The sequence below is a fragment of the Anomalospiza imberbis genome, chromosome Z (genome assembly GCF_031753505.1).
Source record: "Anomalospiza imberbis isolate Cuckoo-Finch-1a 21T00152 chromosome Z, ASM3175350v1, whole genome shotgun sequence".
Lineage (NCBI taxonomy): Eukaryota > Metazoa > Chordata > Aves > Passeriformes > Viduidae > Anomalospiza > Anomalospiza imberbis.
The window spans coordinates 41,815,861-41,960,039 of record NC_089721.1 but is presented as its reverse complement, the minus strand read 5'-3'; the positions used below and the strand labels follow the sequence as shown (position 1 = coordinate 41,960,039).

The following is a 144,179-nucleotide window of genomic DNA, read 5'->3' as shown; positions in this document are numbered from 1 at the left end:
AGCACTTGGAAGAAAAAATTGATCAATTTGATTTGCTGTAACTGAGTACAAACCACCTTTTCCATTTCTTTTTAACTGCTCTTCCTCTCCTTTAACCCACAAGAATGTCAAGATTATTCCCAACTCCAGGCAGTCCTAGAAATGTCAAGCTTAATGGCATCTCAGCCATACAGGGGCTCAGCTCATGTTTCAGCCTTGTAATAGGCTGAGTTTTGGTACAGTTAATACATGCTAGACATACTTTTCATAAGAAGTTAGTGTTCCATTCCTGCCTCCATTCTCTCCTCCCCCTCTCTGTCCCTAAATTGCATCAGTCTGGATTGGAAATAAGACCAAATAAAGAACAAATGTGAAACATTAGCATGAAATGGGGTTATATACTTCATTTATGTCCATGAGGAATTAATGTACATGCTTAGAGATGATTATTTAAACATTGACATTAGTAGTTATTGCAGTGTGGGGGTTTTCTTCTTCCAATAGATGCCTCACTCTGGTGCAAGAAGCAGAGCTGATTTTGGGGGACAGTGTAATGATGTTTACTCCTCCTATTCAAATAGAAGCACTTCTTCAGAACACTGGAAATAGGAATGGAAATAATTTGAAGGTATAGAGAGTTGATATAGGCCATCGTACTTTGACAAAGTCCATAGTACCCAAACAGCTATGGCTGTACCATAACCTCCAAATTCAAGCATTTTCCTATTTTCAGCAACTTGTTCAGAGATTACTGTACAGAAACTGAGAAAGTGTCACAGTGCTGTCACAGTACAGCTGGTCTATAGCTGGACAAGGTAAATCTAACCATAACACAAATCGAATTCAGCTAGCCTGGTCAGTTCTGGAAAACAGATAAACAAGTCCCTGGATAGGTTGGATTCAAACCGATAAAGGGGACCCTTAGCCAACCCTTTTCAAGCCTAGATGTAGAAGCACCACTGGCCAGAGATCTGGGTGGAGAGAGATCCCAAACAATCAGTTGTCTAAAGCCTGGATTTTCAAACCCCCCATATAAGGAATCTTCCATAACAAACCATTGCTGTTTTTGCATGGATCTCTGACAGTTTGTGTTGTCCCTGTCTCCAACCAATGACCTCATGTAACAAGAAAGTTCTACACCTTCACCACCAGTCTTGCCCAAAAGCGTATCTGATTCTTCAGTGGAAGTATGGTTTACTTTTTGACAGAAAATGATGAGGGGTTTTTTGCTATCTTGAGGAAAATTTATACTCTTCCTCTTCAGGGTCTTGTTTAAGCTCTCACAAAGTTTTTGTAGAGGAAGTAAATGTACATACACAAAAACCATTGCAAAGCTGTGTGTCCTGCAGAGACTTGAGCTCTTACTTATTGCCTCTCAGCTCTTGTCTCCTGAAAAAAACCCAACAAAATTATTAGTTAGATGTGTTAATAAGAACCCTTTAAAGCCAACACCTTAGCATGAATGAGGATGTCATTGCAATCAAATGATACAGTTTTATCATTTCCTAGCAGAGGATGACTATTCCACATACACTGTACAGCAACTGAATATGGCCACTGATGTTCCAGAAGATGCTGCTGATACGCGTAAGGTTCTTGGCACTGACTGATGAGCATTATACAATGCAAAGAGGCTACACTGAAATAAAAAAAAAAAAATCCAGTGAGCATTAATTAACATGCACATCCTTCTTTTTTAGCTACCATTCGCATTGTAGCAGTAAATAAGGTGCTAAAAGTAATTGCCTAGCACAAAAATCTATGTGACATTGATTTACTATAAAATAATTTTGACCTTTGACAAGTGGGTGTACTATGTTGTGTTCTTAAGTAATGGAATCCTACGAATCAAAATAGGAGAAAATATATCCGGGCAGAAAATCCTAGTTTATGCTATAATTAACCTCCCTGCTACTCCATCTACTATTCAGAAACTAGGAAACTGCTGTGCTTCTATCTGGATCCTAGAAAAACCTTGTGAATTTCTTTATGAAATAGAACTACAGGAGAGGGTGTGCATCAAAAATTGCCTTTTCAAGTATAGGTCATTATCAAGACACATGTGGGGAATTAAATAGTATTTATTTAATTAAACAGGAAAAGTAAGAGTAGATTATAAAGCAGAAGTCAGAAGAAGAAAGATAAGCTTCTGAAAATTAAATTTAGAATGGCTTCTTTAATTTAGCTTGAAGTGTTGGTAGCACTGCAAGGGGAATAATATAGCTGTGATTCTATGCAGCAATACGTTATTTTTAGGTCATTCTTGCTGTGAATAAAGCAAGAACCTCTGGGGAGAGTTTTGTTTTGTAGTGCTGGCCTTCTGCTAAAATATTTTTGTTCAGCTGTGGTGGCATGGGCTTTATGCTTCCTCTGTAACAGTTCATCTTACTCTCTCAGAAAATGATTCATTTTAAATATGGATATGGGACTAGATATGGTGCTTACATCATCTCAGGGAAAGACAAAGTAGCTGGGCCAAATAGTGTCCTATAAGTGGACAATTTAAAATATTCTAGGTTATCAAAATGAAATATCAGTCTTATTTCTGATGTTACAGCACATTATTTTTAATGAAAACACATTTCTATCAATAATGCATAATGTCCAACTGTATTCTCCTTAAATATTTTTTACAAGTAGTAGTTGATGATCTAATGCATTCCTAGCTGTGAATAGTCAAATTTACTTCAATTTTTCAAAGAAAGCAATATTTTCCTATTATTATTTTTAAATTTTTATTTTTACTAGTGTTATTACTATTATTATGATTATTAAAATGAGGGGGTGACTGTAAGGTTAATATAGCAGTTTCATAGTTGTAATTTCAAGGGATGGCTGAATCAGTTTGGACAGGACAGGATGGAATACAAGGCTAGAAAATGAAGGTGCTAGATTTGCCTAGCATAGAACTCAATAGGCTGTGGATGCCAGCCTGGTCAGGGAGAGAGAAACAGCAATTGTTTCTCTCAGTAGCTTGTAAGAATTTTTAAGAGTTATAAAAATGTAATAACTTGTTAGTATAAACAGTCTACAAGTAGTGTTTTTCCACTTTGTTTTTCTATTCTTCTCAAAGATGGTGTGTAAGAAAGATGTTTTTATTAACTAACTAATCAAGTATCAGTCTATATAAGCTAAAAAATCCTTTATATTAAAACTTCTTTTTTCTCCTCTTACAATTCAATCTCTCATATATGCTTGTGTCATTCTTGACACAAGAGTAAAAATAGGCAAATAAAAAATCTCAAAAAAATATCAAAACAGCAAGTAAGATGCCCTGGAACTGAGATACTGTTGTGAGATTTAAAAGATTCAAGAAATATGGATGCTACCAGCAGTATTAGAAGCTGCATTACCTTTGGAAAGGCATTTGACTTCTCATTTCTGTAGTTTTCTGTCTCTTCCGCATGAGATTTTGTTCCTCTTGTTCTTTTTATTAGATTTCTGATAGTCTATGAGCACTAAGCAGTTAGATCGCTAACATATCATGAACTGCAACCAGAAAAAAAAATCTTAAAGATGACTCCATGGGTTATAAAAGAGTAAAGATGTCAAATAATGTTTGTATTATGGCTCTGCCTGTATTCAAAGAAAACACTCTTCCTTTTCTCTGTTGTAATGGCAAAAATATCCTCTGCCCCAAAGAACTTTGATGGGTAGTGTAAGAAAAAAAACTTCAGCAATACATGATTGCACTATTGGGTAGGCACATGTGCATTATTAGGGAGGATAGTTACATACATTGTTTGACCAAAAGGACGTTTTTGAAGTCAATTTACAAAGTCTGCCGATAGATATTTACGAAGTGTTTTAACAAATTATCTCTTTTTTGAGACAGTGAAATCTACTATTGTCATATTTTGTTGGCCTCCTAGCTAGTTTTAGAGTTAATGCTCCACCTACACATAGGAATACAAATTATTCTCTGAATGTATATTTTCCTTGCTGCACTTGTCTGCACTCAGAGTTGAAGATAATAACCCTGGCATGACCGAGACAACCAATAGCTCTTTTTAGTTTTTAGTTTTTCTTTAGGTACAGCTTATTCATACACAACATACACACACATGTGCGGACACACACACACACACACACACACACACACACACACACACACACAGTGAGATGCAGAGCACCAGAAACTTTTTCATGGAAAATATTTTCCACCTGATTTTCTATGTCCGATAAAAGAAATAATAGTTATTCTAGAAGATCCTCAACATGTCAACATCATCCCATCCAGCATCTAAACCATGTAAAACTAGCTTTCATACATCCAATGCACTTAAAAAAAATAGTTTTAGGATGCTTTCTTATTTTAGGTAATTTATTTTGTAATAGATTGAGATAAAGGGAAAAGCGAAAGAAAGACATAAGAGTATCTGTGATCTCCCTAGAACATCTTTCTTCTCTTCTGGAAGCAGATCTGCAAGTCCAGATCCCCAGGGTATGATCCAGGCTTGCAATGCCTTGTCTTCCCCCTGTCCCCCATGATTAGGCAGGCTCATCACCCTGGCCACATCTCCCAAGGGTGTCAGTGACACCTTTTCCTCAGCCTCCACCAGGGGTAACACAGCTCTGCACTGCAGCATCAGCCACATCAGAGACACCGCACTACAGTGTTACACATTTATGTGCATGGGGTAGAGAAAAACAAAACAGCACCAACTTCACAACCTTGAGAATGAACTCATTACATGCCCACCATCTGATAAAGAATTCTACATTTCATCTCTGTTCTGTTAGCACTCCTACCTATTTCCCATTCCTTTTATTGAAACTTCACTTTCATTCCCTGTTTCATGTCCTTTACTTTCCCTCCCTTCTTCCCTTTTGAGTGATCTGTTCCTAACACCATGTGGCTAAGCCTGATACCTGGAAGCAATGTACCAGTATGAGTCTCTCTAACAGTTTCCAAAAAGGAGGAAAGATGCCTGATGGGGAGATATTTGCAATGCTCTTGAGGGCAAGCTGTCTCATTTTGGACACAAGCTTTGGCTTGGTTGCTATCATGGTCTGTGCTTCTCCAAGAGAAAATCTATTTGAACAATTAATGTGCTCTTCAATATCAACCTTCCCAGGGTAGTTTCAATGACAAGGTTGAATTTAGCTCACAATCAAAGAGGTAAAGAGGGTCTGATGTCCATTTGGTTTTCACAAGTGTGCCATCAATCTAACAGAGACATAATTACCTAAGGAATGTTAGCAACAGAAGAAACGTCTGTAGGTTATTAAAGTTATATCCCCACTACAAAAGTCTCTTAGACAAGTAGGAAATAAAACTGAATTAAATTTTTACGTAACTGTAAATCCCATATAGTAAATTATGCAATCTAATTTCTAAACTGCTACCTAACCTCTTAAATGAACCACAATCCTACATGAGAAGAACTACTAGGTATTTATATTCTCCAAGGCAAATAACTTTGTGATTGTGTCATTAAATTTGAGGATGCATTGCCCTTTAAATTGCTGTTAATAGATTTTTTTGTTAGGTTGCACTATAAATTTCCAAAGCAGCATTAATCATATTACTATGCCAGTGTCAATTTTAATCTCATCCTCATGTTCTCTCCTGTCTTGCATCAACAGGAAGCCCATGGAACACACATCAGCAACAGACCAATGACATCACTATTGCTCCTGAACTGCTAGAGTCTACTGAGCTGGTAATTGCATATTATAATAACATCTAAGAAATAAAATCCATCACTGGTATAAGTAGCTATGGAAAATTAATTTTGATTTGAGGCAGCATGCCTAACCATATCTTGAAACAAGCTATGAGCACTCACAGAGGTAGAAACAGAATATACCTTTCTTATCAGCTTTTGCTGGAAACTTGGCACACTGTAAATCAAGTAACCTTCTTCTCTCAGTTTTTACTGAGAAAGAAAAAACAAGATTTGTACAAGCACTGTAATGCTTGTACAATGCAATGTGTAATGCTTGTTTAGTGTTAGCATAGGGTTTCTTTGGAAATACTAAAATCTCTGAATTTTCTAGATATATCTAAATATTTTTCAAAAATTTGTGAGGAATTTAAGCATGAAATTTAATAAAAAGTCAATATTTTTCTTAGGCTGTATTCTTAGTCTGGGGACACAAATAAGACCTCTGCAAGAGAGTGTTTGTGATTCAGTTTATGAAGTTCACAGAGAGGTAATGTATTTCAAGTACAGTGGACAGATACATGTTCCTTTAAGTTGTTGTATACAACTTCAAACACATCTCACTGTTCTGCATCAATTTATGAAGGAAGAACACCATTACATGTTTGTGAGTATGACAGAGAACTGTATTACCACTAGAACTGTACTTCCAATGAAGATTTTTCACTAAGGGAAAATCACTGCTGTTGATTGCACTAATTTCAGCTAAACTCCCTCTGCTGAAGTAGAGGCCAAATGTAACAGTAACCCTCCCACCTGGATCAGGAGCAGGAACCCATTCTATCAAACATCAGAGGTAAACACAGGATCTCTATTTCCTGGGTAATTAAATCCAGACAGCTGGCTTGTAGAAACATGGAATGTGATTTTCACTGTCTCCTAGTGGACGTTAAAAATGTGTAAAAAGGCTGTCTTCAGTGCCTCATTTGCTATCTCCTATGACTGAAAAAAAAAAAGAAAGCATATAACTAGTAATATATATAACATTAGGCTCCCATGCTGCAGTTCTACCCGAATATACAATAGAGTAGTATTCTTCTACCCTCTGAGATGTTTAAAAAATAAAATTGAAATGAATGAAATACATTTTAATATTGTGTGTTGATATACTCTCAAGTAAAAAAAGTTAATTAATAATGAGTTAATTTGTATTACATCCATGGTAATTTACCAAAAAGTTGTTTCTTCCTAAATCACTTTGAAGGAAGATTATAGTCTGATATTCTGATCATTGCTAGATGTAGGTAACAGATGATAAATATATGCTTTTCAAAAACAAATGTCCAAGGTCCCTAATAGGTATACATACTCCAGCACAACTGCTGTGAAATGAAAATCACTACAAAACTATATAAGATTTTGTACAGTTATTCATCCAATAAAACCCTGCAGAGGAGGAGCTACTTCTTGGCTAAGAGAGCTATTCTATTTCTCTGAAACTGGCAGAGCCCCATATGCAGAAACATTCATTGTTCTCAAGTCATGTAGTTCATATTCCTAACTAGTTTGTCTTGCATGTTGAATATATTGCTTTAATCAAGGCAGAGTCCTTTTCTTAAATGTCCAGTGAATCTAATCAGTCAAAGATTTGGCCATATTCATTTCAATTATTTGGTCTTTTGAATTCCTCCTTTCTAGCAAACTTGCTCTCCCCTCCCTTCCTCCCATCCCCCACCTTCCCCCTCCCCCCAAAAAAAGGGAAAGATATTAGATAACAATTTAATAATTTCTAGCCATACAAACTAAATTGGAAATTGAGGTCTTTCTTTGTGCAGTGGTATATATCACTAATGTTGCTTTCATACTTTAGCTAATAGGGACAAACTTTAGAACAAGATCTGGCTAAGGTGGAAGGGAGATGCTGATCTGCTGTAGCTCATTTCTTTCCCCTAAGAAAAGTTCCTGACTATTTCTGTCCCTGTCACTTGCAACAAAGAAATCATTTCAGGTTTTCTTCTTTTCAGGTTGTCAAGGTTCTGAATTCCTACAGTGGAAGAACACTGTTTTTGTCTCGAAAAATCATATGATTTTGACATTTATCACCTTTTATGACATTTTTCTAGGGATTTAATCACATAATTAAACCTTTTCTCTAATCTTTCCTTTGCTGTATGTTTCTACAGCAATCCACACAGTAAACAGTCTGAAATTGTTCTCTGATTTTTCATCTAGGAACTTAGCTGTGTGCAAAACTTTCCATATATTATCATTGTTTAGATTTAACACAATCCACCACTGGGAACTGTGGCACTGCAGACAGGTCTCTAGGCTAGGTGACCACAGGGGAACCTTGGGATGCATCACAAGGCTTCCCAGCAGGTCATCTGGACACTGCCATTCTGCCAAATTCTGGATATGAATATTTATTCAAGGAATAGCTTGGCATTTCTTTGTTTCCCCTTCAGTGAAAAGAATCCAGTATAATTAAAAGAAAGTTATATTTTCATTTGTCTTGGCCTCAGTCAGCTGTTGCTTGCAAGCATTCAGATTTCATATTAATTTTCCTTTCTTTGTCTATGGCGGATCAAATCATCGGCTGATAGATTGTGATGCATATCTGTTAACATCAGTGGACTTACACCAGCTTTTATCTAGTGAGAATTATCCTAAATCACTCCAGTTTTCCGTATTGGTTTTAGGGGTTGGTGAACTTTGGAGCATTAAAAAATAATATTTGAACACTATTTACTTATAAAGCTGTATTGTTTGTAATCTTCAGATGTATTTAAATGAAGGAGTATTCATTTTAAATATCATGACCCCCACTCTGTGGCAGTATAATGGAAGGGCAGTGTAATGTAACAGGTGGCTTTCTGGGCTCTGTTTCACTGCATGATTCTACATGACTAAAGATTTTATAAATAAGACATCAAGATTTTACTGAGAAATTAGTCTTCCTGTTAATAATTTTGGGCTGTTCTGACAGTTGTATGAACACAATATTTGTGTCTGTATGGTTTGTATAAGCCCAGGATTATTTGCTCAGTATGTCAATTAAAAAGGAAAAAAAGTGAAAAAAACAGTTTTAAAAAATCTGGAACCTGATTGATTTTCTTTCTGTTGATTATGATCATCCCATGATATCAGATGTATGCTTGAAGAAATCTGCCCACCTGATTTCCAGAGAAGTTAAAATTATAAATTAAATTCAATGTAGAACAGCAATGTAACCACATAGATTCACAAAGAATTTGTTAATAGGACCAGGAATTAAATTCTCCACTGTGGATTATACTTATGGAGACATAGCAAAAGCTCAGTGAGGCTGGACACATGTATTTTAGGTATGCTGTTAATCTTACAAATTGGATCCAAGGCCTGTAATACTGCGTCCCCTTGCCTCAGAAATGTGCTTTCAGGGCATTTTATTTCAGCTGAGTGTAGCACCCTTGTGGATACTCACGGGAGTCAGAGCTGGCCTCAGTCACAATCCCACTCCATCTGAACTTTAGGGAAACCTGCTCATTAATCCTGTAGGCTTATTAGTCTATTTCTGCCATTTATAATAGAATAATAGAATCACTGAATGTTTGGATTGGGAAGTGTTGCGTTGTGTGGTGGATGAGCCCTTCATTGCTGCCAGTGCGTGCAACCCTGGACCAGATCAGCCGGGAGCATAGCAATAAAATAAAATAGGGACAGAAACGACTGGAGTGCCTGGTAATCGAAGTTTAATGAAGAAAAATAAAAGGGTGCAAATAAAACATAAACCATACACTATCTAGAGCTACTCCTGAAGACCACAAAATGAAGCAAACACAACCTTATTTATACATTAAATCAGGGCAGGGAACCAGTGAACAAAGAGAAATAGAAACAATACCTTATATGGAACCAGTCAGAGGGCAAGGTTCAGAACATAACCTAATAAGGAATAACTTAATTTACATAAATGTTCCCATCATTCTTTTCTCCTTACCCACCTCTCACCATAACCTGACTGGATGTTATCTATCCTGGCATCTCAGTCTAGGGGCCAATACTCTTACCAGAGGTGAGGCTGTTTCACAGCCTGTTCTCTCCAGGATGGACGACCACAGTGAAAGACATTAAAGATCATCTAGTGATCATTCGATCATAAAGTTCCAATCCCCCTGCCAAGGGTAGGGACTACTTTCACTGTATTATGTGGCTCAAAGCCCCGTTTAGCCTGAGTTTGAATACTTCTAGGGATGGGGAATCCACAACATCACAATTTAATTAGTTAAGTAAAAGAGTTCTCAAATTACATTATGAATAGACCTGTCTATGGGATACAAGTAAATATGAGATATTCCACTTCTCCTTAACAAGAGAAGGCTTACCATGCTACAGAAGTAGCTTCCATGGAGCAGCAATGCCATTGAAATAAAGCATTTAAAATAACTTTTAATTTCACAAAAACAAATATAACAACTAAAAAAAAATAAAAGCTAGCACTCTCAGCATTAGTACAGTCTGGGAGACAAAGATATGGAAGACTAGACAGTTATCTGCAAAATCATTGCCATTTATTTGCTTTCATAGTGCTGTAAGCAGCTATATTTTCAAAATCTTTTTCTCTGTTTTAAGAGGCTTTACCAAGGAAAGCTTGTAGAAATAAGTCTGATTTCCAACATAGCATGCAAAATGCTTTTGGGTTTTTGGGGAGTGAGACCAGGTTTACTTCAAATCCTTGTATTGTTTGAACAGAAATACTCATTTTACCTTGAGAAAAATCTGTTATAAAAAAACAGAAATCCTGGACCCAGGTTATTCTGGAATATTTCTCTTCCAGAATTCTAGTGGAAAAATGACTAAGCAGTCATTAGGGACCATTTAGAAGTGTTCAAATATATTTTCAGAGTAATTGAGGAAATGCTAAAGTACTTCTCAGTTCCCATAGTGTTTCATCTGGCTTTGGCTTCTTTGTTGTATCGTTTGGGTTTGTTTTTAGAAATCAATCAGCAATTTTGTCAATAGGAATACTGCTTCAAAAAATTAGTATTTGCCTTCTTATTCAGTGAAGCCTGCTAAATGTATACCAAGGGCAACAAATTTCTTGTAGCATTTCTCTTTTATTTCTTACATGAAGACTATAGTAAATAGTCACACTAATTCACATTTATTAGTAGAATAACCTTCTACACTGTTATTTCCCACTGACCTCTCTACTATGGTTTAAATGAAGAATTTAATGGGACGTTGTCTGAATTATGCAGCCCCACCCCTACTGTTAATAGATTTTAATGGAAAAGTAGCTACTCAGTTTTATGATTTACAGTACAAAGTTCACAAAGAGACAGACTATGTTAGTGTTCTATTCCTCTAACACCCAAAACAAAAGAAACTACTAGAAATTGTGGTGTAATAGAACTAATGTCTTCTTTCCTGAAACTGTGATTCTATCTGAGGTGCGAAGGAAGCTTCAAGTAAAGGAAGATTGGCTGATTATAACTTCTACAAAGGCAATATTTCACATCTTTAGAACAAGACCTATCAGTTAAGTGCAGCACTACTTTTAGAGGATTTACAAACTGAGGTTTAGGGTTAGCGTCCCAGGCACCATGTGAAAAAGGAGCTAGATGTCCTAAAAATCCTTAAGTGAAAGAGTGAGCTGGAGCATGTTCATGTTGAACACGAAATTCTCTAAATTTGAGCCATAAGAAACACTAGAGCTCAAGGAAAGGAGGAAAGGAAGACAGGCATCTTCAACCATTCCAATGCTGATGTGCTAGAATAAAGGTGAAAGACCCATATATACATTTAAGGATAAAGAGACAGGTGGTATCTTCTTAAAAGGATGGTGCTCTTTTTTTCCCCTTCCCTTCCCTTCCCTTCCCTTCCCTTCCCTTCCCTTCCCTTCCCTTCCCTTCCCTTCCCTTCCCTTCCCTTCCCTTCCCTTCCCTTCCCTTCCCTTCCCTTCCCTTCCCTTCCCTTCCCTTCCCTTCCCTTCCCTTCCCTTCCCTTCCCTTCCCTTCCCTTCCCTTCCCTTCCCTTCCCTTCCCTTCCCTTCCCTTCCCTTCCCTTCCCTTCCCCTTCCCTTCCCTTCCCCTTCCCTGAACTTCCCTGAACTTTCCTTCCCTTCCCTGAACTTCCCTTCCCTGAACTTCCCTCCCCAGAACTTCCATCCTTTTTTCTTCCTCTTCTTCTTTTCTTTAATTAAGGTATCATGTCAGAAGTGTCTGTATCAAAAACACACACTATAGGTTGCCAAATTCTGTGTAAATCAACTTTCCAATTAACATCCTACCTGGATAAAATCACTATAGCATCACTTGAGCAGATAGAAGTTTCAGACATACCATACTTTGATCAGAAGACAGATACTACCAAAGTGTTTTACTGAACCTCTACTTTACTATCAGCTTCTGAGTGTAAGAAAAATAGCATAGTAGGAGTATTCATCTATATGCATTGTTTTTCCCCACTACTTGCTTCCATAAGATCCAAAAGACCTGCCTAAGCACAAATATTTGTTCTACTGATCAATTTGCACCATTCTTCTAACTTTGCACTCAGGGCTATTGTCTTTGCTCTGTCTCCTCTACTGTTTTCTGTGGGGCATCTGAACAAGTACTTGTTACATCCAGAACAGTCCAGAACCATCTCAGACTCACACCTCATCACTTTCAAATACATCAATAGAAACACTATGTAATCTGAAAAAAGGATTGACTTGGCTGCATCTAGGTTTATTCTAGAACAGTTCATGACATGGAAGTGATTGAATAAGATTATATCATGTATTTCTCACCAACTTTTGAAAAAAAAAGACAAAGTTACAAGAATTGCTGTTAGCTGTCCCAGTTGCTCAGGCAATTTTTCTGGCCTATTGTTGTTATTGGATACGAAATGAGTACACAGAAGTTTGTTAAGTTTAAAGGAGAAAAAGAGAAAGTTTTATTCGAACATCTGGTATTCATAGAATGCTAGAGGTGACTGTGGATTGGAGGTTGGAATTACCACCTCTCCAACCACACTGGTCCAAAGATTAATTAATCATGTCTCTCTACTTACAGAGAAATATGTAATCTATTTTATTTATACATGAAATTGTGTGGGAGCTCTGACTTTCAAATATGTAAACATTATTAGAAGGCTAAAGAAGTTTTATGAGAACTTTAAAACTTTCAAAAGAACTACAAAAGAAAACTTAACACTTTGAAAAATCAGGGCAACAGCCTATCATCAGCAATCTACCTATATTTGCACAATTATGATTCCTGATTGAACTTTATGTCCATAATAAGCAACTGCCATGATGGAATTCTTTAAAACTCTCCTGCATGAGATTGACTGGAGATGTGTTTTTATCTGAATGAAAGAATATAGCATTCTGACACAGACTGAGGAACTTAGTACCTAGAATTTATAGCAACACCCGCTATCAATGCAGAGAGTATTTTCATATAAAAGTATTGCTGAAACATCCTGACATTTGTGTCATTCATCCACTCAGGAATTTGCAACAAATGCCAAAGGTAATTCAAGAAATTGGAATAATGTGGTATTTCAAATATGAAGTACATTTGGAAAGATGTTCCACGTCTTCATTGCCATGTGATTATTCTAATACAATACAGCAGATCTTTTACCAGCCAATGAATGAATTACATATAGTTTTCGATTTATAAACTAGCAGAAGGTAGGTTGGTAGAAAATTTTACAAAAAAACTTGCTATTTTCAGGAGGACTAGAAGAAAAACACTGGGGCAAATATTGAAATCTGCAATACAAGGATAAATATCTTACAATGGACAGATATCTTGATTTCCTTTCATTAAAATAAAATAAACACAACAAACAAGAAAATTGCAAATCCTGAATTTTTGAAATACTATCTTGCATCTTTGACCATGACAGGCATCAAAAGAACTAACTGCATTTTTGCTAATATTTAGTCCAGTGTTTTCACATGAAAATAGGGAGTTTATAATCAGTTTACATTAAAAATAAAAGTTTACATTAGAGATAAAAAGGGATTGCAAGATGGTATTAAATCTTTTTGTTCACATATAAGACGCATCCAGATACATAATATAAACTACTACATCTGCCACAATGTTAGAAATTGGATAAAAACAACCTAGTTGGCTCCAGCAATACTATGTTCAATTATTTCAGAAGAATAATGGACCAAGGTAAAAAATTTGTCTGTTGTGAGATCAAAAGAAATTATTCCATTTCTGGAAACCTGAATCCACTGACAAGACAAATAAGCATATCATGCATGAAGGAATCTCACATAGGCTCACATATCTTGCTCAGTTTTCTTCATGTAAGCCAGAAGAAATTTAGTTTTGGTGGCATGCTGTTGGACTTCATATGGACTTCCAAATACACTCAGTGGCTTGCTGTCCTTCTCCAGAGGTGATCATTGTTCACTTAAGAGAAAATGACCTCTACAAATACCTAAACATAAACCTAAAGGACATGTGCTAGATCCCAGCATTTCCTCCTGCTTTTTATCCCAGCAGTTCCTTCCTGTTTTTTTTTTTTTTTTAACTTGTTGGAAGTATGTCCAGAGGGTATCTTTTGTCATGTAATTATTAGTAAAATATAAAGGAAGTGGAAAAAGAGTAAATACATGACAAAAAAGAGAAAGATGTGCTGCTGTTTTAAGATTTAAAGGCATTTCTAAGGCTTTGCATAGAGCAAATCTGACTGAAAAAAATGGTCGGATATCCTTCTTCAGAGATCACAAGCAACGCATGGGCTTCTTTTTAAGATGTCAAAGTGGATGTCTGAACTGGTTGCTCTGCTGTCAAGAAAGAGCAATTTTCACATCATCTTCAAACAACCTATGTTGATGGGATCCTGTCTCCTTCATTCTGGAAGAGGGGCAGAGTTTGTGATCCCTCCTTTCTGGCATAATTCCTAGTGTCTCTTTTGCTCTCTAAAGAACAAGTAAATCCCGGTTTAATGGGGGATAATGAAAATATATTAAGTCTTCAAATAATCAAATAATAGAATCATGAGACCACAGAAACCCAGGGTGATTTGTGTTGGACAGAACATTTAAAGACCATCTGGTTCCAATACTTGCACCATGGGCTGGGACATCTTCCACTAGACCAGGCTGCTCAGAGCCCCATCCAGCCTGGCTTGAACATTTCCGGGGATGGGACATCCACGGACTACCACTTCCAGTGCCTCATCACCTTTACAATAAAGTTCTTTCCTATGCCTGTATTGGTTTGGCACAGCCTGGTTTGTGGTGGCAGGGAGGCTACAAGATGGCTCCTGTGGGAAGCTGCCTGAAGCTTCCCACCATGTCCAGCAGCAACAATCCCTGATGGCTCTTCATGATGGTCCCATCGTGAAGATGGACATGCTGCTGGCCAATGCTAGGCCAATGACAGAGGCTGGTAACACCTCTGTGATTACACATTTAAGAAATAAATCAACACAAAGTCAGAGGGTTTTTGGCTTGTAGCCAGAGAAGAGAAGGAAGTGAGAACATGTGAGAGAAAACAACATGGAGACACCAAGGTCAGTGGAGAAGGAGAGGGAGGAGGTGCTTCAGGCACCAGAGCCCAGATTCCTCTGCAGGCTGTGGTGAGGCCATGATGAAGCAGCTGTGCCCCTGCAGCCCATGGGTTCACAGGGAATGCAGAGATCCTCCTGCAGCCCATGGAGGAGGGGCCCATGCTGGAGCGGGTGGATGCCTGGAGGAGGCTGGGATACAGTGGGAGACCCAGTGGAGAGAGGGCCCTTGTTTCTGGGCTGGAGCAGCCTGTCCTTGGAGGACTGCACCCTAATGAAAGAGAGAGACCCATGCCACAGCAGTTTTGGGAGGACTGTCTGCCCGTGGGGGCAGTTTATGCTGCAGCAGGTGAAGTATGGCTGCTGTTTGTCAGAATGTACCCACATTGGAGAAGTTCACAGAGAGCTGTCTCCCGTGGGAGGGACCCCACGGCCTCACAGGGGAAGGATTCCTCTTCCTGAAGAGCAGAAGAAAATCTCAGTGATGAACTGACCAAAAGTCCCATGCCTTGTCTCCCTGCACTGTTGGTGGGAAAGAGGGAGGGGCTGGGGGGAAAAGGTGTTTTAAGGGCTTATTTTACTTCTCATTATCCTCTTCTGACTCAGTAATAAATTTACTTTGCAACTTAAGTTGAACATGATTTGCCTTTGCAGTGTTTTCTCCCTGTCCTTATCTTACTCATGAAGCATTTGTTAATATTTTTTCCTTTTCCCTCCTCTGCCCAGTGGCAGGGGAGGGTGAGTCAGCAACTCTCATGGGTGTCTGGTGTTGGGCCAGTGTCAAACCACGACATTGCCCAATCTATATGTATACTTACAGAGTTTAAAACAATTGTCCTTTGTCCTGCCACAACAGGCCTTCGTAAAAAGGCCTTTCTTTGTCTCTCTGATTTAGAGAATATAGTGAAGGGTCATATCAAAGGACTTAGGGTAGCTCAGGTAGACACATCAGTATCTCTTCTTTTGTCCATTTATGGACAAATAAATGGTTGTTTGTTCCTCCATCACTAAAGGCCACTGGAGTAGTCCAGCACATTTTGCTCTAGGTGAAGCCATGGTGACTGTCCCTCATCACCTCCCTGTATTCCATTCACTTCAACATCATTTACAGGAGAATCTGTTCCTTATCTTACTGGTTTATAAAGCGAGGATGACTGGTCAGTATTCCCCAGTATTCATCTTTTTTACCCTTTTTAGAAATGGGAGTATTACACCCTTTTTTTCAGTCACTGGGTGCTTCACCTCTCTGCCATGATTTTTCAAATACAACGTGGAGTGAGTGACTTAGTAATTATATCTTCCCATTTCCTCAGGACCCTGGGATGCAACTTTTTTCTTCTCATACACTTGTATATATTCCTCAGGTATAGCTTTACACTTGTATAGCTTCCTTAGGTGGTCCCTAACTTGACCTTCTCTTAAGATGGGACATTTTTCATCCAGTCCCTCTCTTGAGGTTCAGGGACTTGAGAAATGTAGGAAGAATGATAGCCAGTGAAAAATTACAAAAAAAATAGTACATCAGCCTTCTCTTTTCCAGGTACATGTACCTGCACCCACTGCCTATGCATTTCCTCCTTACTCACTCTGTCATGCTTCTATCCTGCCTTGTGGCTCATTTCTTACATGTGGTAACCCAAAGCATTTTAGTTTCAAGAAAAACATTAGTTGCCATCTCTGTTCTGCTCCTGTATCCCTGAGGGTAATTTTGCAGTGGATCTCTTCCACTAATTCTATGAACAACTAAAGCCTTGCTTTCCTAAAATTTAGGGTATTTTTGACTGATAGTTCAATGAAAGTGCAATAATATGGTGAGTTTGGCAGATTGTTAAATTTATTTTATATCAACAACTGGGTATCTTTATTTTCAGTCTTAGAGAAATGAAGACTACATATTCTGTGGGACATAGTAGAAAATGGGGGCAAAAATTTATCTTCTTTACACTGCTTTTGCAAAGCTCAGTTAGTATTTAAATACTCCTAATAATAAACTAAAAGTATTAAGTAAGTATTAAACAGATCCATTTCATTTCTTTCACTGCCTCTCTTATTGGTGTCGTAACTTCATTTTCATTAATTTTGAATGGGTGATTATTTTACTGAGTGAAGCAATGTGACAGCTGGCTTCCATCCCAAATCCCACCATTGCTTGAGGTGGCACAGAGTATTGGTCACGTTGTATATTAGTGCCTGAATAATCTCCCTCCATGTTCATTTGCAGCTACATCCTTGTCCAGAATATTAAATTTTGTAATATTTGCACTGACTGTGTCTAATAATTAGCTTTTAAGGAACCCACTATGAGTTATCCCATGACAAACTGACCTACCTGGATTTTCAGAAGGTGTGGATGCATGACTCAACCCATATAAAAGTGGTTTAAGCCTGGCACAACACTGGTAAATTTACCCTAGATAAATCACAGCTAAATGTTGATAGTTTTTCAAGGGCTTATTTTTCCATACTTTAAAATAAAATCTGCTTATTTATATACAGCTGTCACAACATGATTTCCTCTGGTTTGAAGAATTACCTCTCTTCATGTGATTCTGAATGCAGTTACCTTTAAAAACCAATGTTAGCATAGAATAAATGGATTCTAAAAGTTAAACAACAGTTGTTTGTATAGTAGACTTTGTTAGAAGATTTAGCTTTGTTCTAGGCAAACAATCAGTTATATGTATAGTCAATTAGGGACATACATGCAAGGGAAAATTTGACATCACTACTCTTCTGTCTTTATCTTCTTAAATCTCCTATTATGGCTATTTTTCTTTCAAGGTTTTGTAACAAATAATGACCTAATTTCCATTCTTTTCAGTGTACCTGTGGTTAGTTTTCTAAGATCTGTAAATATTTTGTAGTTTAATCTTGAAAGAGTGGTGGAAGTACATCTTAAATGCATGTAATATAATATCAGCAAAACCCTCCAGAGCAAAAAGGACAACTGACAGACTTTCTCAAAACATTTTCATTTGCTAGTACCTCTGTTTCTGTAAAAAAAGTATTTTTGCACTAAGAGAGATTAAGTTTTGAAATTATGCATCTCACTAAAGACCACATCTGTAGCTTAGTCATCAGGTCTTTCTGAATAACACAACAAAATTTGGTAGCGAGCTACTAAATCCCTAATTTAGTAGGGCTCTACTCTCAGTCTCTGCTTAATACAATTAGGTATAAACAAAGAATGCAAATCCACTGTTTTCCTACACCAAATTCTTAGGCGACAGTCTAAGGATGGAATGTAAGTTCTAATTAAACTCATTTTTTTTGTAAGTCTTTTGTTATTACCACAGACATCTGACATTTTTTTTCTCACAACAAACAAGCAAACAAATAAAAGGTAAGTACAAGAAAAATCCCAACCCTTCAGAGATATCCCAGAAGCAAAAGGGCAAGAGTAAGATTATTTAAAGACACAAAAAAAGCCATAAGAGAAATATAGACAATTTTCAAAGGACAGTTGAGTTATCACGTTCAAATTAATGACAACTGGATTACCTGTACTGAGGCACCAGTGATCACTTATACATATGTTCAGCCATCCCATGTATGAAGATTCAAAGGATAGTGTATGTGTAGGATAGCAGCACACAAATAGAAGACAGAGATACAACAATAAACATTTTCTGTTCTGAGACAATTAGAAACCATTTTCAGTGGTATGCAAAATATGGCATCACTCTAGGTAAGATGCTGTTAAGAATATTTTGTCTTCAAAACACTGACACTAATTATTGTTTTATTAATTAAGCATTGTCCTACCAGAGGTAGAGATGAACATCCTTTACACATGGGAAAGGCATTATATAAACAGCAGTGACTCAAAATCTTACCTCATCTGCAGTCTGCAGAGACCACTTACTGTATGAGAGTTGAAGTTTTGCAAAGAATGCAAGCTTGCATAACTGGATTTGTTGTCTATTTCCATTCACCTGGATAAAATTAAGTCTCCAATATAAAGGTATTTGTTTTGTGTATTTTTGCTTTATACCAAGGCATATAAAGTACTTCAATGACAGCTGTGTTACATATCTTTATAATACGTATCTCTTTCACTGGGACTCTTTTTTAAAACCGAAATTTACCTTGGTGCTATAAAAAAATCTAGGAAATAGTGATGAATAAAATTGCAGCCTGAAGGAGATCATGGGCTGATTTCTATAGTCAATGGAGCTGTTCAAAGGCTTTCATCGTTTTTGCTGCCAGCATGCTGCTCCATTTGCAAAGTAAAATCTCCATGCAGCTCTCTAGTATATGATGCAGTCTGTACTTTCACGTATGTAAGAGGATAAAGAGAAAGTTTGTATCTTGTTTTTCCTAAAAAAACAAAAACAAAAAAAAAAGGTAAGAGGAAATTAAGTATCTGTGGCAAAAATAGAGTAAATTGTGCTCAAAGCATTAATTTACCTATCTAAAATACTTCATCAAGATATATGATACTGACCTTTATGATTTAATATTTACTATTGTTGCTTGCCAGTAACAATATCATTGTGTTATAGAAGTATAAGCAAGAAGACTGTATGACTCAAAAGGTTTTTGTAAAAATTGAAACAACATTTTCTCTCAGATTTATAAATGGCAGATAGTGATGGTCTAGCATCGTTCAGGCACAGATAATGAAAAATTTCAAGATAAGTTTGCCACAATGCAAAAGCTTAGGCCATTAATTTAATTTAAATCTATTCCTGTATATAAGGAAGCCCAAGTACTTTATCATGAGATTACAACCACAGACCAATCTTTTTATATAACTTTTATGTCAAAAGTCTAAAATTAATTGCTTTAGCATGTACCTAATCTCAAGATTCAAGTCCTTGCTGAATTTGGACCTAATGCAGATGAAAAGATTGGCAAGCTAAAGAAAACCCCACAGTTTTATTTCCCATGCAAAGCTATTATAAAAGTAGATATCCAGTCATGCAAGATAACAAATAGTTTTTCAACTCAGTGAAGTCAGTCTTACAGGAAATCTAGTACTTTACAGGATGTGGGGTTTGCTTTGTTTATTTTTCAGTGCTTCACACTAGGAAGTAAAAGTATAAGTCACGGAATAAAGTTTAAAAATTATTTTGTTCTTCTATGTTAGAAATTTTCAAATTCAAAGGACACAACACTGTAAGCCAAGTCTCAGATTTCATAAGGAGATAAAAATTAAACATAACATTTTTTTGTATTCATTTTTATTGCTTTTGTGAAGCAATATGAAAACAGCTCTTGAACTAATGAAAGCAGTATGAGCAGATTGAGGAAAATTCAGTAGAATGATATAGAGAGTCATTAAACATGAAGTCTAAGGTAGACTGCCTTATGTTAACCATAACTAAAACTAGTAAATTTTGACAGGTTCTATTCAAGTTAATAACTTTGATACAAAGGTAGTCATGAAAAGTTGGGATTTTAATTAATTTTCTCTAATTTTGAAGAAAAAACTTTTAAAATTCAGAAAGAAAACTTTAAAGCCTATCCTCTTAGTAGGCCCCAAGGTCGGTCTCTCACAGTTTCTTTTCAAAGAGTTGATAATATATATTTTTAATGCTTTTCTCTTTTTTTTTTCCCAAATACTTTGATTCATTTTATCACTACCTGTTAGCCAAATATTCTGCACTTAGAAAAAGAACTGAATTCGCTGGCCCCTAGCATTGTCATAAAATAAGACCTTCTAATTCATGGAACATTCCCATGCTAAAGACTATTTTGAGGTCCTCCAAATTCTTGTCTATGCTTTCCTTTGCAAAGATTGCTTTGAGAATGCATTAATCTACACCAATTAAAGAATTTACATAAGAGCAGTTAGCCTGGGAAACACTTTTAGAAGAGAATGTAGCCCCCTGTGAGAGACTGCAAAGCTGCAGCCTTCAGAAATGCCACACAGAGCTTAAGGTAGGGGGCAAGCCTTTGGATTGCTCTTGCCTCAGCAACAGGTGTTTATTGATCTGTTATTTCACAAAAGCACCATGTGCTTTGCTCTGGGCAAGTCCTGGAATCCTTAGACCAGGCCTTTGCATTTACAATGTTCATTTTCATGAGCCAGATCAACAATGTATGGGAAGTCTGGCACAAACTTTGATGATGAGCTGGTGTGACAAAGAGCTCTACAAAAAAATGCTGGTGTGACTCTGCAAATCAGTTGGAGCCAGTAAGTCACCATTTCTGTTCAAAGACCTTAGTATTTCTTGTCATCAAAGAATGAAAGAAAAAGGATCACGCAATTAAGACTAAGCCAGAACTCTACTGATGTACTTTAATTTAAATAATATTAATAAGCTTTAAAAGAATTAATTTGTGTTGCATTTTCCATTTTATATTAATGAGGCAAATGCTCCATCTTAATAACATCTAGCCTTTTTAAAAATACTGAAACATCCATCACAGACCCAATTACCCAGATTTGTTGTCAAAATGAAGATGTAGATCTACTCAGAAGAAAAGCTATTATTTTAACCTGAGGGTGGCAGAATTATATTTTACCATATATATTTTTTATATTTTTAAGGAGCATTAAGACAGTCCTGTTTGATAAACGAATACTTCATCACAATCCCACTGAAAAACAATACAGATTTGGGCCCTAATTCTTCCATTTTACCTATGCAGATAAACCTGTTCAGCAAGGGACGTTGAACAGGGCTCCCATGCGGTGGGTATGTGTGGTTGAGATACAGCTCATTGTAACACATGCCCGAGTTTCAGCTCGCTATGTTATGTTATGAATTTCACTGAAAACATCATCTCATTCCAGTACTCTGAAGCTTTCGACAAGCTTACAACCACAATCGGCACCCTCGTCTTGGATCCTTCCTTAGCAGCATCTGCCTTGTGCCATGCCTAGCACCCATCCCTCGGAGGATACCCTGCCGTGGCTCCCCGCTGTCCTGAGCTGGTGTTACCACCCGCCCCTACACCCCGCAGAGGAGTCTGCAGAGCCCTCCCCTCAATTCGCTGACCACCGCTTGAGACCCCGCAACCACAGCTTTTCCTCTCCCGGCACGAAGGGCCTTCATCCCCCGGGACTGATCGAACACCCGCCCGTTCCTGCCATAGGGACGCTTTGTTCCCTCCCTACGGGCTCGCAAGGCTCGGACTCGGACCCCTCCAAGCGGACACCGAGCCCATTCCTTGCGGACTCCAGACCCTCCCCTGTGGACCCCAGCCCCATCACTGAGAACACGAAACCCTCCCTTGAGGACTCCAGGCCTTCTCCTGCGAATCCCAGCCTCTCCCCGCAGACCCACCGGGCACCGCTCCCGGCCCGGCCAAGCCCGGCCCGGTGCGGATCAGAGCAGAGGTGGCATAGACAGCGCCTCCCGGCGGCGCAGCCCGGCGCAGCTACCGGGCTGACGTGAACGCCGCCGCGTCCCCCGCGCCGGGGCGGGGCGGGGCGGGGCGTGAGGGGGGGCGGTCCCTGGGCGGGGCAGACCCCGGTGTCGGTGTCGGTGTCGGTGTCGGTAGCAGCCGAGCAGGTCGGCCGGGAGTCAGCAGTGCGGCGCGCCTTCCTCCCGTGAGTTCCACCTCCGCCGCGTTTGCCCGGGCACGGGGGCTGCGGGGAGGGGAAGAGCGGGAGCAGAAGCAGGGCGTACTTTGAGTTGCGGTGATTCTCCCGAGCCCCGCGGCGGTGCTGGTGCCGCGCCTTGGCTGGACACTCGCCCGGCCGCGCTCGGCGCTACCTCTGCCTCGGCATACGTGCGGCGGCAGCGCCGCTCCCTTGCGCGCTTGCCCGAGACGCGGCGCTTCCCGCGGATGCCTTGGGGCAGGTTCCCGGACACCCTGGGGCCGCTCAGCTTCGCCGGGGCCGCGGCCATGCGGGTGCCAGGAACAGCTTTTCCCTTGCTGGCTGCGGACTGCGGCGGCTGCGGCTCTGGGGGGCGGGGGTAGCCCCATCCCGCCCTCCCTGTCCCCGGCTGAGCACTGCCGCCGCCGCCGCCTGAGGGGGTGGATGTAGCGGAGCCTCCGCTCTCCCCGCCGGGACTTTGTGTCCCGTGCAAAGCCGACGGGAGCGACGAGCTTCCCTGGGACGGCCGGGGCACGGCGCGCTCCCCGCCGCCAAAATTTCTCGTGACGCCCGGCGCCGCCAGCATGAGCCCCTGCGAGCAGCGAGGGGGGCCGTACCGGGGCCAGTGCCTTCCGCCCGTCATGGGGTCCGGCTTAAAGGGCCGGGCGGCATGCTGGCGGTGGGAACATGGCTGAATGCGGAGAGGCAGAGCCCCTCCGGACTTTGGCACTGGCTCGCTGGCGCTGTCATTTCTTCACCTCTGGGTGTCCAGCCATGAGAAGCGTTCAAGTGCTGTCGTTTTGTTAGTTTCGACTTCCAGCTGTTTAGAGCAGCGTATGGTTCCCAATAGTCCCTGGGAGTGGCTTTTTTTGTTTGTACTTTTGTTTGGGTTTTTTTTTTTTTTGTAAGGCTTCACTCCTCATTCTGTTCCTTTAAAACTCATGTATTAATTTCAGGCATTACTATCAAAATATATATGTTTTGTGTATCAATCTCTTACAAATTGATTCACACATATTTTTGAATGTGCCATATAACTGTCCACTTGCCAGAGCGTGGTTTTGCTGTGAGAACTGCTATATGAAGGGGTGGGTCCCATACTTCTTCAGCAATGGTAAAGCCATGGTCACTTCTCTGGTTGACTTAAGGACTGCAAACACAGAGGTGCTGTGATTGGCAGGTTGGTAGGTTTTACTGTAGACTGTTGTCACATTGCCTGCTGTATGCTTGCAGATGAGTGTTCTTATAGATTGGAGTAAAAAAAGAATCACTGCCATTAATTAGAATTTTTAAGCTACTTATTAAAGAAAAAGTGTTTGGCATGGAAATGGAAGTGTTCTTACAAGACAACAGGCGTTTTTGGTATCACAAATCTCTGTGATCTGTTACTTAATATGAATCAGGTGTTTTGTTTCCTTTTTGATATAGGGCACTCGTTTTCTGTCATTGTGGGGGTTCTCACATTAAAAACATCAGTAATAAATATATAGCTTTCATAAAATAGCAGTTTAATACCAAAATTTTAGCTGAACTTAATTTTTTGAAGTACTTATGTGTTGGATTCTTATTTATATTTCTGTTCTGTGCTGTAGATCGGAAATCATGAGTCTGTCTTGTACTGTAAATCTGAAATTAGGAGCTAGTTTTCAGAAATAACTTTGCTGGAAGACTGAAGCTGCCTAGTTTGCTGACCAGTGCATGCAGAAAAATGGAAGGTGGGTTGAATTTAGGCCTTAGGTACTCAGCTTCTTTGGTGTGGTGATCTCACTGTTGGGACAGGTGAAAATGAGAGCTCTAGGAGGTATGGGCTAGCAAGTAGCCAAAAGAAGATACTTCCTTTGACATGTGGAGGCAGAGGTCTGCACAAGTGTATGTGCAAGCAAGCTTAAAGTAATCTCAAAGATCCAGTCCAAAATACGAACCCACCATTTTGATGCTTTATCTGCTTTCTTGTCAAGTGAGAGAGTCTCAGGGCTCCCAAGTGTCAAATAATACAAAATAGGATTGAATCTGCTTGTTGTGGAGGTTATTTCCCTGCACATGGCTGATAGCCTAAAATGGTCAGAGAGGATGTTTTTTCTTGATTTCCTTAGAGGTGAATCCAAAGGAATTCTGTTGTAAAATGCATACTTATTGAAGAAAATTATTATCCTATTGCTTCTGTTTTACATGTAGTAATGGCTCAAAAGGTGCCAAGAGATTGGGATTTGTTCTGAAGTTCTCATTTTATAGCTTGATAAAAGTATTCATGTTGCACACTCAGAAATGATGGCATGCACAATGCAATTAAGACTGTACTTTAAAGGAATTTCATAACTTGCCAGGTTTCTTTTTAATCCATTTAATTGGATCTGACCATTGCTTGTGATATTCAAGATGAATAAACTTTCTGGGGTGTTTATAGTAGCACTATCCAAAGTTACAACTACTGCAAACAGAGTTTTGAAGTGTATCACAAATAAAGCCAAACAAGCTAGAAAAAGTATTTCTACTGTATGCTTTTAAAACAATTGGTAACAGTTAGGATTAAATACTTAAAAGAGGAGGCTATACCATATGTACCGTATTCTGTTCAGTACTAATAGGTTATACCATGTTAGTTGAGTGTCTTGAGAGCAAGATATAGAGCTGGATGATCTCAGCAAATTGTTGCTAGACTGGTTTACCAGCCTGGTCTAGTATGACAGTGTGTAGAGTCAAAAAATTCTGAATAATTTAAAAGTTGTTTCTACTTAAGGCATCCAAGTTCAATCTAATGTTAAAGTGGCAGGAAGAAACACTGGACATTCTCTAACTAGTGAGAAACATTTTCTTCATGCTTCAGAGCTTGAGCCAACCAAATGAATGCAAGGTGTTTTTCAAGGCACGACTGTTTTCCTCCCCTTTTCCTCCTCCCCTTTTCCTCCTCCCCTTTTCCTCCTCCCCTTTTCCTCCTCCCCTTTTCCTCCTCCCCTTTTCCTCCTCCCCTTTTCCTCCTCCCCTTTTTTTCCTCCCCTTTTCCTCCCCTTTTCTTTTTTCCTCTTCCCCCTTTTTTCTCCTCCCCTTTTTTTGGTCCTCTTCTTCCTCTCTCCTTTTTACCCTTATTCTTTTTTCTTTTCCCCCCTCTTTTTCTTTCTGCAATACCTTTTTCTTCGCCTTCCCCCACTTCTCTCACCTCCCCCCCACACCTTTTCAGCTTTCCCCCCTCTCTTTTGCTTTTCCTCACCACTTTTCACCTTTTTCTCACCCTGTCACACTTTCCCCCCTTCTTTTTCTCCTCCTTTTTGTTTTTATCTCCTTTCTAAGACAGTCTGGACATAAAAAATTGAAATGCATAGGGCAGCAGAAAGACAGTGAGAATTTACAACATACTCCTTAATGAATAACTCCCTTAATTTCTCTGTGATAAGTGAAGGATTCTATTTCATTTTCTGTCAATCTTGCCTGTGCTCAAATTCAGTTTCTTCCGATGGGCCAAGGTAAGGAGGAGAGGGTGTTACTTCTAAATTGTTCAGTCATTTTGAATCAACTAAAAGTGTTTTCCTGCACAGAGATGTAAAAGTTTTATCTGAAAAACTTGATACAATAGATCTCAAATTTTGTGGGTTACTTTATAACTTATATGAAATGAATATTTCAATGTGAATTTGTATTAAAGGTATGTGGGAATGCAAGTGTGGAGCGCTTTTGTTATGACAAAATTCTAGAAGCATAAAGTAAAATCAAGTAGGGTTTTGAGATATAACTTGGGACCATGTGAGCAAATAACAAGTACTCACAAAAATCATGTAGTATATATGGGAAGCAAAATTTATGGTTAGTGTCATTTTTTTGAAGCACTGTGTTTCAGGTATACATCTAAAATTCTAGGGTTTATTATTACTGGTGTTGAGAAACATAAGCTGTGTAGAGATTCTCTTTCAAATCTGTGTGATAATGTGAATGAAATTGAATACTAGCCTCTGAAAGGATACACGTAGATTGTATAATAAGAGATGCCAGAATAAAGCAAGCTTTTCCAATTCGTATAATAGTTGAAGGTCAGGCAATGTGTTTCTAAGAAAGACACTTAGCAGTCATTAGTTGGAAGAACTGTGTTGCAGCAGTACTCCAAGCCCTGTGAGCACTTTCTGTGTATTGTAGAGGAAGGGCTTTTCTTGCTTTCCCACCACCCATCAATGTTTTATTGACAGTGAAAATACTCAGCAGAGCCCACCATTTTATGCAAAGAACAAGGCGTGTTTTGCAATAAAAGACAATAATGACTTTGGCTGTTCATGCTGCAGTGATGAAGTTCCTGCATTTTAGGCAATAGATGTAACTTGGCAGGTACTCTGGTTTAACATACCAAGGTTCTGCAATAGCCAGAGTGTGTCACCATATGAGATGAGAGTTTAAAGTGCAGCAGCTCACAATGGATAACTGGATAGTTATGACTTGACTTCTATTTTTGAACAAATTAATTTTCTTAAACTTGCATTTGAAATCTCATATCATTGTCATTCTTTCATACTCTTGCTTTTGCAGTCCTACATTTATGAGGACAAGGGCAGATGGCTATCTTGCCAGTATGATTACTTGAAGTGACAAGGGAGAAAGGGATGCTGTTTACCAAGTCCTCACTTTGTATTTTGGTTTATTCTTGACTGGTAATGATGTTGCGTGGTCTTTGCTGTATTTATTTTCCCTTTGGACAAGGAATGCTGAAGGTGATGTTGAGTCATATCCTGTTTGCTGATCCATGAATGTGGTATGGTATCATACTCCATCACTGCCTCCCAGTTCCATTACACAGTTATCAATATTCTTTTTTGGATCTTATGGTTCCACTTGGTTGTCTCAGTCCTATTCTAGTATTTTAGTCTGTGCTGTTGTGCATTTGTGGTCCTAATGTACTAATACAAGTACTTCACTGTAGAAATCCCTACAAAACAATGGTATCTCAAAAGTTCATCTTTGTAAAATTGTCTCTGTGTCAGAGTCCCTAGTGTGCAGGGTTAATCAAGACTTAAATAAGCAAAATAAAAAAAAGTTTTCTTCTGATGGTTGTATGTTGCAAGTGGCCTACTTCTTTGTTGCGTATGCCTCAGGTCTTCATACGTGAACAAAAAAAGGATTATTAATCTTACATACTTGGGAACAAAAAGGGATTATGAGGAAATGTTTATATTGAACTTAAGGTTTGTGAATTATTTTTTTTTAAGCACAGGACCAGGTTAACACTAGAGGACCATTACACAACTATAGATCTGTTTTGCTCTTATCCCTTCCATCCACATATAAAATGGGGGGGATTCGTTAGCTGTACATCTGCTTTCTGTTGCAGACCTCTAAGTAATGTCCTTTGATCCATATAATAAAACAATTATTCATCTTAAAAATTAGGGCCTACAGCATACCCTTTCTGCCTTGTTTCAAAAATATCAGTCTAATTTTCAATCTAAATTATTCACAATCTTCATATATACTCATTGTTCTTGTTTAGTATCATTCAGTAGCTTAATTCATATTTGTTCTCTATATATACTTCTATATAGAGAACAGTCATGTTTACTTTCAGACCTCATGTTGTTGGGCTGAAAAATCCATATTGTCTTTGTTTCATTACATACTGGGAAAACTAAGAACTTACTGGGTTCAGCTTGGAAAAGAGAAGGCTGAATGTGACCCCACTGCAGACTGCAGCTTCCTCAAAGGAGCGGGTGATTCAGATCTGCTTTCTCTGGGAAACAGTGATAGGACACAAGGAAGAGGAATGAAGCTGAATCAGAGGAAGTTCAGATATACAGTTATATTTATGAAATAGTTAAGGAAATTACCACTTGAAACCTTGTTTCAATTGTCTTTAACCATCTATTTTGAGTTGGGTTGGGTTTTTTTTACATCTTTAAATCCACTTCCCTGACATTTAATAATCTACCATGTTGTAGTATGGATGAAAAAATAGTCTCTGCACCCCTGACCAGCTCCACTGCATTTTCTTTTGTCTTGGGGAATGATATTTTGTTTCATTGAAGAAAGATAGTATAATTTGCTAAGCTAATGAAGTAAGTATATATTTTTCTGCCACTCTGTTTCTGATTTCTCTCCAATTATTTTTTACCTTAGAATCTATTCAATTTCCTTTTCTCTTTGATTCTATTTAAATTAAGCACCTTTATTGAAATTAAGGTGAATTAATGTACTTGAAAGTAGCAGTAGGTCCATGGTACATTTCTAAACTACAAGATGCTGGTCAGCCTTGACATCTTAGAAGGCTGTCTGATACTTCCCACAGTAAGTTTCCGTGGTCTAACATTGACAAGTTACTGAATATTGGTGGTGAAGTCTTCCAGTTGAAGGTTGAGGTGTTGTTCTGCTGTGAAGAGAGTAAGAGGAGTGCAGAGACTAGAAGAGAATGTAAGGAGAAGTAGGTGATCTGGGGAGGAGGGGAGAGTTACATTGAAGGTCAGTCTGTGGGAGCAAATGGGACTTAGTCTGTGCAAAGAAATGTGGTGTCTGTAGATACCATTGGGACCATGACCTGGTAGGAGAGGGAGAAACTCTTGTGAACTCTGACAAGAATCTGGATCAAGGGAAGAAAACTGGAATAGAAGATTGGTTTATATGAGCTAGTGACTGAAAAAAAAAACTGAAGTGAAAGACTGTAAGGTTGAAAATCAGGCTAATGTGAAATGAGGTGGAAGAGAAAAAGAAAGGACTGGAATGGGTGATACAACTAACCCATGTCACAGTAAATGTATTACTTCTCATGTCTTTAATAGATATTTAAAGGATTACATTAGTAATTATTGAGAATAGTCAAATGCTTTGTTCTGTGAGATTCATTAACATGCATTCATTAATCAGCATAACTGGTATGCAATTATGCTTACCTTCTTCGTCCTCATCTTTTCAGGAAGCCATAGCTTTTTCTTTTAGAAGCACATACCCATCTGTCATTTGTGGTTCCTCCCTCTACCCCTTCCCAGTTGAGTTAACAGTTGGTGAAACTGTGCCTTTACATCTGCTCAGCTACTGAAGGTGGTTCTAGTCAAGTGTTTTATCAAGAATAACAGCAATGCTTATTGCTTTGTGACTGTTGCAGGGTGTCAGTGATTACTTTGCTCTACAAGTCAGCTTGCTTGCTAGAGTTCTCCCTGAACCTCACTCATGTGTCCTAAAGTAGGAGTGAAGAAAAGGAATTTGAAAACAGATCAAGTCAGCCTTGCCTGCTTACAGCAGTCCACTTAAAGGGAGGTGGGAAAGCTAGTGTTTGTTTTAAATCTTATCTCTGTTGCACTTCTATGCTATAGTCTTCAGTTTTCCATTAATTATTTATATGCAGATTAGTTAAATTCAGTTGGTTTTAATTCCTTTTGCAAGCATGTTGTACCCTGACCTCAAATTAAGGAGATGGATTTTATAGTAATAAGAATCCCAATCTCATTATGGAAGAGATTAAGGATTTATGCTGGATTTGAAAGTATCCTTTTTATTCTGATTTGAAACACTTACTGCTTTCTGCTTGTTTACTGTTGTTTGTATTGAGACAATGTCAATGTATTTTAATCACCATTTTATGAATGTTATTTTACTGTGGTCTTTTCAGAAGTTAATTTGCTGTAGTATCTAGTTCGGATTAATTTATAAAAGCTACATAGTTTTTATTACACACGACAGTTACTAGAATGTTAATTAAACAGTGGTTTCCAGTTTTGTTTCTTTTCAACCAAAAAAAAAGACTTTTTGTCTTTTCTTTGACTGTCTCAGCCAGCTTTCTGCCTGTGAGATTAATATAGGATCACAGAGTGTTTGAGGTGGCAGGGAGCCTTTGGAGATTATGTAGTGTAACTCCACCCTCAGTTACATAGGACCAGCTATATCAGGTTTCATATGACTGTGTTCACTCAGGTTTTGAGTATTTCTATGGATGGAGACTCCACAGCTCCTCTTGGCAGCCTTTTCCCATGCTTGACCACTCTTATAATGAACAAGTGTATTCGTTTTTACATGTAGAATTTCTTCTGATTCAATTTATCCCTGTTGACTCTTTGCTAGTCAGTGGACACTGCTGTGGAAAGTCTGATATGCTTTCATCCCATGTTGATCAATCTTTTGTTTACATGTATTGATTAGGTTTCACCCCATCTTAAGCAGGTCTTTGCTTCAGGCTGTAAACAGTCCCACCTCTCCTCATATGACAGATGCCGTAGTCTCTCAATCATCTTTGCATCCTGTGTTTGGTCTTGTGCTGTATGTCCATGTCTCTTACACTAGGTTGGACTCTACCTGTGTGCTGTGTCCACCTGCTGCTACATGGTAAGGGTCCACCTCTGGAAATGGTTTGAGGCTGTTTTTTACTGATGGCTTTGCACACCTGAAAATATGTTTCTTTAGGATGTGATCTCAAAATCTAAAGTAGGCTTAAATTGTGAGTTGATAAGCTGAAATAATTTATGTGAAATTACCTTATAATTCCCATAAGGAATTTCATTCTCAGGAAGAACAATTATCTTTCATATTTTCCTTAAGTCACAAGTTTCACAGCTTGGTAGTGTGTCGTGTTCCACTGTGGGGAACTGTGAGCAGTTCTTTGAAAACAGATGATCTAGGACGAAAATAAGTCAAATGAGACAGTATTGTATCTGAGAATCGTTTATTGGTAACAAAAAAAAAAAAAAAAAAAGAGGGAGTTGACCTACTAAAGAGGACTAGAAAAGACAGAGGAAGGAGGAAGGAAGATGAAAAATAATGGTGGGAGAGAGGGGAGACAGAAAAAGTGGGCATTGCCACCAGAAGTCAGGGCGTGCTGTCAATGTCCAAATGTCAAGGGAATGTGTGCACGCTGCCTGGGGAGCCTGCGCAGCTCTCGGAGTGGCACGGCTCCACAGGCACAGCTCCCGCGGCCACGGGCAGCCGGACACGAGCTGAGGGAGGGAGGGGGCGCTCGGGCGGGAAGTCCGGAACGCTGGACAAGATTGTGGTGGGGATCTTGGTGCCGGGCTGGACCGGCGAAGCAGGGTTAGAGGCAGGCAGGAGCGCAGGAATGAAGCAGGCAGGGCATCGGTCAGGAGCACAGGGAGGCAGGACAGGCGGCGGCTGGGACGGGCGAGGGGTAGGGCAGGATACAGGCTACACACAAGGCTCAGAGGTCAGCCAGTGTCCAGCCAAAAGCCCAGCGAGAGGGAGGGTGAGTACGTGGGGGAGAGTAAGGGCCAGCAAGGGCAAAAGAGCCAAAAGGCAAGCTGGAGCCAGGGCAAAGAGGACAAAAAACAGGCTAGAGCCAGAGTTAGACATAGACCTCAAGCCTGGGCAAAAAGACAAGACCAAATGCCCCAACATAGAAAGCCCTGACTCAAAAAAGCCCCAGAGTTTGTGACTCAGTTATTTTTATGCCTCCTGTCTCCTCCCATGAACTGCCTGCTGACAGGAGACCACTGGCACAGTGTTCCAGTGTTCCACTGCAGTCCATTGGTGGAGACCTTTTTCCATCTATTGGAGAATCCCTCTGGAGGGTGCAGTGTCCCTCGTGGTCTGCTGCCTGCCTGTCCCATGTGAGACATTAAATGGTTGCCAGACAAAGGATCCCCAGAGACAAGGCTTTCTCGCATCTTCTAGTTGCCTCCTGTAAGTGGCACATGTGCAACCCCTCCCCCACATGCCTCAGACAACCAGTGTTGAGAGAGAATCAAAATTAAATCGACTCTTGACATAGTGGCAGTGAGTTTTTCTGGTCTTTCTTCCATGGAACGGACTTATTCTGTTAACTCTAGCATACCAAGGATGTTTCAACATTTTAGTTTGTATGAAAGAAAGTTGAAAACTCTCATTGATGAAAATTATTTTGCTCTGTAAGAGATCAGTAGTACATAGCAAGGGCAAGGTAAAGCAGTATCTTCAAGGGTCATCACAGCATGGAGATCTTCTGCCACACACCCATTTTCAAGGGTCCCTTTGCAGTCATCCTTGGTTGTTGATCAGCTCTTTTGACCTTTTAGTTCCCACTAGAGTGTCCTTTGTGCCCAAAACTATGCTGGGCAGGTGTAACTGAGCATCACTGTCACTCCCAGGTTGCCAATGGATGTTGCTGCAAGTTGAATATAACTGTGAGAATTCCCAGGGAGAATGCCCACATCTGCTCTCTGTTGAAGGAATGGGAAGCATAATTTTTGCAAAATACATGTTGTAGAATGTATTAAGGAGTATTGGCAAAGTGTTCTGAAATTAAGGATGGCGTTTCTGGCACCTGGGCCAATATCTTGGCAGGGATCACTGTAAACAAGATTGTCCTTCCTAATACCAAGGTGCACGCCTCCCCTCCTCTGTCTCAGACAGGAACCTGTTGTCTGTTTCTGTGTGATGACCTGACAGTAGTTTTTAAATGTTGTAACCTTGGACTCACATCCTCCTATTCAGAATTATTAATGCTTTTGTCAGCACTGTTGGCCAAACCCACCAAAGGGCAGGTAGATGGAAGAAATCACAATTGGTTTTTGGTAAATATTTTAATATGCTTTATTAAACTGGCTCCACAAGGTTGATAGGGATACGTGATAAACTCATGTTACCTGGTGTTCACCATCCGGCGACTGGATGGAAATGACAATCCTTATTTGATTTAATGTAAGTGGGAATACCTAACCATTGATTTAAAAAGTGAAGGCCTTTCATAATGACCTTCTGGTTGGCAGGGGAGGTAGGCAATACAGTCAGGTGCTTGTAGATGTATCTTCCAGCACCAGTGTTTATTGCAAGCCCTGGCCTTTTGGAAATGGCCCTGTGTAATCTCTGTCAGGTGTAGCACTGAGTGCTCTATCTTTCCTTAGGGCTGTTGTGGCTGTTTTTCTTGCTTCTGTTATTAGCAGGTATTCTTAAAGACATTTAGAATGTCTTTAAGATGCTTAAGACATTTAAGAGCAAAAATTGCCTCTTATTTTGTCTCTATTTGTGGATGGCAAATATCCCTGAATTACTCAATTTCTTAGGAGAGTCCACTCACCTAAAACATTGTCACTAGTTGCTATTGCAGAAATACATGTCTTAGGTAACTGAGCAGCAACAGCATTGTGTTCCTGCAGTAGCTCACCATGATTTGCAGTACAGACATGTCTCTCATGGCTAAGTAAGCACTGCTTTTATACACCAAACCCCTGTGAGGTTTACTGTGTATCATCCAGTCATCTACTTCTCATTTCCTAGACCACAGTGTGAAAACTTTGTAAGCCCAAGGGTCAGAACAAAGACTTATGAAGCAGATTGCTCTTCCAGCACCAGAGATACAGCCATTAATTCAATGTATTGCTTGCTCCTCCCTTTCTTTGGTAGGTTAGGAAGATTTGCTCAGCCATTTCAGAGGATGTTGCTTTCCATTGCAGTTTTTCTTTTACATTTCTTGATGTCCAGCCAGTGAACCATTATTCTCTTGGGTTAATTGCTCATACAGTGGGAACTGCTGTGCCCAAAGTAGAGGCACGCTGTTTTTACCCAGGCAAATTTATCCTGTTTTCTCCTGTAAGGCACTTACTATGTTTTGGCTGGGAGATGTAAGCTTAGAAATGCACCATTTCCACTTTACTTTTTTTTTTCTTTCTTATTATATTACATAATGATTTTGATATCTGGGCCAAATATGATATAAAATGCCTCTGAAACCATCATAAATCAAGAATTTTCTGTGTTTCTACTTTGCATTTTAGCTATATAAAGTATGATTTCTTCAGCTGATCTGGGCAACATTCTGTAAACTGCCTGCCAAATTATTCTTCCAACTTTTACTCCTGGCACCTCTCTGAATTTTTTTGGCCTTCATTTCCCAGACATGATTTTACATTGCCTCAGTGACATTGCTCAGTGTTTCTCCCACTTCTTGTTCAGTGATGTGGATAACATCGTCCCCCTAACAGAGTGATTTACAACGTTGGGAAGTATTGAGGTCTTCCAAATACCAGGCTAGCAATCCATGGCAAATTGTGGGCCTGTGCTGACACTTCAGTGGCAATACTGTGGGGGTGTATTGTTGAACTTGACATGAGTGTGTGGATTGCTGCTCTGGCTCATTAGCAGCTGGAATTCCAAAGAAAGCCTTCACTGCATCCCATGCCACAGCTTCAGCTACAGCTCACTGGCTCAGAGCACTTGTGCACTTCATCTCTGCATGGGGCAGCTTTGTTTAGCAGTCAGTAACCAGCTGTCATTCTCTGGGAGCAGTCAGGCATTGTCACTATTTAGATGGCGCTGCTGAAGTGGAGAATGGGCTCTCTGAATGACTCCAGCCTCTGACAGCTGTGATGATCTTTATGTAGCCTCTGGCTAGCCTGTACCATTTTAATGCAATCCGTTTTCAGGAAGTTTCCAAATCAGCAGGATCTGTAACAACTTTTCTCATAGTGATAGCAGGAACCCCAGAAGAATATTTGCCTCCCTGTTATCTTGAAAGATTTTTCCTGCCATCAAGTCATACCAAGTAATGTATTCATGTACTTAAGCTACCTGCACTTTTGCCAGAAAAGACAAGTAGGAACCCAGCTGTAATACTAAAGAAGTAAATCAAGTTTCTATGTTCTCCCCTTCCCTGTCTCTCCAAGTGATTAACTTTAATTAGTTTATTTATCAGGTGTAGGGATGGGACCCTTTGAAGTACAATCACCTCAGGCCTGTAACCATCAGAACCATCACCCACTGGTAGATATGAATGCTCCAGTGTACTGCCAACACAATACACGGTTTGTTAACTCTCTGTGAGGTCTCAGCCACCCATTTCACCTTCAAGACCCAGATCCAGTTTGTTGATAGAGGGTTTGTATGTGAGCTGCCAAATTGGGGTAGGGAATGGTTCTAGTATACCAGGAGTGCTCTTTTCCTGAATAGGAAAGCAGTAGGTATACTCAGTCTGTCCACTGCCATGATTTGTTTTTTTGGTCTGTTCTTATCTTTTCATTGTTTATATTTTTTCCATAAATTCTCATAAACCATCATTTCATGGTTTTCTGTCAATTTTTTATTTTGGGTTTCTAGAGAGGAGTAAAACTTATAATATTTCCTTTTGTATAACTGTTTTCTCTTGCAGAGGATACATCTACAAGTGTTCACAATAATATCTTCCTCTGACAATAATGTATCTTTCATGATAGCCCACTGCATGCTGCACAGGTTGGCATGGAGTACATTGGCAGATACTTTTGCAGGAATGACATATACTGAAAAGTTTGATACCTGCTTTTTTTCTCCCATGGAGTACTGAGTGCATATTGCTTCTATGTAAGTGCTTTTATATGGTGTGATTTGTTTCATTTTCGAAAGAAATTGAGTTGAAAAAAGTAAATAGCTATCAAATCTTCTGCTTCGCTTGTGGCAAAGGAAGAAAAAAATATTCATACCTGCTTTTAGACATTCATTACTGTTTTTATGTGGTCTTTAAAATACATCTCTGATTTGGAGGTTGATCTTCTTACAGTATTTTGTGTCTCATACTTGGCCTTTTATTCGTAAGGATGTGTGAGGATGATGCAAATAGATAATTCAATCCTACATTATCTATATTACTAGATCAATTTTTGTACTTTAGTTTCTATCATTATACATACCAGTGGAAATTATGGGCATGTGTAGTGAATTGGTGATCAATTCAGTCCTTCCACTAGCCTTACCTGGCTTTTGAATCTAATCAGACTGGAAAAAAATTACTTAGTCTCTTTATTTTATTTTTTGGTAGGCATCAAATCTAGCACTGTGTTAGAGAATTGGTAATATTTTTTTGGCCACCTAAAAAAGTCTTACCGACTTGTTGGATATATTCCTACTGTTGGGATAGCTGTGTGGGTCTTGTGTGTGCACTCTAATAATTATTTGTTTTGATACTGTAGTGTTTCTTTACCACCTTTTTGCCTGCTGAAAAATGTATTTCATAGTTGGCTAATGTAGCAAGAAGTTGTCTGTTCTGTTGATTACTTGTGACTATTTCTTGCAGTAGCTGCTGGATTATAAATTAATTGCAAGCATGAAGCAATTTGTTTTGGAAAACTTGATTTGATCTGGCATAGTTTCTCTCAAGTGTCTGTGCTTAGACTCATACCACTGCTTGATTATGGGAGAGGATTTTTGATGTATGGAAATGTTTGCTTCTAGGGTCTTCTCCAAGTGGCTTTTACTAAGATTTGTCCCTATCCTGTTCTTGCTGCTTAGGAGTAAATAATTAGCTTCCAGCACCAGTTCTTTCACTTTTTACACAATGGAATAGTAGAAAACTTTCTAGTATTCTCAGTGGATTCATTATGTGGATGTTTTATTCCGTTTTGCAACCATAATCTTCAAGAGGATGACTAAAACATTTACTTTTTTTTTGTTACTGCCCCTTAATATAAATACTCCCCTCTCCATATAAATAAATTGTAACTAATCTTAATAACTAATCTTTAGTTATGATCTCATTCTTGAAAGGACCGTTTCTTTGTACTGCTATCAATATAGAACTTGTGAGCTGTACAACACTTCAAGATGTTGTACAGCTGTTGCACTTCAACACTATAATTGTAGAGTTAGAGTGCACTGTAGTTAAAGATCTGGTAGCATGTTGTGAGCAGATATGTCATTGAGATTGTGTGAACTTTCTGTAAGTTGACATAGGATTTAAATGAGTATCAGCGCTTTAAATGCAGCATGTCTTGTGAGAACTGTGTCACTCATTCTCTAAGTTCTGTTTAAAATGTATTTTACTACAGTAGTTAAACCTTCATATCCTACTCAAGGATTTAGGTTTTTCTTTGCTGCTTTTTTCATGTTTCAGAATTGTTGCCTCACTAGCTAGTTTTGCTGTTGTCTTTGTCACATGTTTTCCTGTCTCCCTCACACTTCTTGGTTTGATTTGTTTTTCATATTATCTTGCTGTAGATCCAGAACTCTGACTAGATAGGAAATGTATCTACAGGTGTGGAATAGTATCTTTGCCATCTCTGATACTTAAATTGCATAACATGAAAGTTGGAAAAAAATACATTACCAGTATGAACAGCACTGATCTTAGAGCTCTTAGACAAAGTGGAATAAAACCTGAGCTTAGTGTAGTAATAGTAACAAAGTGCTCTCAAGCCAATATTGTTGCTTAGATAACTTTGAAAATCTGCACCAGGGCTTTTCCAGTTGCCACATCACACCTCCAGAGAGAGGAATGATTCCATTAGGATGGCACCTCAATGTGAACTAACAGTGTTCTATGGTATTTACTGTTAGAACCTACGACTGAATCAAGAGCAGCTGACCTTGGCCAAGCATGTTCCCTTGATTTGACTGGTTTTGGAAGACTTAGCACCTGGGGCCTTAACTTGCAAACAGAAAGGATTAATTATTTAATTAATGTCAAACCCAGATATATTTGTTTGCATAAGTACAGTTTCCTGTCTTCTTTGGGTAATATGAATGTTTTGCTGCTTCAAATAAAGTTTTCAATATTAGTTACCCTATGCTCTATAACCTTTTCTCTTGAGATTCTCTTCTGTCTATCCATTTAGTGGATATTTGCACACAATACATTTAAAAAATAGACTATAAATTATAATCTTGTTAGACGTGAGCACTTTTTGAAGAATTTGTGTTCACTGAAATATGATAAGAAAGTTTTTCAGGGTTCTGTTTCTTGGTATGTTGGCAGTTTCAAGTGTAAGATACCATCTGTAGGTTACTAAGGTTTGTTGGTAATCTTGACAAATATATGAGCCATTAAAAGAGGTACCCTTGGATTAAAGCCACCTTTGTCTCTGTGGTTACTTCACCCATGGCTCCAGGTCCCCATCCTCCCTGTTGGTTCTTACATGGGCTTTTATTCTATTATTATTGTACTGTTTCTCTGTTTAGTCAGTATCAATTTTTTTTATTCCTTAAACCAAATTTTTAAAACCAAAAAGACTTTCAGTGCAGACTAAATTTTTCTCGAAGTTGTTCTCATTAATTTCTCTCTCCCTTGCTCTAGACAGGCAGTCTCCAACTTGAAATTTGTGCATTTCTTCTCTGGAATAGCAAAGAAGCTGGGAAAGGGAAGAAACTGAAAGAAAGATAACTTTATTCTTTATTGCTTTTATTTCAGAAAACTGGATCTATCACCTGACTTTGTCTTGTCAAAACCTTTTATATCCATGAGGAGAAGGAGTGCTATTTTGACAATACTCCTCACAAGTACCGGAATGCTAGCACTGTTACTTTTGGTGCTTGTGGTCTTCTTGATTCCTTTTATTTTTTCTGTCAGTCACATTTGCAATAGTTGCTTATTAAAAAATAATATTACTCAAGGGTAATTTTATGGATTTCCCACATTTCTGAGAGTGTTTTGGATTTCCTCCTTTTTTATTTCTACATTTCATTTTTTGGTGATTTTAAAAGTATCTCTCAGATTCCTTAGTTACGTCTTCAAAATATGTATTTAAAATCTTTTTTTACCTGTTTTTGCCTTTTCAGAATTGGTCAGGTTTTCTGTAGGTTTTAGGTTTTTGTATTTCTGTTTTTTAATTGTTCATTAGTTTTGTTGCTTCCTCTAAATTTTATTTACTTCTGTCATGTGGTATTTTTTTTCTTGAGAAATGAATTGGGGAAATCAATATGGAGTTATTGTTACATTGAATTCAGAAGGCCACTGTTGAAAACTGCACCTGAACTTCTGAATTTGTGTTACTAGATTTTTTCAGGAGCAAATGTTTCCAAAGAGTGGAATGTATTTTCTAATAGTATGTGTTAGTCATTCTGTCCATCAGTGCTAAGTACCTGTGCATTCACAACAAGGCTCAGTCTTCTTATAGTTATTGTGATTATCATCAAGCATTAAATCTTTTCTTTGATTGATGTTTAAATCATGAAGATCAACATTTGTGTCTTATTTCATCTTTTCATCCCTGTCAAGACAACTTGACCTACATACAACCTGCAGGCGTTTGCTTTGGAAGAGTTTCTGAATTATTGTATATCTGTAGACATTATTTGAATATAAAATCTCTTTTCAATTATAATAGGGTATATTCACTTATGAGTAAGGAACTGGTGCTTAGACAGAGTGCTTTTGAAGTAAGATCTTTGTCAAGTGTTATATCTGGTTATTACCTCTGTTTGACATTGTGGATTTTTTTGGGTTTTTTTCTTGTGTTTGTTTTTAGATTAATGGATAGTAGCTGTCAAGGGTTGCAATTATCATTTGCTGACCATGTTCTGCACTGCAAGTTGAAATTTCAGTTGAGGCTAGATTGGCATAGTCACATATAAAAGCGACTTGCCTTGTTTCACGGCTGCGTTACTACTTTGGTGAAATCATAGTCTGAACAGTTGTGTCAATCATTTACTGAGTATGGCCTATTTATTTTAAAGTCTTCAAGGGATATGGTATGGGTTGGCCTTGGCTGTCCTTGCCACATGCCCTTTCAGCTGCTCTTTCACTCTCCCTCCTCGACAGGATGAGGTGAGAAAGTAGAGGTAGAACAGCTCAAGGTAAAGACTCGGAGATCACTCATCAGTTACCATCATGAGCAAAGAGATTGACTTGAGGAAAATTAATTTGATTTATTGCCAGTTGAAAATACAGAAGAATAGACTCCCAGTGGGCTGCAGCTTCCTTCAGGGCATCTCCAGCTGCTTTGCAATGGGGTCTTTCATGAGTTGCACGGTTGGTATCTGCTTCAGTGTGGGGCTTTTCAGGGGCTGCAGGCCCTGCTGCTTGAAGCACCTCCTCCTCTCTTCACTGTCCCTGGTGTCTTCAGGGTTGTCCCTCACTTGTGGTTTTCACACTCTGCTGTGCAACATTTTCGTAAGTGTACTTCCCCAGAGGCTGAAGGGCTCAGTCCCCTGCTCTGGTCATGTGGTACCACGTGGTTTTAGCACATTCTCTCCTCACAGAAGCCCCCCTGCAGACACCTAGTACTTGGGCATGTAAATCAATTAAAACTATTAATGAAAAATCAAAACTTGATGTTTAAGATAATATGAATAATTCTGGGGACGCTTGTTATGTATGTATAATCCTACAGGACAAATTACAAAGAACTAGTTAACGTTTTCTCATTGTGTTTGCACATACATCTCTTCCAGTTCAAAATACCTAGTGACAGATAAAATAACTATTAGTTTTCTTTACAGAATCACAGAACAGTCAAGGTTGGCAGGAACCTCTGGAGCTCACTGTGGACACTCACCTTGCTCAAGCAGGACTACTTAAAGCAGGTTGCCCAGGACCATGTCCAGATGAATTTTGAAAATCTCCAAAGTTACACTCTCCACAACCTCACTGAGCTCTTACTCACCCTCACAGATTCAGTCCTGTGCACCTTTCCCAATTGCCATGACTGATCAAAGATTAGGAAGAGTAGCAGTCATGGGAGCATCCTATCAGGACCCATGGATTTATGTATGCTCAACTAGCTTAAGTATTCCCTGACACAATCAAGGGTGTGTCTTCCTTGCTTGTAGACTTCCCCTGAGATTTGATAATGTAATGATGTTTAGTATGACATTTCCTCTAACTTTCTAGCATATACGGTGACCAAGAGATTGCTTCAAATAAGGTTCCTTATATGCCTCTACATGCATATAAAGTAATTTATGCAGTAATTCAATGGAGTTGGTTTATTTCAGTGGTGGTGGTTGCTGCTGTTGGCAGTTTCATGTCCTGCTCTGGGTTAGCTTTTGTCTAATATGTGAATGAGCAGCTGCAGTCATCTATCTGCCTTGAAGCACTGTTTTCTGTGACAGTTTAATGTTTATGTATAAGCAAAGATTATGCTTTTAATGAAATAGTGATATTTCAGCCAAGGATTATAACTGTATGTAGGTTGTGTTGCTGTATCTAAAAGACAGCTAATATACTAGAGGGGTCTTTTAATAGATTTACATGCAGATAAACACAAAGGTGATTTGTTTGAATCAGTTAAAGTTCTGCTTCTCTTAGCAACTAGCTCTTTCTTTCCAATATACTATAAAGAAAATATCTTCTCTGCTTGTGTTTACTTTTTTTTTCCTGCACACTGACAAAGCAAGCTCCATTTAAATAATAAATACCCATCAAAAGCAATTTTCTATGTTTTTTACTCCATCAAGGATTTAATGATTTTCATTCTTTATACCTACATAGGTCTATTATGCATAGGGCAAAGAAATCATTAACGAAGACATGATGCAGTGGCATTGGTTTTGTTTTTTATGTCTGTGCTTTCTTGTTTATATGTGAAACCTTATTTGAGAAAATACTATGGCTTTATGTAATGCTCTTGGTTGCAGAATTGTTACCATAACTTTCATTACACAATCCATGGTACAAATCCTTGTTTTAATTGACTAAATCAAGCATGTCTTTTGTCTTGTAATAAATTTGGCCATTATGAGTCATCTTCAAATAAAAATAAAGCTTCCACCATAAACTGTATTTGCTCACCTATATGACCACAATCAAAAAAAAGCCAGGAGAGTAAATTGCTCATTTTGCTGTGAAGTCAGTCTCAGCCAAGCTAAAGTAGTAAATGTGTCTTGCCTTGCTTACTAGTTGTTCTGCAAGGCATTCACATGTTCTAATTTGATATTAAGTGTTCTTTGATCAAAAATGACCTTTAATATTTCTGTGTAGAGGCTAGAGAGGAGCTGCTGGAAGACAGAAATAACACACTTCATCTGTAAAACACCTAGCGTGGAGATGTGCTAGTTGCGAAACTGTGAATCACTTCAGAATGAAAACTAGGTCCAATATTTTAATCCTTTTAACCTACCACTCTGACAGACAGTTTGTGGTTACAGGAGAGAGATTGTAACCATGTGTCAAATTCTCTCATTTTCTTTTCATTTAGGAGTTGCTTGTCTGGAAAGGTAACTCACAAAAGTCCACTGTCCCAGACTTCAACTGGCAGTGGTAGAGTTTGAGCTTGGGAACATTAAAAGGAAGTAATTTACTCTTGTGCCATAAGCAAACTGAGGTATTTTCATAATTCATTTTGCTATTAAAAAAGCTACAGGCATCTGAAAATGAGGTGATTGTGAAAAAGAGCTACTTCAGAAAAATTTCTGATTTTAGAATTAGTTTGGTATGACTTGTCACTGAGACTTCTTTGAGATTTGGAGGCAGTGGAAATTGAACATGCTCCTTGGAATGAAAGTGTTAAAGTTACTGCAGGACCTTGGAGTGGAGGAGGAATTTTGAAGCATGGATATTTGGTTCTCTGAAGCATTTAGCTGACCTTTGGTGCACTTTTAGTCAGCCCTCACACCAGCAAAGCAGTAAAGAAATGGTGGCATTTAATGACTGAGGGCCAACCCTGTTTTAGGGTGAATCAGAAAAATTTTCTCTCAGATTTTTATAAAAAGCTCTGTTAACATTCTATTGGCAGAGCTGCAGAAGGCATTTGGTCATTGAACATGCATAAAGTTAAGGTGGTGGAAGAAGGTTAATATCTGATTCTTTTTCAGTGTCTCTGTGAGGAACAGAGCATGAATAAAATTTTTAGATGATGCAAAATTGGGATTTACTTTGAAATTTTTGCTTGAAATACACAAATGTAAAATGAAATGAGGTTTGAACAGTAAAGACAGCAGTCTTGGCAAGTGCCTCATATTTGCTGTCAAAAAATGTTATGTGTACTGTTCCACTCCTACAAATTTAAGAGGAAATTTTATATTTGTGCTTAAAGATGCCTCTTATGTACACTGAGAGCCCTTTTAAAGAAATATATCAGAGTTGTAAGAAGTCTTGTCTTCTAAAAAAAACCTGCTTGTGTGTTTCAGGGATCCATGTTACAAGGACTTACTGCATGTGGGTATTTGGGTTCAGTGTTACAGGTAGACCTCAATCTCCAGAGCTGTACCTGAAGTATAAAGACCTATTGAGCAATTAGATTTTTCCAAATGTGAACATATCAATACAAGTGCCTAGGTACAACTTTTTAATACTTTCCACTGTATCTATTTTAGAAGTAAAGTCCTGTCTCTTTCTGGTGTTAATTTTTGTAGCTTATCCCTCTGTTTTACATAAAGCAAATTTGCCCAGGCAGGAGATGTTTTTTTAAGAAGGCTGATTAAAGGGATGCATAGACTTAGAGAAATAGGATATATTCCAGGCCTTTAAGGGGAAAAGGTTTGTGTGGCTGAGACAAACAAGGTGGCCTGTTGAGAACACAGTTATGCTGCTGCTTTGCTCACCCACCTTCCCTCCCCCTTTTCCCCTCCCCCCCAACGCCCCTCCCCCACCTTTCCTTGGAGATATTGATAGTTGATGATGGTGATGGTCGTTCCTGAAGTTTGTGCACATTGATCCCTTCCCCCAGCATTGCATTATCAGAAAACGTGTTTATTGTGAAGATATGTGCAGGAATAAACAATGTCTGTAAAAAGGAAGTTGTGGTAGTATTCTGCTATTAACACTATTTCTGTGAAAGCCTTCTAGGGCTGCCCAGTCCAAATGTTTGAAATGGAACTGGTGCTAAGTAAGAGATTTGCAGAGACTTGATAGTAGAACCACAGGAAGCAATTAAAATAATTTTCGGTATACAATTTCTAAATATTATTGTATAGTTCTGTGTATTTATGATAAACAATCCTATATTATTTATCAGTGTGTGTTTTCTCCATGATATGACCAAGCTCAGGAATCAATGCTACAGAGTAAGGAGTCGCTGCTGGAGTGTTCTCTGCTTCCTTTTTGCCACTGATGTTGATTATGGTAAGAACTGTAGCTCTGTTATGGCAACATGTCAGAAAATTACAGAAATCTAGAGAAAATTAGAGAAATCCCCCTCGTTTAGTTGCAGCTGTACATATATGAAATAAAATACAATAAATCTCCTAATTCAAAATATTTTCTAATTTAACTTGGCATTCTTTATCCCTTACATTCCATAATACTAATAGTATGGGTTTTATGTGTAATACCAATTTAGTATTCCTGGTTTGACAAATAATAATCTAATTATTTTATTATTATTATTTTCAGCAGTATTTTAACCATGTGGTAAATGTTTATTGCTATGTAAGCTGGTACCTCTTACAGCTTGTTCTATACCTACCTTTTGAGCAGGTAGACAGTTACTGCCTTAAAGGGCATATGCTCAGATTTCAATGTGGAGGGGAGATTTTATAGAAACTCACAGGATTGTTTAGTGGTTTGGGTTGGAAAGACCTTAAGGATCATCTTGTTTGAGCTCCTGTGCAATGGACACATGCTACTAGGCCAGGTTGCTCAGAGTCATCCAACCTAGCCTGGAGCACTTCCAGGGATTGGGCATCCATGCTGTCTCTGGACAACCTGTGCCAGTGCCTCACCACCCTCATATCTTATCTAAACATTATTATATGCTATCTAAACATACTCTGTTTCGGTTCAAAACCATTTCTCCTTGTACTAGCAGTACATGTCCTTCTAAAAAAGTCCATTTCCAGCTTTGTTTAAACCCCTGTTAGGTACAGGGGGATGCTCTAAGGTCACCCTGTAGCCTTCCCTGCTCCAGACTGAAGAGCTTATACTGAACTCTCTCAACCTGGCTTCAGAGGACAGATTCTGCAGCCCTCAGATTACCTTCTTGGACAGAGTAAGAGATTTGTGGAAGAGTGCCAGGAAATAGATTGAAATCTCTCTTAATAAAAGCAAGACTTCATAATATGCTGTTGTGATTGCTTGAGCTACTCTTTGATTCTTTCTTTTGCTGTAGAAATAAGAATCTTGAACGATTGTGAAGTGTTAGTATAATAGTCCTAGAAGTTTAGGTATAAGAGGAAACTATTACATGCGGCCTCAAAAATGATGTCAAGATGGTTCTTCTACATGCCATTGCATCGTTATTTGCAGCCTTATTCTGTGCTGACATTCTAAGCTTGTGCCTGTTCACAGACATAGAAAAATAAAATTACTGCTTATTGTGGTTCCTTTTTTTTTTTTTTTTTTTTTTTTTGTTCTCTTAAAACCAGACTTTATTCAGCTCAAAGAAATACTAAGAAGAATGAAAAACTGTCATCTGGTATGTTTAATCCACCTCGAATACCTGTCTCCCCACTTGATATCTAACCTAAATTGGTTGTTTCTCTGTAGCGATTGCTGGAGGGATGTTGTATATACAGACCCTGACAGTATTAGCATTCCATACTAAATTAAGTTACTGTTCAAGAACTGGACAATGAAGCTTTTTCTTTTATTTAGTTTTTAAAGCAGTCAAGTGAGTTAACTAGAGATGAACAGGAAGTTGTGGAATTGGTCCAGAGAAATACTTCTACCTGAGATTCTAGTTGGAAAAAACTGAAACAGTCACTTAGCTGCTAAATCCAAACAACTGAGGTGTTGGATTTATTTGATTTATTTATTATTACATCCTATGAGAGGTTGGATGTAATTTACTAGATCTGCAGCTAGTGTCTGATCCTCCCCATCCCAAAACAGGATGTAGATTGTGGGAAATGTGTTTTGGAAAAATTTCAGTTTAAAGGCTGAGTGTGTCATCTAGCAATTTAAAATTGTGTGTGTTTTCATTTTTTGTAATTATATTTTCCACTCAATAGTCAGAAGTTTAGTGCTTCAATTTAAGAGCAAGCTTTTATATTCGTCTTCAGGCTGATGTGTTTTTTTTTCTTTATTTCTTTTTCTTTTTAAGCTATTAACTTGGTAATTAATTTGAGGTGGCAAGCACCTTTGCATTTTGTACATATATTGGTTTTAGAAGAAGTTTCACTGTTCATACTGCTGTGGCTCTTTTGACTTGGGCTTCCTAACATGAGCTACCTTGCTTGTAACATCAGCCTCTAAAGGTGGAGTTGGAGGGTACAGTCTTCTTTTGCTGAGCTGTGATTTTCAGCTGCTCTTTTTCTCTGTATTTATGCATGGGTGAGTGCTGTTAGTGTCCATTGGAGCCATAATACTGGTCTCAACAGAGGATCAGCATTGTTATGGCTTTCTGTATTGCTGCAGATAGTGGAAACTTAACTGAGTTGTCTTTGTGATAAAGGCAAGTCTCCAGCTGTTTTTTACTTCTGTTCTCTCTCTGCCTTTTCTCTGAAGAGTGTGTAGCATATACAAAAAGATACTGGGGTGGAGGGAAATACACTATTGCTGCTTAGATCAGTGGTTTTGAAACCATGTATGTACAGAAAATTTCCTATGAAAAGCAGGTGTGTGAAGCATCTGAGGGAATTTGCACTTGTACTTGAAAAGGGGGCCATGAATTGTGCTTTATTAAAATAAGAGTGCGAAATTTGGTTGGCAAGACCAAATAACCTCTAGTTGTGAAAGTGGTTGGCCCAGTAGTGTTCTTAACCTACGCATATGATGATCAGAACTTTCAACTGAAGTGTAAAAAGCATAACTGTCGCCCTGATTTCTTAGGATTTTCTAAAGCCTTCTGAATTTACATTCTTGTAGAGAACTTTCTCACGCAACTTTCTGTAAACAACCTATTGTTTTGCATTCTTTCATAGAGGTGGAGAAATTTGATAGACTGGTAGTTTGTCCAATGTCGTTGGAGAGATGGCACGTTCACCTTCCAATCCACTGGCACCTTTTGAGAACTATAAATGATTGGACTCAGAGGAAATAAATTAGTCTCTTCATGGTGACCAAAGCTGTGGTGCGTCGTTTTTCCTTGTGTCCTCTGGTGACACATAACTTCTTCACAAGGGCTTGATTAATGTTGGAATTGAAACAATGACATTGATTAACAAATCTGTTTATGGTGGCCCTTCTAGATACTCCAAACTGAGGGAATCCCAACTAACTCTGTAATTCTGATTGGATTCACATGGTTGTTCTTCAATTTTGAGAAAACTGAAGATCTATTTGTGTGAACTGCTGATCTATTTGTGTGCAAAATGAAGAGATGGTAGTTCAGTTTTCTGGAAACAGCCAAAATAATCTTATTCAGCTGTCTTTAGGCCATATCATATCACTACTAGTAATATTTCCCAGAGTTTTGTCCTTCCTAAGTGATCTACTGACTAATAGTCATGGAAGTTGAAAGAGACATGATACCAGGATAAACACCTTGTTTCACAGCATGTCCATTTATATTATGCCTGAGCTATAGTATTAGCTGGACTTTAGGTTTCGTTGTAAGCACCATTTTACCCCCTAGTGCAGAAGAACATTCTAAACTTAAAACTCTTCTGTGACTTGAAGAAGATAATATCTCCATGTGATGGTGTCAGTGCATGCAAATAGAGAAAACAAAAATGCTTATAAAATTACTGCCTGACAGTATTGCTTCTTTACCTGTGTCTCCTGACAGATCTTGTAGATGTTAGAAGATTTCATTAATGAATTCAAGCTAGGATACTTGTAATTTAAAAAGTCTCATCACAATTAATAGAATCAGGATTCAGTGTAGGGTTTTCTTTTGCACAGTAGCACACTCACTGCCTCTGTGACAACCTTCATTTCTTTCTGAGCAAATGGAAACCTAGTAGCATAAGCCTCAGGAAGTTGTTGAAGCAATTAAAGGCTTCTCTGTCAGCACATTGCTTGGTTACCATAGTATCCTTTACCTCAAAGCCTTTACTGATGATGTCAGTATGCATACAGGCGCTGTTCACAGCATTTACATGAAGATTATTTGGCCCTCACTAAAGATAATAAGCTTCTCTCCATACTGTTATCCAGTGTTATTTTAGTAATTTATGAGACTGGAAGGTAAGGGACTTTTGCTTCATATTGAATAGCTTTTGTGTATCCTCACAATGAAGTTTCAGTGTTGCTTTGTTTTTATTCCTTTGCATTGTTCACTAAATGCATAGAGTATATTTTAGATGAACCAATTGCATAGCTTAGTGTAGTTTAAATGTAATGACAAAGTCTAGGTAATTTTTATAAATATAAAAAAAAGGTAAAGTAAAAATCCCTGAAGTAAAAAACCCCAATTTATTATATAGTTAGAAGGTTTTTACAAATTAAAATTTGCAGATATTTATTTTTAATCATAAGAAGATGATCCAAATTATATAATGGCAAGTGTTACCTAAGAGAAAAATGTTCACTTTAAAAAATTATTTTTAAAGCAATAACACAGCAATTAATGCCCATCTCATATTAAAAAGAGCTTTGATGTTGCAGGAAATTCTACATTAAGGTAATATGTATTGTACAAGTCCACCAATGTACCTCTCTTTCTTCCATGCATATACAATATGCAACTAACTTTTTTAACCTGTACCTGTTTTCTGTTTTTTGATCATAATATTCCTTGGCTTATTTAGACACTTAAGTCTGTTTTGGGGAAAGGGGGCCTCTATTGACGTTTCTTAAGCAAAATGCTTAGTATGCACCGACTCATTTGACAATTTTTAATGTTATTAATTGCAATAAATGTGATGCATTAGAAGAATAGGAAAAACAGTCTAGTGACAAATACTGTGCCTTTTGAGTATCTTTAATTCCTTGTGGACTGAGGATTTTTTTTGCTTTCTAGTATAAGATTTCTGTGTTCTTTTTTTCTCTTGACTGCCTAGCTATTAGTTTGGATAATAATATAGAAAAGAATAATATTTTAGATAAACGGATAACTACCCTTCCAATTCTGATACCTATTAACTTTGATATTTGGCACTTAAAAAATAAAGTCTGTTTATGTATTTAATGCAATTTTTGATTGTTCACAGTATCTTCCTTTATAGCTTTAGGAATTGTGCGTCTTTTCTGTTTTAGCTTAGGAGGTTAGACTAGGGGATTTTTGTTCATTCTTTTTTGTTTGGTTGGATTTTTGTTCACTGTTTTTTTGTTTGATTGGTTTTCAATTTGGTGTGTTAGACACAATCAACCAGTATGCAATTCACATGTTTCTTTAATGAATATCTGTCTAATGACGTAGTAGTAGTTTGGAGCTGGGAGCTTCTTTTCATGTTTATTAATGGGTTTGATTTGTTCTTCTTCCCACCAAGTCAGAAGACTCCAAGTTCAGGTTTCACATTCAAACAGCTCATTACAGAAACAGAGTTTCTGCTCGTTTTTTCACCATTATCCTGTTAGGTCATTTATAGGGGTGCATGTTTGGGTGCACTCTTGAGATCTTCCATTATAGTGGTGTCATTAATAATGCTCCATTCTGAGCAGAAACCAAGCAGGATTACAGGAGGACTGAGGGGAAAGGATAAGAACTACTTCGAAGAAAGAAACATGTTTTTTTCGAATAATACTGTGGTACTGACCTATAGAAGGACATCACAGAATTAGAGTGAGTATAAAAAGATGAAGATGAGAGACAGTTACCTTAAACATGGGCTAAAGGAGAAGTTCTTGAAGGGAAAAAAAAAACAGGGTACCCTTGAGCAGGGTAAATTGGGAATTCTTTCAGAATTTTATATAATCTAACAAGAGAACAGATTAGAACATTATCTAAGGTAATGCTAACAATTTTTGAGGATGCTAAATTAATTCAATGCTGAAAAGGGTAATCTTGCTCTCCTGGTGCTCTTTTCTCCCTGCAGCAGTCATTGGATGAGTTTGTTTAGTAGGCTGATGCAACATAAACCTAGTCTGTAGCAAAGCAAAGAGCTTTTCCACCAACTAGCAAGATGAACCCATTCCACTAGAATCTGTGGACTCACAAAGTCTGTCACAGAAGAGAAGACGGGTTTAGTTGCCCTGAAAAGTATTAGCTCTGAGCATCTTCTGCTGTATCAACCTAGCCATAAGTACAGCTGTACCCTAAAATCGTGGTGGGTTTTTATGGAGTTTAAAATCTCCCTGTTCAAATACAACTGTGAGAGAAAATAGCTGGTTGGCACATGAGATTTTGTGGTCAGTTTTTGAATATTTTCCCTCATATTTAGGGAAGTTACTATTCAGATAGAAATCCTAGATAAATTTCTGACCTTGTTTGAATAAGGAAATTGAGTTCAAGACCTGACACTAGGAATGTGCTGGTTTTAAATTAGAACACCTTCCCCCTCTACCTCCCTCCTTGCCCCATGGCTGGTCATGTGTACAATTATACATGTGTTTTGTGTGCATGGTGGGGATATATGCTTAACCTCACCATGGTTGGATGTGGGAGCTGAGACCATCTTGCCTTTCTTGCTCTGCATGATCTGGCCAGATTTTCTTCCAGCAACCTTAAGCATTTTTGCATAGTTATATATTTAAAGTGTACAGCATGTCTTTGTTTGCACAGATGTTAATAATAATGGAGGAAATGCATAGTCTTTCAGAATCAATAAAGTTTACTCAATTGCATCCTATCTCTTCGACATTATTTGTACACATGCAGGTGGAATGGGGCAATGAAGGCTCTGTGGTTTGCCTGGTATTTCAGTCAATAGGAGAAAAAATGTGCCCTAATCTTGCTAGAATTTGCTTACAGTAAAGTACGTAATATTTTTGTTCTGGCAAAATGTAATTACTGGTAGATAAGCATTAATGTATTTCTGTAAGATGGGATAATTTAATGATGAGTGTTAAAAATGTAGAAAAATCTATAAGCAGCTGTGCACAGCTGTGTCTTTTTTGTCTTCCCCCCCCCCACCCCATTATTTGAAAAATCATGCTTCAGCTGTGCCGCAGAGATATGGGGATTCCCCTCTGTAGCTGTATAAAATCTACATAATTTTTTTGTATCTGTTTTTTTTTTTTTTTCGTAAGTGCTTTTCTTTTGTCTGGAACCATATGCACATGTTTATTTAAATCTGTGTAATAATAATAATAATAATAATAATAATAATAATAAATCAGGTGGAAATGTTAGATAGAACTGACATTCTCCTGAATAGATTTCCGAAGTTCAAGGCTTTTATAAATACTTCCATTCCATATTGACTGGTAAATAGCGTATTGATTTCCAAAATTATATTCTTCTGTTCTGAAAATACTGCCTTCTGGTGTTGGGAATATTGTCATATCCTGTGAATATGATCATTTTGTAGTGAAAGGTGGCTTAGATGGTCTTTAAGAGGAAAAAACTATAAAGCTAAGTATAAAACAAAAATAATAGTGTGCTAAGAAAAACATTTTAGCATTCTCTAGAGCTTGTGTTAGTCTGAATTTGCTGGTTTGTCTCTGCCATGTTTTTGTACAACATCTAATTCTGGATAATTTTTTTAAAACCAAGGGAATCCCTTTACAGTATTCAGTGTGTTCTACATGTGGGGGAAATGGGACTTCACTGATAGTTTTATTCTTAGAATTTCGTTTTGAGCTTCTTCATTTGTACATGCAAACGTGTAGTTTCTGTTGTGTTTTTCAGTCCCCCTATTCCATATCCTCCAAGTTTAGGATTTTTTTTTACGTTATACTGGGTTTTTTCCCTGAATAAAGGTCAAAATATTGAAGCTGCCTGATTGTTTTGCCTTCTTATTTTCAATCTTTTGAGTATTTAACTTAAGAATAGAAGCAGTGTTGTGCATCTGGAAGAGGCATTAATTTATGATTCAATAAATTGGTGTTGTTCCTAAGTTACATCATGTGTAAGTTACCTCAGGCTGTAGGTGAGGGTTTGTCTGGTTGGTTTGAGTTTTTTTAACAGTGCTATTTTTATATTATTTTACATGCACTAGAATTAGTACTGAAATAAATTACTTCAGTTGGAGGTGCTGCTGGAATCTTGGCTGAAAACAACTTCAGTGAAAGCTGCACATTACACTAGGCCTGAATCTTATTTTCACTTTTCTGGATGTAGATCTGTAAGCTCTTTATGGTGGGAAGGGGTGGGAGTCAAAAGGCAGCTTTAAATCTAGAACTAAGCCAGTCCATCTGGTTTTCTACAGGATTGAAAGTCTTGGACCTTCCTGCAAGGTTTTCATGTATGACTTCATTACTTGCTGAGACACTCTAGGAGTGTTTGTCTTGTTTTAGAGCCAAGTGGTAGAAGTAGGCTGGTGAGTCTTGTTACTTGATGTAAGGAGTGTCTCACCAACTTTTTTCCTTACAATACACCTGAAAGAAGCTTTAGTATGTGAGAAGCTCAGTGGATCCATCACCTGTGAAGAAAGGTCAGACTGCTACAAGAAAACAGAACTGTTGCAACCACTGTACTATTTCTAGGGTGGTTTTTTTTTGTTTGTTTGTTTGCTTGTTTTTTCTTTAACTTAAAATTTAACATAATTTGAATGTTGTAGTTTATTCCATAGTGCTTTCTTAGAGAAATCTCTATAGAAGTGGTATGTTTGTTTAAAGGGAAAAAAGGAGCAAGTTCTTCGGAAAAGTACTGTAGAACCTCAGTGTTGCCACATTCTGGTGTTTAAAGAAGTCTATACAGTCCATCAGAAGGAATGTCACAGTACAAATTTCCTTGAGGTTTTCCTAGAAAATCTAGATTAAATCTGAACCATTCTGGTTCAGGGATGGCATATTACTCCATTTAGTAGCATGTCATCCCTCCCTTTCCTTTTTGAAGAAACCTACCGGCAAACAGGAATGCCTTAGGAGTTCCCTGGCCGACAACTCTTTGAGTTTAGTCTGACTGCCAGCTCAGGTATTCACTGCAGTAAACTTTTTGGATATGGTAACTGTTCAGTGTATGACCAGACTAGTGTGGAGTGCTTTTTCTTAGGCTTATCCCCATCCTGGGCCACACAGATGAATGAATTCACAAAAGAATCCTGGAACAACTAATCAGTTTGTCTGAGTATGAATCAGTGCAGTTTTGCAAAACTACTAAAAATGGTAGCTGTGTCGTCTTCTAAACTGACCAGATTCTTAAGGACCATTGGCTTTGCAGGGGAGATAAAAGGCTGATTCAGTTTCTTCTTTCGTGTGAGGGCAATCTGGCATCATCAAAGAAAAACAGAGGAACCCAAACAGCTAAGCATGCCATCTGTTCTATTAAAGACACAAAAGGGAGAAAGACACTTGGTTCCAAACTTGTGATTTCAGGGAATCTTGGTAAGAGGACTGTCTGGTTTCATGTATGTTTGTGTCATATAGCAAATTATGCATCTTGGGACATAAGAAAGCCATGTAAGGCCATCTTGTTTGGGGCAGTAAAAGAATTCTAACCTGTTTCTTTTACCCTAAGAAGGTGATACTTTGCAATTTCTTTAGAAAAAACTTTGTTTGAGTTTGTTTTAATGCAAATTTGTTTTTCAACTCATCAGGCTAAAAAAGAAAAATCACAAAGCAGTTCTGTTTTTGAAAGCTAATGAGGCTTTATAAATACATTATCTTCCAATCAGAGGTAAGTTGGAAAGTGTATATTTTATTTTACTTGTTGGTTACAGTAGTTCATCCATTAATAGAAGTTACCTTGTAAAAACTACAAGTGGTAAGTATTGTATTTCTGTTTGTAACTAAAATGAGATCTTGTAACTGGGAAATACTCCACCTAACAGTCAACTCCAGGGTAAGATTTTTTTAAGTGTCCAATTTAATTGTGGTGTGTACTTTCTGTGGTGAGCTTTATTGAGGGCAGCATGACTTTGCAAGAACTGATGTGATGATTTGTTGCAGGCAGTGCTGTGGTATGGGCAGGCTTGATTTTAGTTCTTGATATGGTTACAAGAGGCCTTGCATGAACATGCGCTGTGGTTCCCAATCTGTAGTGAATTAGCTACTGACTTGTATCATGGAAGCACTAGGAATAGAATTCCATGGAAGCATTTGTGAATTAGTCTTTTAAGATATATCTAAATTATATATAGGGCATACATGATACCCACATTCATAGCAAAGTATAAAAATAGTTTTTTAAGTGTTCCATACTCTTCATTCTTGGTGTTCTTTAGTAATGGTTTTCTAGTATCAGTTTTTTCTTAGCCTTATTTATGTGTCAGAGCTCTGTAATAAATGTGCATACTCTTCAAGTGTGATTGAATATAGTGCAGTTCTTTGTTATGTTCAACAGATGTATGTTACATCTTTTACCTTTCAGTGTTTCATCAGGTTTATGTGGGACAACAGAGTATAAGATTCTTCATTGTTAATGTAGCCTTAAAAGCTTTATTGGTGAAGTTTAGAGAAGAATGCTTCAAAAAGGAAGATAAATATCCAAGTATAATATTTTTTTTGTACTTAACTGTAAACTGTAAGCTTGCATTTTTATGAGTGAATGAGAATTTAAGAAGGCATTTTCGACATCCACGTTTACAGAAAACTATTATTTTCAGGAAGCTGTTAAGGTTTATCAATATTTCAATATTTTAACAATTTCTTCTGTAAGCAGTACCCTATGACTACCATAGATAACCTCCTTTAGTTAAAGGAGTTTTTATCTTTTAATGTTACATAATCGTGGAGCCATTGGAGGTGTGGATGTTTTTGCTATAGTAATTAAAACACAGATGGAGCTCGTAGGTGATGTCTGAGTGGCAGTCAGTATTATTCGGTTCTGAGCATGAGCTAACAACAAAGCAACAAACTAAAAATCCTCTTCAGTGAAGTCAGCTAGCTGCTAGAAAGATGAAGATATGTATGTTGTCTTGGAGGTACCATACACATTATATGGTACCTCCATATATTATATTTGCATATGAGAAGCATTATATTTGTTTTATGAGATGTGCAAGAGGGCATAGGAAAAAAAACATGTGATTTCTCACTTTTAATATGATTAGTTATAGCTATCAGTGAAATGCATTTTTGGGAATGTTCCAGAAAGATTGTTTTGAACAAGAAAACAATTTAACCTTTTTTGATTATATTTAAAAGTTGTTTTTGCATCTCGTATATAAATAGATAAACTTTTGTGTTTAGCTGGCAGATTTGCGTTATAAAGCTATTTTTTTTTTTTAAAGCAAGTTTTCAGATTTTAATTTGTTGATTTCTTTTATGGGCACTATTTTTTATGTTCTAATTATTAGTTCATACATTATGACTGACAAAACTGGAGATAGGGCTGCAACCGAATACCTGGTTCCCCACTGTATTTGCTAATGGATCTTTAGGATTACTTTGTTGTTTAAAATCAACCAATGCTTAGCAGAAAATCAAACTTCAGATACATGCTCTATCTATTTTCAAGCATTATCTTGAAAGAGCAGTTGTAACAGATGTCTTTTTGCTTAAATGTCTTTAACTGGATGGTAGGAAATCACAGTGCAAATAGGCTTTGGTGTCAATCTGTTTTCTGCAGTGCATCAGCAGTAGCTGCTAAAGCCCCCTGGAAAGCTGTCAGGCATTCTGTTTCGTACTTGTCAGTGTCATGATAAAGGAGAGCAGTACTGGCTTTTGTTCTTATAGTGCTAAATATAACTTGTTTTAACACAGCTCTGTTTTTTTGGTGGTATTCATCACTTTTTTGTCATTCTCCAAAAGCAGCACAATGATCATCAAATTCAATCAGCCCTCTCTGAATTCTAAATAACTTAAAGAAAGTGAAAGTGTTTTTATTTACAGTTTAATGCCAAATCAGACTTAATTATCTTTAGCCAAAGTACAGTGCCAAGACTGATAAATAATGGAGGAGTTTTGTCATCTGATACAAAACACTTGTGAAAGTACAGGATAAGTAATGAGACATTATGTACAATTGCCTGTTTTGAGAAAGTGATGGATAGGAAATTTTGAACATACGGGGAAAGCAATAGATTTTAGAATAAATTCTAAATTTAATAGAAAATGCTTGTTGCATACTCTGTTCCTGTCTTCCCCTTGAAAAACCTTAATGGTAATTTCATATAAAGTATTAAAATCTGTTAAAACTGTTTGGCAACAAATTTGAGATGGCTCAGTGACTAGCAATGAGGTTTTGGGTAAAGTTCTTGTGTGGTGAGCATGTGACAAGGAAATGAAGATCACCTTCCATCTATCTATGTTAAAAACGCGTGAAGAGTTCATGCAACTAAGCAGCATTAGGGTTTTTTTCTGTACCACTTTTATGCTGCCTCAGTGCTCTTCCTCGCACAGCCATTCTCCTTCACTTCTGTAAACTTGACCTGTGTATGGAGCTATCTCCTTATTTCAGTGCCTTTAAAAGGATCCTGGAGCCACAGTGAGGAATAAAGGAGTCTGTGGTGTTTCTGAGCCATCTCGTAATAGTGACATTGATGCCTGCTGCTTCAAAATTGCTTCTTTCTACTTGTTCCAGATAGTTCATCAGGTGTCCTATAGGAAATAAAAGCTATGTGACACATAGTGTGATTTTGTTGATGTTTTTTGTACAGTTACAGTGCTAATAGAGCCTTTATGATTGAAATCCCATGCAACTACAGTGCAAGTGTGTAGCTCATGCTCCTGACATCCTGACACAGCTTGTCTTGCGGTGCTTGGGGAATTTGTGTGCCTGCTGCTGTGCACAAAAGTTACACAAAAAACTTTCGATCCTGTTGCTTCAGGTTCCTTATGTAGAGGAGGCAAGCAGTGCATATAGCCCTAAGCTGGGAGTTAAACTTCTGGGTGTGCTCTGATGGCTCTCTACAATTACATGAAAGCAGGTTTAGTCAGGTGCCTGTCAGGCTTTTCTCCCAAGTAACAAGTGATAGGACAAGAGGAAATGATCTAAAGAAGGGTGTGGTTAATTTCTATGTCATGTGGTCGATGTGGAATCTTTACCCATGATACACCACACCATTTCTTCCTTGAAGGCTTTAGCTAGAAATGACATTTATTAACTGTATTCCTGGTCTTTGTTTTCTTCACAAACACTGTGATTTAAAGTAAATCATTACATAGTCATACAAAGGTGATTATAAAAATGTGTTACCAAAAGAACCTGGAAGTGCTTACTAGGCTGATATTAGTAGCTGTTAGAGTAATCCAGCTTTGAGGAGAGAAAATTGACACTGAGTTTTTAAGCCTTATTTTCAGAAGAACACGTATATCTAAAATCCATACTCTTATTTTAGAGCATTTTAACAAACTGTTGGCTAACACTTTGCATTGTCTTAATCATTGGATACAAAGTGCAGTTTAGACCATAGAGTTTCAGTGGTGAAGTTTCCCCCACCGTATCCCGGTTTCCAACTTCCTATCTAGTAACCCCTTGAGTATCCCTGGCACACATTTGTATTTCATCACCACAGAGCAATTCCAGTTATCTTTTTCTTACCTTAAATATCCAAATTTAAGTTTGCTGTGGCATTAGTGAGTCCTTTATTCAGAAGACAAGAATGCTGACCCTCAATCCCCATATAGCTGTGCCTGCCACTCTCTTTAGCAGGCATGTTGCCAGCAAGCACTGGCACTTCTACAGATTGCTGTACCAGATTGTGTCTTGATAAAAAGATAGATGTCCCTACAAAAATTTTTGCTAAGCAGATAATTTGAAAGGCAATCTGAAAGCCAGGTTTCTCATCTGGATTTTTGTGACAGTAAGTTTTTAGGGGTTTTGCTTAAAAACTAGCAGAAATTATTCTGCTTATGATGCAATTTATAAAAAGTAACAGCTTTACAGAGGCCACCCAACCCCTACCGAAAGTGTACTTGAATAACAGACTTTTGATATTATCCCTTCCTGCTGCAAAAGTCTGATTCAAAAGTTGGACGTCTACTTCTGGAGGATAAAAGAAGACAGAAATCCAAGTTTGAGTCACTGAGGCTGTCACCTCTGATAAGAGCAAACAGCCACATTTGGAAGAGAGCTGCATATCACCAGACCTACAGCCCTATCTTGTGGGAGGGTTTGAAGGTACCCCTTTAATAGAAAAAGGGAAAGGAAGCATGGGATGTCATTTGGACCTGAGAAAAAGACAAATCTCTTCTTACTGGTGTGGATATTCTGTTATGTAAGTAGTGCCAACTACTTACACTAACACTTAAAATGTCTTGATTGTAGCTGAAAAATGCTGTGATGATTATACTGTTTCATGCAGAATTACTGTCATTCTTTATCATTGGTCACCTGGCTTCGATCTTTGACTTCAGCTTTGATCTTCACCTTCCTATGCCCCATGTTCTTTAGTAGCTTGATTTCGAGTCTGAATTACTGGAAGGCAGCTTGGGTGAAAATGACGGATTTATGGTGTGTTTGTGGAACTTAGACACTTAATTTGAGAGTTAGGGCAGGTAAGCTCCAAGGTGAGTTTGGAGTATGTATTTTGTTTCTTGGCAAGGGATCATACCCTAATGCTTTCATACACACTTAATGGTATCAGAAGTAGAACTAATGTTTAACACTAAACTCTTTCTCCCCTTTCCATCATGGTTGGATTTTTTAGTTATATTAGTACTACCTTATTTTTCTTTTACATTGATTTGTATAGTTAGGTAGTGAAATAACTTTTCCGATACTAAACTGTCAATGTAATCCATTGCAAAAAAAAGTCTTTCCCTACTTGAGATCATAATAGAGTTAAAACTTCCAACTGCTCTCAACAACAGAAGTAGGTACTGACTTTGTAATAGTGTGTTTAGTCTGCTGATAGCTGACCTGCTTCTTCATTATCATAAACTGGGCAAATTTTGTTGTACAAATTTCTTGCTGTATTTTACACCAAAATGAATTTAAAAGTCTGTATTTCTGTATTTTATCAATGGCTAAGGAGGACTTATAATGTGACAATGAAACCTTTTTGTGAATGATTTTTAGTGCTGACCTGAAAAAATATTTATCTTTGGAGGTTTTTTTACTTTAGTCTCAGATGTCTTCCAGAATACTTTTACTACTGCATCTCTAGAATTGGTTTGGTTCAGTGTTTGGGCCTCAGGTTGAATGTAAAAATGTGTCTGAAACAAAAAGTAACTTAAGCTAAGTCTATGTAATATTTTATACAGCACTTCAAATTGAGCATTTATGAAAAATCTATATTGATTTTCTTTCTTTTCTTGTAAAAATGCATGTTTTTGACCCAGAAAGAAGAAAATTTAGGGAAACAAAATAGTGTATTTATAATTTACAGAGTAATAGACATACTAAAAATTGTGTCCAAAGTATTGCATCCTAAAGTCCTATTCAAAATATTATCTGCTATTTCTATGTAGTGTAACTTTTGTATTTTCTCTCCTCAACCCACACCCCTCACCTCTTGATAGCTTTCACCTTATGTCAGAAAAATCAGTCCTGTTGAGTGGGGAACTGGGAATGGGGGATTTGGGCCTTCTTGCTAAAGAAACCAATGATGTGATCTAGGAGGAGCTAAAATTCTACTTTGACAAGTTACTACATGCAAGGAGGTGAGTGGGTGTTGTATTTGGGAAAACGTCTAATAAGCACAGTAATACATAAGTAATCTTTAAATCAACTGTTCTTACATTATCAAAAAAATTGTTGGTATACCCTTAATAAGCATTAGTGTGTTAATTAAAAAATATTTCCTTTACTAGTCTAAAGTATCAATTTTCTACAGGTTCATAAAGTTCATTAATGTGACAAGTTTGTAGTTGAACTAGACAAAATATAAACATGTATAAATGAGTTTCTTCACAAATCTGATTTTGGAAGAACAGTCTTATCTCTAGTTTATAAACGTTTTATGCTACTGCATTAAGGAGAAATATTAAAAAGTATTCTTAATATTAATTAAGAATGACAATTTTGTACAATTTTTTTATAGCAAAGTAGTTTTCTTAGCTTATAATTGAACTAATGTCAAAATAGTTTTTCTTTATGGGAACTTGATTGTTAAAATAAAAACAAGCAAAGAAATATATGTTATACTACAAATAGAAGTCATTGCCACATTTTCTTGGAAACATACCTGTGTGCTTATGAGTTGGTGGTTATGTAGTTTGGCTCATAACTAGGTTTCCAATGCATATGTTCATGGGTGAGTCTTTTCACGAATGTTCCATTGATTTAATGAGATTAGACTTGTACTCATGTGAACAAATCCCATCTCTTCTGATAGGCTGTATTTTTAAGACTATTCATTATTCAGTATGATGATTGCTTTGGTGAATCTGGCATAAAAGAATTGTGACTGTTTCTGAAGTGTAGCTTGCTGATATTTTGCAGGGGGCTTGGATTTTCTTCCACATGCTATTTAGTTTGAGTAACTGATTTGATTTTACACTCTTCCTTTCTCAGATAAATGAAAATCTTCCTTCAAAACTTCATCTTATCTAAGAATAAGAAATATTTGTGTCATGCATCACTTTTTTGGTATGTCAAAGGGATGTGTCCATGGGTTTGCGGTAATTATGATATCCTTTCATAGTTTGGGATAATGATTTTACTTTCATTGTTTTAAAACCATTAATCATGTTTTTGCCCTTAATCTTGATAAGATTTGTTCCTGTCCTCTTTTGACAAGCCCAGAAACATGGTGGATCTCATTCCTTCTTCTGTAGAAGTTTTGTTTTATTCCCTGTTTTGGCTAGGAATTCATGTACTGGCTGAGTACTAATGAGCTTTTTGTTGCTACTTATAGAATTAGTTGGATTAGCAAAATATTGTGACACAGGGTACAATAAATGATTTTTAAAATCTGTGACTGAAGGTGGGTATTTTGGATATTTGTTTTCATCATTTCTGTTCTTGAAAGAATCACAGAATATCAGGTTGGAAGAGGACCTTAAGGATCATCTGATCCATCCTTTCTGGCAAAAGTGTGGTCCAGTCAAGATCACCAGCACCTTGTCCAGAGGGATCTTAAAAGAGTCCAACATTGGGAAATCCACCACATCTGAGGGGTGATTATTTCAAGGGCTGATTGTTCTCATTATGGCAAATGTTCCTTTGCTGTCCAATGGAATCTTCCCAGGAGTAACTTTTACCCATTACCACTTGCCTTTTCCTTGTGAAAGGGGAGTCTCCATCTTTGTAGCCCCCAGGGATAAGAATTCCTGCGAACATTCTTTACTCAAGGCTGAACCAGCCTGGTCCCTGTTTGCCAGCCCTGGCCCTTGTGGTTTCTCTCCAGAGCTGTTTTAATCCCTTGCAGATGCTCCTGCACTTCCCCTGGCCCCCTGCCTGCTCCACCCTGCTGGGTGCCAAGTGTTGTGAGGGTTTCCCATTGTCCAGTTCCAGCAAAGGCCAATCTTTGAAGAAACACCTTTTTCTCTTTCTCTGTGGGATGTTGGTTTGTGGTTTGTCTGTATTGTTATTGTTAAATAAGTAGTTGAATATTGTTAAGCAAGCTAGCATAAAAATTGGTAAAAGGTCCTGTTAGTATAGGTTCTCTATTTGCTACTTGTATTCTGTATTCCCTTAGTGATAAAGGACAATCATATATGTCCAGTTAGAAGAGTGTGCTGTTCTGTAGGAAGGTGTAATAGACAAATGAGGGTGCATCACAAAAATTCACTGCAGCTTCTAAGCTGCTTTGTTTAGGTTGCTTTTAGCTCTGTTCCATAACATGTAATCTCTAAATAGAATCGTATTAGGGGTAAAGTGGTAGGGTTTTTGAGCTGGCCTGTGGTTAAAATGATGTTCGAAAGGTTTCTTCCTGTGATGTTCAGTTTTTTGCTGTTGTCTATGACACTGCCCCATCCCCTCCTCCAATAGTGGATTGATTCCACTATTGTGTGAATTCTGTATTTCCGAGTACTTCCTGTTTCACTCTTTCATAGGAGGTGTTAATTAACAAACACTTCCTAGAGAAGTATTCTGCCATGCTGGCATGCACTAGGTGCTTAACGACAGACAAGTCACCAAGGAAAACAGCATTTTTAGTTGCTGCCTTTTCAGCTAATCAGTAATTACTTGACAGATGGAATGGCACAGGAAAGAGATGGCAATCTGAACCAAAAGCCAAAATACAAAAAATAATTACCTAATATTTTTTTTAATTTTCCAAATTAAAAAAAAAAGAAACTTAAAGTATCTATCTACATATTTACCATTGTTGTATGTGGGGGGTAACTCACTTGCAACACCAATATAGAGTCTGTAATAATGGTCATAAGCAATAAGACAAATGCTGAGTGAAAGAACTGAGTCCTTTGCCAGCTGGGATTAAACCACAACAATATAAAGAGATTTCATCATAGCTCTTGAATTATCTTCCATTTCCTTTCCTATGGTGGAATTCAGGAGTCCAACCATGAGTAGGATTCACAGGTACTTAGGTTAGGAAAAATAAACTTTTTTTTTTTTTTTCTGCTTGCTATTGGAGGTTTCTGGTACTTCTTAAATTTAATTTAATTAATTTTCAGTGAGCAGTGGTTATACAGTGAAAGCTAAAAAATCCAGATTGGATTCTAGCATTTTCCAGTTTCTCTTGTCAGGTATCTGAGGATCTCAGCAAGGTAACCTCTGTAGTAAAATGCAGAGCTTAAATTTTTTGCTTTCTGATGTACAGGCTCAGAAATCATTAAACCAGACTTCTTAGGTTCTGTTCAAACTGTGTATTGCAGAAATGCTTTTCATCTGAATTAATTTCAACAAATTAGCTAAGTACAAGCTACGTCTTCAGATTCGTCTTTGACCTGAAATCATGGTCATTATGCAACAGTCAGAAAACATAAAGGTTGAGGATTTTGCAGAGTGGTAGGAAGGGCAGTATGATGATTAATCTTATACCCACATCTGTCTGAGCTTTGTGGAAAACAGCAACAAATCAGTATCAAGCAAAGACATTGCTTCCTGTATTATGATTTTAACCCATTCTGTGCAAGATTTTATTTATAAAATAAAAAAGCCTTGCTGGACACAAATAATTGGAAAAAGTAGGTGAAGTGTACTGGTCTTCTAAGAATGAGAACAGATGATCTTGCAAATCTTTCTGATCTGATTTGGCAGCCTCATACAAGATGCATGATTTTTATGTAGTTTTAAATTATAAACATCAAAAGCAAATCAAGCTGATATGAAATCTGGCTCTACGCAGTTCTGAGGAATTTTTGTCTACAGCAAAACTTCTAAAAACTTTCTTGTAATTTTCTTCCTGCTTCATTGCTTTTATTGGTGGACTGAAGTTGTGTGTATGTATATATATAAAAACTGAATTGTAAGTATGTGAAATCTAGTTAGTTTTTAATATTGTTGAATGAGAATTATATTCCTCTGTGTGTGTGATGTGGTTTCCCATTTGCTGCAGTTCTTCACTATCAAAGGTGTGCAGCTGTCTGTGCAGCTGTCTGTCACAGAAAAAGTTCTTGTTTCTTAATATTTATATATTGATTTGAAATAATTAATAATTTCTTGTGGTTCATAATTTAAATGAATGAATGCATGTCTATCAACAGCTTTGTCATAAAATGTTTTTCTTTATTTTTGGTAAGGAAACTAGTACCATTTTGAAGTTTGGTGTACTTTCTTGCAGAAATCTTCCACAGTTTTTCTGTCTAATAGGTGTTGGATCTTTAAAAGGCAAAGTGTGTCTTCATTTTTGGCCCTTGTGAAGACTTCCTTTTATAGCATGAAAGATTTCCTTCAGTAGTGGTCCTCTTTCTTCCTTTTTTGTTCAAGGGATCTGATTTCTCTTCCTTTGATTCAAGGATAGGTCTGCTTTTAAACTGTGTTGTGAGCAATGCTGGCAGTAATGTATTTCCATTAGCTATGGCAATCTGAAATTAAGATAACTCGAAATTTCTGAAATTACTGAACACACCCTGGGAGAGAGATAATATATATGACTCATGGCTGTTGACATTTTTTTTAAATACCAGGCAAGATTTTCAGAATTAATAAAGCCTGTGTTACTGAGAAACAGGGGTAACCAGTATATCAGTAAGCTTTTAAAATTGCACTTGCCATTGCTCTCATATGTGAAAACTAATTGTGTAAATAGTTTTATCACTTTAATAGTTTTTGTTATGCTGAGGGAGAAGGTACTGTAGATTTTACATACATTTTCCTGACTCTCATACATACTTTTGACTGAACAGTTAAAGGAAGTAAAAGAAATGTGAAGATGTTCTTCCTCATAAGTCAAACCCTGATGTTGCATGAGACAAAACAGACAGTAGAATTACTGGAAAGTCTTAGATTTAAAGATTTTTCTGCCCCTGCAGTTCATTGAACAGAGGGTTAAACATCATTTGAATCACCTATGTTTTGAAAACAAGTATTTCTATAAAAATACAATTTAAAACTTTTTTTTAAGTTCCAGTGTCCAGAAGGAACAAGCTGTCTTGCCCAACCTTGCCTAGTTCCAATTTCATATACCTTTCTTCTACAAGTATTATATTTGTTGCAGTAAAACCATGTATTTGGGGATTGAGTCTAAAATTTAGCTGTTGGGATGGGTATCCTACTATTTTTCATGCATCATCTTTTCAGTCCTAGTGATGTATAGCTGAATAGCATTCTCCAGGGAAGAACACTTGATTGACTTTACTCTGTAAATCAATCTTGAGAATCCTCCTTCGTGCTTCAAGAACCAGAGTAAAATACATTTCTACAAGGAAATCTTATCAGGAGGTTGGGGTGTAGGTTGTAGAGAGCAGGGAACACATTCACTTTCAACATTAATTTAAACACTAATGCTGGTTATTTGTTTTCCCCTTCATGGTTATTTCTCTTTTGGCTTATTTTGTGTTATGGAGATAGCAAATAAACAAAACTAGTTGTGATTTAAGACTGGTGGGCATGCTAGCACCACACAGATCCTCTCTCCCTGGCCCCCACTGAGCTGGGAAAGACAGTCACAAGAAAATGAGAAAGCTCATGAGGTTGAGATGAAGACAGGATGAAGACAGATGAAGACAGCAAAAGCTGCATGCACAAGCAAAGGAAAATAAGGAATTCATATCCTCCTTGCCATCAGCAGGTGTTCATCACCTGCAAGAAGTAAAGCTCCTTCAGATGTAGTGGTTTCTTGGGAAGACAAATGCCATCACTCCAAATGTCCCCGCAGTCCTCCTTTATGTGGTATGGAATATCTCTTTGGCCAGTTAGGGTCAGCTGTCCTGACTGTGTCCCCTCCCAACCTTCTCACTGGTACAGTGGTATTACAAGCAGGGAGGGCTTTGGCTCTGTAACCACTGCTCAGCAACAGCTAAAACATCTGTTTTCAGTGCTGATTTGCTTACAAATACAAAGCATAAGTCCATATAAGCTACTTGAAAGAAAAGGTCCAAGCCAAAATCAGTACAGATTACACCCACAAACCCACACTCCATCCCGAATTCCATACTGTTCATACCATGCTCAGGTCCCATGGTATACAATACATCCTTATTATGCTCACCACCTACACACCACTTCCTGTCTTTTGATGTATACACAGATCCTTCATGTACGGACCACCCTTGTAAAATGCCCACAAATGTTCACTGAGTTCATTCAGTCCATAACTTGGAGCTCCATCTGTTCTGGTGATTGCTCAGGACAGAGAGGTAGTGTATTGTGGGGAGTTACTGGGCACAAAAGCCAGGTCAGGTCAGATCACAGCTGCACTTGTGCTGCCTTGCATGAGCTGCTGGTTGAAGTTGGTCCTTTTATAGGAATTCCAGTAACATAAAATGCAAATCATGGATTACAACAAATTAAAGGTGTTTCTGTGAAGTCTTCAACCCTCGTCCCTTTGGGCCAGGCCATAGGATATAACATCTTCCCTTTGCCTCTGCTCCCATGTGAGGTCCCTCCTGTGGGGTATGGGATATAATCCTTCAAGAGTTGATAAAATGTGAGTCCTCTCCTTAGCTACAGTCTTTCCAGATGAGACTTCTCTAGTGTGAGCCCCCTGCAGGGCCACTGCTCCTAATGGGTGTCATGAATTGTTTAATGAACAACTTTTAAAGGGTTTTAGCAAAAATGTTATTAATAAGATGTTGTAAAACTCTGAAGTACAGTTTGGTGCCAGAGTTCACTCTTATTACTGTGTGGCCCTATCATTTGAACAATGATTCAAAATTACCAGGCACAAATCAAAGTTACCATTCTACTAAGGCTATATGCAGCATCAATCACTTAAAAGAGACATACCTTTGGGAAAATGGCCTCTTTGCTTCAAGGAGCAACCTTGAGAGGTCACCCAGCTTCAGGGGAGATCACTTCCATGCTGCCTGACAAGCAGAACTCAAAGAAGGCTCACTTAGGCTGTCATATTTATGGAATAATATGGTTCACTCATAGTCAAATTGTATACAATGGGACAATTATACATGAGACTCCTTGTGCCCATAACTTCTTTTGTTCTGTGACAAATGATCCTTGGAAAAGCCACTTGTTATTAATTTTTTTAATCACATTATCAGTGTTCCAAGCTCATGGATGCTCACTGGGTCACTCTGCTCCTTTGTGGGTTTTCAGAGAACAGATAAAACTGAAGTTTTCGGCCCATTAATGGTTCAGATCTTTATCTTCCCTGGAACCTGTATTGTTTGGCTAAGGGGACATGTGCATCTGTCATAATGGGTACCTGTCTACAGGCCACAGCACCTGCCAAGAGCTGGCTCTGGTGTGGGGTTTCCATAGGCTGAAGTTTCCTTTAGAGCACATTCACCTGCTCCAGGGTGGAGTCCCTTTTCCTGACTTCTGCCATGGTGTTGGACTTTTTGTACATAGTAATGGAGCATAGTATGTTCTCAGCACTTCTTTCTTGCACTGGTTTTCATTTTTGATTTTCTTTCCTGTATTCTTCCTTTCTTGTGTGCTTAGTTTTTCTTCCAGTTTCTTGTGAACTCTTGTCTTCCCATGTGTAATGGTGCCTTCTAGCAAAGAAAGTTGGGCTCCTTATTGATTATCCATTTAGGCCCTAGTATATGTTATTACTATACCTGTATTTAGGCACTGCATAGAAAAACCTAGTGCTAGTATAATCTCTAGTATAATAAGGCAATTGTGTTGTACTTACCCTTATACTTTATAAAAATTCCACATAATGTAAATGTTAATGAATTACTGTTCTGTTTCATTGTGTTCAGTTATCTCAGTATTAGCATTTTTATATTTTGTGATACTAAAAATATGTGTCTCTAGGTGCTAGATTTCTAGCATTATTTTGATGTTTACAGATTTCTTTCTTTTACACTTATGGATACTAGTTTTGAAAACATTTAACAAATGCATTTAACTAATAAAAAGTGTGTCATAAAAAGGCCTATAATAGTTGAGGATTCATTTATCTGCTTTTAGCATGGATCTTATGTTGCTCAATGTTAATGAATATTAAATGGAATTGGATTAATTGACTTGGTTTTCATCTTCCACTCTCCTCATTATCTTTTTCCTTAATTGAGAGGTGTTGTTATCTGTGCCATGTGAAGCAAAGAAAGACTACAACATGACTTTAATAATGAACTGTAAGAAACTTCTGTTGACTTATTTCCGTTAATTGAAATTGCTTGTAACTTCTGTAAAGCTACAATGCTGTAAATCTCAGTTTAACTACATGACCTAGACTGGATACATAGGAAGATGTTCCACATTTTTACCTGGAATTACTTAAAAGAGGCATACAATTAAAGGGGTTAGGAAAAAGTTCTTAAGTTTTCATATTTTTATTTCTAGTAGTCATATATTTGTTATCTAAAGAAGGCTTATTGAGGCATGTTTTTGCAGGGGTGTATCTGGAGTTGGGGGGTATTGTCATGAATAGTACTTGGATTGACAGGTCATTCCAGCATCCTTCTGAGCAAATAGAAACTGTAGAAGCAATCACCCCAGCATTCTTTTAAGAATGTTGTACTGAACCAGGAATCACCATTTGCAGAACAACAGGCATGAAGGTGCATTACAACTGCATGTCCAAGGAGAGCTAGAAATTTGCTAGCATTAGCAGCGTTCCTGTCCCTGCTGGTGGCCTGACTCTTAGCTACACGCTGCTGTTTCTTTTTTTTTTTTTCCAATGCTTAGCTTCATCTAGTACTTTTGACAACTGCTCCAGCTTAGTAATCTGACAAAAAAACCTTGCCTGTCCCTGCAGTGGGAAGTTCAAAAAATTCAAGAATCCTTTGGACAATGCTCTCAGACCCATGGTGTGACACTTGCCTCTTGTACTGTGCAGGGCTAGGAGTTAGACTTAGTGATCCTTGTGGGCCCCTTTCCAGCTCAGGACATTATATTTTTTTATTTATTACCAATTAAACAGAGCAGGATATTGAGAAATAAGAACATATTTACAACCAGCTTCCCTCAGCCTCAACTTCACTCTCAATTCCTGTCATTACCTGAGCTGTGTATGGGAAGAGGGAATGGAAGTTGCAGTCAGTTTATAATGCTTTCTTCCTGCTCCAGTGCGGGGCCTCTCCTGTGCGAGACAATCCACCATGAACTTTTCCAACATGGGTTCTCTTCATAGGTTCAGTTCTTTGAGAACAGACTGCTCTAGTGTAGATCTCTCATGGGCTGCAGCTCCTGCCAGGAGCCTTCTCCAGCATGGTCTTTTCAGGAACTGCAGCTTCCTTCAGGGTACATCCACCTTCTCTGGCGAGAGCTCTGTGGGCTGCAGGTGGATATCTGGTTCCTGGAGGACCTCCTTCTCCTCCTTCCTTAATGACCTTGGGGTCTGCAGAGTTGTTTCTCTCAGTTATTCTCACCCCTCTCAGCTGTTGTGCGGTGTTCTTTACCCTTTCCTAAATACCTTATAGCAGAGGCATCACCAGCATGGCTAAGGGGCTCAGCTTTGGGCAGCAGCAGCTCCATCTTGGAGCTGACTGGAACTGGCTCTGTCAGATGTGGGGACAGCTTCTGGTGTCTCTCAAAGAGCCCTGCAGTTGAGCCCAACCTAATTCAATGTCCTTCTTAGCAAAGGAGCATGCAGTGACTTTAATTCATAGTACATATGTAATGCGTAATTGAACTTAAGTACTTGAGATGATCTCTCATCTGCTTTATCGTTGGAGGCTAATCCTATCTCTATAAAACATTCTCCCTTTAATGTTTTCTATTTTTGCATAACAAAGGGAAAACAAAGAGCATTTCAGTGAATTTTTATTCTTACATTGTGCTACTGATAGTGATCTGGATATTAAATGGAAGGTGATTTATTGTGAATAAAATGCTTTTCAAATGCTATTAAAATGCAGAGTGGGAGAACCAACACATGCTGTCTTGTCTTGAGATTTCTGAAATATATGTGTGACTCCCAAGAGAAAATCGGGAGTGCTTCAAGCAGTTTCAGGCTATAAAAGTGGATTTCGTCTTGAAATCTCCTGTTTTGCTAATGCAAGCACAACTGTATTGATATGAACAGGAAGGAATTTTTTTGGTGGTTTGCTTATATATTTCTGTTCTGTCAACAAAAGTACAATTCCTTGTTCTTAAACAAGTTTATGCCACATAGTTTACAGTATGGTGATGGAGAAAATGAGTAAAAAATCTTACCTTGAACTCTCTATCATATTTTGAAAAATCTTATCTTAGGATTCAGAAATTGATGTAAGTTTCCAGAATTTCCAAGAACAATAATTTTATTTTGTTTTGAAACACATTGGCAAGTGTCTCTAGATTGTGCAATATTAAAATTCTTTTTCAGGTATTTCTTTGTCTCACACCTGAGAGTGCATTGTGTTAAGGAGTGGCATCTGTTGTATTTACTTTAGGAATGGGAGGAAAATGTGACTGGGAAGGTAGTCCTAGGACAGCTTTACTTGTTGACAAATATGCAAGTCCTAAGAAGAGGCTGTTCAATAAGATCACATTATAAAGTAGTAGTTAAATCTTTTCTGCATCTTTTTTTTTCTCACACATTTTCTTCTGTTTCCAAAGAGTTCTCACACAGTATTAAAATATTATCAATTCTAGACGTTTATCTGACATAATCAAATCTGCTTAATCTTTTAAGTTTGTCCCTTCTGTCCCAAATCTGGGAGATGCTGAGGGTGACAGCTGGGTGCAGAGGTTGGTGACAGCAATTCTAACACTTTGAGTTGTGGTTTGTTTGCCTCCCTTCGTTTTTCTGTGTTTTCTCATGCATATCCTGATGCTCACAAAAAAAAAAAAAAAAATCTGAGGCTCATTTTAGTTTCTATATATTCTATAAATTTTTGCCCCATTGCCCTAGGAATAATATCCTTGTTTTTTCTTTGCATAAACATATATATAAAATAATCTGTTTCTTTGCATCCTTCTGTTTGTGATTTCTGTAACTACTATTGCTGTATGAATTGCCTACTAAATACAATTGAATGCTTCCTTTATTGTTTAATTAATAGGGCTTGCTTATGGCTTGGGGCCCTTGGGGTTTAGGATTTCTCTCGTTAGAGCAGTTAGGAAACTGCAAGTTGTGTTGTGAACATGTAGGTCCCCAAAAGGGAAGAGTGTCAAGAGTTCTTCATCTTCCATTTCTTTGCTGTATAAAACTTCAATAAATTTTTAAAAAACCAACAAAAAATCTGTCTAGTGGGTAAAGCTTACCATACTTATTGAATTGATAGAGCATTTGAAGGATTTTACTTTATTATTTTTCTTGGCACAGATAGTCTATCTTAAGATAGTAAGTAGAACTTACTTTGCCAGTAAGAAACCCATAAACATGCTTCATGGATCATCAGAATATCTCAAAATAAGCTTAGATTCAGGTATTGAACTTTTTTCATATGTTGTGTTGCCCTTATAAACAATTCTTTTAAGGAGAGCTTAATATTAATTACCATTTTATTCTTCTAGTTAAATGGGAAAGAAATACATACTGTCTAATTTCAACATATTTGAAAAGCATTCAAAGAGTAAACCCTGTTAGAATGAATCCAGTTTCACTGCTGTAATGCATACAAGAAAATTCAAATCACAGTCCTTTATTTAATGTATTAATATTTTTCTTCCTGTGATGGACTGGGCAATAGGTTTCTGTATAATATTTATTTTAAAAATAGGCATCATACTTATTCTCAGCAGAACAAATTTTGGAGAAGGTTAATTTAAACAACATTAAAAGCAATCATGCTTCTCTTTTTTTATTATCTCATTTTTATTATCCCATATCTGAAGTTTTTGTTGGTAGCAGAAGATAGGAATTTGCACAATATAAATTAAACCAAAAGGCAAGCCATATTTGAAAAGTTACCATTTTAATTTTTTAAACATATGTTTAATACTACACCAAATCCAGTATGGGTTGCTGCCCAAGCAGAAGGCAGCCCCAGCTGTATGCTCACACCTTTTCTGTTGTGATAGAAGGCCAGCAGTTGCCTGCCGGCACACTGACCAATTGATCTGATAGAGAATTAATACACTGCTGGGGTGGGCTGGGGGGGGAGCATCATCTTCCTGAATATACACAGACCAAGAAGAGAAAAATACAAGGCAGCCAACAATTACAATGGGTGACTGGAGGTGCTTTTTCATGGGGTAGTCTTGTACTACAGAGGGTTTTTGTGAACCAGGGGCAGGACCCAGCACTTGGACTTGTTGAACCTCATCCAACTGCCTTCAGCCCATTGATTCAGCATGTCCAGAACCTTCCTGCTCTCCAGATCAACACTCCCACCTAGATTAGTGTCATCTATGAGCTGTTTTAGGTGGCGCTTGATCCCCTGGCCCAGATCACCGATAAAAATGTTGAATAAGTTCACACCTGGCTTCATCTGCTTTGTAGCCTTCCTTCATATATTTCTATATCTTGATGAGATCTTCTTGAGCTTTCTCTTCTTGGGGTTGAACAGTCCCCGCTCTCTCAGCCTGTCGTGGTAGGTGAGATACTCCACTGTCTGCAGCATCTTCATGTTACTTGCTTGGACTCTCTCTAGTATGTTCATGTCTCTCTCACACTGGGTAGCCCAGCACAGGATGCAGCACTCCATGTGTGGCTTCACCAGCACCGAGGGGAAGGATCCCCTCTGTGACATCCTGGCCATGCTTTGGCTCATGCAGCCAAAGGTACCGTTGGTCCTGGTGGGTTAGCCTTGGCTAAGCACCAGGTGCCCATCCCAAACTGCTCAGTCACTCCCTTCCTGAGCTGGATAGGGGAGAGAAAATATAATGAGAGGCTCATGGGTCAAGATAAGGACATTTCTCCTGCCTGTCAAGATCCTTCTGCATAGCAGAGAACACTCTAATGTATCAGTCACTAGTGCAGTCCAGTGTCATCTGCATTATACATCTCCTAACCCCTAGATATGTTTTTGTGAGATATTTTTTATTGATGTTAGATATCAAAAAGTTGTCTGATTTGATGACTTCTTGTGAAATGTGTTCCCTAAGCAGATCCCACAACATATTGATTATCCTATGTAATTAGAAGCAAATTGTTCCAACTTGGAGGCCTAGCTGCAGTTCATTTGTTGAACTAGCAATTTTTTGTATATCCAGTTGTTGTCTAAGCTTAAAATTTTGCCTAAGACAAAATGTGAGCTTGGCTGTAGTTGAAGACAGAACACAAAGAATCCTTGCTCATTTCCATGACTTCAGTGCATAAGAAACAAAACCAGAGATTCATGTATGAGAAATTATCATCTGTGGTAGACTTGGATATTAATTATGATCATCTTCTAATTTCTCTTTTCTTTGAAGGTAGTGGTGGTGGACGGTGTGGTTTCTGCTTCTGGCTTTTCTCTTGGTACTGTATATAAAATGTTCCAGTGACTGAACAGAAAATAAGAAAATACTATAATGTGCTTTATAAACTTGTGGTTAATACAGAACTTTTTTATGTAGCTGATTTTTGGAAATTAATTACTGTTCTTTTAAAAGACACACTTCTGATTTGTATAATGTCACATTAATATATATTGTTAATCTGCTTTGCATTCTATTTTTAATTCCAGCTTCTTGCCTGCCTCTCCTCCCCTGCCTCTCCTCCCCCTGCCCTCATTCAGTCTTTGTGCTAGTTGCTTTAGGCTGGTCTTGTTTTCTTTACTTTGTTTTGGGTGGAGCATGTGGGATAAAATAACATGTTTACATTGCCCAATCTAATTTTCATCTCCCTTTCTCTGCTTTCACTGTAGTCTTTCTCATTAATTATGCCTTCTACTTTATTACTTCTTTTCTCTTGGGATCTCTTACCCCAAATTGAAAGCATAACAGTGGTATCTAGATGTCCACATAATGAACCTTAATTGTGTAATCTTACTACTGAATCTCTCATCCTTGCTTTTTTCCCTCATCTAATATTTTTCTGTATTGCATCATGCCTAAAATTACATTGGAATAGCTTCAGGATAGTGCTGCCTTTTTAATTTTTTTCCCTTCCTTCCAAATGTAAAATTTCATTGTGCAGGGATATAATCTGAAGTATTAAGTACATTAAACCTCATATTTCATATTCATCCAGCCAATAAACCTTAAAAAGCACTTGGAGATGAAATTAGACCATTTCTGAGGAGAATATACAGATGTGTATTTATCTTACTACAGCTTAATTTCTTTGGTTTTTTAGACTATTCTAAATTACTGGTTTACCCCCACCTCCTGTGGTTGGCCATAAATTGTCACATATTCTGTTGACATTATGATGTGTTCAGGTGATTTTTGCTATTACCATGGTTAATTTGTAGTTAGAATTGAAAATTGCTATAAAGAAGCCCTTGTATTTCAGATTTGGAGGGACTATTGGTCTGGTTTCTTAGTTCCTTTCTTTTATTTATTTTATATTAAATAAATCACCTTTATTAAATTATGTATCATGTAGATGTTTGTAACAGACTTGATCTAACAGATCTCAGACTTAGTGAAGCAAGCATAAACTAAGCATTTGTTCTTATTTCTAGTTATTGGAAAATATATTTTCATATTTAAAAAAAAATTAGAATATTGTAACTCTGTGTATGTTGCAACTCATTGTATTCTTCCTGTCCCTGTTCTTCAGATTTCTTGCTTGTCAGGTGCATTTCCATAATGGTATGGGAAAAAGACAGAATTTCTTGGGTAATACAACTAAAGAAAGGTAGTAGAACTTCTGGTCAGGTAGTTTACAAAGACTGTGAACACTGAACAATTACTGTTGTGTAGTTATTCCTTTAAGAGTGAAAGTAGTAAAGCCTTATATTATTGGATTAACTTATGGGAAGCGTGTCACACTTCTTGGTTTGTTTTTAAATGATTGTTGGTCTTCATCACAGCGCAGTCCTTTATATGTGTTGCAGATTTGTATAGTTCACCAATGAAGATTATTTAGATCACTTCTTCATATAAAGAAGTGGAGACATAAAAATTTACATTAAAAAAGGAATTAAGATTGTATCATTACGTGAATGAATGGTTTTGGACAGTCTTGGCATATTTTCAGCAAGCTGAAAACTAATATGTGTTTATTTTCAGTTATTTGTGACTAAATCTTTTTTGGCATCCTTCAGTGAATAAAATTTGCAAGCTTAAGGTTGATTAACATAATCAGATTTTTAAATCTTGTAAATAGTCCAATGCAAATCTAGTGTAGCTGTTTACCAACAGACAGTTTAGCCAGTGTGGCTAAAACAGTATGGTACTGTTTTGCCAGTATGGCTTCTTAGTTTATGCTTAAGCACTTTTGATTTATAAGAAGCCTTGTTGGTACATGTGCCCTCAAATGGTAGTGATTTTTTTTTTAAATACATGGATTTTCATTGGTTTCATATCAGAATCCTTATTTTCTGTTTCATTCCTATGAAAGTATTTTTGACTATGTCTTCCAGAGGCTAGAAGATATTTTAATTTGCATGTTTTTTTTCTTATTAGTATTTATACTAATCTAGAATATACTATTTAGTATATTCTATTTATACTAATTTAGAAGAATTACTACAAAGTACAGTTATGTATGATTATGACTGGAAACTTTTCTTCTGTCAAAACTGGAATTCTCAAAATATGGAAGAATACTAATATATATGTCTTCAGTAAGACATGGTGTAATTTTCTAGCATAATTATTAAAGAGTACTAGAATGTTGAAATTAAAGACCATGTATATTAAAACAGGGAAGAACTGTTGAAATTAAACACGGGGGAGACAAATGGTTTATGCTGACATACTCTCCGTGTATGAAAGGATAGAAAACTACTCAAGCAATATAAAGCAGTTTGATGTCAACACTTCTGGTTACTGTATTTCTAAAAATAATTTTTAAGTATCTTTTTCCTGAAATGGGTATAAAAGCAGCTAAAGTACATAAGAAACAGATACTTATTAATGACATAATGGTTTCTTACAGGTTGAATTAAAAGTAAAATATTCTTCTAGTCTGCAATATATGCAGAAAAATTTGGTGATAGTTAATAAAATTTATAAACCTTGATTCTTGCTATGTCAAATTGGTGATTTTTTTTCCTGCTTGTGGAACACATGATACTAGTGTTTGCATATGTGAAATACTCCATATTTTGCATTTTATATATTGAGGAGGTTATTATATTTCTTCCCATCATGTAAAATATGTTTGAGAGTACATTTTATATATCAAACTGAAATGTGTCCTGGGTAGGAAAAGAAGGACTCAACAGAACTAATGTAATCTTTATTGGGTTGGGCTAAAGCTCATGAAAGAACTTATTAATGTATTAAAATGCCTCAACAGTGATTTGCTGAGAACTAATTCTCTAATGTGTTAGTCATCCTTAAGCTCCTTTTGTTTTTACAGGTTCTGAAGGATGACTGATGCTGGTTTCTGTGATGCCACTTGAAGTCTCCAAGTGGAGACTGTGCTGTGGATTGATAAGTAACGTGCGGATTTAACTGTACAACCTGGGCAGAAAGCAACAGGAGTGCTAGTCCTTTTCAGCTCCTTACGTGGACAGAAGTACAGTGTCATCTATCTGCAAAGGAAGATTCTTCAACAGCATTTTATAGCCAATAAAAAAGACAACATAAAACATCCACCTTCCTGATTTACAGTGCGTCACGTTCCAAGACAGATGGTCTGTCAGAAGCTGGAGGATGCCCACAGAGCACATAATAACGAAGTAGTGAAATGATACTGCTGCTGCTGCTACCTGATTGTTGCGATCACAGCTGATAGAACTGCACTGCCCTTTTTCTGCTTGCTTAATCAGGCCAGAAATAGCAGGGTGGACATGGCTGGCTTTGTTAGCAACCTGCTAATACTGCTTCTTCTGTTTCAAAACATCTGTTTGGGTTTCAGAAGCCCAATTTCAGTCTTCAAGAGGTGGGTTGTGGAAGAAAATATTATGTGTTGAATGCATGCAGTCAAAATATTACAAAAGTATGAAAAAGCATGTCTTAGATAAAAGTATGTTACGGTATTTTTTCAGTTTTGATCGTTGCACAGAATTTTCTTTCTGCAATTTGAAATGGCACTGTTTTCTTGCTGAAGACAGAAATTAATGTTTTATCCATAGCGTTGCTCATTAGATAGAAGGATACAATGACAATTAATAGAACTTTTTTAGTTAACACTACAGCTGTATTTGAGGCTACGCAGGGAGTAAATATATTTCAGATGCTGGAGTTAGCTTGCAGGATAAGATCATGTTTTAACAAGAAAACATCAACTAAGCTGAATAGTCCTGAGAAATTTAGGGGTTGTTTGAATTCAAAATTGCATGGGTGAACTTTATGGTAGTGTGGAAAAGGATTTTACTGTTATTGAGTTTGGGTACCATGTTGCTTCTGTATACTTGTATATACATAGTCAAAACTTGTATCAGTGTTGCATCAATGTTTCTCATGTCTTACCATTCAGTTCTTTATAGTGATCTGCATTTTTCTTACAATTCATTTATACGTTGCATTCAATACAGAATTTGATATTTGCTTGATGTTGCCAAGTTTACTATTTTGCTTTGCTACTTGTAGTAGCATAGAAATTGCTATAAAAGCCATAGGTTAAAAGTTACCCCTTTACATGTAATTTAAATTTAATCTGTATAGAATTATAAATCATAGTCTCAAAAAAATCCCCCAAAACTGTTGTGAATTATTAGTAGTACTTGACATTTTGTAGTGAACTAATTCTCTGTCTGTACATCCATGTGCCTCAGGCAATTTTAGGATGAGATAATAGGTTACATTTTCAGCTAACATTTTCCAAACTAGTTATCTTATTGCTCAGATCAGGAACTACTTCAATAAGTACTGCATAACTAAGATGTTTTTCTCAGCTTGTGATGGAGTGAAATTTTCAGATCACTCCTGGAAATATTCAGCATTGTCTTAACTTCTTTACTAGTTCTGTAAGGACCCTTCTTTTAAGAAAGACATAATAAAAATCAATACTTAAAAAATCTTTTTCTTTCTTTTTTTTCAGATATAAAGATACTAGCACATCTCTTTCCAGTGAATGCCTTGGAAGTAACCAGCCGGTGATTTCCTTTGGTCTGTCAGATTTTGCACTGGACATTCGCATGCCTGCAGTGACACCTAAGCAGGTGAGAGAATTGCAGTTTTTACCTCTTTCTCTTCTTTCAATAAGATAGGAAAACAAAACCTTCCCTACAATATCACTCAAATGAAATGAACAAAAAAATCAGGTTAAATTTTATAAATACATATCTATATGTACTTCTCAGGGAAAAGTAGGCAACAAAAAGTAGCCTCAAATAAGAGAAAAATGTCTTAATTGAATTAATTTTAATTGTAAAATGTTGGTTTCATAAACTGAATTTTTGAAGTTTTATAATGTGAAATATTTCTAGCTGTGCTAGTAAGACATGCAGTTGCAGTTTACACCAAATCTCAGATGATGCATCAGTAAATCTAATTACATTAAACTATACGTTGCTGCAGCTTCAGCAAGCTGAGAGAAAACAACCAAAAAGCATTTTAAAAGGGGTAGTACTTCTGACCCAGTATTTTTAACTCTCAAAATACTCCATGAAAAGAAGTTATGATTTTTTACTCTTTATGGTATGAAGTGTATTGTATTGTGCTGAACCAAGTGAGTAAAAGTGAAGACATTTAAGATTTTTAAACTTAACATTACAATTCACATAAAATATTGAGATTCCACTGTCACGTTCACATCTAATTTCATTAAGCAATGTAAAGAATTATTATTTTTTTCTTTTTGCAGTAAGCCATTGCAGAGAATTATATATATATCATTAAGAGGTCTACATCTCTTTTAAAGAGCTGCAGGTGCTTGAAAAGAGCAGTATGTTGTGGTGCAGTAGTTGATGACTCGTTGTTGCAGGCAATGCTTTTTAAGGGAGTGAAGAGAAAATTAGGTTTTCAAGTTATTGGAGAAAACCTCTCTGGAACATGTAATTTAAAGCAAGAGGTGTCATTTCAGCAAGTGCAAAACAGAAATAAGGTTTCTACTAGATCTTCTTTGCAGCAAAATATTAAACTTCTCCATCAGAAAGAGTGAAAAGTACTCTCAGTTCATCCAGGTGCACATTTATAATCATGAGTTACTGATTTTACCTAAGGAGCCATCAGCTGAACAGCTAGGAAACATATATATCATATATATCAGTCAGTTCAGATTTCTATTAAAAAACCCTTTTCTTGGTGTATTGTTATGTCAAGGCTGAGGGAAAGGTTGCCAAAAACCCTGCACTTTTTAAGTGAGTAACTGGGCATGTTGAAGGGGTGGGAGGGCCAGGATTCGTCTTACAGTTCATAACTGCAGTTGTTCTATGGGTGCATGAATGTCAACCAAGCCCTTACATGATTTACGAGTGCTCTACGTTGTGCATTCTTTTGGCACAGGTACTGCACATGAACATTAATTGAAAACTGTTCAATTTCTACTGCACTGTGAAGCATTGCTGCCATTGGCTTTCGAAGTTTGAATATAAGGTCCTAAATTAGGTTCTGCTTCTTTTAAAAAGAAAAAATCTTCTGAACCCAGGTTAAATAAAAAACATAGAATATTTCCTTTTCTATTTCTAGAAGGCTTTAGTATTTTAACTGTGTAAATGCATGTAATAACAGTACACAAAGGCATTCACATCAGTCGTATCAGTTATCCTCTGTTCATCCTTCCCATTTTCTAGCAAAACCACCAAAAATGGTTTCTTAACTGTGCAAATCACTCTATATGATCACATATTGTTATCACTATTGTACTTTCCTTCTCTGTTGCATTTAATTGTTTACACCTATCCACAGTCTTCTTTTAAATTAAGTTTGAAGTTATTCATAGCAGGAATTTTATCTTTGTCTGTTTAGATGTCCTTATGAAAGTGAAAGCCTGCCAGATTTTGAGTTCATGGGTGTAGTAAAATTCCAGTAGGTGATACAGTTCCTTTCCTAAACAGCCGTAGAAGTTGGAAAAACATTTAAGAAAAAAGAGGTTTAAAATAGTTAATAGTGTACCTATCAACCTTATAGCTGCTTTGATAACCTTATCTGATCTGTTACATATAAATAAATTGTGGCAATGAATTTATTTCTTACAATAGTACACCAGATAACATACATCATATCTGCCTGAGTATCTCAGTAAAGTACATGATATTTTTTCTAGATGGTCCTATTGTATGCATATATTTGTTCAGTATTCCCACATTCATTTTCAGAAAGTGTAGGGAATTTTGATGCTTTGTTTCTATTCTTTAGATTCTAAATTTTCCCAATTTTAAGGTAATTTCTGTTCTCTTTTCTTTTAACAGTCTGACACCTACCTCTGCATGTCAGTACCCCTGCCAGTGGATGATGAAGCCTATGTAGGTGAGTATTGGTTAACTGCAATAACTTAAGCAAGCCATTTTCAAGAACCTCAACATTTCCTTTTTTTCTTTGACTCATATTAACTTAATCTTTGGATGTCAGAGTTTCCAAAATGCATTTGTTATGTCTAATGTGGAAACAAACTAGAGGGAGCTACTTAGAGTCAAGATAAAACTGTATCTGAGGAGATTCATGAGTAATAGCAGTTAAGGAGCTGCATGCAGATGCCTCTGGCAGTCAGGACCAAACAGTCCATTTGTAAAGTATTGGCTTTCTGTCTCTGGCCGGATACTTATTTCTGCACTGCTGAGCAGACTGTTTATTTACTTCCTGGTACAGGCTGTAAATACTAGGTACTTACAGTCAGTGTTGGCTGCAGAAAGATTTTACTTGGAGGAGAAACCAAACCCTCTCCCTCTTTTTTTTTTTTTTTTTTTTTAATGGCATGGCATGAATAAGATGGCAGAGAAATACTGTAATGTGTTACAAATGCTGTCATCATATAAATCAGCAGAACACCATCTGGTCAGAAAATCTTTGCGGTAGTTAAAATTTTATTGTGCCTTGCCATGAACATACAGTCGTTCAGATAGAAAGAAGGCTTACTGGTTTGGCTAAAGATAGCTTTGCTTTCAGAACATGCTATAAACTGTACAAAACGAAACAATATTTTTCTTTCTTTACACTTCCGTTGCATTTTAGGATACCTGCGCTTAATAAAAGTATGGTGGGAATCCCATGTAGTTTTTGATGTAGTGTATTATGAGATTGTTGTTCCATGTGGATTTTCTTGCGGAAATCCCTCAGAAGATTTTGATTTTCATATTGTATTACAGTAACTAAGAAAAATGATTAATTTTTTTTCAGTGCTTTCTCTATATATCTGTTTTGCAAAGAGGTGAGAATCTGACCTCACATTTTGGTTGTGATTATGGTCCCAGAAGGAAAAATGAGCATAGAAGCAAGGGAGTGAGTGTTCACTCTTGAATAAATTATGCTTGCTGTGCTGTGTGTGCAATAGATTCTTCTGCTTTTGTTGAATCATAGAAAGGCAATACTACTAACTTCCTCCTTATGCAGCTTTTATTTAGTGTGTCACTGAGTTGAAAAATTCCATAGTTTAATTCATTGTTAGGTTCTTTTGCTTGTGTTAAAGGAACATAAACTTCTTTGATGGTTTGTATGCTTAAAAGGACCTACATTTTGAAAGAAAAAGTACTTTTTCTTTCAGGAAAGAATACTGAAAGAATTTGCTTGAAAGTTATGCAAAGTCTCAGTGCAAATCATGCAATGAAACCCATTTTATTTTTTTCTGCAGACCTAAAAATTTATATATTCTTCACCTGACTTTTACAGGATTTGGTCACCTTTCCGGTGAACACTGTTCCTGACTACTCATCATTACAAAGCAGAATAAGGTCTCTGGACAGAGAAACCATTCTAGTTGTCTTTAGAACTTTGAAGAGCAAGAGGAACTTGATGAGCAATCTGTAAAAAGCGCAGCTTGTTGTGTGAACGTAAAATGTTCCCATGATAGCATTCCTTAGAAAGATATATATGTGTGTGTGTGTGTGTGTATGTGTGTTTATGTATGATTCTTTTTTTGTATGCCTCAAAATTAGAAGAAAATTTTTGGTTTTTCCCTCTTTTGTCACTTCCACATATGGTAAAAATGAATAGGCATATGGTCAGTGTGAAGCATGTGATCATCCCATTTTGCTCCACTGGAAAGTGTTCCTTATGGAAAAGGCTCAGATTGGAGTCTTCATAACCCATAGAAGTTACCTGATCTAGAAAAAGTAGACTCAATCATATCCAGCTGTAGAGAGTTGAAAGAAAGTATAATGACCTACTTTATAAAATATCTAAGTAGAAAACTATTAACTTGCATACATGTATTTTGTGTTGCGTAAATAAGCACAGAAGGTTAGCATGCAGAAAATGTTTAATCTTTTTGAAAGGATAGAGTGTATATTTTTATAGTTAAAGTTGGATTTGCCTTCATTGCATTGCCAATAAATGGTGTAATTAACTTTCCTTAAAACATACTGTTTTGCTTTGTGACAAAAACAATAGAAAACTAGTATATGAACTGTCACTGGGTTGCTGTTTAGTAATGTTGAGAAGACTCTGTGTTCTACAGAGCTTCAACATGAGGATGTGTGAATACACATAAATGAAACAATAAACTGGATTCCTGAAACATTTTCATGGTAAAGCTACGTGTTCTGCCTTCAGTTCAATTTATTTGCCAAGTAAATGCCTTGTGCTTTGTTTCCTTTTATGCTTTGAAGGGACATTTTTATAACCACATGTCTCTACAGTTTCCTCAAGAATTGCTAATTCATTCCTTTTTTTAACTTTGCCTTCCTATTTTTACTCTTGTTTCTTCCTTCCTCCAAGACATTTTGGAAGAGGAGGCTCTATAATGGAACCTGCAGCAAGATATTTTTTTGAGTATTGGTGAAATATAAGAGCCTTGGAAGAGATAGCTTCTTTTTTTATGTGGGCAGTACTACATTGTTATTAAGTAGAAATTCTTTTGTAACCCTTTTTTCAGTATTTTTATTAAATTTGTAGATAAGGACTTTGAATTCAGACTTCAACTTTGCTATTTCCCTAAATGAAACCAGTAAATAATAATGCTTGGACAGGGACAGTGGGTATAACTTCGTACTTCAAAACTGGAGGGACGCTGTACCAGAATTCACAAACTTGTTCAGAGTCAGTTCTCAGACACTATCAGAGGAAGGAATTGACCACACTTACTTAATGAAATGTTGCCAGCTGGAAGGAGAATTAGAGCAGGTTTTGCCCTATGGATCTTTTTCAGGCATGCATCTCTATAATTTTGCTGATGCTGTTTTCTGTATTAGGTTCTCTAGCGGAGGATCAAACTGTCAAGGCTGAGATTTCTGTTTGAACCAGTTGTTTCTCTGTCCCAAATGGCTGTAAATACTGACAAATTTGATTAAGGAGAATATTTTTTTTTATGTGGGTTGGTGTACATTTAGGTTTATGTTAGGAACATACCCTTTACTCCTGGGAAGTGAAATGGCTGTGAGATTAATATGTTGATATTAGACAGTGAGATTAATATGTGATTTTCCAATAAAGTATTACTTTAGTTTTATTTTTAAAACATATCATTGTGGCTTTCTTCTTCTGCATCCTGTTTATTAATGTTTATGAATAAATAGCTAAACCAGAAACACAGGTCTGGTCTTTAATGTTGCAGGCCTTGGTAAAAATCAGTTTTTCATAACTAAATTGTAGAGGGAGCTAAATGGTGCTCTACAGACACTCAGAAAAAGTTAGTCTGACAGCAGGCCTCTCAGCCAAAAAACTTGACTGTCACCTTCACCTGCTTATATTCATTTACAAGGGGGACCATAAATAAATGTATTTTTCTTACTTACTCATGATAAGTCCCTGTCAAATTGTGCTGTAGAAATGAAATTGAGCCTTCTACATTCAGCAGCACGCACTGAAGTGATTAGATGGTTTATTACTTTTCATCCATAAAGGACTCTGAGAAGCTCTAGGTTTGTTATTCTGTTATAGGATGTATAAACTTTTCTGTTGCCAAGAAATTTATCAACTTTATTTAATGGAATTATTGTTTGTAAAGATTAATTTATTAGAAGTTAGTTTTTTAAACACATAGCTTAAGTACACAGGGTTAAGTTTAAACTGATGTCATGTTCTGTTCATTCCTGTTTCTCTTTGAGTTTGTAGTTCTAAGTAGTACTTAAACAAGAAATTATGTCAGTCTTCAATTTAGTATGTGTATGAAAGCTGCTGCTGTTATTTTAGTAATCATTTGTATCACTTCTGCATGCATTAAAAATTAACTATTGAGTAATATTCTGTTCATTACTGTAAAATGTGGAGGCTGTCAACTAGGAAAATAGGCCTGCTGTTTGATATTTCCTAAGCCTTTGGTAATGACAGCAAGTCCAGAGCAGGGACACAGAGATGATCAGAAAGATGAGCACCTCTGCCATGGGGAAAGGCTGAGACAACTGAGGCTGTTCAGGAGAAGAGAAGACTTCTGGGTGACATAACTGTGGCATGGGGAGAGACTTTTTAAAAGAGCAGGGAGTGACAAGACAAGGGGGAAAGCAAAGACAGTAGGTTCAGATTAGCTATTAGATGAAAATTCTTTACTGTGAGGGTGGTGAGGCCCAGGCACAGGTTGCCCATAGAAGTTGTGGTTGCCCATCCCTGGAAATGTTCAAGGCCTCATTGGATGGAGGTCTTAGAAAGGTAGCATAGAGGAAGGTGTGTCTGTCATGGCAGGGTGGTTGAAACAAGATGTTCTTTAAGGTCCCTTCAAACCCAGGCCACCTTCTCATTCTGTGACAGGTATTGCATTTGGCTTGAATCCCACATTAATCTGTATGGCTTTTGCAACACAGGATTTTTTAGTTGGATTTTTTTGTTTGTTTCTTTTAACCTTCTCTTTGGAAAGTTATATTCCTGGGTGTGCTGCTAAGAAAATAGCTGTAAAGGAACCATACTGTAACTTAATGCTTAAGACAAAGCAGTCTTAAGCTCATAGACTGACTGTGAAGTTATTCAATGCTTCCTTAAGCAATCATGAGGTATATCAGCTAAAATATTGTATGCCAGAAATCTGATTTTACTTTGTTAGCTTTGGTGCATTGTTTTCTCTTGGTAAGAATAGCATTTAGTCAGGTATTTGTAATAAGTTTTATAATAGTGCTTGAAGGTCCTGTCCATGCTCTAGGATATCATTGTAATAGGCACTATGTGGTGCGAATATAAGACTTCCTGAAATACTCATTAGAATAAATACATGCAGTGGGATAGTGGTAGAAAAATAAAAAGAAACAGAGACAGTATTAAGCAGCAGGACAGATGGTGGCTTTAGCATCTAGCAGGCCTAACCTTCAATTTTACCTTTATTGAAGGCTGCCTTTATAAGTGGTACTTACAGGACATTTTTTTACAGATATTAATTTTGACAATGAAGTTAGTGAAATTTCATATATGTGAACTTCTTATAAACCCCTTCAGAAGTATAATCTCTTGATTGACAACAGCAGCTTAAAACACCCAAAACATCTGAATAGTAAGGTAGGAATTCCACTATGACATGTTGCCTCTGCTGTGCAAGCATAAACCATAATTTCACTACTAATCTTTACTGATAAAAACATCAAAACAAGAATTGTCTCCATAGTACAGATTAAGTTTTTGTCTATGAAACAAGTAGAATTTGTTTGTAGAAAAATAAAGATGTTGGGTTGTCTCAAACTTTCTTCATGCTGGCAACTTTAGTAGTTCTTAATTCATATATATCACTCAAAGTACCTTCTCAGGGCATATTGGTGCTTTTACCTTACTCTACTGGAATCTCTTTTTTCTCAAACCAAGCCCTCAGCTGTGGCATGCTCACTTCCTTACAGTCTGACCACCTATTCAAGCTAAAACTTGACTTACATGCTTTAACTGGTGGCAGGTTTTCCTTACTTTCTATGACAGATCTCAGCTCCAGAAATTGAGTTAGAAGCTATTTGGTATTTTTTCCCCAGTGAAACTGGGACGATAACCCACATCATTCATTTCAGGAGCCCTGCCACAGCTCTTTGTTAAAATACTGATTTCTGAGTGCAGGTAATGCCATAAATCTCAGGAGCATAATATTGTTTCACTGGTTTGCAGCTTCACCATCTTCCCTGTTAATAGCTAAAAGACAGTTACTTGGAGGCTTCTCACTGTCAGTGTACATGTAGAGGCAGCATTAACTTGTCTTCAGAATTTCTGCTGTAGGACAAAGTTAAAAAACATTGCATTCCCTGCAACGGCATATTTTTTCTGTAGTAATAAAAGAATGTAATTTGCTTTTAGAAATGCCATTATGGTCAATATTACTCCCATGATGTTGGTAAAATTTTTACTTTGCTAAAGAGGATCACAAGTACTTCAGAAACGAAACCAGTGTTTTATCTGTGGCTTAGTTTAAAGAACAGACATTTGAGAGGTGAACATTCACATCTAATATTCTAATAAAAAGAAATATTTGGGCAGTGAGACCATGCTGACTTTAAACAAAACTTGGTTTTCATTCCAAAGGATTTGACATATTAGTGAGACTTAATCCCTTCTTGGAACAGTTGTCCCAAGAAAGATGCAGGTAAAAAGCCAGGTAGAATACTGGAAAAAGATATTACTAATGCAAAAGATTTAGTTGCTCTTAACTGTAACTTACTGCTTGTTTGTATTTTTTATGAAGTAGAAAAGAATTAGAAGAGTATTATTAAGTCACAAGTCCAGATTTCAAAGGTAGATTGCAATTAGACTGGTGATGAAAAATTTTGTGGTTTGGGTTACACTGATGTATTAACTTAGTATCATATTTAACTTCTGTGGAAAATACAGTGGTTTTCATTAGGAACTTAGAGTTTCTTTTTATTAATAAATAAATGAGATACATGCACTTTTTTAGCTTAGAAGGAAGGCTGTTGAATGAAAATTTAAGGAATGTGTGTAAGGGGAATGCAGAAGGCAAATAAATGGGTGGGGATGTACTTGCCTTATTTGTAGTATTACAGGGAAAAATGGCAGAAGATTGTCTTGGTTATGTAACTTATGGTAAGATTAGATTGCTTACTTGTTTTGCCATATTTTTTTTTCAGTTGACTTTAAGCCTCATGCCAGCATGGATACAGTCCATCATATGTTACTCTTTGGATGTAATGAACCTTCCTCTACTGAAAGTTACTGGTAAGAACTGCATCTTCCTTTTGTTATTAACCAACTCTTTTTCAGTGTGAATTGCTTAAACCTCTTCCAGTGTCAGAATCTCTTGGAAAAGTAGGAAAATTTGAAATGAAGAAGAAATATATAACAATCTAGTCTTTCCACACTTTAAGTGCTATTTTTTAACTAACTCCTCCATATTCTTCATGACTGATTGACTGTCTTCAAGGGGGAGGCAGAAGCTGTAGTAAAGAGTGTCATTGAATACCAAGAAACCTAATCTTTGAACTATAGTTTGCTGCTTTTCTCTGTATGAAGTCATGTACCAGAATGAAACTGAGCAAAGGATAAACTAAAGAAGATTATCAAGTGATTTGGTAGTTGACTTGTGCTTCAAAATGCCTAAGCAGAGGGAAATGCCTAAGCATTTTGAGAGCAGAGGGAAACACTCAATGCCACTAAAATAGGTGTGTGGAGGCAATGTGAAGAGAATATGAAGGTGGGTGGAAATTAAGAATCTATCTGGTAATTCTGCAAAGTTTCTGTAGGTTTTCATGAGAGAGCAGATGAGGTATTTTTGCTAATGCTACAAAGGTTATATGAATTATTCTGAACTGTAGAACAATTTCAATATAGGTGTTCTGATATGTTCTGACAGAGTTGTGTAATCATAATTTATCTTTTAAGTAGTTACCAAAAAGACCTGGAATTTAGAACTAACAGTATAGTATAATATAATTTCAGGAAAAATACCCCAAAACATTCTGAATGCCTATTTTGGGCAGGTGATTTGATTAGTATTTTAAACATGTACAATGCATTTTCCTCAAAAGCCTTATCACCCATTTACCTAGCAACCAATAGTTCTAATATTGAAAATTAAATCTTGCACAGTTGTGCAAGAAAAGCAGATGCTTAAGAAGTTCAGACCAAAGTAAAACTGAAAGCATAGAATTTCTATGAATTTATTTTCCCTGCAGACAGCTTTTCTGTGTTCTTTTTTATTGTATCTCAAATGATAGAATATACTTGAATACTTTAATGTGAACAATACGCCAACATAAATTTTTGCCATTCTGACCTTTTAAAAACAGGTGAGTATCCTATTTAAAACTCTGTAGATTGTACTTGGAGCTTGATCTGTTTTCATATTTCTGAAAATAGTTTTAAGAGAGCCTTGGAATAATTTGTACATGATAGAATTATGTTGTTAGAGATTGATCAGGAGCTTGTGTTCAGTTGAAGTTATGAGACAATGCCTAAGTCATGTTGTTAGAGATTGATCAGGAGCTTGTGTTGAGTTGAAGTTATGAGACAGTGCCTAAGTCAAAAGTAACTGGTGTTCTGAGGTTGTAGAAGAGTTGGATCCAAAGCCAAAAACCAAACTTTTTCAAAGCTGAATGAAATTGAAATCCCTGTTTTGAGTCTAGAGTTCAGGTAGTTTGAGCTCCCTGGTTGTACTTTCACTCTCCCAGCAGAAGACTCACCAATGACAGTCTTTGTAGTGTGTCAGCTAATGTGGTTTTTGTTCTTGATTGAGCTACCTGTCAAACAACAAGATACTTATTTAGTTATGATGGACTGAGCTTTGTTGGACACCAGATTCCCACCAAGCTGCTCTATCCCTCCACTCCTCAGGATGGAAAAAAAACTCTTGAGTCCAAGCAAAGGCAATTTAATAAAGCAAAAGCAAATGTTGTTCAGAAGTGGAGGAAAACAAAGTATTTTATTCTCTTCTTTTCATCACCAAGCCACTTCCTAGGAAACAGGACTTCAGCACAAGTAATGGTTGCTGTGAAAGCCAAATAAATAACAAACGTGCGTGTGTGTGACACAGTGGCCGCTAGGAGATACCCTCCCGCTAGCCCTATCTCCTGGCCTGTGCCAAGAGTGGCCGCTCTCTATACACCCCTACAGCCGGTCAGGGTAGCAGTGTGAGCAGGGCTGCTTGGTACCCTGAAGCAGCAAGGCTGCTCTGTGTGGCTGCTGTTTCCAACCTGAGTTGAGAATCCGAGGTGTAGGAATGAGAGGGAACATTTGTGTGGGTTCCCAAGGGGTTTAATTCTTGAGAGGAGCTAGGGACAAGTGACACAGAATACAGGCTTGCACCAACTTACATATGGGGGAGGGTACAAGGGGAGGATACAAACTTTAACCAACTGCAGGACACCTGGGGAGGAGCACAAGGTGGGGAATACATTGTGACAGCCAATGGGGGGCAACAGGGGAGGAGAATAGTTTAAACATACCAATGGGGTTTCAAGGCATACAGGATAGACGTGGAAGATTCTAGGAATAAGGGTGGGGCTACTGTGACAGACAAGGGAAGAGGGCAGGGTTTCACTGACTGGTGGGGAAGGATCCAGAATAAAGGGTTGGTCTTTGGGGAGATGGAGAGGGAATTGGGGAGACACAACTCTGGGGTAAACCAGCATATATGGGGGCAACCAGAACAAACCATTTTGAATTTATAACAGAAAAATGCACCACCACATCTCCCCCCCCATTTTTTTTTTTTTTTTTTAGTTTTGAAGAAAGAAGGGAGAGGGATGGGAAAAATAAACTTTCTATTACCTTTAATTGTTGAGTCGATGTAATATGGTTTGAAACATTTCTTTGGTCACTTTGTGTCAGCTGACCTGGCTGTGGCCTCTCTTAAGGTCGTTCCCAAACACTGATGTGTTATCAACACCTTTCTAGCTACTCATTTGAATCCCAGCAGCATGAGGGTTGCTGTGGGGAAAAATAACTCCGTCTAAGCCAGACCAAATATATTAATGTTGTGTTTAAATCTGCTGTTTTCAATTTTTCATATGCAGGTTTTGATTAGATCTTGCTATTTTTAATGTGTATTTTCTGAGGTTTTATGTTTGCTTTGCACTCTCAAAATGAAAGCTCTTCATTCACTCTCTCATCATTTCATATCCCTGTTTTTTCAGCAATTTGCAGCTTCTTATCTTGCTCTACCTGCAGTTATTTGCAAGGCTAGAAAGATGATTATGTGTTTTCTACATAAAATAGACTAAAGAGTGCTAGAAACTTCTAACCTAATTTTGTTAAAGTAGTTCTGGTGACTCTGTGTTATTGGTGTTCATTGTTGTTTATTTTGTTTGGTTATTTGCCATTCCTTTAGTTACCTGAAGGCTTGCTCGTCTCTCTAGTAGGGAAGGAACAGTTGTTTGAGCAGACTGCTCTAAGACTTGTTTAGAAGGGATCCTCTCCTTACTTTTTACATGCTCAACATTTTTACAGAGCCAGCTTTGATTCAATTAGGCATGCCACACAGATTTTTTTTCTTCTAGTTCCTTTTTCAAAGTTTTGGCAATATTAGTTATATATGGTTTATGAAGTCAAGTTTTTCTTTACCATAATGATGTGAATTACCTGTGTTATGGAAAAATAGGCTGTTAGGAACAATCAGAATAGAAGGTCAAAATTAGTTTTCCTGAGATGTGAAATTTCATTCAGGCCAGTTTTGAGTGAGGAGGAATGAGAAGCATCCAGATTACTCTCTTTGGATTAGCTGCCCTTTGGCCATGGCAGTGCTAAGCCAAAATCTGTGATGCCCATCTGGCCTGCTGCCTTTTCTGGTGATTTGACACTATTCTTGCAAATGTCCCTGGCCTTCTGAAAGGCTGTCAAGTTGTGTGGAATCTGCCCTGGTTTCAACATTCACTGCAGTGGGGTAGAATCTTTATCTGAACATATGCTAAAGGTTGTTCTCCCTTCTTGGAATACACAGGCCTTTCCACATGGGAAAAAAAAATGTTTCCCAGGGCTCGTTGCCTCAGGTGTTGATCAGTACATTTAAAAAATTGCATAGCTGTTTCTATTCCTTGATCATAATTGATCTAAAAACAGTTCAGCCACAATGACAAGTTTTGCCTGAGCTGACAAACTGTGTTGAAATTGAAGTAACATGCCTGAACTGATTGATAAAAGTTCAGATTCTCTGTAGATAATCAGGAATGTGCTTGAATGTTTTAAAAGAAAATGTTGAATTATTCAGAACTTGTGAGTCTCCTGGCAAGACAAGTCTTGCGCTGCATCAAACCTAACACTGAAATAATCTCTTGTGAATGAGCTGATTCATAGATAAAGCCATTATTTTGAGATCAGGCAGGGCAACTTTAAATAGTTATGCAAACAAATGTATAAGTGCAGGTCACAGATGGCCACCTGGTGATTCCTCTATCAGACAGTTGTTTCTGTTGGCAGGAAAGAATGGGTTTAGATGCCTTTGACATCAACAGTTCAGTAGAGGTTGCAAAAGATGTCATGACTAGTTCAGTGAGGGACAATTACTTCATTGCATGAGGAAGGGTGGGGGACAGTAGAAAGAATTGTATTTTTGGGTGTAGTTTCTTACCACTGCCACTGCCCCAGAATGTTCTGCAACATTCAAGAACTAAAAATGATGATTCGTCTTACTCAATCACCTCAATTACCCTTTTTTAGGGTATAAATACTTTTTTTAAAGTATTGATTAGTATTAAGGAGTGCAGTGTAATAGAAGAAGAAATAAAATAAGTTAATTGTTACTGTAACCAATGCAAATATGCTAAAGGGATACCCAAATACTGGTCTTGCTGACATAGTGAAAATTTTCCTTTCAGTCTAGGTAATCAGTCAAAACCCCAGTGCCATTAATAAAAACAGCTCTTGAACTTAACCAAGACTGGGGAGAATGCCTTTAGGAAGTCCCGGAGAGTTTGCAAAAAACACAAAAATCCAGGAAGCAGTCAGTAAGCTCTCTCTCCTCCCCCAATCCATTCCAAATTTTGAGTCAAAATCAGTTTTTAGAACAATAGTGTGTAATATGCAGCTATAGTCCATTTTTAAAGTATTCTGTATCACTCATTCAGGTTTGAATCTCATTTTTTGTATGTAAAGAAGCTATGATTTTCAGTGATTTTTTGTTAGTTAAATTTATACTTTTTACTAACTCCCTGCTTTTTAATCTGTTTATCTTATTGCTTCTTCTTTGCAACCTCCTCTAGGTTTGTTTTTTCCTGAAGACTTAATGTTTCAGAATTATCATTGATGGTGAATTGAGATGGTTGACCATTTTTTAAACAAAATGAAAGACCAGTGGTTCATCTGTAGTTCATCTTTGTCCCCTGCAGTCTTCCCCCTCCATTCTGGTAGCCTCTTGGAAGCAAGTTTGAAACAGCCTGCACAAGGCCTTTTCCTAATTAATGTGTTCTTAGAAATACTGTGGTATAAATTAAAGACAGTTGTGCCCAAAGTGTGGTGGTAAAGCGGTGACTTTGCTTGTAGTTCTTCTGGCATTCCTCCTAAACAATCTCTTCAACACATTCCCAAATTGTGCAGCTCAATACTAGGTTAGATCCATGAGGTCTTTTGGGTTTTTTGTATAGTAGCAGTGGGAAGCTGCATAATTTTCAGTTGAAGCTGCATCCATCAAAACATTTCACTTACCTTGAAGTAAGTTTTGATTGTACTTTGGGACATGGGCATGTTTGAAGGGGAAGGTGGTCAAGCTGTTAGTTATGAAGGTCTAGAAATACATGTTGTGAGTATAACTACTAAAAAAGAAGTGGTGCGTTGATACTATCATGATTATGGCAGAGCTTTTGAAGTCAAATTAAATACATTACCTAGGCTGCAATAAAGCTCATTGGGATGAAAGAAATGTATGATATCCTGCTGAGGTGGTTTGATACACATGCCAGAAGAGCTGGTTATTTCTGAGAGATACCTGGAAAGCATCATCATCATTTACACATATGACTTAGCTGTTCTCAGCAGAAACTTGACTGAGCTGCATCTGCTAGATGTCCTGATCTTTTTTGCGTTTACACTCTTCCTCACACTGTGTGGCACTCTATTTTCCCCACAATTTCAGGTGAATGGAACCACGCCTTACATACGCAAATGTTTTCCCAAATGTCATTTTACAGACAGTGATAAACAGTGATAACAGCCTGTACCATTTTGATTTAGAATGAAACACTGGCATATACGCCAACCTTCATCACATCTGGCTTGAGTCTGTTGATGTAGTCTGAATAGTTTCAGGGTGAAGCTTTCTAAAAGTCATACCTGTGTATGCTGCACACCTACACTCTGTGCTCAGGGCCATGGATGCTTTGCCATTGGAAGAAGGTACAAATACACCCTGTAAACAAACCTTTTCCTTAATTCAGGATAAAGAGGGAGAAGTGTATTCTAGGTGGGTGTTCAGAAAGCTCCTTAGGGTCCCTTGTTTGATTATCCATGTGTATCATCATGCAGCCTCCACCCACAAATAGCAGTCAGTGCCTTGGATATGGTCCAGGTACATTGTGCTGTCTGTACGACTGCATGTGGCCATTTAGACTTGGTAGTGTGTTTTCCTCAGGTTTACCAGTTCTTGCATATTTAAGGTATTTAAGAATTTACCAGTCTTTGGGAATCTTTCATTCTTCACTCTCAGTGTCACCTGCAAGGTGCTAGCTGCAGAGGCTATGGACTATTCAAGCTTTTTGTTACTGTAAATATTTGTGACCTGTTTGTGGCCTGTTAACTTGGCAAACCCTTCTTTTTTCTTTTTGTTTTCCCTTGGGTTTTCATTTTGCATTTTTTGGTGATTATTTCTTTTGTGTGTGTGTATATGTGTATGTGTGTGATTTTTCTGTTTTGAAAAACAAGAAATCATGCAATGGAATAAGAATTTACTTAAAGCAATGAGCTCGCATTAAGTACAGGGCATGAGTGCCTTCTATATGTGGGTTCATATACAGCTTTCTGTCACATTTTTTGCAATTATTTTAAAATTAATTTTAAATAACCAATTTTATGTTTTGTGAGGATTTTTTCCTGCTTGTGCATGAGTCCTATTCCTCTGTGTAAATGTGGCACCCATTGTCATTTTGTGTCACTTGAGTTAATAATGCTAGAAATTTTCACACAGTTCATTACCATAAAATGTTCCTTAATTTTTTTCCGTCACTGTTTAATAGGCTGACAGGGCCCATCAAAACTGTCTAACATTGCCTTAATGCAAAGGGAGGGAAATAAAAGAAGGTGGAACATATATCAATATCCATGAAAGCAATCTGCATTAAAATAACTGTGTTTAATCAGCAGACATTCAACAAACCATCTTCATAGATCTTAAAATTAGTGGTATTGCGTGTAACTCACTTGCTGTTCTCTGATTTCAAAACTTTAAAAATTATATTCCCTTTTCTTTCCTCATATTTTTAGGGACTGTGATGAAGGAACATGCAAAGATAAATCTAACATTTTGTATGCTTGGGCAAGAAATGCTCCACCCACCAGGCTGCCTAAAGGTATTGGCCCTTTAATATGGAGTTCTTGTGTGCAGGGGCAGGGGAAAAAGAAGGACATGGAAGTAAGAACCTGGCATATCTGAGAACATCCTATAATATTTTTATTATGTCTAATTGATAGAAACTGTATAAACGTCAACCTAATTAACTATGAAATGCATTATGCGAGCTAATACACTTGTGGGGTTTTGTCATTCTGTTTGCTATACCATTATGGGTTTCTGTAGGGGTAAAAAAGGCAGAGATAAGTATCATAATATACTGTTTATTTTTATATAGCATTAATCTTGCATTTCCTACTATATGTTACTAGAAGGTTACCATTTATTTATCTTTCAGTAGCACACAAACTGCATTAAAATATTTTTGTTTAGGAAAGCACAAATAAATTCAGTTGAAACATTGAATTTTTCCTGTTTAAAGTATATGTTGAGAATTTAATGTGTTTTTAATTTTTAATGCTTTGATGCAGTTGAGCAACGTGCTTGTATACACATTTTCTTGTATAATAGACAACCCTGCTGAACTAAATCAAAACATTTTAAGCTACTTGGAGTGGTATGTCTGGAAAACAGGGGGAAGTGCTTCTTTGTAATTACCACTAAGGGTCTTAGAAATATCTACTATCTGTATAAACTTGATCTGAAAATATCTTGAATTCTAAGTATTTTTTTTTCTTTCATCTTTTACTGCCCATTTGCATAGCCAAGGGCAGTATCATGAAAATGCTTTTTTTATAATCCATTTACACACTTACCAACATGAATGTTATTTGATTTGGTTTTCAGAATGTCAAGTTTAAAAAAAAATGTTACGTGGAGGATTCTTTAGACGTTTTGTACTTAGAGAATTATGTAGAAGTTTTGCTATTAAACCCCAGTTATTAATACTTTTCTTGTTGGTAAGTTGTGCAAAAATAAAAGGATTGTAGGGAGTATTCATAAAGATGCCTCATGTGTGCACAGAGAGGCTGCAGTCCCATCTATAAGGTGGCTTTACCTTTTACTGACCAAATACAAATAAATTGTTTTTTTCTGCTTCTTTTGAAGAATGTTCATTGCAGAATTGGTTTAGAGAATTCCCTTTTGGTGATGTAATAATTTGCAATTTCATTCTTTCAAATTATTACAAGCTTCTGTGTTGTGTTTTGTGCCTGTGCTTGCTTCTCTCATCAAGTAAAATAGGTGCATAATTTCCTCAAGATTGTTTCTGCATATAATATTAATTTAAATCTAAAAGTATTTTACTGCAGACCTTTTTCTCTTCTCATTCTAATGTCTTCTTAGTAGTTAGTGTTAATTAGTTTGTATCATGCAGAGGTTATATGAGAAATGAAAGGTCCACCAAATCCTACATGGATAGGAAGACTTCATTTTTATTTTGGGTTTTTAAAAATATCTCTATTAATGTTCTTTGATTGAGAGAGTTCTCTGCATAAAGCAGATACTTATTCATAATTAAGTTATGGTCCTAGCTTCTTAGTCTGTTCGGGATCATGTGCTAGTTGTTTTCCAGTGTTTCAGGACAAAGTTTTCTTCAGTGGTGTCTGTAATTTTCTACCCTTTCACTCTTAGCCAGTAAAGTGATTTGTATTTTTTTATATTGTCAGTGATGGTGAATCATCTTACATTTTATTTTTTCTGAAAACAATATATTTTCCTTCTCTTAGGTGTTGGATTCAGAGTTGGTGGAGAAACGGGTAGCAGATACTTTGTTCTCCAGGTACACTATGGAGATGTTAGTGCATTTAGAGGTATGCTTTTTGGAAATTTGCTCTGTAAGTTGTATCAGCTACATCATCAAAAATATTTACCTGTAGAAAAGAATTTTTCTGTTAGTGTAATTTGCAAATATCAGTGGGCATATTTGGAATACAGTTTCTGTATTAAGTTGACTTCATAAACTTAATTTATCTCTATAAATATTTGAACACCATTTTTTTCTTCAAAAACTGTGGAACAAATGACTTCAAGTGATCAATAAGCAGATTGATAATTTTACGTTTAGGGAGAGATTGGGGGTTTCCATATGTAATTCATTGTTTTGTTTAATGAAGTTGAAACAAATAGGTGTGAACACACTTAACCTGTCATCCTACTTGAGTAGATTGTGAACAGATAATATTCACTGGCCAATTAGTCACAGTATTTGTGTTTGGAAAAAAGGTGAGAGACATGACTAGTGGAGACAGTGTCTTTTTTTTTTGTTTGTTTGTTTGGCTTGATTTTTGATTTTTTTTATGATGAAATGCTCATTTCAAGCATAGCAATATGGTTATTCTTGTCATTGAGTATCTCACAGAATCACGTAGTGGTTGAGATTGAAACAAACCTTTGGAAGTCATCTGGCCCACGCCCTCCCTGCTCAAGCAGGGCCACCTACAGCCTCTTGTCCAGGCCCGTGTTCAGGTATATTCAGGGGTGGAAGCATCCCAGGGCAACCTCTGCCAGTGCTCAGTCACTCATACAGTGAAAAAGTTTCCTTATGTTCAGCGGAAGCCTTCTGTGTTTCAGTGTGTGCCCATCACCTCTGGTCCTGTGGCTGAGCACTGCGAAGAGCCTAGCTCCCTCTTCTTTGCACCCTCCCTCCAGATCCATCTCTCCCTGAACAGACTCTCTCAGCCTTTCCTCACAGGAAAGATGCTCCAATTCCTTCATAATCTAAGTGGGCCTTTGCTGGACAGAATTAATTTAATATCTGGTTAATTAAATGAAATGAAAAATATTATTTTTAGAAGAGTTGAATATGAGAGTACATGATTTTACATACAGCATTTTTTCCCTCCAAAACTTATGGGAAGTAAAATTGGGTGCTAATTCATAAATAACTACTACATAAAGTCAAATATTTTATATTTGTAATTACTTGCAAGTCAGAGTAGTAAACTCTGAACAATGCTTTGGAATCCTTGATGTACTACTGAAAGCATAACAAGTTAACTGAGCACTTTTCATCATTTATCCTCTGTTCTGAATTGCAACAACTGCATGTGCTTACATACAATCTTCAGTGACTGTATTCTTATGATTTGACTCTATTCTTATGCCTGTGGTTACCAACAGACAAGAAGAATCCCTTTAGGTTATTCCTGACATTTAAAAACAGTTGTGAAACTAGTTAAAAATTCTGCATTGAATATCTTTGGACACTACTATGAAGGTTTAAGACATTTTCTTAGATTAGAATAATTCTGCTTTCCATCCCTTCTTACCTATAATCCTGAGCTAAGAATTCATATTTAGATATGCACTTTACTCTCAGATAACAAAATAAAACTTACGGTACCCTGTCTAAAGTAAACAGATTAAAATTTAGTCTGGAGAACCAAAAATAGATTCTACAAAAAAATATGTGAACAGTCATCTTAGAAAAATATTGATTTCGCTATTTCATTTTCTTTACTTTTTATATTATAAAAGCAAAAATTATTGTGGAATTATGCCTAGATAGTGGATACAAGTAAACAAGTAAAAAATTGCCAGAAATTTGTCTGCCTTTTTATATAGTCATAAGTGTTTCAAGTTCAGATTCAAATTAAAGTAAATCTAGCCATCTTTAGGTCTGTAAAGGGACCCAGACAGCTTTGAACTTGGGCTGTAGGGATATGCAGTGCATTGTAATCCTGGTCTTATTTTATTATTCTATGTAAGCACCTTTGAATCTGAATTTTTAAAAATATTATATTTTTTTAATGCCTAGAATGTTTTTTTTTTCTTTTTCCTTCCCTTTGCATAACAGAGACTAATGTTGTTTCTAATCTGCCATATTATTATCTTAGTTCTTTCCAGCACATGTAAGAATATAATTGTTATCACCACGAATCAAAGTGTTTGGAAGTTATCAATGATAATGTCTTTTAGCTATTCTGAAATTGAAGGTTTTCACATCCTGTCATTTTGTATGTGTTTTGTATCCGTTGCATTGTTTGAAGCAATTTATAATTTTTTGTCAATATGTTCGGAGAAAATTTATGAGGAAGTCTTTCATCTGTGTTCAGCTTTGGCTTTTTTTTCATTCCCTTTCTTGTTCTCTCTCTTTTCTTGCACAATGAACAATGCATTCTTGCATTCTCAGCTTCTTCTTTTAACCCCCAGCTTTTCACTGAGAGTAGATTTATTTGTCCCTGCTATCACTCTCTGCAAGAATTATGTTACCCACATTGCATATAATAACATATAATTTCTCAGTGGAGTGTAGGGTTCTTAGTGTTTTCTTAGGATTTGGTTTTTTTTTTTTTTTTTTTTTTGGTTGGGGAGAGTAATTAGTTTTGGCCACCAATCTAGCAGATATCTTAAAAATATCTGTTTCCTCATAAGAATGTGAGTTGTATATTGTCATTTGAACATTACTCTGAATATTATTCTGAACATTAGATTTGGTGTGCTTCTCTTTGACACTCTCTTGAATATGCCAGTGTCTTGAATAAAATTAGCTTTTCATACTCACAGAGATTCATGGCTGTGATACATTTTTATATTCTTTTAGCAAATCAGTCATCTGTGACCTTTATGAGGTCTTCATCTGTTAAAAAATTTATATTGAACCAGGATCAACAATTGTCTCCTTTCTGTCTGGAAAGTAAGTTGTGAAAATGTCACTGGGGAGTTTCATTCCAGATTTCATACTAGATTGTTAAAAATATATTTTATTGAATTGATACTGGATAAGTGAACAGATCGGCAAGTACATGCACCTTGACTTACATTAAAAAAACAAATTAAGGTAATTTTATGTATCAAATATTAGATACCAATATTAAATGCAGTATTATTTGTCTCTTTCTTTACTAGGACCTCCAGTTCATTTCTTGTGCTGCATGTGTTCGCTCAATAAATATAACTTGTACAAAATTACTTCCCCATGGGCATTAGCTTTGGAATTGCCTTGCTCAGGGGTTGTGCTCACCTTTGAGGCTACTTCTTACCTTTAATGAATCAAAGCCAAATCTGAGACGATATGTGGAGATTCTGGTACAAATCAAGGGTTGACTTTGAAATAACAAGGAGTTTGGAGCTTCATAAAAAGTGCCACTCTGTTGCAGTGGAAGCTTGTACGTATTCTAGTCACCATGAATGAGTGCTATACTGTTCCTATGAAATGCTAGAAACAGAGAGTGAAAAAGCTGAATAAATAGTTTGAGCAGAGTGCTCAATAATTTATAATCCCCATACTCAGAGTGCAAAGAAAGTAGGTTTTGAAGAGTGTTTGTTTTATGAGTAAAATACCCATAAAATTTTAAGTATCTAGGAAGTCCTAGAAGTCTCAATGTCTGTGGCAGATTATCATGCATGTAATTGAAGAGTTCAGGACTGTAGATCTGGATAGACAGATTAGCAGAAAGCCTGTCAGTCTTGCTTCAGAAGTCTTAGCAAAATCAGCTTACAGAAGGAGAGTGTTTCTCTTTAGGATTTGCCTTCACATCAGATGTTAGTATTTAATTTGAAAAACTATTGAGTATTTCTAGTATTTGAGATATTTTTCCTAGAAAACATTTAAACATTTATTGGCAGTTAAACTTGGAATTATTGTTGCAATGTTGTCATGCACAATTTTTAAAAATTATATCCTTAAAATCTGAAGCCAGTATAGCATCCACCATTGGCTTTGTTTGATATGGGTAAATAAAGGCAGAGACTATTTAATATGATTGTGTTATACTTGCACGGAGCACAAAAGGTAGAGCACAACTTGTCAGCGTTCTTTGGTACAGTGTTCAGAGCTTTGAGTGTTTCAAAGAGATGAACTGAAGGAGGAAGAAGCAGGGAAACATCAGTTCCAGTTCCATCCCTCTGTAGTTGTTAGAAAAACATTTAGTTCAGTTATGGCTAAATATAACTACAAACAGAATTATAAAGCACTGTAGGAATTACTGAAAGGTTTAGACTAATGTATCCATACATTATTTTATTCTTAACACAGCACTGCAGATTAGATACTTGTGCCAGAAGTTAATTTGTGCTTCTCTTGATACTGATTTAGATTATTGCCTTTTATAGAAGCAATTGTAATGATCAATAGCAACTTTACATGTATCTTCAGTTTATTTTGAAATTGCTCTCTTTAGATGAAAATGCCATCAGCATTTTTAAAATGCTCTGAAAATTCAAATTGTCAAAATACTTTAATATTACCAAACAGGAATAATATTTGAGGTTTTTTTTTTCCCCTGCTTCTATTATGCTACTTTTATGCCTATGGCCTAGTAAGGGCTAAATTTTTCAAATATGAAATTAGTTTGATGGCTTGGGGGTAATTTTGCAGCTGTTTTCAAAAGATAGAATAGTGATGTTTTCAACTAAAATTCCAAAACTGAGAGACTCAAAATGACTGCATTTTAAAATTTTAAATTTAATTACTTTAAGTAATAATGTTCTGAGAGGAAGCAAGCATTTTCCAATTTCCATTGAAGTTCATGTAGTGCAGAGTTCTAACAGTATTAGACTTATAAAAACTGAGCTCTGGAGCATCACCTGTGTTACATAAATAACAAAAAAATAGTTTAAAATTAGGAGAGTGGGGCAGAAGGGACTTTACAAAGACCTTTGTAGCAAACACTGAGGTATTGAGATTATAGGTGAAGCTGCCTGCAGGGAAGAGGATTAACAGTATATACATATACAGAACTTTTTCTAAAACCATTGAGAAGGAGTTTAGTTTCTCTTTCTCTTGAATGTTTTCTTACCATTCCCCTTCTTTTGTCCTAATAGCTTAGTCTTTTTGGCACTTTTGAATTCTTGATTTGGTAGTCTTGACTCTTGTAAGTAATCATGATGAAAGAGCTACTGTTCTTATTTTTTTCTGTTTACAATGAAGACTTAGCTTTTTTGTTGCTATTTATAAAGGTGCAACTGTGGTATAGTGATTCAGATTTTTAAATCCAAAAGTGTTTATTGGGATGCACAGAGCTGGAGTAACTAAGAATTTGTAGATGCCATGATAATGAGCATTATGAGAAGGCAGTGAAATTGTGTTAGGACCTAGTTCAATTGAATAACGCATACATTAATTTACAGATTTATTTTTGTGAACATAGTGAAAACAAATTCTTGTAAATTCTACTATCAGTGGTGGGTAAAAGCAAACTGAGTATTATCCCTTAATAGTGACATATGGGGTGACTGAAATAGCTAATGTGTGAAAAACTGAACTGACTGTTTTTAATCTGTCAAGTTTCCATGCATTGTCCCACTTTGGCCATTATCCTTTTTTTTGTTCAAATGCACTACTTTTTCAGTTTGGAATTTGGCTATTTATGGGAGAAAAAACTCTCAGAAATGATCACTTGTTACCATAGATTCTCTGATCTCTTTCTTACCTGAAACATATACTGTTGGATAATATTTTTTCAGAATGTTCTGTTTATTAACTTTGGAGTTAGATCCACCTTCTAACTACAGCTATTATTGTATAAATATGAGAAAAAGAAACTTGCATAAAAAAGAGCAAAGATTGAACTCCCAGATGGCCAACTATAATTTAGTAACCGTCAAGACGATTGGATCTTTAAATTAAAATGTCAAACATATCAGCTAATGATGATACAGTACTCTGACAAATGAATTAGCTATTTTTACTCACATTCTAGGATATCCAGTTTTAAGTAGAATTGCTGTCTGTATTGGAATATCCAGTTCACCTGCTGACTTTCATTACAAGGATTTCTGGCAGCTGCATTATTAATGTCTGAAATGATTGCTTTTCACAAACCTTTCATTTTTATAACTTTGATCAAAATATAAATTTGTTTGAAACAAAACTACTTTTGGTACTGTTGTAAACATGATACTGTTTCATTTCCCAGATTCTAGTTCATAAAGATCTAAATTTTCTAGTAATGTAGTTTTCATCCACTGAAGTTTTTCTTTGTATTAGGATTTCTACAAATGCAGTACTGAGATGTTCAGGTTGGTGCGAATTTCAGTAGTATTTCCACAGTATAACAATTTTACTGCACACAGTAAGATTAAAACTTGTTCTGTTTTCTGTTATTTTTTACACAGCAGAAAAATCTTATTAATATGTACTAATTTGCAGGGATTCATTTGCTAATGATAAAACTTTCACAATTTGTACAGATAAACACAAGGACTGCTCTGGTGTAACTTTGCATCTGACACATCAAAAGTGAGTATTTTTAAAAATTCTTACCTATTTTTTATTGGGATAGAAATTGTGGATTCCATTTAAAGCATTTGAAATAAAAATAATACATTCTTCACAATATTAAGAATTACGAAGTTGTGTCATATGTTGGCAAAAAAATTCATTTCTGCTAAGAAACTTGACACAGCTGAAATTAGTACTGGGTTAACACAGTTTAAGAGGTTCATGTTTAGAAATCTGGGATGAGAACAGCAGTTATGCAGATGATAGCTTTGTCCTATTTCACATACATTGCAGAAAATGTTTAGAAATGGTAACAAAAAAGAGGGAGAGGGGAACTGCTGTGAAACAGCTTCGTTTTTAGAAGACCTGTTTCAGAGGTAATCCAATGTTTAGAAATTAGTGGTATCAAATGGCACTGCATATCAAGTCACTTGAAGTTGTGTTTTACAGAGAACTTGTTTACCAGAACTTGGATTTTCCATTGCAGGCAGCCCTTGATTGCGGGAATGTATCTTATGATGTCTGTGAACACAGTCATACCACCAGGCAAGAAAGGTGAGTTATCATTTTACAAAGTGATTGTATGATTTCAGCATCTGATCTATTATTCTTACTTATTGTGGAAGAAAATTTGACAGAGGCTTGCTGATATGTAGGTGGACACATTATTTATTTGACTGAAGGAACAAATGAGGAAAAAAATAGTTATGCTTAAGATTGTATCCTGTTTCCTATGACTACATCAGTAAAGGCAGTCAATGATGTATGAACACAACGTGTACAAATAATAATGAGTATTTCTTTAATTTATTTTCATCTTCTATTTTATAAAAAATGCCCTTCCTCTTTTCTAATTCCTTCTCTGCCCTCTGAAAAGCCATTAAACTGCTTTGGACTCTTCTTCATATGTCATTCATGACTTTTGTGATTCTACTAAGAATTCAGTTTTAAAAAATTAATTTCTACCAGTAAGGAGCTGCTATTTAAGAATTTTATTCCTATGTTGGGAGTAAAGTGGGAGTAAAGGTCCTGGTTGGTTAAAAGGTCAAAATGCTGAAAAAATAAAAAAAAAAAACTGTAATAAAAAGTTTCCAAACTGTTTCTATTCAGAATCCTGAATTTTATCTAAAACTCAGCTTGGAAACTCCCCAAATCCTTTCTTCAGCTAGCATGGGATGTACTGTTTTAAGGAAGTTGAACACTGACTGTACTCTGCTATACCAAATTTTTAAGCATATAACCAAGAGCATCATTTGTCCCATTCACAGTTAGCTGCCTAAATATGATGAGGTAGTCAAATGCTCAGCTGACTAAAACTGTTTAGTGAATTCAACAACTGAAACATTTTTAAATTTGAACTGAAATGAAAAATATTTTGCTCTCCAATACGAAAACACACCAAATTAATCCCCCACTATCCCCAAGAACATTTGATCAGTGTAGGAATTTAATTTTTCAACTGGAAGGGTGAGGGAATAGGGTAAACACATTTCTGTAGTTGCTGATAACTTCCTTCTCATGTTCAGTCAAATTTACAGCTCTTAAGTGGAACATTAAATTTGTTAAAAGAGGAAGTGTGGCGATATCTCTCAGAAAGGCATCAGGATTTTTCTGTAGGCTCTTCCTTAGGTACTGTTACTGCACCTAACACAAGTACTACCCTGTAAACATTGTACAGCACTTCTGTGACAAAGTCTCTTGTCTAAATCTAAATTAGGTCTGGGCCTTTGTAATCGAGACTTCATTGTAAATTCTATCAGTTTGGAATTATATCAGTTTATGTTAATTTTCCCCTGAGAGCACCATAGCTATGATTAGTTTAAGCAATCATCAGCATATTCTGTAAGTAAATGTATTACTTTATTTTGTTAAATAGTAGTAGTGTACACTGGAAGAAGTTCTGTCTTTCAGCCAGAAAGATTTTATATATATGTCAGCAGATTAAGTAATTTTCAAGTAACCTGGACTATATTTTATTAGTTTTTCTTTGCAGATGTCTTGAGATGGACACTGTTGAAATATAAGATATTATCTATTATCTTTTGAAATCATCTGTTGTCCATTTTACATATGCTTTTTGTAAACCATGCTGAATGAAGTACAGTAATTCAACTTTTCTCTGTTTGATAAATTATCTGTTTGTCATTGTTTATTGTTGCCATATTTTCACAGTGGTTGATGCAGACATTGCCTGCCATTACAAAAGGTCTCCAATGCATCTTTTTGCCTACAGAGTTCATACACACAGACTAGGTAAGAGTAACATAGGAATATCAAATACCTAACAGAAAAATGTTGACCCTGCAACATAATTTTTAAGTGTATCTCACTTCTTATGTATATTGATATCTTATAGGTAAAGTAGTGAGTGGATACAGAGTGAGAAATGGTCAATGGACATTGATTGGTAGGCAGAGTCCGCAATTACCACAGGTTGGTTGGGTTCTTTTTAGTTCTGAATGTAAATTTCAATTATCTTTGTTTCAAACTGAGAAGCTGAATTGGAAATCACGTGTCCACAGATTTGCATCATGGTGTTTCCACTGGTTATGTGCTGTTGTGCTCCTGGAAGTGAATATTGCCAAGTATTTTCACAATTAGATTATGACGCAAAAGTGATTTCAGATATGTAGCACCATCCTTCTCATCAATGTCTATTAACAGAGAGATTATGAAGCACTTTCACTGATTGTGGTGAATCATCCTTTCTTTCAGGCATTCTACCCTGTGAAATATCCGGTAGACATTAGCTATGATGATATCCTAGCAGCCAGATGTGTGTTCAGTGGGGAAGGCAGAACTACAGAGACACATATAGGGTAAATTTTATCTATTCACTCCATTTCAGAACCTGTTTTACCAGGGTGTTGGTTATATGTAGAAATGTTTTTGTTTCATGTCTTCTTCCAAGGTAATTCTAAGAAACATTTTCTGCCAGAATATTTTGTTATGCTCTCTGGTCTACTTAAGATTTAACTCTACTCAGTGTTCATTGATGTTATTTACGTGAATATTCACTTTGCTGAAGTGTTCAGAAGACTTCTGAAGTGAAGTTGTACTGCCAGACAACTTAGTCAGATGTTGGACTGTTGTTAGAGAAGGATTCAGAATATCAGTTCTAGAAAATATATTTTATAGGTGACAATATTAACTGTTTATAGTGAAATAATAATGTTTCACAATTCTCTACACTATTTCAAAAGGAAAATGTGTAGAAGCTCATAAAATGATGGTATTTTGACCTATTGCAAAATCTAGTCTTAAAAAATCTGGACCAATACTGAAATTACCTTTTTTCAGTATAAAAATGTACAGGCTTTTATGAAAAACAATCAAACCAGAAATTACTAATAATAAAAAATAAGAAAATCTGAACTATGTTAGTCACTGATGCTACTCCACTGCAGGTGATAGACACAGCCCTGTAAGATCAAGTGGACAAATACAGCTGTGAAAATACATATAATATTAATACTCTCATAGCTGGCTGTGGTTCTTTGAACTGTAATTTAATGCATATGTTGAGAAACAGAAATAACCTATTGAAATCTCTCCATTCTGGGAGTGTGTGCTGCAGCATTCCAAGAAAACAGATTTTTATGCATTGAGCACCCTAAGATTGCATCTTAGTGGAGGGTTAAGGATTCAACATGGATTTATCACCTTCCAGTGGGCAGTTAAGATAGTGATGTGTAGCAGTTGGAAAAATTAGTTAAGAAGAGGTTTTCACAAATATCATGACTCTAAAAACATAAAACATTTAACTGCTGACCTTTTTTCACAAGTTCGTCATGTTTCTGTAACTTTCCCCAAAGTAGTTCCTATTTGTTGAATAATCCTTACAGTTTAAGAAACAGTCTTAGGAAAATTATGGTATTTTCTTTCAATGTACTAGTATGCTTTCAGTGGGGAAAATCTCTCTCTGTCCTTTTCATTACAGTAATTGTTATTATTATAATTATTATTTTACTATATTTATTATTATTTGTTTGCACTATAATATATGAATGTGTATTGTATAAATCATGCCATATTGTTTATTAGTATTTTTTTTAGTATTACTATTATTTATTTATTAATAATTAATATTTAGTATATTTTACCACAAGTTTTGCTTTGTCCCACTCTGGGGAGGACAGGAGGGGGGGCAGTGAGTGGTAGTACTTAACTGCCACCTGAAATTAAACCACTACAAATGCTTAGACACAGTAGCATGTCAGGTGAACCACAGTTTGTGTAATTTCCACATCACATTTTCTACTGGAGTTTTAAAGAGGAAACAATCACGGTGATGGATATTGGAGGTCCAACAGTGAAGTTAATGCTTTCTAAAAGCTTAGGCAGAGCTTGCCCAGTTTTGTAGTCTCCAAGGGATGCCAAAATTCAACGCATGGAAAAATAACCAATTCGCCTTTTGAAACAGTCTCTTCTTCCATGTTTCCCTTTCTCCCCTCTGGCTTGTATTATTATTGTTGCTATGGTGAATAAATGAATGCTGCAGAATGCTGCTGGAAAAGTCAGCACTGATGTCTTTTGCAAACAGTTAATATAACGCCTCTGTGTTTTTTTAATGAGTGTAGGCTTACTGTTTAATTGTGAAAGCTAATTAAAAATCTTGATGTAAACCCCTATATTATATGAACTTCCATTAAGAAGTCCTAGCTTATTAACTATCGGGATTGTAGCTCTAAACAAAAGGTACGAACCTATATGGCAGAGGAAGAAACAGATCACAGTTGTAAAGAGGCTATATATACTCTGCTTCAAAAAGTAATATTTTTTAAAAAAAAACCCTTTTTTCTATTGAAGGCAGGATTATGTAGCAGTAGAGAAGGGCCACTTTTGTTTCAAGTACATGCACAACATTTATCAAAGAGCTGAATTTTGCTAGTGTTTTATCATTCCCCTTGCACTCATGTTTTTGTTACAGAAGCTTACAAACAAGTTATTCTCAAGGTGACAGTGCTCTGTTCTTTTTAAGAGATACTTACGGTAGCTTAATAGGTAACGAAAATAAATTTTGCAGTATTAGAACCACTGTTATTGGACAGTAAATGCACTTGGTGAGGAAAGGGGGAAGATTTGTCAAATAGCTGCTGAAATGAAACGTATATTATTTGCAACAATCTCAAATTACATTCATCCAAGGTTTGTAGAAAAGTAAGTGATTAGTAATGTAATGAATGTTACAGCTCTGTCATATTTAATCAGAACATGTGCCCAGTTGATAACACAATGGGAACTGTGTGAAGTATGCTGGAGAAATTAGAAGGAAGAGCAGTTTAAATAGACAATGCAATTTTCTGTGAAATCAAAAGCAAATTTATAGGAAGTTCTGAGGTATATGGGGTTTTTGTCTGAAGCAGATGTGGTTGTACTTATCCTGCTACATTTGTCCACACTGCTTTTCTCCAGTATAAACAAAAAGAAATTTCTGATATTCACTGTAGTGCATGTATTGCATGCTTTAGTTTGGGACATCTAAACATTTGATTGTGATATTTTAGTAACCTGTTAAACAATTATATAATAGCTATTAAATAATTAAATAATAGCTATTAATTAAATAATAGCTATTCAGCTCATTATTTTCTAAGTGCCACATCTTTTCTGTACTGTGTAGGGGTACTGCCAATGATGAAATGTGCAACTTTTACATTATGTACTATATGGAAGCTAAGCATGCTGTCTCATATATGACCTGCACACAGAACACAAACCCTGAAATGTTCAGAAATATTCCACAGGAGGCAAATATTCCTATTCCAGTCAAGTCTGATGTGCTGAAGATGATGCATGGACATCATGAAGGTGAAAAACACTTGTAATCCATTTTATTCATGCCATCTTATGCTCACTGATGTATTTCTCTGTGTTGTGTTGGTATGCAAAATTTTCATAAAGAGGTAATGCAGTTCTGCATAAAATTCAAATTGCTAATTAATAAATAATCATGGGATTCTGCTGTTGGTTTTGGTGGCAATGTCTGCTATAGTCTTTTGTCTGTTTCTTTCTCATGTTGTCTTCCAACTTCTAACATATTTTTACAGCTGTGGCCTGCCTGTAAAAGACTGGCTTCTTTTTCTATGTCAAACTTTATATTAACTGTAACTAACTACATATTATCTTATCTTCTGTCTATTTCCTACAAAATTGAATCATAACATTGCCCTAGTTTTCTAGATCCCACTGCTGTGTCATGGGAGGAATCAAATTTTTACGTTGAACAGTTGTAGGCATATAAATTGCAGCAACAGTATTATCCAGAGGTAATCTATCTGATGTGCCTGTGTAGCAAGTACAAGTTGTAGTTTTTTCACTTTTTTAGTGTTGCATTGTGTGGTATGACTACTGTGATAGAAATACCATGTATTTGTTTCAGAAGGGCATTTTTTCCTCAGCAGGGTGGTAATTCCCTTCACATGCAGAGATTAACATCATACTCTAAACCCATTTTTCAGAAACCAAGGACAGTGATACAAGTTCTTTGCTTCAGCAGGACAGAAAAGAAGAGGAAAAGATTTTGCATCAGGGTATGCATTTGCTTATTTCTATGTACATTTTTTTCTATATTTATTTCTACTTCTATCTTCTAATATAAATCTTAATTATTTTATTTTTTTATTCTGGTTGTTTTAGTGCTGTGTTGTTCAATACAACTATTGTTTATATATAAAAACGACAAATGTTCATTTCCAAAGGACATTTTTCCACAGTAGGGGGATACTCAGTTTCATTCACATGCAAAGGCTAACATCATATCCTAAATCCATTTTTTAGAAACCAAGGATAGTGATGCAAGTTATTTGCTGCAACAAGCCAAAAAAGAAGAGGCAGAGATTTTGGATCAGGGTATGTACTTGCTTATTTCTATGTCAAGTAAAGGACTCGTTAATATAAAATATTGATAAAATGTATCCTAATTTTTAATGATTTATGAAGTTTTTAATCTGTTTATCTTTAATTGATGCAATTTGCAATGTTCTGTAAAGCTAAGGATTGCATGCTATATGAGAAATAATAAAAAGAATTAGTTTACCACTGATCTCTAGCCTCATAGGTAAAATTTATTAGTGCATTTTAATCTCATAAAGTTTTTCTGTTCTTTGTTTAATTTGCTGACAAAGGTTGTGATTTATTTGTATGTGCATGTATCCTGTATGTAACTATTTGCTATTAACTCTTCATTGATTTCTCAATTTGTATTACCATGTGTGTATTAGGGAATAATGCTCTTATGCTTGAGTATTTGCTACACTTGCAAATATTGAGTTGAAGTGTTGAGTGCAGCTGTTTAATACTCTATTATTTTGTGTTATATTTGTGTGTATGTATGCATTACAACTCACACGGAAATATGTATAGTACGTAGCTGGAGGAAAAAAAATCTATGACTGCTATAAAGATTTAAAAAATACTCAATATTATTTATGCTTCAGAAACATCTTAGACTCACAAGAACTTTTAAGTTCTTGTGAGTCATATACTGTTAGATAGAAATTGCCTCAGTATCAGGATTTTTCTTTAGACTCAGGGGAAGGCCTCATCAGCTACAGATTCATACAGTTTCTATTGAACAGTATTGAGGTTCAAGGACTAAATTAGAGCACACTTACTTTTGCTTTTAAGCAGAGCAAAGATTGGACAGTGTTTAGAATTTTTAATAACATCTCCATAAGGGGTTAGATTTTTTTATGTATTCTGCCATTTCTTAGACTTAACTCAAATAATTAAGTTTTAGTTACGTAAGACCAGCTTCTGGAGTGCGAAACTGTCTTGAATGAAAGAACTTTGAGCTATTAGGAACAGTATTTACAGTGGCATATCCGATATTTATATTGGTCAATTCAATCTGTATTTTTAAGAAGTAAAAACAATTCAATTGTTTTTTCCTGTTTCAGAGCAGAATGAGCTATCTGTTTACAAACCTACATCAAAATTCATGCTGACAATATGGTTTACCCTTACATTACCAATAAGTGCATTAGCATTTGATCAAGGTTCTTGTTTTATATATATGTTTTATTGAATTCATTAGTGTTTGGAAAAAAAGTGTTGAAGAAGGTCCTGCTGCTAAAATCGTTTTCATTTGTCTTTAAAATGTATTTTGAAGATGTTTCCGCAATGCGGTCTGGTTTGCTGAGAGCACTAGTTAATATGCATCCTCATCTAACCTGTTTCTATGGAAACACACAATTTTTTGTTCATATGAAATTACTTGGGTTCATGATGTGAAATACCAAAACACAGTAGTTGCTGTGAATTTAATTTCCTGTTCTTTAATGTTAGATTAAGATAAATTTCCCCATCATTTACAGGAGCCTGTCTTCAATTTTATATTGATACAGCTCTAACTTCAGTTGAAGCAAAACAACAGGAAAAACCAGTTCAGGTTTGGTTTTATTTTTGTCTCCAAAAAGGGAAAGTTGAGTGGCTGGCTTAGAAAGTAGGTTTTGGTTCTGCAAGTGCTCCCCAGATAGACTGGGGAAACCAGGAGCTGAAAATGGTCTGCAAAATGGGCCTGTAAAAATTACATAGAAATTAGAGTCCAGTTTTGTGGAGCAAATCAGTTTTAAGCAATGGTGTTGCCAATTCATCCATCTCCTCAAGTAACTTGAGTGAGTTACCCAGTAGGAACCAAATTTGAGCAAGACCTTAATGACAGGAAAATTCTACAGTTTGGAGGGAGGAGGCAGTGGACCCTACAGGGAAACACATGCATACATCCACTGAGGTTGAGGTCCTTATACAAGTATATCCTTTCACAGAGGTAAAAGACGTAAGGCTTTCCCCTTATGGTCTGGCTTATTCTGTATGATAACCTTATCTACAAAGCACAGAGACACCAGAACTGAGTCTTTGATTAGTTCTGTTGCTGCTGAGCTGTTGCTCAGTAAATTCGGCCTTTGATTTGCTCTGAAGAAAGCACATCAACAATTTTCCAATAACTCTGTGTTTTGCCTTGCATGGATTTCTTTCTCTGTGATTTATTATGTTTTAGCAGCTTATTTTCCCCTTCTTAATTTCAGGCAATTGAAATAAACACTGTTACTTCACTGTTACTTCAATAAACTCTGAAATAGTTATTAAATTTTTGTGCTCCCATGGAGGTGATGCCATGATGATTTTTTGCCCTTTCTTTTTATATACCTTTCATGTATTCTCAGTATTCTTAGCATACATACTTGTAATTCTTTAAGCCAGATATCTTGGCATAGTCCTGATATTCTGCTAGGCAAAAACCCCAAACATCCTAAAGGCCTCACAGCTGGGGGCCAAAAAGCCTTACACTATCTTGAGAAACCAAAGCCCTCTCTAGAACACACTTTGTAAACTGGATTCAAGCCCCATGTAGGGAAGAATGCTTTATAATAAAGAAATGTCACTCCATTCATTTAAACTTCTCATTAAGGAACTTCTGTCAAATATACTAATCTACAAAGTTTGTAAAATTATATATTCAATATACTGTGTGTATGCATTTCAACATATTCCACCTTGACATATTATTGCACCTAAGGATCCTTATTAAATACCAAGATAACCCTTTTATCCCTTAACTGTGTTTGGCTCATAATTCTAGAACCAGAGAAAAGGCGTCAGAGGTACTTACTAACCTGGAGGTTAGAGATATGGCCAAAGAGACAATATTAATTGTCAGTACTCTAAATCTAAGGATTTGCCTCGAAAGGGGAAAACAAAAAAGTCTGCCATATGAAAGTATCTGCCTGCACGTAATGTGTGTATCACATCAGCCTGGGCATGGAGGTACCTCCTGGTCACACGGAGGATGTTTTTTATATTGGTACATCCAGGTGTTTTCATTGCTTTTACTTTAAATTTTCAATTTCATCATCTTCACTCATTGCAGACACCTTAATAAACAATGCAAATATATAGAAATAAGCAGTAACCATCACAATGTGAACCAGCACTATGCGTGAAGACAAAGCCAAATCCCTGCTGTGTTAAAATTTAACTGAACCTACCTTAATGAAACTGACCTCATTATATAGTTTCTGAAACAGCAATGAAGATTAACTTTTCATAGGAAGTCAATTATTGTAGGAAATGCAATTGATTTAGACATTTGGTTTATTGGAAAGTTTCCTGTTACTGTTGAAGCATCAAGTCCCTAGTAAAACAAATAATATGTATGTTTATTTTTTGTTCATCAATAGAAGTTTGATTAAATTGTCCTCAATAGATATAGAGGAGCAAACATCATTTATTTGTTAGCATTCATTATCTCTGTCATATGTCTTCGCCTGCTGAAAAAATACCTAGATATGTTTCATTCTGCTTGTTGATCACTTTCCTGTGGCATAGTACAGTGTAGTGTAGTTCAGGTTTGTTTTGGTATGCAAGCAGTGAAGCAGCCCTTACTACGGAGAAAGTTTGAGGATCGTGTACCTGAAAGCTTTAGAAACTTGTGCATATAAACAATAGGAGAGTGGCTTCTTAAAAACAAGGAAAGTGTAAGACAGGTGATGGTTAATTGGATGTCCAGTATTTAATGTTTTGACTGGCTAATGAATTGATATCTCATTTTGTGTGTATTAGGTATAATCATGAACTGAAGCAGAAGGGGCAAATTTTTTCTACTAAAGTTAATACAATAATTTGATAATACTTATATTATTATAAAATATATTTCATATATTAAACATTGTTAAATATAAATATGTTTAAATGGTTTAAAGCAAAATTCAAGGCTGGATTGAATTGAAAATTCACTAGCAGCATATAAACCAAAACTTAGATTTTGGATTTTGTTTTAGAATGGCATATGTGTAGACATGTATGTCGCGTACACATATATGGGAGAGAAAAGAGTTGAGATTTTCATTGTACTTCTGGTAATATGTTTGCTGTGGCACTTTAAAAAGTCCATTTTTACTTCTGTCTGGCTTAGGGAATTTAGGAGTTAGTACCAAAACAGTAACATATATTTTGCTTCTGATGATGGCATCTGAAGTGAGTCAAAGTTGCCGTTGCTCTCAGCACTGGTGTTGGTACTATGAATGCAGTGGGAATTTTTCCCTTATCCCTCATTGTTTCTTCATTGCCATGAGACTAAGTTATTACTGGAGTTCAAATGGGAAAATTCAGTATAAAGGAACATAAGATCTTTCTTTTGCAGTGTCCCAGATAGATTCATATAAGGTCCCTTTTTCACAGCTGAATGTGTTAACCGAAATCCCATTAAATCTCCTGTGTTTAAAGTAATATTGCAGTTTCAGTCAAGCATTCAGATGTTAGCTTCTATAAAGTGGAGGTTCACATTTGCGTTCATTACAATTGCTGTCCTAGTGATGAGATAGGTTGCACAGAAAACACCTCATTGTATTTCTATCTTGTTGTTTTAGAGATTAAAATGTGTGTAGTGACAGAAGTAGTACACAACAGAAAGAAAATAATAGTGTCAAGCAATTTGATGCTCTCTGATTACAGTGTGTTCTTCTCTAGACTCTTGCAGAGTGGTTCTAAGTAGCTGGGTAGTCTGATGTTGAGATCTGTTTTCCCAGTCTTTTAGGATATACAAAGCAAAGAACTGAAGCTAAGTTTGCATATACAGAGCTCCTGACACTGACTGGAAATGTGGCTTGAATGTAAGGTGTGGAATATGGTGCAAAGTACCCTGTAAATTCACACTCTGAGATGTTTCTAGGCAGAAGTGCAAAATAAATGACCATTCTGCATTCTGTTTGTCTAACAAAGTAACAGTAACCATGCACCTTAATTTCACAGTACAGGCTGAAGTACTTTAATGCAAGCATGTGTTTCATAAATAGAGATGATGGAATAAAAATGTTACGAGAAATCTTCCTGTTCAGTTGAAATATTTTTTCAGGAGTTTTTGGAAAGGGAATCTTTGAATAAATTTAAATATACATATGTTGTGATGGGCCACTGACTCTAGGAGGAACTTTCTTTGTAAGAAAGTTTAACATCATAATCTGTACAAAATGGGGTCTGAATAAAGGTTACACATAAACTCCTATATATTACCTGTTGGATGCCTACCCCACCTTTTAATTATTTTCAGTTATATGGTGTACTTGCATTTGACTGCACATACATGTGCAGACACAGAGAGAAGTATTCTGCACAAGGTATTTGTTAGACAGCTGGGAATATTTTGCTGGGTTGTAGCTGAATCTGTGAGTTGGGAAGCTGAAATGTCTGTGATGAGTTGCATATTTTCTGTAAAGTTCTATATTTCTTAGAAAAGCTGGTTACAATAAAAATACATTGAATGAGGTCTTTTTGCATCTGGGATAGAAATCTCTGATTGGTTTAAGTGAAAGAAGGAGATACAGCTCCTCTGCTCTCTGCCCATCTCTTTTGTTTCCTTAAGGAAAAAAAAAAAGGAGGGGGAAATGTGAAGGGAGGCCTGCAATATCTTGTGGGGCAGGTGTTGAAAGGAAGAGGAAAGGAGAATCAGCATGCAGGTAGGTCTTTAGTTTTTCAATTGTGTGTTTGTATGATAATGTTATATGGCAAAGCCATGGAAGCAGCATCAACCTAGAAGATAATGTACTTTAATGCCAGCATGGGTTACATTTCTTTCTGAAATAAATGTTTTATATAATCTATCCTTGCTAGTTTGTATGACTGTGAGAAAAGAGAGGAGTTTGATATGGTAGGTGATTAAAAATCCTTAGGAGAAGCTTGAAACAAATTGTGTTCCAGTATTGATGTGGGATAACAATATTGAGACATTTTTAGATTGAGGCCAGACGTAAGAAAATCTTCAGATGTTTTCAGGCTTTGACAGCATGTTGAGGGCTCAGATTGTATTATATCTCTTAAAGAGAGTACAAAAGTGAGATAAAAGTGATTGAATTAAACCTTGGAAGAAAATGCTACCAAAAGATACTAGGAGTGATATATACTGCTAGGAAATTATAATTAGGGAGATTCAGAATAGCAGAGGATTTGCTTACTCTCTCAACACTGAATGATGCTGCTCAAAGTTGTAAATAAAAGATGAGCCTTTGATTTGGTTAGGATAAGGTTATTCATAATCTTTACAAAAGCACATTCAGCACAGTAAAAAGGGACCATCAGATCTAAGCAAAAAAAAAAAAAAAGGCAATTGGGCAATTGGTATAAGTTGCATATCTAAGCAGGAAAAGTGTATAACTTTTGTGTAAGCATGGAAAGAAGCCATTTTAAATTGAATGTTTTGGTCCTCACTGTCTGACTCTTGATTTATGTTCTCTGCCAATGTTATGATTTTGTTTATATGACTGTAAACCAAAACATTGTTCTGTGAAAGAGTTTCTATAGTATAGAGCCACCACAGGAAGTTTAAATTTACTGGAATATGGTTGTGCATTGTTTCACTCTTGAGATGTTGGTCTTGACGGCTATCACTTCTTCCAGAAAGAATAGGCTGCAGCTGTTAGTAGCCAATTATCTTTTCCATAGAGGAACCTGCTGCTAGCTTGCACGTAAGAAATACAGGTATCTTCTCTGAAAGTGACCTAATCAGGAAGCTTCTCAGAGACTGCTAGACTTCAGTTTCTTCAGTAAGATCAAGTTGTTGATTCACCCATGTCTTTGTCTAGTTATACTCAGGCATTCTAAAGGCCAGACTGTCTCACCACAAACAAGACCAAGCATTGACCAATATTCCTTTCCTACTGAATATCTTCAGGCAAACAACACATTCAACTGTTCCAGCTGGTACAAGACCACTGCAAAGTAGTGCTTTGATGTTTGTTGGATATTGCTTTACACAGAGCAGCTTTTACTCAGAATCAACATGAGTCTGCTCTTTGGCAGTTATGTCTAATAAATTTTGAACTATTTCTTAAAATTACACTGTGTACAAATTATTTGAATCTGTCTGGACATCACAAGCAAAGCTGAAAAAAAGTTGGATGCACATTCAGAGTGTGGAATTTAGGGTAGTGTTGCAGACATTGGGTAATCAGCAAAATTAAATTCTTCACTTTATTGTCTTTTGTGCCTTCTAAATACTTTGAGTTCTGTCAAAATGCCAGGACATTGACAGGACACTTCAGCCTAGTGTTTGTGCCAGAATTCTGGAGATACTGGTTACATATGTAGACTTTCTGGATATTTTTTTATCTTTGTGTGTGTTGAGATTCCATATTCAGTTTCTCAAATACATTCATTTAAGGAAAGGATCACAATTTCAGGGCACCTGCCCTTCTGACTGCTTCTGTTCTCTGATGCATGCCCTTTTCCATACATTCTGACAGTTCCTAAATATTTTTAACTGCTGTGGTTACAAAACCCCTGCTTAATGAAAGCTCTAACAGGACAAGTTCAGCTTGGAAAACACCTCATGTATGCCCATGGATAGTGGCCATAGTACTCAAACTGCCCTTGTTTATACACCAGTGTTCAAAGATTTGTCATGTATCTTATGGTCATTGGCTCAGCACTAGGAGAAAACCAAAACAGATCACCCTACTTAGACTTGAATCCCCGATTAATAGTTTTCATAAAGACCACTGACTTTTCATTAAAGCATCCTGTCCTAAAAATTATTCCCTGGGCATTTCATGTTTTTAAGTTGAATTCTAGTTCCTCTGCTCTCTTTTCTTCCTGTCGTCTATTGAGCCCTATCTTTTAACAGTTTCTTTTGAAGTAGCTAATATCAGACACGTAAACAAAATAACTTTTTTGTCTTCTTATTATTTTTTTGAATCAACAAGCAGTATCTATTTTTGAGACTGGGGTTAATTATTCTGTAACAACACTTGCAGACCAGAGATAGGACTCAGCACTATTGGCTGGAGCATGAAGCTGTCAAACTTCTTCACTCAAGTAGAATGAGCATATAAGCTGTTAAGAGTTCTGAAACCTTTGTAACAACTGTAGTATGTTGTTGTGCTTTTGCAGCCAATAATTACAAGGCACTTGATTTGACAGTTGATAAAGAGCTAGGAGAGAATGAACTGTGCAAGGATCATTAAACTTGCTTTAAAAAGGCCTGCAGTTTAAAATAGCATCAAGCTTGTTTGCTTAGGGAGACTTTTCACAGTTACATTAGGGAGAGCAGTGCTTTTACCACTCAGACCTCTCATTGGAAATGATTGCATATAGGTCCTCTATAGGTCTCCAGCCACAGATAAAACCAAAAGGTGTTTTGTATGACATTCATTGAATTTTTAAAATGTTGGGGAAGAAAAAGGCCAGTGTAGACTAGAGTAATACCAAATGTTTCCTTAGTAAAGGAAATTTCAGCTGCGTTTCTGCTTCTGCACCAGTTGATGGTTGCTTTAATAATTAAAAATCTTTCTCAGTGTAGATATGGTTTGTATCCAAAACTCGTGTGATATACTGTTGAAATGTTTGGATTTGTTTTGAATCAGTACTTGGACTTGTTAAATGACAGTGTTAAGATAACTAGCTTTAAGAATTGCATTGGAAGCACATAATTCCTATTTGTTGTATAGCTTAATGATTTTGTCTCTTCTCTAATTTGTTTTGTTAATATCATTGGAATTGGCCATTACTTAAGTAATTATTTTCTGACAGACTGTGACATCTGGGATATTTAATTTCCAAGGGCAAGGAAGGTAATCCTATTCAAAATCATTGAACAGGGACTGTTTAATAACATGACAGATCCTCTAAGGATCATTTTCAGAAGACTTAATTTCCTCTGTCCCAGGCTGCAAATGATGATTTCTGGTTCTGAATGGGGTTTTTTTGGGTTTTGATTTTTTGTTTGTTGTGGGGGTGAGGTGAGGTGGTGTTTGTTTCCTTATTTATTTCTTTGGTTTTTGTGGAAGCTTCATTATTTATAGTTTCACTTTTCTAAAAAATTTCCTATATAGCCTGTCATAAAATAATACAGTTTTTAAATCGCAAGTGATTTGTGTTTGAAGTAAAAGGATATCTACTTGCAGTAACTCTTAAAGCACATTGAATGTCTCTTTCCACTCAAATGATGTAGTGGCATTTAATAGAACTGCTCATAGTTTCAGGCAGCCAAGATACTTGGTAAATAAGTTCTGTTTTCATGTTTTTTTGCTGTGAGCTCTTGTTCTGGAATGTACTGAAATGTTTGTTAAATGCCTAAGAAAGTTACAGTCATAACTTTATTGCTAGCAAGCACATTGAGAAGATAGTTTTCCCTCCACTGCCAGATGATATCATGACTAAGGAGTGTTGCTGTTGGGAGTAAAAGGAGGAGTAGAACCCAGACTGAATAAATAAAATCATCTGTCTTTTTTTTTTTTTTTACAGTGGGTGCTGTGGGATCTGCTTGTAAATGGGAAATTTGATATTCTTACAGCTTAAGCTTTTTAAGCTTAAAAGGAATATGTTTTTGAAAGTATCATGATTGTCTATTACTGTCTTTGTAAATGAAAAATCTGATGAAACTATAGAATTTTTCTCTCTTTGATTTATAACTCTGCAGTAGCCTGGCAAATACACATAATTCCATCATAAATATTCTTTTACTGAGATGTAAAAGAATATTTTCCTTTCCTTTATGCTTTCATTTTCCCTCTCTCTTTTTCTCTTGTTCCTTGTTCCCAAGAACATCTCTCCAGAGGTGATGATTTTTTGATGCCAGTGTCAGGTAAAAGTGAGCATCTATATGTAATTTAAAGTCAGTAATGATTTGACTATATCTTTTCATACTTGAAACCTGTCTCGTTCAGTTCCTGAGGCTGAAACTGTTCCTCTTTGCTACTTTCGTCAATAACTGTTTGAATAACTTTGTTACATTATACCTTGCTGAAGCCTTCTAAAACTACTTGATCTGTTATAATTGGTTTTATCTTTTCTCTTTTCTGTACAGGTGATTTCTATTCACTCCTTTCTAAGCTGCTAGGAGAAAGGGAAGATGTTGTACATGTGCATAGGCATAACCCTACAGAAAAAACAGAATCAGATCTTGTAGCAGAGATTGCTAATGTAGTCCAAAAGAAGGATCTTGCCAGAGAGATCGCAAATCATGATGAAAGGGACAATACTATTCTTGTCAGAGACAGAACTCAGAAATTTCACAGACTAGAGTCTACCTTGAGGCCACCAGAGAACAGATATTTCTCTTTACAACAGTCTAAACATGGTGAGGGAGGCTGGGAAAAAGAACATAAAGGAGGTGGGTTGGGGTTAATTTTATACAATGAAATGCAATGTAAGAGTTGTGATCCACATTAGCAAAATCTGAAGGGAATTTCAGTGGAGGCCTGGAAGTATTTTACATTACATTCTTCCTAATTATTGAAATGTTCTCCCTCTAATTTAGAGGTATTTCACTGGGGTTTTTTCCCCCTCCATGTGTGAAGAAAGAATGTGTGCTGATGGCACAACACCAGTACTTCAGTATGGTATTATTTTCTACTCTTAAGACCTTTAATGATTTTATATTGGTTATGCTAAAACAAGGTACACATAGGATATAGTAGTCACAGGAAGTGAAGAATTTAATACAAGTAACTACTGTAAAATGGTTGCTGGAATAATCAGTACATTTTATGAGTTTGCTGATTTCCTTGATCTGTCAGATACATAGTTTTATAAAATTTATTGCTATAATTCAATCAGACATTTTTCTCTAATTCAGAAAGAGTAATTCTGAAAAATTCTTCAGAAGTAACATTTTCTGCATATTGATTTCAAATTGGGCTTGACTTTCCAAATATTCTTGTACAGGCAGTTTTATTGTGATAGAAATATAATTTATTCCCTTCAGGTTTCTATGACAGCAGAAACCATGGAATTATTGTGTTTGTTTTACTTGCATTTTGGTTTCTGTGATAAGGACTTAGCCTTACTTGCTAATGTGGAAAGCCAGATAATGCAGCATGTGATTAGTATCTCATAAAAGAAGTTGATATGCATGCATGAAAGCCATTTGTATCCATAAGCTGTAGCCACACGTGCCAGCTTTTATGTTGTAACCACCCAGATTGATGTTTCCAAGTACTTTTGTACACATATATGTATCATACATCAACCATTTGATTTTTATTTCAGTTCATAATGTTAACATGTATTGTCTCTGCTTATAAGTCCTAAGTTTGTATTTAAAAGAAAAGCAAAGATGAGGACTTGCCAATGTTACATTGTGTGATCCTGTCAAATTATTGGCATAGGGACAAAAAAACAGATGGAATGTTACTATGTGTCTGACATATGTGTAAATCATAAATAATTCCATAAACCTGACTGGAATTAAATGTTCAGGAAAGTAATGTGGATAGCATTTCTGCAAAAGCAGTTTGTTCAGTTTAGGCTAATAGCATGTGGTGCATACAAAGAAAGAAGAAAATTCCTTTCTATTTTCACTGATCCAGAAGAGGGAATGTCAGTGAGCTGAATAAATGGCTCAGTTTTACATACCTTATAGCATGAATTCTAGCTACAGAAAGTATTTTCTTGGCTATATCAGTAGCCATATATTCATTTGGGGGTAATTTGTTGGTGGGGGACTAATTAATAAATGAACTTTCAAATTACGCAGTTTTGAGGTATAGGAAAAAAGGAAACTGACATTTTCTTAATTAGCATTTTTCAGGGTTTTTTTTAATTTTTGTAATACCTTTAATTACAGAGTTCCTGACCTGCAAAAGCTGTCAGTACTGTCTTTTGGTAAAATAACTTTTGTAGCAATAAAATATTTAAGCATATATTTAGTTTCTTTTTAGGGAAGCATTTACATATTTAAAACAAAATCTTCCATAGGAGAATTTCCTCCTCAGGGGAAGAAGTAAAGTTATCTTGATTTAATGTGAATTTATCCCCTTTCTAAAAACCTTTACTGTATTGAATTGAAAAACATCTGTTTTCTTAGGGCAAGACTCTGCTGTTAAATTAATTTCATTTAACTGTTTAAAAATCACCAGTATTAAAATAGTTTAATATCTTTAGTCTCACAAATATTCCAATTTTTAACATGTAATTGGCCTGAAATACCAAATACCTGAAATACCAAATGGCTAATACAGTAAGTAAAGTTGTTATAAATGTTCAAACTTTACACTACTGCTCTTCCTGCACTGTGGTTAGCTTGTTAACCTACACTGATCAATAATCTGTCAGGTTCTTTAATATCACTGCAACTAGGACAATTATACCCTCTAAATATGTCAAATAATGTAATTCTCCAATTTTCAAAACTCCTTTGTGTATTGTTTAATTAAACTTGTCAAGACTTAAATCAGTGCTCTGGGCAGAGAGTGCAACATAACTTAAAGTTTGCAAAGTTAAAAGCTAGAATGATCTAGGAAATTCTGGATGTTAAATTGCAATTGTGTCAATAAATAAGGCTTTCAGCTTTTACTTCTTTAGAGACTTAATTGCGTGTTCTAAATTTAGGTAATTCTTTTTTTTTAATGAAAGGAATTACTGCAAGTTGAAAACTAGAAGATCTGGTACCTAGTTTAGAGATCTCATTCACAAAACTGGTCATCTTGTTTTTTCTAATTATAAATTACTTCAGTGGGGAAAGTAATTTTCATTATTCTCATATGAAACTGTTCCATGGACCACTTATTCTTGTAGGGAAATAGTAATAAGTCTTAGATAAAGGAAGTCTAAGTTTAGTGAGTTTTTGTAAAAACCTAGATGCAGAATGGACTTGCAAAGGAAAAAGAAAATACAATACTAATTAACAAATTTTGGAAAAATGTGATAAAATCTAAAGATTGTATTGAGTCTGGAGCTCTTGTGATTAGATTGTATTTCATTGTGCATTCATTTTATTGTTTTGATCTGTCAGAAATCTTTTATTCCTTTAAGTATAAACATTTTCTATTTTATAGTATGTGTCTTCTGAGAGACTAAATAGAGGCCAAAATAGAGGTCCTATGTTTAGCCTTTTATTTTTTCTAGCTTTTTTAAAAAAGGTTCAGAGGCCTCTGTTACTTGAAACATAGACAAACTTTCTGGAGTTTAACATAAAGTGATACTGGATGAGCAAGTGAGGAAGCAAACACTCAATTTCCATTCTCTTATTCCTTCCAAAATCCAAACTTCTGTGAATAAACCTGGCACTGCACCTGCTGTGATCAACTCAATTCTACAGAAGTATGAATACGTATAATTTTTTAACAGCTTTTCCTTCAGTTTGCAGCTTTTGTTCAGCTAAAAATTCTACAGGGCAGGATTTCTTGTTTTAGAAAATTCTGATTACTGTCCTGGATACACTGCAGTTGCTGATAGCTTTTAGTTTTCTTTTGGGTCACCTACTCTAGCTTATGATATTGCAGTCCAAACAGGTAAAACATCTCCTAGTCTGCAGTAGGTTTTCAGCACTGGTTTCATATTTTCTTGGATGGGTTGTAGAGAATGATTTTCCCTCCCCTGCATTCCTGTTGTTCTTCCTCAGACTACATCTCTTCCAAGTGAAATGCAACAGGAGGGTATTACCAGGTCAGATGGGTTGCACAGGTGGCTTAAAGATTTTTTACATTGTTTCCCATTAATTTTGCCTTCCATTGGAAAATCACTTCCAGGTGAAGGTGAACCCTTGGTTGCTGTGTTCTAAGGACTGTGATCTGCCTTCTTACAAAGCAGGATGCCCTGGCATTTTGTGAATTTCGAAATCTTTTTCACCTGCCTAGATGGTACTCCAGGGATTGGTGTTTAGGATCAGAGCAGAACTCAAAAACTTTGGGTGAACTGAAAGTTGTAAATTAAAGCATGGTTGCTTTCAAACACACTGGCTATTAGTGAGGTGGCTCCAAAGAACTCCAAAGAAATTGCTTCTTATTTGCCTTCAGTTTGGCTGTATGTGCCTACTTGCTAATTATGCATTGTAGAAATACCTGAATTATGCTCAACAAATTTCTGAAGGGAAGCAGTGGTGAGTTTCCTAACATGTAGAACAAATTTTAGAATTTTTAGTTTCTATTTTATCAGAATTAGTGAGATCTCTTTTGCCATTATTTTTTATTTTTTGATAATCTAGTTCATTTGTCTCTTAATACACAGCCAGAGCTACACAAGAGCAATCTCTTTCTAATAGTATTTAAGTAAGTGGTCTGTGAGAAATTAATCCTTGCAATCAACTCTCCTCAATTTTTCAACTATTGAACAGTTTGTGCCTTTTATCCTTGTTAGTCTGTTTTTACATAAGAGAGATTGAAGAGACCATACATATATCTTTAATGTTAATGTCGGAAACTAAATTTCTCTCCATTAGTTGAATTTTACAGTTTAAGACAAGTACAAGAAGTCTTCTTTTCTTGGTGTTAAAACTTTAATAGGAGAAAAAAAAACATTATTCAAGTTCCACATATTTCATTTAGTGATTCATGGTATTTATTATGCATTTTTAATCAAACATTGATAGTTAATATTTAATTTTTCCTGCTGATTTCAGTTGTATATTTTTGTAATCTTTCAGTATAGAAAGTATTAACATAGCTTCTAAAATTTCTAGAGTATGTATACATGTATCATTATAAGTTAGAGAAAAGAATGGAGCCAAAAGCAGTTTTGACGTTTCTGCCATCTGTACATACCAAGTTGCCAGTACTTGTGCATGCTTTACTATGTTAAAACTATGCTTGGAATTGAATTGCAATGCATTGAATGGAAATACTGCATGTAAGCAAATGTCCATGTAATTTCCAATAGTCTGTACCAACTGCCAGTTATCCATATTTGGATTTTTTTAATAAATATGCTACATTATTATCTTTTTGGTTTTTTACCTTTTTTTTTATTATTTATTTCTTTGATCAGATTTCCACATAGAAGAGGCTGTGGAGTGGCCTGGGTTAGACCTCAAACTAGGCCAAGTTTCTGGGTTGGCTCTGGACCCTGAAAATAACCTAGTTGTCTTCCACAGAGGTGATCATGTTTGGGATGAAAAGTAAGTAGAGACCCTTGCTGAATGGTGAGTTAGAAGGCTGAATTCCTGTGTGCTGTTTATATACCTTCTCAAGGAAAGACAGTTTGAAGTTCTTTTTCCATTTAAAAATTCACATATTTGGCTGAAAGTGCCTTTCAGAGACTCAGAATAAAAATGGTGACTGACAAGTCAAGATGATGAGTTATTAGGTCTTTAGACAGTAAGAATGTGTCTCCAGAGGAAAAGAACATAGTACATTACGTCCTTAAGCTGTATGACCACATTAGGATGATATTCACTGAGATTAATTATCCCTACCTATCCATGTGTCTTAGCAGGAATAATTAGCCTGGGTGAATAATGTTTTAGTATGGTAAACTTGGGTTTAAGACATGCAAAGCTATGTCCATTCTTCTTTGTGTTTATGTACACTGAAAAAAAAAAAGGGATTGTTACAAGGTACTCTCTCAAAACAAACTTTATTCTACACATTTGATAAAATTTGCTACATTTTGCATCAGTCAAACCAAAAAATGTCTGAACTCTAGAATGGTGGTCCTTCTAGTGTTTGCAAAATTATGTAGTCAGAGGTATATTAAGAACAGAACTATAGAGATGTATTATTTTAAGAACAGAGGTATATTATCTTAAGAACAGAACTAATTCTAGAAGAGTACTATCTTTATTTTTACAGTGTTCTTACATCTTTAATTTTTAAAATTGTATATGTGTTTATATGGATACTTTTGAAATTGCAAGAGAATACTGGGAGAAAGTAGTACAAGTGTGTAATATGTTATGTGGTACCCTTTTTTAATACGCCCTTTTAAAAAAAAATTCTTCTTTTTATTTTGTCTTCTTGGTAAGCATCTATTCTCCATATATATGGCTATAAGACTAAAGGGTAGGGCTGTTTTCAAATACTGATGAATTCATTTAAAGATAATATTGTGTCTGAAAAATAGGAAAGTATTCTGAGCATTATGATAACAAATTATGCTTAGAATAGTGTTTTATGAAAGCAAGTTATTTAGATTTTAAGATAAATAACATAATGCAGCCGATAAGGCAATCATTTTTTTCTCATACAGTATTCTCATGCATTAGTGATATCTCCTGCTCAGGTGTATATAAATACAGACTAAAGGATGCATTGTACAACTTGTATTACTAAGACTTCAAGTATTGTGTAGAAGCTGGTTTTTTATACTCCCACTCTGGAACAAGTGCTGTTCTTTGTGTTGTTGAATAATAGATTTTTAAAATATTTGAAATTAGGCTGGTCCTTCTAAACTACATATTTTTGAGTGTCTGGCAATTGAAGTATACCAACAATCCAGAGCACAAAACTTGAGTTTGAGATCCAGCAGTATTTGGAACGCCTACAGTTTTTAAACAAAACAAAAGAAATTAACATTCCCTAAAACAGCAGGTGTGCATGATGAATAAACCATATTATGCTGTGGCTGCAGAAGAAGATTGGAGTTATGATACGCAGTCTGGAAATCCATGGATGTACCACCAGTGCTCAGTAACACTGCACATGGCCTTCCATAAAGATAACTAATCATTACATCCTAGTTCTTGAGGTGTTTTGTTTCCAAGTCTTACTTTTTTTTCTTCATCTTTTTGTGGAGCATAATTAATCAATGTATAGGAAATCTAGTGTTGATAGGGTCCCTTAAGTCGGCTGAACTAGAACTCTGTAGGCCTTTTATTTAGAGTATGATTACTTTAAAATGTATTTTGAAAACATGCCTGTTGTTAAGCTCTTTTTCCACATCTTGTGGTATGGAAAAGAGGCACACAGAAATGTGCTTACCCAGTCAGCCTTCCCTTTTTACCTTTGGGCAATTAAATTTGAGGTCCCTTTCATGCGTTGTGATGAAAAAGGAAGGAGTAATGGGTGTTCTCATTTTTCAAGGGAAAAAAAATGGTGTTTGGAAGGGGTTTATCATGACAGTTGTATGGGAGACACATAAGAAGTTATCAGACTTTTTAGTTAATTTAGTTATTTCTTTTTAGTTAATCATTAGCTGCAAATACACAGTTAATAGAATATTCTTTACCAAATTGTGAACATGATAAATCAATAGCCTGAAAGCCCAAAATTTATTTTCTGTTTCAGTGCTTCACCAGCTTACTATAGAACCAAATAAAAACAATCTGTCTGTTAGGCTATGCACAAATATTTCCAATGCATTATTAACAGATGTCTCTGTTGAGTCAGGGATGGGAACAAAATACTCCAGTGTTAAGAAGGTGAAAGGAAGGTGTTTAATGGAGCATAGCCTGTCCTTTACAACCCAACTTGCTAAGCTAAGATTGATTGGTCTTAGAGTAAAATCCTCTCACACTATTGATGAACCAAGAATAGCACACTCTGGAAAATCATATCTATAAACAACCTGTGCAGAAAGAGAGATAATAATAGTTTTAATTCTTTCTCTGAGCTTTCTCACAGCTTCTCGCATCTTTCTCACAGCTTCCTAGGAAAATCTTGGGAGAGCCGTGTCTCTGTTCAGAGGATATGTGATTACCACAAACATATGCCACAAAAACTGGATCCTCAATCAGCTCAATATAGCTGGTTGAATGATCTATGCTGTTGCAAAAGGTTACTTCAGTCTACTTTGGAGCACAAAGGTTATGCAATGATAAGCCCTGTAATACAGTAGCAGCTTTGCAGTGGCTGTAGCATTCCTTCAGCATATGATTTAAATAATAAACTGCTTAAATAATTAAGGTTTTTCTACAGCATGGTCTCTTCAGTTTCAGAACAGTCTTTGCTATAAGCAGCATGTATTGTGTAGAATGAAAAAAATTAAAGCTATTCAGCTAGCTAGGCAGTGAATCAGTTTGAAGTTATTTTGCATTTTGTGATGAAAAATGTATGCTATTTATCCAATTTATAAAGAACTTCCTAGAGAATATCAGTCACATTCTTGTTACTGCATTCTTATCAAGGTATACTGACTGACACAGTACCACAATGGTGATGGATATTGATCAAGAATAGACCTCAGGGTTATGCTTTCAGAGGTTATGAGATCAGGTGGTATGTCTAAATTTATTATGTAGCCCACAAGAAGGACACTAGAATTAGTAAGAAATTGTTTGCATTAGTGTGACTTGGCCAGATGAGAAGTAGAAACATAACTGTGGAATTACATTGGAGTTTGAAATTAGAAGTAGTAGCTATGCAGTAGATTTTATTTGTCCTTCAGTATCAAAGTGCAGAACCTATCAGGAAAGCATGTTTTAGAGCAATATGACTACTGTGTTTAGTTGTTCTCTTAGTGTGGTTTTAGTCTTGCTGCTTTTAAGCTGGAAGTAGTCAGCATTGTTTGTGTTCTTATTTATCAGTTAAAATAAAGGGACATTGCCTGGAAATTAATCTCGAGCACTGGGAAGAAAAGAGTGGCTGTGATTTTGTGACATTCTAGTCAGCCTCCTAGAAAAGAAGTTTGACAGGGAGAAGATGAATGGAAGATCACTCCCATAGACTCAAGTTCACTAGAATTTCTCTGCGTATCATACAATCTCTTGTTTACACTGAAATCACTTAGTTCCCAGAAGAGCTGGGAATAGCAGGAAATACTTAGGCATCTAGACAGCACCATTACTAAGAACCAAAATCATAACAAGGAAAGCCAATAATTATTTTTAGTCTAAATAGTCAGTTCTGCAGATACAATCATGTTTTCAATGGGGCTTGTTCTGTACAATATCTATCACCACTAAGATTTTCTGCAGTTATCTATGTAGATTAAAAATAAGATTAGTTTAGTCTATCCATTGTTGATGCTACAGTTCGGTAATCCATAGCTAGAGCAAGCCCTTATGAGTGTTAGACTCCTTTTAAAATAAAACTTCAAAATGAAGAGAACTTGTCATGGCAGATTACTGTCATGAATGGTAAAGAATATAACAGCACCTGCTGAATCATGTTCAAAGAAGAAGGTACAACACCAGTATAGGCCTTTGTGTGTCATTACCATTTATCCATTCTCTCCCTTTTCATGATGGCAGAACTCTGGGGAGAGTTTTAGTAGCTTTCACCTTTGGCTTAACTATTCATAGTCAAAAGGATTATTTTGACATCAGACATCATTTCTACCAGAAATTCAATAGTTTCAGATAGTTACTATATACAATGGCAGTATCTAAATATTATTTTTAATTATAGCCTATGCAGAAACTTAAACACATTCTGTATTGATTTATTTGGTTATATATAAAGCCAATATTGTTTTTCCACATTAAAAATTCTAGACATATAAATATTTTATGTTATAGAGATGTGAGACTGTTAGAACTGTACAATATGTAGTTTTAATAGCTTTATTCATAGCCTTTTCTGTGACTACAAAGTATATTCTTGTTTACCAAGTAGCATCAATCAGGGCTGGATTTCTCTTGGGATTAACAAATGGATTCAAAAATACAAAGTGGGTACAGGGAATGGGCCTTGTATTCATGCATTTTTCATTCACATCAAACACGATGCTCTAACATTTAGCCTGAAATGTTGTTCAAAATATTTTACACTCTGTTTACCTCCACTAAAAGCTGAACATATATTTTAACAGGTTAGAATAAGAGCCAATGTCTCTGTAAGGATACAGACAACTATATTTTTATTTTTTGGAAGCATATGATAATTTCATGCCTAGTAAATGTTCTCTGGAAAGTTTGTCCTGATTCTTAATGTATGAAATAGTGACATGTTCAAATGTTTTTATGAATATATTCCATGTACCCTGAAAATTGAGTGGAATTTTGTTGGATTAGGAGGAATGCACATAATATCCTATAGTCTTATGTAAGCACACTGTGAAAAGGATAAGAACCATAAGAACTGAATCTTGTAGTAGTAAGCTCTAGCAAGATACTGAAATGCATATGAAAAAAGAAAAAGCAGAAGACACACAAATATGCACAGACTGACTTAGGTGGTACAAAGTATGCCTGGTCTTACTGGCAGCTATGCCCTGGTGATTCCCTATATTTTTTTCATAGGCTCTATTGTTGAATTTCTCATTTCTTTGTTGCCATGACAATGAAATTATTAAAAAAATTTTTTTGAAAAGGGGTTTTTACTTACTTGCTTTAGGACTGTCTTTAATTGTTGCTGTGTTGATTTAGTGCTCCTTTAGTTTGGAAGTCATAACCTCAGAAGGAAATGCAGACATACAACACTACTAACTCTTACAATCATACAGTGATGTAATAAGGTTTATATTTAAAGAAAAAATGAAGCCAACAACCCCACACTGGAACTGAACTACAAAAACTGGCTTTAAGTTTTGTGTATATTGTTCATCCGTAGAACCTTCTAATGCTGGCTTTCTATTCAACTCTTTTTGTACAGTTCTTTTGACAGCAAATTTGTTTATCAGCAAAGAGGACTTGGACCAATTGAACAAGACACAATTATTGTTTTGAATCCAAGTAATGCAAAACTGCTTCATTCCACAGGCAGAAGTCTGTAAGTTGGGTTTTTTTTTCTCTTACTAAGTGAACTAATATTTCCATATATTTTATTCCAAAGAGTCCCTAAACTCATTTTTGTATGATTTATATTATGTTTGTGCATTTATGTACAATTATGTAATTGTAGCCTGAGTATCTTCAAGTAAATAAATAAAGTCAACAAATAATAAAATTAATTTGCCATCTCTATCATCTCTGTTTTTTGACATTTCATATAATTGCATCTACCAGCCAGATTAACAGAAGTGTATATTGTACATTGTCCTTATAGATGCTAAGGTAGCCTGAGTGAGATATCTGAGATCAACTGAATTTCATAACTGAGACAGGCATGTCAAGAAAATTCTAAGCTGTAAAGCTGTATTTTTCATTAAATGCTACATGTAGTTAGTACATACAACATTTGTTTTTGATCTGTTGATAAAATTGAAATCTTCACATCTATATCATTCTTCCAGAAAAATGATTTTAACTTCATTCTTCTACATTTGTGCTTGCAGATTTTATTTACCACATGGTTTGAGTGTAGATAAAAATGGTAACTACTGGGTCACTGATGTAGCTCTTCATCAGGTATGTTTCTGAAGCTTTAGTATCAGGACCATAATATTTGCTAAAAAATATTTTTATTTTCCTAGAGATTTGACATACATTGCCTATCTAGGCCTGTTTAGAATAACATTAAGAACGTGCTTGCAGAAATTCACCCCTGTGCACTTCATGGAATATAGTTGTGTTGAATAATTTGCTACAAGGACATAGCATGTAGAAATAATAGAATCATAGACTCAGACCATAGAATCATGGTCTGAGTTGGAAGGGACCTTAAAGATTATCTTGTTCCAGCTGCCCTGCTATGGGCAGGGACACCTTCCACTAGGCCAGGTTGCTCAGAGCGCCATCCAGTGTGGCCTGGAACACTTTCGGAAGTGGGACAGCCACAGCTTCTCTGGGCAGCCTCACCAGTGGCATCACCAACCTCATGGTAAAGAACTTCCTTCTAATATCTAATCTAAACCTATTCCTTGTTTGAAGTCATTCCCACTTGAATGGGGAATTCTGTCACTACATGCTTCTGTAAAAGGTTCATTTCCATCTTTCTTGTGGGCTCCCTTCAGGAATTGGGAGGCCACAGTTAGGTCACCCAGAAGCATTTTTTTCCCCCAGGCTGAGTTCCAGTTCTCTCAGCCTTTCCTCATAGCAAAGGTGCTCCATCCCTCTGATCACCTTGGTGCCTCCTCTAGACTCTCTCCAACAATCCATGTCCTTCCTGTGCTGGGACCGCAGAGCTGGAGGCAGCTCTGCAGGTGGGGTCTCACCAGAGTGGAGCAGAAGGGCAGAATCCCCTCTCTCCCCTGCTGCCCATGGGGCTCTGGATGCAGCCCAGGACATGTTTAACCTCTGGCTGTGAACACACATTACCAGCTCATGTTGACCTTCTCATCAACCAACACCTTCTCCTGAGGTCTGCTCTCAATCCCTTCTCCTCTCCAGCCTGTAGTTGTGCTTGGGATTGCCCCAACCCAGGTGCAAGATCCTGAACTTGGCCTTGTTGAATTTCACAGGGTTCTCATGGAGCCTCTCTCTCCAGCCTTTCAATATGATCCCTCTGCAATTTTCTTTTATGTCTTTTGCTTATTGACGCAGTTAAATCTAGAAAGTGAAACTAAATTGTTTGCTTTGTAATGACGGGAAATTTATATTTTAAGCAGAAGTTTCCTAGAATCAGGACTATTGAAAAACTAATAATAAATATATGGCCAATATATTAAGATTATGTTTGGTATGTAAATTTATTTTATACATAGTGATAGGAGTTTTTCCTTAGGCCATATTCCATAACTGAAACCTCTTTCTTTTCCTTTTGACTGAAAAAAAGGTTTTCAAACTAGGAGCCAATGACAAAGAGCCATTACTGATCTTAGGAGTACCTTTGCAACCAGGCAGTGACAAAAATCATTTCTGTCAACCAACTGATGTGGCCGTGGACCCAGTCACTGGCAGCATTTACGTCTCTGATGGCTACTGCAACAGTCGGATTATTCAGTTCTCTCCAAATGGAGTATATGTGATGCAGTGGGGAGAAGGTACAGTCAGGGCTCTTGGTACTTTACCCATACTGCTGTTACCATGAACTTATCATGAACCATAAAATTGCTGATGTTACTGTTAATTTTTTAAAATTAATTTCTATAACTGAAATACCTTCCAGGCCCTACATGAATTTCAGCATTGTCCTTGCATCCAAATTTTCTCTTGGGTTTTTCTACAGCTACTTGTAGTGGTTATATATCTCCTAAAAATAAAATGGGGGGGTTTGTTATCTTGCTTTCAGAATAAATATTGTCGTGTCCTATTTTGTCAAGAAAATATTCTGACTTTCATAAAGCCAATTTTTTTTCTTAAATATATAAGAAAGGAATCAATTTTTGCCAGATTTATGCTGTGATTTCATCTCTTTTAAGTGTTATGAATAATTATATTTCTGCCTGACTCAGATTTATGGATCACTGTAACTATGCTGAATATTTTCAGGAAACTGCAAATTCTAAATTTGGGATTTGTAAAGAAAACACAATAGGCTACTGTGAGTTATCTAGCTAAATGCTAGGAAGAGAGCAAGCTGACCTTAGTCTTTTCCCAGGGTTACATTGCATTATGTGGCATACTGCTGTTTCTAAGTAAAACTGATAGTTTCAGTGTGTACTTTAACAGAAACTTGGGGTTTTTTTTAATTGCAGAGACTTCTCTAGGCAGATCCAGCCCTGGGCAGTTTTGTGTCCCTCACAGCTTAGCCCTGATCCCTGACTTAAGTCAGCTGTGCGTTGCAGACAGAGAAAATGGTCGAATTCAGTGCTTTAGGCTGGAGACTGGGGAGTTCACAAGAGAGATCAAACACAAAGCATTTGGAAGAGAGTTGTTTGCAGTTTCTTATGTTCCAGGTAATCGTTTTTCTTGTTCTTCATTTTTCAAGTAGTTGCTTTGTGCCAGGATGTCAGTGTTATTTCCTGAAGTGCTACTGTGTTATTTTAGGATGAATATTAATATCTTCTAGAGTAGTCCTGATGCAATGAAAATTTTGAGAACTACTTGTTTTCCTGCTTGCTTATGAGGGAAGCTTGCATCTAAAAAATGACTGATTGCTCCCTAAATGTGATGTCACCAAGTAGATGATCTTGTTGCTTCCTGGTGACTGCACAGTTAATCAGTAAATAATAAATTATTATTAATTATAACATTTCTAAATATTCATTTGAACTCCATTGAAGACAGCAAAATTAAGACCAAATGAACAAGAAGGGTTTTTGGTTTCATGAAATCAGAGAACTGAAAGCAAACAGAAAACATTGTGGTTTTTAATATCACAATCTGGTTAAAATTACTCTATTAAGTTTTGGGATTAGATTTTAAACACCGATACTGAAGGTAAGGTAAATGTTAAAAACTGGATGAGGAATCTTGGCATGTTGGGCTCCTGACTCCTTGATACCAAATTTAGTATCATGTTTATCTCTTTTGCATCTTCAAGAATGTAAAAAAATGATGTGCTGGATGAGAGCCTTGATATCTCTCTGTCTCTGACAGTGAAAAGAGGCATTTTGAGAGTGTTTGTAAGCTTGGATGAATTTTGTAGTCATTCCTCTCCTATTCACCATGCATCAACAAACCCTTTATTTAGCAGTTTTAGGACATGACCTCTGATCTGTTCTTCATTGTATCTTTCTAGAGACATACTGCCCATAAGTTTTTATCCCATTTCAAACTGACTTGTGTTGTCTGGTTCATTGGCCTTCCACCATTGCAGGCTCCAGAAGTTCATTATCCACTTTATTTTTATTAATATAAAAAGTGACCTACCTAGTTTCATTGTGTGCTGCTCAATCTCAGAATTTTGGGAGCTGAATAACAGTTCCACACTCCCCCAGTCTGGGGCCCCTTCATCTTGCCTTATCCTCTTCAAACCAAAGAACCCCAGCCACCTCAGCCTCTCCCCATAAGCTATTTAATTGCTTCAGCCCCTTGAGTATTGTATTTGCCTTTCTTTTCCAACATCTTTAGCTTCCTTTGAACCTTTTTGAGATGCAGAGAGTAAAAGAGTGCTCAGTACTCAATATGTGTGCATGCTAAGTTTTTGCATAGTGTACAGCTGTCCCCTCCATTCCTAATTCTCCTCCTCATGATGCCAGACATTCTACTGAAATTTTGTCTGACACTGTACATGGAGGTGGAGATTTCAAGAATATTTTAGGGATGGCTTGGAGATGTCTCTCCTGAGCTGTAGCTGCCACTTCCAAGTTCAAACATCACACAGGCATGATCTAGATTATTTTTTTGGAAGAAACATCACTTTACAGTTGTCTTTGCAGAAGCTGTTCTGTCATCTGTTTAACAACTTATTTGTATAAGACATCTTTCTGGACTTCCATAGTATCATGGAGGTTTTGACTTCTCCACAGAACTGTTATCTTCCTCAGACTACTAGATGTCATTGTTTGCCCCATTTTTTAGTCATTGATGAAAACTATTGAATAAAATTTCTGACTCTGATCACTTCAACATCACACTATTCAGACTTCTCTGTCCTGAAGAATTACAAGCTCTGCCCGTAAGTTTAGCTCTTTGCTTCCTATTCATTAGTGGATCTTTTGTTCAGCCCTTTGATAACTCACATTCAATAACCTCTGATGCACTACCTTGTCAAGGGTTTTCTGAAAGCACAAGTACGTCTATAGAATCTGCTTACCTTTGTGCTTTTTCTCCCTGTTCAGAGCTGACGCACAACCCATAGAGAAGCCACACCAACTTGTTCTGCCAGGCCACACTTACCCATGTCTCAAGTCTTCATTATGGATTCTACCATCTTACTGGAGATGGTTGCCAGAATTGGTAATGTGTATTTGTAGGCTCCCTTTTGTAGGTGGGCACTACTTCAGCGTCCTGCTAGTCTTCTGGACAAGTGGCTGTTTGCAGTGCTGGGTTACTTAATTTGGCCTGAAGTCTGATTTCACATTTGGTTTCCTTCTGAATTTGAGTGAATGCAATCTAAACCTCATAAATTAATAACCTCCAACTTGTCTTATACCTTGTGCTTCCCATTGAGGGTCTCCTCTGATCTCTTTACTAAGAAAAAAAAAAAAAGTGTGTTAGTAACTTCCCAACATATTAAACATAAAAATCTGACAAAACCCACTTCTTTGCCATAGGCCTCTAATCCCTGAGTCCCCTTTCATATCTTTTCCTTTTGTGGTCCCACTTACCCCCCAGCTGACTTTCTTCTTTTGATGCATTGAAAGCACTTTCTGCTATTGGGTCAACCATCCATAGCACAGCATTCTTGAGATTGTTTTTTTAACACCTTCACATTCCTTTTACATTTAATCTATATGTAAAATAATTGCCTTGCTGGTTCTTCTTATTTGAACTAAGTGTGCATCTCTTAATTGACAAAATTTCAGTGAGTTATACCTCACTTAACTTTCCTCTTGTAGTTTAGCTTCTTATTATCTTTCTGTCTCTCTGTCTCTCAGACAGCCTTTTTTCATCTAAACTATTACATTTCCATCTTCACTGCAGTTTGCTATGTGTGTGTTCTTAAGGCAAATCTAATGTTGTTGCAGGTGGTCTCCTCTTTGCAGTTAATGGAATGCCCTATCCTGGAGAGGTGGAATCAGTGCAAGGATTTGTGATGAACTTTTCTACTGGAGAAATAATTGATACTTTCATTCCACTTAGAAAGGTACTGCACAGAGTGCCTGTTACATACAATTACATATATGAGAACATTGATAACATTTTACTTTTCCAACTTCCATAAGAAGTCGGAAAATTGCTTATTGCTGGAAATAAGATGTTTTATAATGTAAGGTATTCAAAAGGAATTCTTTATAGTACTAAATAAAAATACTAGAATTTTGGGTATTAGCTTCTACATGTGGTACACATTTGAAAATTATACTAACTTCTAGATGATTCCTACAGGTAATATCTTCAGGCAGGATAAGCCTACTTTATTACTGCCATTACAGTTCTTAAAAGTTAATTTAAGAGAATAATGAAGGAATTGAAAGATTCATATATTTAGATGCTAGTAATTTGTCAAAAAATAGAGCTTATTCTTAAGCAGAAGTAATATGCAACTGTATGGTTATATCCCTCTTCACAGAATACTAGTGAGTAAGTTAAGGCTAAATGTTCTTCATGCAGTATTGTACATAAAAACTGTGGGGTTTTTTTAACAGTTTCTATATATTGTCTTAGATTAAAGAATGAATGTTAATATTCCCACTTATTGGTTCTACATACAGTCCTTATGTGCAGTCCAACTTTAAATTACATTGGGAGTTATTTTTTCTGAGTATAGTGAATAACTGTTTTGCATATGAACTTAAACAAAAATTTAATGTGTGGGCTTCAAACCAAGATTATTTTTGAAAATACATATTTCAGCAGATAAAGTGGAATGTAATAATATTAATAGAAATAATATAATTTTTTTAGAATTAATCTATGGAATAATCTCTATGTTGTTATCCCTGGAGAAGGCAAACATTCAGTAGAAATGGAATTCCTTTCCTTTCAAACATTTGGGTGTCACACCAGCACTTGTGGCATTTTCCAGTCTAAAGCAGGACTGAATATGACCAGGCTCAAGATAGGTGTTAAGGAGGCCTTGTGGGAGCATAGATACTTAGGGGTAATCTGTGACTGCTTATCTTCACAGAGCTTTGAGATGCCACATGATATTGTTGCTTCAGAAGATAGAACAGTATTTGTTGGAGATGTTCATGCCAAAGCAGTGTGGAAGTTTTCATCTGTGGAAAGTATGTTCTTTTTGTTCTTAATGTGCTAACTTCACATTTTGTACCTTCAGGTCAGTATCACTTTTCTGGTACCCCTGGCCAAGAGCCTAGTGGCATAGTGAGTGATTTAAAGTGCACTACAAGCTTCACTTGCAGCAGTTGTGTGCTGCTGCTCAGTTTTCATTAAAAGACTGTTCTTCAGCATTGTTGTGTGCTCTGTCAAAGAAGAGTCCTGGGCACATGAGTTTGTCACAGAAGGAATCAACATGCATTTGCCTTACACATCCATTGTCAGTAACAAAAAAGTAACTTAAACAAAAGTGTTACTCTAGTAATTTCAGTGTATCATTTGCTGAAACCTCAACTGCTTCCTTTGAGGTTATAATGTAGAAAACTCCCAAGGTATGCAATAAAAACACAGGTTAACTTGAAAATTTTATTCATTTCATTGGAAGCATTTATCACTAGAAAATTAATCTAGTATAATTTGAAGTTCTATTTCTATACAGAGGAAACTCTTGCCAGTTTTAATCTAGTAGCCCCCAAGGCAAGCAGCCTCAGTTCAGGGAGAGGAACCTGATTAGTCAGACATCAATTTAGTAGAATTCAGAGGTTACATGTTTTACAGGAATAAAAATATAATCTACTGCTCCATTATATGGGATAAAAAATGTATGACAGATATAAAGACTTAGGCTTCAGGATATTAGTCGTCCAGTAAGAGTCCGCTGCTATAAATGACTTAGCTAGCTAGTTATTCCTTATTTGTCTTGTTTATAATTAATAAATTTTCCTTTGGAGCATTTGGTATCAGCTGCTCTTAATAACAGGAGAGTGGACCAGATAAATTGAAATTCTGATTGGATATGTTTTTATCTGCATCTAGTAAACTGAACATGAACAATTCTCAGCTTTTATTCAAAGAAACTTGAGAATAAAAAAGTAATGGAATTTTTACAGGTTAGATAAGGGAAGTCCTTGTATAAAATACTCTTTTTCGTTTTTGCTGAAGTATAAAAGAGGAGTGGCTAAGAAACCCTTATTCAATCAGCCTTTAATTCACTATGATTTTGATTATAATAAACAATTTTATTTTTGTGGGACTCTATGAACCTTTAGGCATACACATAAAATCTTTCTGTTTCATAAAAACTGATTATCGCAAGCAACTTGCATGAACTGAGCTCTTCCTGTTTTTTCTCTGGCCTTGTGAGCTACTGAATAGTTTATATTGGCTCTCTGTGGTGAAATTCAAGTGTTGATGGGAATGTTTACTATAGGATTGCACAGTACATTTGAGAAAGCTAGCAGGAAGATGTCACTGAGTGCCTTTCTGAAATATCAGTTGTCCTGAAGAATGATTTTGTTTTACAGAAATGGAACATCGGTCAGTTAAAAAGGCTGGTATTGAGGTACAGGAGACAAAAGGTTAGTCTGATTCATAATGAAAATGAAGGGATCAGTATGTTCACATAGACTAGGGCTGCTTCTGCCAAGCTGAAGGGACAAAATGCTGACTAGTTTGACTGTTCTGTTTTTTGTGAGTTCCTATAGAAAGCGCTAGAAGGAAGCTTGTAACACTGTTACCTGGTAGATGCTGTTTCACAGCCAACCTAAACATTTCATTTCCAGTGATGACAAGTGCTTCACTGTCACAGAATAAAAATTTTACTAGTTGGTTAATTCCATTCTGCCATCTGGTATGGTCCATATTGGTAGCTGTTGCAGCTCCCTTAGATGCAGAAATAGCTCTAAATTACAACTGCGACAGTTACTCCCCAGCACCCTCCCCCACTCTACAACCCTCCACCACCAAAAAAGGGTTATTTGAAATGACAATTGGTTTATATTCCTGTGTAGTCTTTTAGTACGCAGCCGTGTCAGTCACACCACATGGCAAGAAATACTATTTTTTTCTATTTACATTTCTTCCCATAGATTTACTAGACTTTTTATTTATTTAATCTGCATGAAATTAAAAAACCATTTATAACCATTTATTAACCATTTGTATTCTATTATGTAGCTCATTTCCCTTTCAGAAAAACAGTACCACATTATGGTACTATTTACAAAGGCATTTAAAATGTTCAAATGTTCTTAACTTGTTTCCTTTGCTTAAATTCAGAGCTTATGTAGTTTGCTTTCAGCCATGTATATGCAGATAGGGAAAAGTCAAAAAAATCCCAACTGCCAATTGAAAACATATAGAATAAAGTAGAATAAGGAATGCTAATGAAACAATGAAATGCTTACTGCCATCACTGTTATCCTCTTATTTTATCTCCATTGATACACCAGCCTGCCTGAAGCACTCAAAAGGGAAGTGTTGACATTACAGCATGCTGTATATCTAGGGATATGTAAATTCCTTTTGGCTTTCTTTAGCTGACAGTTCTAATGTCATAGAGAAAAAATGCAATAGTAACACCACGGTAAGAAAAAGGTTTTAAGTAACAGTGTCTAAAACTGTTTAGAGTAGGTAGGCTGAAATTAACATCTTTCCGCTCCACTGGGAGCTGTGTCATCTGCTTAACAAATGGAGAGGAGTAGCCTGCACTCTCACAGCCTCCTGGTGACAGACTGCTGCTAGCACTGTACTACTGTGACATGGGGGAAAATATATGGAGAACTGTAACTTTGCCCAGAGGTGGGAAAGATGGTGGAGGAGAATCTTCCTTAGCAGTAACTACTTGAACAGACAGAATATTTTCATTGCGTCATTGTTATCCTTGTACTTGTGATAACAATGATATTGTTTATCATTGTATTAATGTTGAGTGTAAACTGAACTGTTTGATACTCCTTCTGAGTAGAACATCATTTTAATTTTGATACAGAATCAAAACAGTGTTGATTGAAAGTGTTTGTGATGCAGCTACTTGTAAAGACAAGCTCTTCAGTCTGAATTGAAAAAAAACATAGCTAGACAGTTTTACTTACTAAAAGTTACCACAAAGCATTTGCAACATCATAAAGGCTTTTCTGAAATAGTTTTTCTCCTTGTGGGTATAGAGTTAACAAATCAGTCAGCAATGACTAAATGCAATTTTCAAAAGCTCTCCAGATTTGTAGAACCAAAATTTCTTAATGGAATGTAACAGTCCAGAAAATTTAACCATTTGTCACAGTTTTATTAGAAAGATCTTTAAATTTTTTCTTTGTGTTTATGATAATATGATTTATACTCGTTTCTGTATTTCTTGTGGAAATGTTTTTGTCAAAAGGAGACATTTAAATGATGTTATACCACACGGTTATTTGCAAAAATTGATCATTGGGGTAATTTCCTATATTTTAAATAGTAGATGCTTTTTAGGACAAAACTGTTTGACACATCTCCTTTCCTCTTTTGAGAAAAGGGAATCTTTGCTAGTGAGTGGTATCAATCAGACTTGCTCTTCCTTTTATTTGGGATAACATCAGCAAAAGCCAAAAATGTCTCCATAAGACTTTGTCTTTTGTTTTCTTGTTACAAAGCACTTAAGGTATCCTAGCTTGTTGTTTCCTGTAACACTTTGTTCTGCAACAGCTGTTCAAGCAACAGCTTGATGCATATGGATTACATGTGGAAATTCTTTTCTTTTTAAAGAATCAGAAACAATTGTTGAAGCCAGATTGAAAAACAAGCCAGAATCAAGAGACCCTCTAAAGAATATGGATAAACAACACTTGGTCCAACAGGCCAGCAGCACTGGAGTTTCCTTTGTTCTTATTACAACTCTTCTTATTATCCCTGTTGTTGTCCTGCTAGTAATTTTAGTATTTATTCGGTGGAGGAAGACAACTGTCTATGGAGGTAACTGTGAGTAACTGTTCTAGAGAACAGGCTTTTATTATTCCAGTTCCAAATATCACTGAACACTGTGGGGTGAGGCTATGAAGAGAGCAGCTCCCTGTGCCTTTGTCTTCCTGAACAGTTGCAGTGGTGCTGCATGCAAACTTACTGCTTGGCAGGGACACAGCACCTACAGCCCCCTGAGCCTTTAATTGTGCATCTCAAGCTAGCACCTCTTCAGAATATGTATCAAAAACTTTAATTGGTGTCAAGGCAAAAACTGGTATCTCAGAAATTACTAGAATAAATTCATGTTGTATTGTCTAGAATTCAGAAATTTTAATACTGCAAGCATAGTTTTTTTTTAGTTTGGGGTCTTTAAACTGCTGAGAACAAAAGACTCCATATGGGTATTGCAGAGATACAAACAAAACAAAAGCAGATAAGAAATTATGTATTATTGCTCTCTCCTGCCTAGTCAATTCTGTGAGTCAGACATGCTTCCATAGTGCAGCTTTATCCATAGCTCCAAAAGCTTTAATTGGTACTTAGAAGTTATGTGAGTGGTTCTAAATTTGTATTGTATAATAACATTATTTTTCATAAATTGGCAGACTGTGATATGCATTTGATCACTAGACTTGTTATTTTGTATCACAAAATTGTTTTAGCAAGATACTTTCTTCCAGAGAAGAAAATGTACATGGAGTACACAACACAGTTCTGCCACTGTCAGGACATACTGTGACAGAGTAGGCCATTCAGCAATATAATGTGGCTACACAACTGAGTTGGATGTATTTTGTTGAAGATTTCAGCATACAGCTTCCTGACTTTTATATTCATGTGTGTTAGCATACCAAATGTGCTGGATAGCATATCAAATATGCTAACATTCTAGTCTATTGCAGTGCTGCCATAAATGGCTTCTTAGAGCTGCTGATTGGTTTGTTGAATGTCTGTGATTTTTATCAGAAAATACAGGTCATTTGATCACAGAACACTGGGGGTTTAGCTTATTTTTGAAATTTACTTTGTTTTTCAGCTGATGGGGAACGCAAACTAGATTCTAGTTCAGGCAGAATTTTAGGCAGACTTAGAGGTAAGTAGTCACTGAAGATGTTTTCAAATGCAGTAACTGGAGGCTTTTTTTCTGTATTCATGTTGACTAACAGATTTGATGGAACTTTCTCAAAGGAAGGATTGGGGGCAAAGATCAGGGGCTTTTGAAAATTTCTTTTACAGCAACTTTTATCTGTCATTGTCTGCCCACTAAAGAGGATGAGTCACTACCAGTGGGAGAGCAGGAGCTATAATGAGTTATTGTGGATCTGGTGAATGAAATGAAGCACTTTAAAACTAAAGGCAAATGGGTAGGAACGCCAGTAACCTGTGTAGAATTAATGAAATAATGGATGCTAAAAAAGCATAGTCTGAAACTTCTACTTTTAATCTTGATTTCCTTCTTCTTTACTATTATATGCACCTAGCTTTTGTGGCTCATGTGTTGAACTTTTAAAAACAGTTTCTGGAAGGACACTTAAAAGAATCACCACTATACTGTTTAATTAGTTGACAAATTTTTATTCCTCCCTTACAGTTAAAGCAAATCTTATGAAAATCCTTTCCTTTCCATAGGGAAAGGCAGTGGTGGAATTAACCTTGGGAACTTCTTTGCAAGTCACAAAGGCTACAGCCGAAAAGGGTTTGACCGGCTGAGCACGGAAGGAAGTGATCAAGAAAAAGAAGAAGATGATGGCACTGATTCTGAGGAAGAATGTCCAGCATCTCCACTGCCACCAGCACCTTCATCATCCTGAAACTAACCTTTGAGTTCTCCATTTTATGGTTCAACCCAGAATGTCAGATTTCTTTTCCCTTAAGCACGTTTAAGATCTTGTATATTTAATTGTAAACTATTCTAGTCTGTGTGGGGCTGTACATTGGTTCCTTTAATTTTTGTTTGGTTTTAGTTATGTTTTTTAAGTGGAGTATATGGAAATTCCATATGAGTGCCGTTGGTTTTTATGTGAACATCTTAATAAAGCAAGTCTTCTAATTGCAGGACTGATTTAAAGCAGTAGTATTTTATCATCAAATATGGGGATCTTGTAAATAAGTCTTACTATCTGCTTCATCAATATATTTTTCCATAATTATTGAGTTGCCATTTTCTGTTTTGTGCCTTTCCTCTTCAATGTCCTTAACCTGTTGCATTACAGAGAATATATAGTGCCACAAGAAAATGAAGCTGCTAAGTCTTCTTCTATTTTTTTAAATCACTAACATGATATTGCATTGAAGGAAAGAAAAAAGTCTCTATTTAATTTTTTTCTTCTTCCTAACTTGATGTGTTTCTGGAATGTCTTATTTTTAGATGGTATCACTGTTAGAACACTATTTTCAGAAGCTGAATGTAGTTTGTGTAATAAAGTATTCGCAGAGCATTGGCTGTCAGAGTGTACTTTGGAATTTTTGCTTGCATTTTTTTGTATATGACTTTTGTAAAAGTTACAGGGGGCACTTAACACAGTAAATTTTAATGTGTTCTACCAGCAGAGGAAAAAAAATGCTATTTTGTATGGAAGCTGAAAAAATATTTTGCTATGTCACAAGGTTCTTTGCTCTCTTTTTTAAGACTAATAATCTGCATACATGTACAAAGTCAACCTTAAACACATAAAGAGGGATTTTACTTGTATAATAAAACTGCAAGGTATTTCCTTAGTAAAACACATGGTCACAGCTAAGAGGAAACCTGTGTCTCAAATGAAATATGCAAATTAGTCAGGGTATGCTTCTAATACTACCTGATTGAAAGTACTGATTTTCTTTTTTTCTCCACACTTTCTTTTTCATTCATTCAACAGGAACCCTCAGTCCTGTAATGAGCTCTCTCATTTAACAGCAGACTTACAGAAGTCCTGCTGGATAATTAGCCTCTCTGTATGAGTCATCTAGAGTATGAATCATTGTGTAACATCATTATGACTAATCAGTCCAGTTTGAGGATCAGAGCATAATTAATGTCTTTTAAAACTGCTATTATGAGCAGAGTGTACACAGCTGTAATTGCCACAGGGTTTTATGAAACAGTTTGCATTTTCATCATTGCAGGTGTTGTAATAGACTACTGCTGGCACTGAGATCGGAAAATAGGCTTTAAGCTCCTTGTGGTGGTTTTGCAAGGACTATGGGGGAATAAGGGTAATGATAGTGGAGAAAAAGGTAAGGTTTCTTCCCCCAGCAAGATTATTAAATCCCCTTTTTCTGGAAAAAAACCAAAAAAGCAAAACCAAAACCCCCAACTTAAAATGCATTACAAGCTGGTTTCTTTTCTCACATACAGCAAAATCTCCAAGATAGCCATCTGAAATGCTGGAGTACAGGCACAGTTTCATGTGAAATGTATTTGGTGCATACTCTTAAGTTGCTTCCTCTCCTGCAAATTTTTTTTCCTAATGTTAGAAGGAGCACAGTGTGTTTCTTACCTTTGAAAGCAAGGCAGTATTATTTTTGGCAGTGGCCTTGATCCTCACATATATGAATAAAAAGAAATTCATAGGGAAGAAACCTCTGAAGCTGTCTGCAAAAATGCTCAGTCACTAGTTTACAGGAAGTTTCCAGTGACAGCAGTTAAGAAAGCTGTGGTGACACTGCTGCCAAAGGTGGCGTATATGCCATCAGTTCTAAAAGTGTTAGGTGTTTTCTGCTTCCATTAGCAGAGCTCAGTGGAAGTAATATGCAGCTTCCTCTTTGTCCTTTCCTTTATTTGAGCTTTATCTCCAATTCTAAATAATTCTTTGTTGAGCGGGAATCAGCCAAATAGTTCAATTGTAAAAACAGGCTAAAATAGATTAATTGAGCTTTAATCATAATCTCAGCTCTCTGGAATTCAGACATTGTTCTCTACAACAATCCTTGGCAGCCTAAAGAGAAGCAGGATGAGGGAGAAGATTCCACTCTGATCTGGTGAGACCCCATGTGCAGTGCTGCTTCCAGCCCTGGGATCCCCAAAATAAGAGGGATGTAGACCTGTTGGAGTGGGTCCAGAGAGGGCCACAAGGATAGTCAGAGGGCTGAAGTACCTCTCTTGAAGTTTTTCAGTCTGGACAAGAGAAAGCTCCCCAGAGATCTGATTTTGGCCTTTGAGTGTTTAAAGTGGGTTTATAAGAAAGATGGAACCTTTTTACCAAGGACTGTAGTGATAGGACAAGGGGCCATGGTTTTAAACTGAAAGAGGGAGATTTAGATTGGATATTCGAGAGAAATTCTTTATTCTGAGCATGGTAAGGCACTGGCACAGGTTGCCCAGAGAAGCTGTAGGTGCCTCACCCCTGTAAGTGTTCAAGGCCAGCTTGTATGGGGCTCTGAGCAGCCTGGTCCAGCGGGAAGTGTCCATGCCTATGGCAGAGGGGTTGGATTAGGTGATCTTTAAGGTCACTTTCTACCCAAACTATTCTGTCATTTTTAATAACTGCACGGACAGGCCACCCAGCTACTTTCCGGCAGCAATCA

At 36.6% G+C, this 144,179-nt stretch overlaps 1 protein-coding gene across 14 annotated transcripts; it reads left to right on the top strand.

The window, feature by feature from the left end:
- Nucleotides 1-75,654: 75,654 nt before the first annotated feature.
- On the top strand, nt 75,655-142,108 carry PAM (peptidylglycine alpha-amidating monooxygenase). 14 transcript variants are annotated; one of them, XM_068177125.1, is made up of 26 exons: nt 75,655-76,179; nt 77,281-77,401; nt 79,592-79,649; nt 86,315-86,402; nt 93,591-93,676; nt 95,346-95,429; nt 101,752-101,800; nt 102,270-102,337; nt 103,955-104,035; nt 104,139-104,215; nt 104,498-104,601; nt 107,406-107,593; nt 108,244-108,315; nt 108,563-108,634; nt 118,581-118,853; nt 123,479-123,608; nt 128,962-129,078; nt 129,584-129,656; nt 130,963-131,170; nt 131,825-132,025; nt 134,702-134,820; nt 135,805-135,904; nt 137,258-137,311; nt 139,476-139,688; nt 140,707-140,763; nt 141,300-142,108. In XM_068177125.1, the coding sequence occupies exons 1-26, from the start codon at nt 76,088-76,090 to the stop codon at nt 141,479-141,481; spliced, it is 2,967 nt and encodes a 988-aa protein (XP_068033226.1). In that variant the 5' UTR covers nt 75,655-76,087; the 3' UTR covers nt 141,482-142,108. The 14 variants fall into 14 exon arrangements, with proteins under 14 accessions (XP_068033226.1, XP_068033225.1, XP_068033224.1 ...); XM_068177124.1 differs by having other exon boundaries at nt 118,581-118,886; nt 139,476-139,682; XM_068177123.1 differs by having other exon boundaries at nt 118,581-118,886.
- The last annotated feature ends 2,071 nt before the right edge of the window (nt 142,109-144,179 follow it).

Coding starts and splice junctions, on each gene's coding strand:
- PAM (XM_068177123.1), top strand. CDS start 76,088: ATGGCTGGCTTTGTTAGCAACCTGCTAATACTGCTTCTTCTGTTTCAA. Junction 95,430..101,751: donor AGATGTTAGTGCATTTAGAG/GTATGCTTTTTG, acceptor CAATTTGTACAG/ATAAACACAAGGACTGCTCT. Junction 107,594..108,243: donor GATGCATGGACATCATGAAG/GTGAAAAACACT, acceptor CCCATTTTTCAG/AAACCAAGGACAGTGATACA.